General features: G+C 38.7%; 4 protein-coding genes across 13 annotated transcripts; 2 read left to right on the top strand and 2 right to left on the bottom strand.

Moving 5' to 3' along the window:
* Positions 1-1,700: 1,700 nt before the first annotated feature.
* Positions 1,701-39,568, bottom strand: LOC131426160 (zinc finger protein 2). Of its 3 annotated transcripts, none has more exons than XM_058588638.1 (8): positions 39,464-39,568; positions 23,579-24,024; positions 20,706-23,508; positions 20,422-20,643; positions 20,149-20,337; positions 5,227-7,229; positions 3,246-5,141; positions 1,701-3,158 (listed from the first exon to the last, which is right to left on the bottom strand). In XM_058588638.1, exons 2-8 carry the CDS (start codon positions 23,768-23,770, stop codon positions 2,847-2,849), a joined length of 7,617 nt encoding a protein of 2,538 aa, XP_058444621.1. In that variant the 5' UTR covers positions 23,771-24,024; positions 39,464-39,568; the 3' UTR covers positions 1,701-2,846. The 3 variants fall into 3 exon arrangements, with proteins under 3 accessions (XP_058444621.1, XP_058444620.1, XP_058444622.1); XM_058588637.1 differs by having other exon boundaries at positions 38,779-39,548; XM_058588639.1 differs by lacking the exon at positions 39,464-39,568 and having other exon boundaries at positions 23,579-25,356.
* A 13,583-nt stretch (positions 39,569-53,151) lies between these two features.
* On the top strand, positions 53,152-71,447 carry LOC131426159 (uncharacterized). 2 transcript variants are annotated; one of them, XM_058588635.1, is made up of 5 exons: positions 53,152-53,381; positions 61,892-63,468; positions 63,813-63,833; positions 63,986-64,098; positions 70,578-71,447. In XM_058588635.1, the coding sequence occupies exons 2-5, from the start codon at positions 62,007-62,009 to the stop codon at positions 70,947-70,949; spliced, it is 1,968 nt and encodes a 655-aa protein (XP_058444618.1). In that variant the 5' UTR covers positions 53,152-53,381; positions 61,892-62,006; the 3' UTR covers positions 70,950-71,447. The 2 variants fall into 2 exon arrangements, with proteins under 2 accessions (XP_058444618.1, XP_058444619.1); XM_058588636.1 differs by lacking the exon at positions 53,152-53,381 and adding an exon at positions 53,489-54,053.
* A 6,571-nt stretch (positions 71,448-78,018) lies between these two features.
* LOC131426157 (PR domain zinc finger protein 15) lies at positions 78,019-115,221 on the top strand. 7 transcript variants are annotated; one of them, XM_058588629.1, is made up of 6 exons: positions 78,019-78,170; positions 107,141-107,430; positions 112,977-113,161; positions 113,230-113,377; positions 113,470-113,760; positions 113,836-115,221. In XM_058588629.1, the coding sequence occupies exons 2-6, from the start codon at positions 107,148-107,150 to the stop codon at positions 114,960-114,962; spliced, it is 2,034 nt and encodes a 677-aa protein (XP_058444612.1). In that variant the 5' UTR covers positions 78,019-78,170; positions 107,141-107,147; the 3' UTR covers positions 114,963-115,221. The 7 variants fall into 7 exon arrangements, with proteins under 7 accessions (XP_058444612.1, XP_058444614.1, XP_058444613.1 ...); XM_058588631.1 differs by lacking the exon at positions 78,019-78,170 and adding an exon at positions 78,174-78,302; XM_058588630.1 differs by lacking the exon at positions 78,019-78,170 and adding an exon at positions 78,314-78,332.
* LOC131428416 (uncharacterized protein K02A2.6-like) lies at positions 85,545-89,828 on the bottom strand. The gene has a single exon (XM_058592368.1). The coding sequence runs from the start codon at positions 89,826-89,828 to the stop codon at positions 85,545-85,547; it is 4,284 nt and encodes a 1,427-aa protein (XP_058448351.1).
* Positions 115,222-117,841: the final 2,620 nt, after the last annotated feature.

The raw sequence follows: 117,841 nt of genomic DNA, 5'->3' as shown, positions 1-117,841 counted from the left end.
AATATTTTTTCAAATAAACTTGAATCCATTCATAATCCTTCTCTTTTTTGGGCACACATGTCGTTGGATAGCTATGATTTGTCTCTACCTCAGCACCGTGATCATCAAATATCACTCACCGGGAATAGACATTCGTGCCTTTCAAAAATCACACATCGGTAATATACGGTTAATAACTTGTGCTGATGTGCGCTCGGTATCAATGGACTCGCTTGGGTATTTAAACCCGAGCTTCAGTGTCGCTTTTCGTTTTCTTTACCGCGTGTACGAAATCGAACATCACACACAGCGTACTTCGTTCGTAGAGGCGGTGTTGTGTGTTCTTCTTACGTGTAAGCGCATCAACGTACCGGTGCGCTTTTCAAGACGGTTTGAAATTTTTGACACTCAACACCTTGTTATTCCGGAACCGAAAGTCAGATCCGTATGAAATTAGAAAACCTTTCATTTGAACCTAATTTGTCAAGAATCCGAATGACCCCAGTTAAAAGGTCCTCCGGCCATCGCTGAGAAAAGTGAGTGCGTACCATTTTAGAGATTGTGATCACTATTTCCGGTGCTTCCGGAATAGGAAGCCAAGGACAGATGTAGCCGAAATGGATTCATTTGACCGTCAACTGACCGAGCCCATCGATTGAAACTGATTTGAGCACAGTTTTGAAATATTTTTCCGTGTTTAACATCACTGCCCTGTATAACTGCTGAAGAATTTCTACACTCTGAACCATGTAATTCTGGATGAAAGTGTGTAAAAATCGGTCACGCTTCATGGAGATCATGCAGATAGTATTCCGTATCCAGAGTTCTACCACTTCTTACTTCTTCATCTTACAAAAATTCGTGAAGAAGTGGCCCTTAAAGTCCCAAGTTTTTCGCCCGTTTGTGTGAGTAATTATCTCGGTACTTATCGCGATTATAAAAATTTTTATGGATTTTACAGTACTGATCGAAAGTCGAAGGTTTCGGGTATCATTTTACATGAAGAATTGAGTGGTAAACGTTAGAAACCGCTTAGTAATTAATAGAAAAGAAAGTAAACAAAGAGAAACTGTCACTGATTATACGGCCATTTGGAAAATCAACCGAATTATGTGAGATATTAAGTGAATCGAGACTCATACTAGAAGTGCATGGAGATGTTGGTTTTTTGCAAGACTTATCGTGGGAAGCAGGAAGCTGGACCGGGAGTTTTCGGTGCAGCTGAAATGCACCGTAGTGGACGGTGATGAAGCGAACACCAAGCAGAACCTCGGTCTGGAGTTTTTTGTCTCCATCTGGAGTCCGGAAGTCTGGACGAGTTGTCAAGAAGTATTTGGTATGGCAGACGATCTGTGGGTGCGGCACGATCACTGATCAAAATATAGAGGAGAAAGCCTCCAGAAGCGCCATCCCCAGCTTTTCCTTCGGTCTCTCGAAGGTGACACTCTGTTTTGGTTGGATTTGGCATCGTGTCAATTCGCAGAACCGATTATGGAGTGGTGTGAAGACTACAATGTCGTTTTTGTGCTGAAGGAGGCAAATCTGTCCTACTCGCCAGAGCCGACTTTTAAGGTTAACGAAAAAAAAAACAGTTTCAGTTCGGTGTGAACTTGGAACTGTTAACAACTTGATATTATTAAACAAATATTGAGCTAAAAATAATGACTTGTCTGTGGTTTTCGAAGTAAATGAATTTTCTAGCTAGGATGGTTTCTGTTGTTTTAGTTTTTTTTTTCGATAACAATCTCCATGATGTTGTTTGGATTTTATTTCGCCTGCTGTTTATAATAAAATTCTCAATAATCAAAAAACTGACAAAACAATATAATTATCTATCTGTTTTCAATGTAGCAGTTCTTGTTTCACTGGTTTCTTCTGCTTGCTGTAATGCTTTTCTTTCTTTCTTCCTTTCTCTCTCTCTTTTGTTTCACGTTCGTACCATTCACAATTCACAATTATGGCAAATCAGTTACAAAACATTGTGTTTGTATTGTTTTTTTTTGTTTTCATTTTTGTTTATAGGCTAATATATCTTTCTTTCGCTTGCTTTCAGTTTAGGAACTTTCACATTACATTTGATGCGGGGATTTTTCACGGTGTTTTTTTTTTGTTTGTATATCAAAATAGTCTTTCTTTAGAAAATAGTAACTTTTTTGCGAGAGGAAGAGAAAATGTTTTTTTCGTTTTTTTTTCATTCGTAGGAAATGCTGTCAATTTTAAAATGATAAATCACTCAAATAAAAAAAAATTAGGACCGAAACATAAGAAAGCGCCAGCGCTACTTACCTAGGATTAAACAAAAAATAGATTGTTGGAATGTTGAAAAAATCACTGGGAAATAGTTGATTAGGAAATTGGTTACAACTTATCATTTTTGTTATCATTTCGGCTTCGACTCAACCGTGCCTAGCAGGTCAAATTGATTTACTAGAGCAACACTGAGTCAATGACAAAACGAATCCAAAATTATGGAGTATGTGTACTCAAGATAAATGAATATTTGTAGCCAATTTCATTACCAACCACGATCTGAGGACGGCTAGTAAACCGTGTCTGGATTTCGCCCGAAATATCAGGGAACCCTGCTAATTAAGGCGCAATTTTAAGATCGAGGAAATCAAGTACAGTAAAACTGTACGTTTACTAGCGGTTCAAGTTGAACCGCTATTCACTGGAAGATAATTAAAAGTAAATCCTGAGAAACGCTAAAACATTATAGTGTCGAGAATCGACATCGAGTACTAAAAGTAGAGGGTAGAATTTCGATCGACCAACCCAAAAGGATCGACAACCGAGAACGGAATCTGCGAGAGTTGTGGCGCTAGCGGTACAACAAAAGCTCAATGATAGTTGGGAAAGGCCTTCCATTAGAAGGGGCAGTCGTTCTCACGCGGTTGGAAGTCTCGACGGCTGACGTCCAGGCTGGAATCGGAGTCCTCACTGCCACTGGTGAAGGAATGAGCGATCTGAGCGGCTGCAAGCTGAGCCTTGGCCGATCGTTTGTTGCTTTCCTCCTTGAAGCAGTGGTTCTTCTGATGACGGATCAGTTCGTAGTACCGCTGGAAAACCAGGTTGCACTTCTTGCAGGTGTAGTTGATGTTGATGGCCTTCTTCTCGTCCGTTTCGAAGGTCGGGTTCGGTTGGTTCTCGTAGATTTTGCGTTGTTTTTGACGAGCGTTCTGTTTAGGAGATGGAACCAATAAGAAATAAAAACCGAATTAGTCTCAATAAAACGATCATTTGCTGGAAGTCGCTGAAAATCTCACCTGGAACCACACGACGATCACTCGCGGCGAAAGCATCAACAGCTTACTCAAATACTCCAAATCGCTATCTTTCGGGTACGAGTTGTTCTCGAAGAACTCCTGCAGCACCTTGATCTGGTAGTCGGTGAACCGAGTTCGATTGGCCCGTTTCCCGTTGGAGCAGGTGATCGCTTGATTCTGGGCCATCTGCTGGTGCATTCCGCTGGAAATCGACGACGGTGGAGAAATCACGGGACTATCGATGGGGCTGGGAATTTTTATCTCTTCCATCAGACCGGGAGTACCGAGCGGTCGAGCTTCCATATGCTTTTTCAAAGAAATGGCACTCGGTGGGCGCATCGGAAGAGGACTGGAATTGCTGGAATCGATCTGAAGATCGGCTGGAATCGGGGAAGCGTTGGAGGAATTTTCGGATTTGATTTTTTTCTTTTTGTTTGACATCAGCTCTTTTCCAAGGTTGTTCAGATTCAGCTCGGGAGCTTGGGAGAAAAAATTAGCTACATTGGCTTGTAGTTGGGAGGCTTGCTCATGTTGAGTTTGGAAGTCATTGCCGAAGTTGTCCGGAAAGAGATTTTTGTTCAACTGGAAGTTTCCCAGTTCCTGGGTCGCCTGATGCTTTGACAACGACTCCATCAGCGATTTGGAGAAACTCTGCTTCATTTCGTTCATCTTCAGATCAACCGCATTCTGCGAGGTGTCCTGGGAATCGTTAGATTTGAATGAGGTGTCCAAATCAACGACCTTGGTCTCACCGGTGCGTTCGTATTCCTCTACGTTGAGCTTCGTAGAAGGTGGAATACTAAAATTGTACGGACTATCCTTGGAACGTTGTCGCTCCTTGAACAGGGTATTGCGGAACCAATGCTTGACGACTTTCGGTGGAAGGTTAGCCTTCAGAGACATCTCCTGGATGCTTTCTTCACTGGGCGAATTGTTGATATCAAAGTGGGAGCGTAGAATGCGCAGCTGTTCGTCGGTTATGCGAGTTCGAGCGCGTTTCTGGGTGCAAGGTTGCTGTTGCGGAGGCTGAGGTGGCATTTTGTTCTCGAGGTTATGTGCCAGCATGTTCATATCTAGCGGAGGTTTCCCGTTGAGATTGGACTGTAGCATTCCCGGAGGCAGTTTGGTCTTATCAACCGGTATGACTTTTTCCAGGTCGTTTTTAGCCGTCATGTCCGGGACTTTCTGAGGTACAGCACCAAAGTTCAGCTGGGGAGCGAGGTTTAGATAGCTAAGGGACATGAGATGATGAAAGTGCATAAAGTTCAGAACGTTCAGAGCGTTCGGACCGAGCTTGTTGTTCGGATCGGTTGCGAACTGTAACAGCGAGGCGTTCTTCAAGAAATTGGGATCCATAAGGTTTGCAGTTGGATCCAGCGGAAACGGACTCTTCCCCAGCAGTGCTTCCGGCGAAAGATCGAACCCTGGTAAAGGGTTTACCTTGGCGAGGTCATTCAAGACTTGCTGTTGTTGGAAATTTTCGACGAAACTTTCCGGCGTTGGATTATTGCCTTCCAACAGTTTTTTCTTGACAGCCAAACACTCCGGACTCAGTTCCAGATGAGTCTCCAGAGTGGATTTGTTGGGGAACACCTGGAAACAGCATTCGCAGATAACGATTTCCGGTTTCTCCATCGCAGCGACACCCGTTCCAAGGCCCAGTGCTCCCATCATCGGATTCAACATAGGAGGCTGTGGAGTGAGTGGTGCCGGTTGGATAGTTTGCTGCTGCTGCTGCTGTTGTTGTAGTTGCTGATGTTGCTGTTGAAGGTCAGCCGGGGATTTCAGTTTACGTAACGGGGTATCATCGATGAAGTTGGGAGATTCGTGGCTTTCCGGAATGGTATGGATTAGGGAGAATTCAGGTTTCTTCTTGCTATCGACGGGTTGCAGTTGCTGAAATGAAAAGCGAAAAAAAACGTCAGACAAAAGTTGAGGCTAGGTTGCTAGGTGACACCTTTGTCTTCCGAAAAGAACTTACGTTGCTGAACATGCTTCTTTCCTGTAGTCTACATGCTCGGGTCTGATGCAGCACACTTCGCATGTGAATATCCAACGTACTGCCCTGCGTGTATGCGACGTTGCAAATGTCACATTTAAATTTCTTCCGAGCCATTTCCTTCTCTTCCAGATCCTTCCTTTTCTCGCCTCCTTCGCCGAACATTTGCAGCCCAAACGGTTTGAAATCCATCGACTGTCTGTCCCCATGTTCGCATCCATCTCCTCCGTCTCCCATGGAAGCCCCAATCTGAAACGGAAACTGATGCTGCTGCTGCTGCTGTTGCTTGTCGGACTTAAGTTTCTTCAGCTTGTTCAGATGTGACACACTGTTGTAGTGCACCAGGAGGATGTTCTTTTGCGTGAAACTTTCCATACAGATCGTACACTTGAACGGCCGGTTCGGGTTGGTGAACTTCTCCGATTTGATGTCGTAGAACAGCTGCTGTTTGTTGACCATACCGGCCAGGCTGTCCGCTGCGGCTTTTTCCTTCTCTTTCGACATATGGAATGCCGTGGCCATATGCCGCTCGAGAGCTGCCGTGTCGGTGAAGTTGAATCGACAATCCATGCAGGAGAGCTTTCCTCCCCCTCCCGTTCCGCCACCATCCGAACCGTCCAAACTTTTATCGTAGTACAGACTACTCTTGCTACTCATCGACTTCTCACTCAGCCGATCTTCGTCCGCACTGTCCCGGGTCTGACTTCGATCCGACTTCGGACTCATCCCGTTCTTGTTGTTCATCATCTTCCGTTTCAAATCCTTGAAGAAAAGAATCGATGTAGATTCCTGCTGCGAGTCCGTTGCGCCCTTCTGTGCGGTAGATTCCTGCGGATGCTTTTCCGTGATGTGGCTCGTCAGGGAGTTGATGTTCTTGAAGGTGGCATCGCAGTAGAAACACTTTGTCGATTCCCGGAGCGAGTGATAAAATAGATGGCGATTGAGTTTCTCGTGAGTTTTGAAAGCGAACGGGCACAGTTTGCAGCGGTATTTGTAGGTGTGATTCTCCGAGATCAGAAAGTTGAGATGGTTTGCCTTAAAGTGCTGATGTAGGTCGGCGAGATTGTCGAATGCGTCCTTGCAGTCGTTCAGGAAGCAAGCGAGATCCTCCGAGTCGGCGTTCCGTTTGAAGTGATTACTTTCGTTGCAGTGTATTTTCAGGTCTACCATCGAGTCGAAGCAGACCTTACAGAAGGAGCATTTGATTTCCGGCGAGGGTGAGGTTTCCTTCTTCGGCGACTTGTCCGGACTGCTGCCAAGCTGCTGTTGTTTGGTGGTCTTTAGAAATTGCGAGGTATCAACCAGCTTCAGCAGTCGGTTCAAGCCTTCCATCTTAATGTTGTGAACTCGGATCACGTGCGTCTCCACGTTAACCTGATCCAGAAACGTTTCCGGGCACAGCGGACAGGACACCGTCTGTACCTGATGTTTTTCCTGCTTCTCTCCACCATCCTTTCCACCGGCACCTCCCATGTAGGTTTCCAGAATCTCCGCCAAATTACCGTGCTTCAGATCGTTGCAGTTTTCCTTGAACGCCGAAGTGTCATTCATAAAGGTTACCTTTTCGATCAACCGCAGATTTTGGGCACTCCTGGCCTCGGTCAGGGTACGCAGATAATCGAACGGTTTCTTCTGAATTGCGGAAGGTACACTCATACTGGAGAAATCCTGGGCCAGAAGTTCGTTGCCAACGTTGTGATTCGCCAACAGGTGCTGCATGACGTTGATCTTCTTCGACGAGAAATTGTTACAAACGCTACAAACCAAACACCGGTCCTTACAAGTCCCGTCGCCATTGCCGCCACCGCTGCCACCCGAACCGACGTTACCGGTCGTACCACTACCGCTTTTCCCGTTGCAGTTTTCTCCGTTCCACGGTTTCTTCTCCTGCAGGATACTGCACAGTGTACCGAGTGCCGTTGTGCCATTGTTGTTGTCCCCGGTAGCCGCCGAGGCCGAGTCCATTGCATCCTGGGAATCGGCGCCTGATGAAAGAGAAGAGTACAAGCAATGAAACATGTAACAATTCTGAGTATTTCAGTAGAGTTTCAGATTCTCTAAGTCAACGTCGGTAATCGGTTGTCTGCAGTCTAACAACGACAGTTTGTCTTTGTAGTTTGTCGAAGAGTTTCGTCACAATATTACTTCGAAAAATTGTGATTTGAAGGTTTTGGAGGATTTCTACGGACTTCGTAATCAGACGGAATCCCGTAGCTTGAAGACTCGTACAAAACCTTAAAATGCCAACTGGACACTGAAACAGGTACATCAACACGACAGTGGATGGTAGATAAAATACGGTATTTTACAGTATGCTGGACATGTAGCAAGAATGCTGGATGACACTCGATGCTCAGTAGAGAACCGGCTTCTAGACAGACCTCGTGCGCAATCGAGGAGTATGCGTGTGCAGCTAAAGAACAGAGAGACTAAAGGAAGACGGCCCAAGACCGAGAATTCTTTGAAATTTTGCAATCCGTTCGTTTATATTTAGGAGACGAAATGTGCACCGCTGCGCGTCAATTGAACAAAAATACCATTTCTCTATGTACAATATACGAGGTTACGTATCGAAATTTTGTTGCAGTCGGCGCAAACGTTGTAAGAGGAATTCTATACAACGCTCTTACAGAAGATGGAGAGAAAACATTTCAAGAAAGTTTTAGCCCTCATGACCAAAATACTCACATAACTCAGAGTAATTTAGTCGACAGGCTGCACCAAACAAGTTCTAAGAACAACAGTTTCACTCCACCAAATCCAGGTGGTTTTAATAGTAATTGAAGGAAGACAATTTCGGATGAAAGGGTATGATTTGACTTAAGCAATTCATGAATAGCATTCTAATCAAACCCGTTTTTCGAAATAATTATCCTCCCTTGTGAATTCACACGGTGTATTTTGGCCCGGCGTTCATATTTTCAGTTGTAATCATATTCTTCACAGTAACTTATAGTTCTTCTGTGATTTTGATATCCCTCAACAATATTCAGTACTCAACTTGTCCTTTCTCATAAAGAAAGGAGATGCAATCACTATAAAAACCGGCTTTTGAACCGAGGCTCGGAGGGCCGAGTCTTATATGTCATTCGAATCAACTCGTCGAGATCGCAAAATGTCTGTGTGTGTAGGTGACAAAAATATGCAATTGATTTTCCGGTTCCAGAGTTACAGGGTGAAGTGTTTTGAAAATTGCGAACACTCATTTAAAGCGACGATACCAAAAAGGGATAAAAAATTCTAAATTCGGCTCAAAACTATTTCAATTTGTAGGTTATGTTGATGTCTGACAACACGAACAGACTTCGGCTATACCGGTTCCCAGTTCCAGGTTCCGAAAATAGTGGTCTATGACTGTAAAAGTAGTAGGTAATGTTGGACACATAACCGGGAAATTGACGGAGGACTGCTGTCGACACTTTAAAAAATGCACATTTATTTTGGTACATTGTTCCACTAATAAATTATCCATTTCAAGTAAAATCTCACTAGATCTTTGTAAAATGCTTTGGTTTCTGAAAAGAACCGAAGGCTACAATTTCTTCAACTTTCAACACTATTGACAATTATTTCCACGAGCAAAATTCCGAACAAATCGGTTGCCACTAGATTGGCGAACGGCGCACAAAGTAAATCTTCCACATGCTTGTGAGCCCTTCTCTACAGCGCTAACGTTACGCACCGAGTCGTGGCATCCATTGAGTTGGATCGTATGTGTGAATATCGCCAGGACCCTTGGCGTGTTTGAATCATAATTAATTACCTAAGAAAATCATCCAGCACAGCGTACCTAATCGTGTTCTACACTCATACCTATCTCTCCGAAGGACTGCTTAGTAAAAATGACCGAAGAGCGCACCGCTCCTGTTACTGTGTTGGGAAACGCGCGAAAGCGAGGCGTTGCCAACATTACGTGGCAGTGTTACTAACATTGCATGATAGTATTGAAATACTTGAGGGATATGACTGTCAGTAAATGAGCACATACCTCACAGTATGGACGAAATATGAATAGTTCTTTAGTTAACATTTAGAGCCATTAGAACGGCTGATTTTGTATAATGTTCCCCATCGTTGTCCACTTTTCGTTCTCTTTTCCCTAATGCAAACGACCAGAAGCAGGATTATGCAGTCACTTTTGTTTGAAGCGAAACTCACACTGCGAATGTCCAACAGCAGATATGCTCACAGAAGAACTAGATGTTGTTTTTCTGTGTTCGCTATCTTGGCGTAGGTGGCAGGCCAATTTTTTCACTATTTAGCAATGTTTTCGAAATAAACGCGGTATTAACAACAATCTTACATCTTTTTCCACTCGTTTCGTGGAAGAATTAGAGAAGATATTTAAACAGGAAAAAAGTTATTAAGAAAACAAATCTAGAGTAATTTCGTTACGCTTTCGTGTTGTGAAATTTTGAAAATGCACCCAGGTGGGAATAGTAAAGAAAATCGTAGTCCTACGTCTAAATGAATGTCAGCTTGGCGATGTTTTTTTTCAGAAATATCGTTCCACAAAATAAATTCAAACGTTCTGCATAATACAAAGCATCATTTAACCCTTATGCACTCGAATGGGTACCCGGGTACCTTTTCGAATTTCAAAATAAGAAATTTCTGAGTTAGGTTTAAACTAAGATTCTGCAATTCGGTCAATTCCAAGAACTAGTTGGACCATAACTTCTCATGCTTTGACTTTTCATTTTACAGTAAGGGGGGTCGAATGGGGGGGCTCAAATTTTTTTTATTACGTAAACACCCGAATGGGTACCCGGGTACCCACAAATAAAAATGCTTGTAACTAAGGCAAATTCCATCCGATTTGAATTTTTTCAGTACGGGTAAATTCAGAAATTTATCCACTTTTCGATGGCCGTGTATATTGCTGTAGTAGGTTCTTCTGGTTCCCGTTAATCCGGATTTCCGTAGAATGTTCCGACACTTGTGTTTTCCACCATAAATGTCATTTACTAATTTGAAACTTTTCCAAACCAGCTATTTGAGAAAGGCCGTACCAAAATGAACCTTTTGTAGAAAAATGACGTCATCTAAAGGGTAGTTGGCCTATTCTGGACTTACTCTCATAGAACGAAAAAAAGGAAATATAAATGAGAACGAAACTGTTTGGGAAGTAACTTCGTGATGTTTCGAAATGTTTGTTGCCAGAATTAAAAATTGTATTGCGTGCTCCTCGCAATAGGCCTGAAGTACATAATAATTTTCAAACTGAAGATAAGAAAGTGAAGTATATAAGGGAACATACATAAAGTACGTCACGCGTTTAGGGGGGAGAGGTTTCAAAAATACGTGACAATACATGGTGAAAAGATTGAGAAATGCTCGACAAAGGGGGAAAGGAGTGGTAGAAAAATTCAAAATTTTATGTTACGTACATAACGGATGCCCCCTGAAATATATAAACATAACAACTCAGCATAGCACTTGATTTCATATAGCAATTCTTAGATAAGATTACAAAAATACGTGAAATCCGTGTATAAATGCCTCGATGTCGGAACTCATTTAGGATATCCGGGTTCCTGGGAACCAGGAGCACCATGTCCATCTTTATGGGTACCAATCCCAAAGAGCTTAAGTTCCTGAATCCAACAGTGCTAAAATTACTTCAATCGGTTGAAAAATGCTCAACTTACAGCGATTTAAAAAAATGGGTACCCGGGTACCCATTCGGGTGGTTAAAGGTGTTTTTTTTTTCGAGTGCACAACGGTTAAACAACATTTTGTACCCTATGTACGTGCTACTGTGTCTGACTGGCGTTTTAGAGTGACTAAAACAAGATTCAGAGTGGCGAAATGGTAGCGCGTATGCACGGAATGCATAAGAACGCAGGTTCGAGTCCTGTCTCTGAGCGTATCTTTTTCTAATAAATCATCTTTTCTGTTAGTTGTTCATTCATTTGGCTTCTCCATTATATGTTTCCGCTCAATCATTGCAAAACTGAACATTTTATAATTTTGTCGTGAAAAAAGAAGGTATTCGGTGAAGAGGTATTTTTGCGAACGCTTCTTAAAAATTTTCATTTCCGGGTCCATTGTATCACAGCGCAGAATAATCAGAAGTCAACAAATCAATCCAGCATAGAAAGAGGAGATATTTTTCTAGACCCTAACGTTTCTGTTTAATTTTTCGAAATATTTGTTTAATGAAAAACTCCGCCATTTTGTAGCTGTAAAGTCAGTTTTTTTTTGCAATCCCCAAATTAACAAACAACGAAAAGGAAAAAGTTTGGGGTCAAGTAATTTACTTGTAGAAAATTTGTGCAAAATTTTGGACAAAAATGGTGAAATAGTTTTTGAATTACGATGGACACGGAGTTTCAATAATGCTTACGATAAAAATGCATTCAAAGTTTATTGTCCATAAAATCGAAGGAAACAATTTATTTTTCTAGAGAGCCCATAGGGTCTAACCGACGACACGACATGCCACTCGCTTTTCAAAACTGTAACTACCCTTCAGTAACTCGCGATGTCAAACTGAAGTCTTTGAAAATATATTTGTTATATGGGATTATGAACTGTTCGATAGTCCCACGACAAAAGGGCCTAACTGCAAATGACAGTTTGTCTTTGTTTACTTTTTCTTTCACGATTTTTCGAATACATTTTATTTTTTAACTTCCGGTGAAACTCTCAACGAGTGAACACATTGTATCGTGTTAGTGCGGTGAAAATTTGAGTACTTCTCTAGAAAGAAAAGATTTTCATCCGTACTTTGGAGACTCCACGTTGTCACGCAGCGAGGTTTTCACTTGTAGTCCAATGAAAAGAAAGTCCAGTGGACTATAGACGAAATTTTACTGGCTATATAGCCTAAGTTGCTGTACCATCAATCGGTGTCATCGCAAGTGAGGTGACGCCACCCAGAAGTGAAGAAGAAGATTTTATATTTGACGCATTACTCTTCGCAAAACTTTCAAGTTAAAACGACAAGCTTTCGATTTATATTGGAAACTTTCAAGAAAATGCAGTAATGGCTCCGTAATAATTCAAAGAGAAAGTAAACAAAGAGAGGCTCTCATCTGCAGTTAGGCCCTTTTGTCGTGGGACTATCGTGTTGTTTGTAGAATGACAGTTACGAGCCATGGTTACTTGTTTTCTACAAATGAAATGTGTAAATAGAACAAAACGAACCAAAATGCAGCACCTATTTTACTACGGTTCTACCGCCGTTTGCATACGAATGAGATGAAAGTATTTCATATAACGCCTAATTTATATTTTGTGTCGTAACACTGATCAAAAGGGCTTCAGAATTGAGCTGTAATTCCTAATATAAGACTTTCCTCCCGAATACTGACTAGAAGAATGATCTGCTGATCAAATTCTAATGAAGAAATATAGTATGATTCCTAATCCGAATGCTTAGGAATCTCAATGAAATATTTGTTCCGCTGGTAGATTTCCAGCAATGAAAATAAAAAAGCTTTGTTCTTAAATAAGCCATCACAGTTCACGGAACTCAGAATTTGATGTCTTTATCGAATATGGCTGACTATAGAGTGCCTTTAACCAGAGTGACGACAGCTGTTCGTTTGGAAAGACATCTTCCGAGCAATGTCAATTGCAATGTGAAGCCATCGACACTGCCAACATTGCGGATTAAATGTTTTGAATTGTTGCCAACATTGCGGATGAGAAGACGTCATTCTGGTTATAGGCACTTTGGGGATACCATCTCATTCGATTTTAATCTTAGAACGTCGGTCTAACACTTTCGAAAAATTATTTTGTTATAAAAAAACATTTCAATAATGTTTTGTCAAATTTTCAAGTCAATCGAAGCAGACCTCTTTGGCCTGTGCGCTGAGCTCTTGTCTCTTCGCAGTATGAGATAAGGAAAGATATAGGCCCATAACTTCCAGAGTTTTGTTCCAATAGGTTTGAAAAAATGGACAAAATATTCTTGAAATGTTTTACTATTAGAATATACAAGAAAAAAAACAAATGAATTTTCAAAAGCGTTAGACCCTACACGCCTCTTAATTCGATGACATTTTCTTGCCCACAAATTTTCAAGAAACTTTTCATGTTTGGGGCCCGTAATATTGCAGTCCCCCCGGGTCCGAATTTACGCTCGACGGCCCTGCTACCGTGCAACTTTATGTTTGGGAAGACTGACAACATCGCCAGACACAATTCACCCAATTAGAGTATGCCATTTATAATTATCATCAGTTCTATTCTACGAAAAAAAATTTTTTGATTTCCAAGTACTTTTTAATTGCCAGAATCACTTGATTTTTGGAATTGTATGATATAATCTATTGTTTGACGTATTAATTTCAAAGTTTACAGCGACGTTTGAACGTAGTAAATTTTGTGTAAGGAAAAAACCAACTCCATTTATAGGCTTTAAAATCGCCGTATGTTGTACCCAACAGGGTCATCAGGAGTTTTGTTTAAATTCGAAATAATGTCACTTTCACGTTTAAATTAGTTTTTTGACCACAGAAGTCCCATAAGGGCACATTTCATTGTACTAAGTACTAAATCCAACATCCCGCTACCAACTAATCGCCTAACATGTCAAGCCCCAACACTGTCGAGCGCCCCCGTCAACGTCGCGAAATCTAAAACAAAAGAAAACGTGAACAAAAACAAAAGAACGGCGCAAACTCCCCATTTGGGAACAGTTGGCGCCGGTTGCTCCACGTGACTGACAGGCTATCCCCGCAAACATCACGTCGTTGTCGTTTGCGCACAGAACCGGTTCAAGTTTGCTAATTATGGCCGATAATGAGACCAAACTAATCACTGTTTTTTCTGTTGGATTTCTAATTTCACCAATGACTCATTCGAAACCTTCACCATTTTCTTTTTTTCTCTCTCTCTTTCTCGCCCTGTCTCGGACGGATATGGTTGATTATGATCGGAGCTCGTCAAAAAAACGGGTGCACACAATTTTGCGTCGATTCGAATCGAAATTGATTGGAAATTTTTGTGGATTACAAACCAGGTCTAGGTCCGAAACTTTCTTCAAATGTAAATTCTTTCAACTCACTCAGCGCATCGCAATCTAATCTGGTCATCCAAGGCAAAAAACGGAACAGAATTTTGCTTGATGATTATCCTAAAACTGATGACTGGTAACTGAACTCAACTCTAATAAACTAATGCGAGGTGTACAACTTTTTGAACTCATCGATGAACAGCTTGCGTCGTTTGCTACAAAAGTAAACAAAAGGACTGGAATTCGTCCGTTCGCCCAGCCCAGCGCAAGTTTCTATGTGTGTGTAAGTCTAACCGCGCGCTTCATACTGGATATGACGAAGGGAGAATATGAATGGATGGAAGATAGCAGTCAGCACCCGACGATGATGTTGATGAATGGGAAGAAGTTATGAAGAAGCATAAGCCGAGAAGAGCAACATAGAAAGCATGAATACACTGTATTCAATGGCCGCTAGGGTGCTTGGTCGGTTTGGGGTGGCGGGTGTGCGTTAAAAAATGTGCAGGAACCTAATCGACAGCGGAGTGCTTCTGGAAGTTTACTGTGCTGTGTGTGTGTCCGTATCCAAGCAAGAACGACAGATGCTGTCAGTCGGTTGAGCTTTCCGGCAAAAGTTCTCGTCTCATTTATCGCCTACTTGATTTGATATAGTTTTGAAATAATGAAATTAAACAGTATTGCTTTCGTGAGTTCTTATTTCAGCGAGCTTTCTTGCTTTGTTTTATAGACCTCAGACAGGATCGAGCACTACTTTATCAAATATCATAAAGAACTACATTTAAAATCTTAGCATTTCCCATCACTACTATTCTGAATATTTTTTTTTTCAAAGCGTACAGGCTATTATACAAATAGGCAACTTATTAATAGAGTCACCCTATTATTTGACCGAATACTCGATTTTCAATCAACGAATTGTGATAAAATATCTTTTCTTCAGCTCACAAGCAATACCGCAGAAAAAAAAGTTCATCTCGAACTTTTCGTGTTCGTTTGGGTCCCATAAGCACTAGACAAATTTTTAGCTCGATCGGTGAAACTATATTTTCGCGTCCGAGGTTTTATGAGTTTTAGTATGGCAAATGGACTTTTTACAAAAATTCAGCTGGAGATCAACTTATAGACTCTAAAAATCGAAAAATAACGAGACAAAAATATTGTCGCTATTAAATTTTTTTGTGTAGTTCGTGTCGCATCTTAACAAAAGTAGTTTGTATTCAAGTGGCGCATTTTTTATGTAAAAGATCATTAGAGTGGTCCTAAAAGTGGTCTATTTTCGGCTGTAGTTTTCTTATATATCATTTGAATCATTGTTTTGTTTTTTTTTTTATAAGGCAATTTGAACACTAATTTAAATGAGTTAAATATACAGTAGTTCTCTTCAAACTTTCCTTATTTTATGACCTGAGAACCCGTATAAGATTCGTTTATAAGATTAGCTTCGGAATACGATTTTCTCGTAAAAAAAAGTTAAAACATAAAGGTGATTTTTTGAGAGCCACCCTATTTTTACTCCGAAAAACTGATATAACTCGATCAAACGAAGAGGTAAGAAGATGGCTACTTCAGCAAAGTCTCTTAAAGAAAAAATTTCCTATAACTTTACTGTAAAGTGCAATAATTTTTATTTTCAATTAAGAAAGTTAGAATTCAGATTTCATTCCAATCATGCACCACCCTAATGATCTTTTACATCAATTTGTCTCACTAATTTTCCATTTCGGACCACTGTGCAATAGCTCATTCATTATTATATCTAGCACCACTGCTGCTGGTGGTCGTAATGTGATATGACTTTCTTTTAATGTGCTAAAACGATTGATCTGAGTTATTCGATGTCTTCACGAAAGTTTTTTTTAAATTTCCAACAACGTTTGCAGCATGTCTTGAATAAGCATCTTTAGCAACTCATAGAAGTTTCAACCTGCTTGCAATTTTGAAATTTTTAGTGTTTTTGTAATTTCAACACTAAGCAATTTCATTCATTTTTTAAATATCTGTGCGTTTTTAGCATGTTTCGAATAGTTTGCACTGTTTTATTAATTATTTTTAGCATTCTACCCATTTTCGGTAATTGTAACATTTAAGGATTCAAGTATTTTCAGTGTTTTTAGTAGTTTTAGTATTTCAAGCATTTTCAGTCGTTTTTGCATTTATAAGTTTTTTTTCAGCATTTTCAGAATCATTAGCATTTTACAGCATTTTTGACATTCTTGGTATTTCATATTTTTTCTAGCATTTTGGGTATTTTTAGCATTTTAGAGTTTTTGGCATTTCCACCATTTTAGTTGTAGTAAAAAGTATATTTAGCATTTTTAGTATTTATAGCATTTTTGAGATTTTGAAAATTTTTGGCATATTTGGCATTCTTAACATTTTCAATATTTTCAGCGTTTGCAGCATTTTTGGAGTAAGCATCTTTAGCATTTTCAACAGTTTTAAAAATTTTAGCATTTTCAGCGTTCTTATCAATATTAGAACGTGCACCGTTTTCAGCATTTCTAGTATTTTAAGAATTTCTAGCATTTTTTAGCATTTTTATTGCTTAGCACTTTTTAGCATTTTCTATAGAAATTTTCATTTTGGCGTTTTGAGCATTTTCATAATTAGCTCGTTGAACATCATTCTTGAAATTTTCATATTTTAAATTTTTATCATTGTAATACATTGAAAATTTTGACTTTTTAAAAATATTCAGAAATAATAAGTTTTTCTAAATTTTAAAATAGGTGATTTTAATCTGCAGTTTTAACATTTCCTACATTCTTGCGGTTTTGAAATTTTTAGTGTATAGGTAATTTAAACACTAAACAATTCAATTGTTTTTAGAAATTTTATCATTTGCATTTTTGTTTTTTTTTTACTTTTAGAATTTTTTCCCTTTTTACATTTCTATCAATTTTAGAATTTTTGGCGTTTTTAGTATTTCTAGTATTTTTGCATTTTAGCATTTTTAGTATTTCTAGCATTTTTAGGTTTTCAGCAGTTTTAAGAATTAGCATCACTAGCATTTCTGCGTTTTTAACATATTTAGCATTTCAGGCATGTTTAGAATTTTTAGCATTTATATCAATTTTAGTATTTTTAGCATTTATAGCATTCGATATCCTCATCACTTTTAGCATGTTTTGCATTATTAGTTTTTATAGCTTTTTAGCATTTAAGCATCGTAAGCAATTTCAACATCTTTTGCATTTTTACCATTTCAATTTTCTTAGAGTTTTTAGTATTTGTAGCATTGTTAGTTTTATTTGAATTTTTAGTATATGTAGCCAAGGATGGCTTTTATCGTATCAAAGAACGCTCACTCGCAACTCTTCCACGATTGAATCAGTGCCATCAAAGAGAAACGGTGTTGCGATGATTTAACATAAAAAAAACCAGCATGGTACATTTAACATAGAATAGACACCAGTGCGAGAGCGAATTTCTCTCGGTGAACCGTCTGAGAATCAACGGCTAGCACGCTGCTGTGGGGATTCTCTCTGAAGCAACAAACGGTCGCTTATTCTCGTTTCGTGATCCGATTCTGTATGGACAGTTGATAATTGCGATAGAATCATTTAACTATTGCCGCTTATTCTAACTATGTGCATATAACCTTTGTATAAGATGTGTCTATGAAAATGTCTGTGAATGGTCCACACAAGGGTTTTGAAATATTGCAACCTAGTATGAGAATCATCAAGTTGAATCATCGATTCGATTTTCTGCGATAATTGTCAACTTGCGATTCTCTCTTGGTAAATTCCACACAGCGGCGATCATTATCAGACTGAAATTTTTTTAAGGGCCATGAAATACTCAGAGTATGAAGTGGAGCGAAGAAATGTAGAAAAATTCTCTCGAGGTTCATGCATTGAGAGACTCGAATTCTTGTAGCATCTTCTACCGGATTGAAAATGTTGTATACAATATAGATAAAAATCGAGCATCTTCTGTCAAATTTTCAGCAATCACCAACAATGTATGTAGCATATTGAACATTTCGGTTTTATTATCATTTTCAATATTAGTAGCATTTTTTGAATTAGCATCTTTAGCATTTTTATCATTTCAGACATTTCAAAATATTTAGCATTTTTACATTGTTAGCATTTTTTCGCCTTCAAGTTATTCTTAGTATCTTATCATTTTCAACATTTCAAGAATATGCCGCATTTTAAGAATTATTATCTGCAGCAGTTTCAACATTTTTAAGTTTCTGGAATCTTAACATTTTTAGTTTTTTAACAGTTGTTTTAGTGCAATTTGTTTGAACTAGCAATTCCATAGAATTTTCGGAAATTTTTCATATTTCAGCATGTTTTAGTATTTCTAGCATTTTAAGCATGTTTATAGTTTTCAGTACTTATAGCATTCTTAGTATTTTTAGCATGTTTAGCATTTTTTGCATTTGCATGTTAAAAATGCTAGGAAGTCTATTGATATTTTAACATTTAAAGTTTATTAGAATTTTTAGACCTAGCATCTTAAGCACTTTAAGCATTTTTGGCAACTTTTCAATTTCCATCTTTTTGGAATTTTTATCACTTGAAGCACTGTTAAATTTTTGCATTATTTGCATTTTTAGTGTTGTGACATTTTAAGCATTTTTAACGCATTGAGGATCGTTAGCATTTTTTGCATTCAAGACATTCTTAGCATTGCTTTTTAAGTATTTTAGCATTTTCATCATTTCAAGAAAATGCAGCGTTTTTTAGAATTATCATCTTCATCTCTGGCTTTTTTCAAATTATCGAAAGCTTATCTTGAAACTACCGTGCAGTGCTTTCATTTGTTGCATTTTTAACCTTTTTAATAGTTAGTATCTTTAGCATTTCAATTCTTTCAGAATTTTTAACATTTCTTGAATTCTTAGGGCATGTTCAGGAGTGTTCTAGTTCTAGATGCATACTTTATGGTAGTTTTAATATTTAAATCTGGATTTTAAAACAAGACAAACTGGCAGCCCCAGCAGCGTTTTATTAGTTTTTCAAAAATATATAAAATAAAACGGCAGTATATACCAGTTTTAAATTTGTCAGTAGAACTGTTCGAATAAATAAAACTAGAACGGCTTGCTGGGGAAACGTTTGTTCCAGTTTCAGTTCTATTATAGATCTCCCATATGAAACTTCCTCCTGCTGAATTTGCTTTTAGGATTTCAGGTAGTTTTAGTATTTTTAGCATTTTCAACATTTTTATAATTTGCAGCATTTATCATATTTAGCATTTTTTCAGCGTTTGTAGTATTTTTAATACATTTGGCATTTTTAGTATTTTCAATCTCATTTGTGCCGGGTTGGCGGTTCAATGCATAGGACGCTGGTCTTACAAGCCATGTTCGAGCCCCGACCTGGAAGGATTCTTAGTGTCAGTAGGATCCATAGTACTAGCCATGAAATGATTCTGTACACTAAGAATCGGCTGCGAAGTCTGTTGAAACAGAAAGGCCAAATTCCACAAAAGGAATGTAATGCCAGGACTTTGCTTAACCTCATTGGTATTACCTTTTATTTTGTTGCTCACTAACCAACAATGGGGACAGCAATTTAAATTTTACTCCGGGCTCAGATTTGCCTAGGTACGCCACTGTGCGTAGTGCTACTATTTGGGCGATCACTAATTGACATTTATTTCGCTTTCTTGTATGTACGAGATTCGATGGGGACTCGCCTGAGGGTGCCATGCTCGCAAAAAATTATGTCGTTTACGATTTGTTCGTAAAATGTGAGAGCTGGATATCTTGATAATATGATATCCAGTGAAACAATTCTTTAGGTGAATATTTGACGAAATGAAATTCTGTGACATGACATCAAACATATTAGAATGATGGTGAGTGTTGATACCTAGCCAATCTTCTTCCATCGTCAGTCCGAAGTCCAGTAGCGAGTACCGAAAAGTCATGGAACAACAACAATAAACAAAAAAAATCGAACATCACTTACCCTTCGGGGTCAACTTGAAGATGTTGCGCAGTCCGAGCAGGTTGATGTTCTGCTCCACCTTGCAAGACTTCCGCAGATGGTGGATCATGTAGTAGATATGATCGGTCTTGTAACCGCACGGAACACAGGTTAGCATCAAATGGCCTGGTCGAAGCAGAGGACCGCTACCAGCACTTCCCGGACGATTTTCTGCAAATGAAAAAATAAGAAAGAGAAACCCCGAACGATACAGTTTCATCTACTTCCGGAAACGACAGAAACCAGTCGTCGTACCTTCACTTTTCATGCCATGTTGCTGCTGCAGATTCAGCGGACTGAGTGAACCTCCGCCGGTGGAATTCTTTTCGCTGGAGATAAGCAGCAAGTAGTCGAAACAGATCCGCCGGAAAATGTGCTTCTCCGACAGACTGTGAATGCCGATTTTCTCCAACGAGGTTGTGTAGTAGTTGCAGCAGTTGCATTTTATTTGCACATTGTCCGGATGTGGTTGACAACCTGCAACAATAGCAAAATCAAAAACCCGAAATCATCGAGCAAGCTTTGAGCTGTCATGTTACCTTCGTTATCGATCCCATTGCTGGTGCCGAATTCCCGTTCGACCAGTTCAGTCTTCGGTTCCAGCAGCAGCGATAGCGGAGAACGCGAAATTTCACCAATGCTTGGCATTTCTTCGTACGGAAATTTCGATTCCTCCGCGAGTGGGAAGATCAGCGAGAGTTTCTTGTACAGTTCGGAACCGCAAAACTGGCGCAACTTGCCGATCGCTTTGTCCCGTCCTTCGAGCAGATGAATCATCAGATCAAGCCGTTTGAGGTGAGCTTCCGTTTTCAGGTGGCGTTCGAGGTCGTGCTTGTCCGCGGTTTGCGAACGAAAGCCACACAGGAGGCACTCGCAGCTAGCCGCTGCGATCACTATTGTATCCATTGCAATGTTCGATGTCAAACGGTCCTTGATCACGTGCTTCTTCAGCTCTTCCAGGTTGTTGGTATCGAAGTCCGAACAAATCAAACAGGTGTAGTAAGTCGATGGATCCAGTGTGATTCTGATCGGAGGTTCGAAGTGTAGCGGATTCTTGTCTTCGTCCAGCTGGTGGAACTCACCGGCCGCAAGTCGATCGGTATCGCTACTGCCGGAGAAAGGGGACGGGTTATTCAGGAACAGGGACTCCGGAGTCGGTGTACTGTTGGCTGTGCTGATCGGTGGGGTTGATTCGATAGAAGCAAACGGAGAGGATACCATCGAAAGAGGTTTAAGGGAACTGTTACTGTAGTCTTCGACTCGGCTCAACGGTGATTCTTCCTTCAGTGCGTTCAGGTTCAGGGCGCTCAGATAGTCGAGATTTTCGGCGGAGGACATATTCTGGAGGTTTTTCAGCTGGCTGTAACTGGACTGTAGCGAGTTGAGGTTGCTGATATGTTTTTCACTAGTCATGTGAATCCGGAGATTCCTCGCTATGTTGGTGTCGTAGTTGCAGATGTCGCATTTGAAGAAAGATTTTGGCCGGCTGGACTCGTAGCTGCTGGGCTGAGATTCTTTGGGAGACTGGGTTAGTTTGGTGGTTAAAGACAGCGGCGAGGTGGATTGCATGTATTGGTTGCGAGATGTGTTAACCTTCTCGGTCGCCTGAAGGGTCGCAAGATTCAGGAAGTTCTGACTACCCTTGTTCATCATACCGTTCAAGTCTTGCATGTTATTCAGATGCTTGTCGCTCTGCATGTGAATAGACAGGTTACCCTTGGTGGTGGTGGAATAGTTACAGATGTCGCAACGATATGGTTTGTAACCGCAGGTGTAAGATTCGCCTCTAGCGAGCCGCGGATGTTGCTGTCCTGCTAGGCAGTAACTGCACGCTGTCTCCCCGTCTGGATGCTTTTCCCGCATATGAATCTCCAGCGTTTCCTGGTACTTATAGTGCCAGTTGCACTGGGGACATTTTAAAGTCTTACACGAATTCCTCGTGGAAATATTTGGCGCAAAATTGCTATTGCGAAATGCAGCCGACGGTTCAGTCTCTAGTTTCTTAACGCTTATCTGATGCTCGCTTTTAAGTTCTTCTTTCAGGTCCAGTCCCTCGGGTCGGAAATTGTTCGCTGCCATCAGTTGCTTGTAGAGATCCATTGCATTGTACTTTTTGGCCATTTGAAAATCGCTAGATCCATCGACGCCCGTCCCCGTGACTGCCGCTGCTTTTGCGGCGGCCGCCGCTAACGGGTTGGTGTTCATCAATTCCAGGAACTTGTTTTGTTTGTTGTACAGATTTTCCGCAGCCGACAGCATCTTCTGTTGTGTCAGAAAATCGGTCAACAACTTCCCGCTGGCAGCGTTCTTCTCTTCTTGAGCCGCTGCTACTGCAGCAGCCGCCGCCGCGGCCGCCACACTTTCGTTCATGGCATTGTTGTACTTCTCGGCGGCTAGTTTCCAACTCGCCTGCAGTTTGTTGTCCATGTCGTAGAGCATACTGCTAGGTGTGAGTTTGGGAAAGCCACCATCGAAGCTGATGGAACCGGGGCTTTTCTCCGGCGTTGTGACAGATGACTGAATTTGTTGCACCTGTTGCTGCTGAGGTGACAGCTGTTGACTTCCTCCGCCACTACCGCTGCTGAGACTGTGACTGATACTACTCTTGAACCTCTCCTCACCGCTTTCCACCGAAGACTTAATGCTAGGGATGCTGTTGGCTGAAGATTTCTCTTCGAAAGGAACCAGAAAGTAAAACTGCCTCTCCGTGTTGGTCTGGATAATGGCACTGCTGTAGTTTTTCTCGAGCAACATCCGCTCGTAGTCGTTCAGCGTTAGACTGTGCTCCATCTTGGCATGGGCGATGAACGACCGACACGTACCGAAGCTAAGCTTACAACTGAAGCACATCAGAATCGCCTTGTGGCCAGCTTGTGTCGACGCGGCCAACGGTGAACCGAGATTGCGAACCTGTTCGTCCACGGAATCTCGTCCACCATCACCGCCAAGTGGCGACGAGGAACAGTCCGATGATGAGGATGCCTTGTGACTACTGCTACCATTGCTGCCGCCCTCCTTGCTAAACGAGACAATTCGGAAGGAGTGAGTGCGAGGATTTGAATTGTTGTCGTTCTTAAGAGAAGCCGCTGGATCGATGATGCAGGTGTTGTCCTGGCAGATGATGCGCCCACGAAACCGTTCCACTTCCTTCTGATACTCGGGCAGGGACACGGCGGCACCTAAACCGGTACCGGGAACCGTCACCGAGGATGTCGTACCGGTGCCGGTTACCAGTGGGAGGCCCGGGAAAGCCGTTGATGTGAACGTCGTCGTCGTGGGCGTTGCCGTTTGGGGCGTCTTCATGGTGCTGTGCGAAGCAGTCGATTTGGTGGAGGAGCGTTTCTAGAACCGAAAGAAGAAGAAAACGTAAAATCCATCCGACAGACTGTCCAACCTGGACTCGACTACCAACCTTGTCGGCGAGGAGCTGAATGATTCGCTTGTTGTCCACCGGCTTCGACAGCAGCTTGAAGATGGCTCTGGTGAGAGAATCGTTCGGTACGGGACCGATTGTGTCGTTGCATAGCTTCAGTATTCGCGATTCCCTGTGTTTCAGATAGAACTGGATTTTGGTGGAGAATTTTGCGTTCTTGCGAGATGCCATTGTGTATGTGTGTGTGTGTTTTTTTTTGTGTGTGGGTGATTTTGTGTTGTTTAATTTTCGCGAGTTACGTGTTAGTTTACAAATTTGTTAATTTAATTTAATATATAATAATTTTTGTTTTAAAATTTAATTAATTTATAAATAATGCGAGGTTTATGATTTTGTAAAACTTTTTCTAAAGTTTAAATCTTAAAATGTATTTTTTCTCGTAATTTCATTATAGCTAGTTGTGTTTGTTTCATCGAACGGGTTATCTGTTGGGAAGACAGGGAGAAAAAAATGCAACGAGGCGCGACGGCCACCATTAGAATTGTGGTTCAGTGTTCTTGTTCGAGAAACACCTTCTTTGAATGCAGCCAAAACTTGTTACTATTTCTTGTTGACGTTTATGGTGATCACACGCTGTCACCCCAGAATCACTAGCAGCCATTTTTTTGTGTGATTCTGAGGGAGATCACCTGTATGTATCTGAAAATTTATGTAAATAGAATTGATATGCTTTACAATAGGAAATCCTGAAGTCAGGACATGAGTCATCGAGAAACTGAGTATGTTATTGCACAGTTCCCACCAAATCGAACTGCACAGTATGAAAGTGTGCTGGATCAGAAGTGTGATTATAACTGCAACTCTGTATAAAATGTTCAAAACGACCTATGTAATAATAAGAGATTCTCTTTGTTTACTTTCTCTTTTGATTATTACGGCACTCTTAGCAATAATTCTCTCCAATTATTTACCGATAATAATAACTAAAGCTATCATCTTTTAATCTGCTCTGGAGAAATTACCGAAAAAAGGAGGAATGTTTCGCAATAATCGAAAGAGAAAGTAAACAAAGAGAAACTCTCAATGTTACATAGGTCGTTTTGAACATTTCATACAGAACTGCTCTGTACTGACAGAACTCTGACGCCTATAACGACAACACAATCATATGGTTGTGTTTTTTCTTTTTTGCTCGTTGTCAAATTTGTAAGCAGGGTTGCCAGTTTTGAAGATATTGAAGAAAGCTGCATAGAAAAATTATTCTTTTCGTTGATTTTCTCAACTTTTTTTCGGCAACCATGATTGAGCAAAAAAGATTGTGGTTAATGAACTGTGTCAAAAGTTCAGCTTTGAAAGCAATCAGCAATATGCATGTAAAAATACGGTTCAAATGAAAATCACTAGCAATTTTCATGCTAGTTTCATCACACCCACATTATCGAAATGACGGAATGAGCAATGAAATTTCGCGATTAATTTTAACTTTAGGTTGAAATCTGACACTCGAGCGGTTATTTTTATGTTGTCAAAAATAACCCTGCTCGAAAGCATGGTTAAATTTAAAAGATCGATGGTTATTTTCCGACACTGAAAAAAAATTGCAAAGATAATTCTAATATCAATTCTTTAGTTACAATTATTTCCAGTGCAAGATAAACCCAAATAACTTTCCATCCGCCAAACTTTGAAATGGGCCGCAGTTTTAGTTGAATTTAACTACTCGACATAAAATAACCGCTCAAGTGTCAGATTTCAACCAAAAGTTAAAATTAACCGTAAAATGGTTCAATGCCCTAATCGATTGTTCTTTTCTGGGTGCTCGATAAACCCGATAAGTATAAAAATTAGGCGACTTACGCCATTTCATTACACGAATGGATGATGCTGACTAAGGTAGGCCTATTTGTTAATTTTCAGCGAATCTCATCAGTTGATGCAGGAATTCTAAGAAGAACTGGTTTATTACTAGTTCTGTTATATAAATTGTTTTATTCAGAAATAAACTGAAAATCAGCACGAAAACGTGCAAAATCAGGATAGAATAAGAAGAAAACGATTTGACAATTCAGTCCGCATCTTCTCACTCAACTACGATAGATTTCCGAACCAACCGGTTGGAGGCGAAATTCATTCGGAATTGAGTGAGAAAAAGCGAACTGAATCCTCGGTGAATTTTCCAAATGGGCGTATAAGAAAGTGACAGTTTCTCGTTTACTTTCTCTTCTATTACTTCCCACATTATCAAATCCGAATCGATTCCGAATTAATTCCGAATCGGCGAGAAATTTTCATTCTAAATTCCATATGGAAATCATGTGGAATTCCGAATCAATTCCAACTCCAGTGCAACAACCGTTTCCGAATGAATTTCGCCTACAACCGGTTGATTCGGAAATCTGTCGGAATTGAGTGAAAAGATGCGGACTGAATTGTCAATTTGTCTTCTTCTTTCCCGATTTTGCAAGTTTTCGTGCTGATTTTTTGTTTTTTTTTCAAATGAAAACATTACATAACTGAATATACACATTTAAATCTTCATGTTTTTCGGATATACAGAACTAGTAAGTAACCAGTTCGACGTCAACATTTCAAAATGGCATAGACACAACTTACAGATTCTCTTTTTTTACTTTCTTATTTGACTATAACTGCGTTTTTTATTCGAATGTTCGTTATATATTTAGTACTGTTAGAAAGATGGGAATATTGTCTTTCATTCTATACGAATATTTTAAAACTAAACGTGAAAATTAGGGAGATATTAACAAAAGAGAAAGTAAACAAAGAGAAACTCATTGGTTTATATGACCTAATGAAATGTTGACGTCGAGTTCTTCTTAGAATTCCAACATAAACTGTTGAAATTCGCTGGAAATTAATAAAACGGCATGTAGTGAATTGGCTTAAGTCGCCTGAATTTTACACTAACACATTCATAAAATGAGCGAATATTCAATGACATTTATAATGTCACTGTCCATCGGGTTGATCGAGCAGCCAATTCAGGCGAAAATTCTAGCAGTGAACCGATCGAGCACTGAAAAATCATGCTGTCGAGTAAGAATTCATTGCGCATTCCGTCATTTCGATAATGTGGGTTACTGAGCCATTTCTACGTTTACGTCTCAACTCTTTGCATCAGACTGTACCTGGAACCCTTGATTTCCGGCTAACATACCCCGCTTGTGAGGATTTCTGGCAACCGCCAGAAGCCTGCCTGCATTTCAGCTGCTGTCAAAATTGTCTGTACGCTCTTTGGTTTGAGTTGCGACCACTCAAATTCATAAGCTGGAACAATATGTCAAAATTTGAGTAAAATTTGCTCAGGGCATGAGTTCTCTCGCATCTATTCATACAATAGTGTAAGCGTTGAGTTTTCAAACATTTGAATGATAAAAATACTTCTAGCAGTTCAGCGCGTTTTCTTTATCGGAATATTCTAATCGAATGTAAGGATACAAGAATACGTCGTTTTTCATTGCTGTTTCTAGATCTGATTTTCGAAACCATAAATTATCAATCATAGATGTTTTCAATTTTCATTTTCTCGCCGTACCCCGCTTGTGAGAAATTCTGGCAACCGTCAGAAGGCTGGCTGCATTCCGGTAGCTGTCAACATTGTCCAGGCGAAATTACGTCATTACCTCGCCGCACGTGTCTTGTTTATTTCTCACTTCCTTCTTTTTTTCTGTTTTTTATTCGACTTCATTTGATATTCGTAAATCTCGCATGTACATACAAAGAACGGATCTTGAGACGAGGTAAATGAGATCAAAATATGGGTATGTTTGGTAGTGAGAAAGCAATGTTATTGGCAATAACATTTAATATAATTAGTATATATGTTAATATATATAATTAGTATTATATATTAGTATATACTGATTGTCTTTCATATGCACTTTTAATTGAAAAAATAATACCAATACGCTAAAAATGTAGAACCGATTGAAAACGGTTCTGCCAATCTTGTATGGCAAGAATCCGACAAAAACAGAACCGATAATAACCGCTAGGCGAAATTCTGTGCCGGAAACGGTTGTTGCATTGTTGCCAGACTTTTGCCGAAATTCTGGCAGAACTCTGGCAAGAATGGCTGGCAGACATAGCCAGCCGTTTGGGGGGAAATCTGCCCGCCGCGTACAAGTGGTACGTGTCTTGCTTATTTCGCTCTTCCTTTTTTTGTTCGAATCTTGAGGTAAATGAAATTGAAATATAGATATGTTTGGTAGTGAGAAAGCAATGTTACTGGCAATAACACTTTCCATGATAAGTATATATGAAGGGCAATAACTTAATGCCATTCAAATGTACTTTTCAATGAAAAAAAACCAAGGTGCAAAAAATGTAGAACCGATTCAAAACGGTTCTGTCAGTCTTGTATGGCGAGAATCCGGTAGGAACAGAACCGTTAATAACCGATATAGGCGTAATTATCTGTTGGAAACGGTTGTTGCATTGTTGCCGGCAGAAATGGCTGGCAGACATAGCCTGCCGTCTGTGGCAAAATCTGCCCACCACATACAAGTGGTAAATTCAAAATTCGCGAAAATTTTTTAACGAACCTCGTATACACTCAAATAAAAATTCACGTTCGAATTATGTGAAAAATCGGGTGGAAAGAGCATCTCATTAAATGAATATACAATTCACATACAATTTACATGAATTGATCTACGTGAATTTCCTGTGCGAAAAATTGAAATTTTTTCAAATGGCAAACAGTAGTAGTTTAGAAAATATGACAAATCTTTGCCAATTGCTTTCTTACAACACAGTTAACCCAGCTATAAAGCAAAAATAATTTTGATTGGATTGCTAGTTGATGAGAACAGATATTATAGAGCCGATTTTTACAAGGTTAGGTTTAAATATCAGCTCATAAGGCCCAACATATTTTTGCTTGAAAGCCTAATTGGTTGATGACAGTAACGTATTGATTCATACACATTTTAAAATTTATATGCACTAAAAATATATCTTTCATCGAAAAAATCATATCAATTATAAGTCTTTTTTGCGCCAATAGCAAAAAAAAATTCAACTAAATTTCCAAAATGCTGTCGAAATTTCGGATCAGGGTAATTTCGCCGAAAGCCATTTCCCCCAATCCTTCATTAGTCTTAATATCGTGATTGGAATTATTAAAAAAAGACAAATAAAAAATGATTATGTTTACTCAGAATGGAATTCCCAAAAAAACTTATTGACTTTATTAGTGGATCTACCAGGCAATTATTTGCGGTATTTTCCGATAACTGAGTGCAAATGGAAAAATATCTAATGCGGCTACGCCACATCGTTTTGTTCGTATTCTGAAGCAAAGAAGTCTAGCCCTTTCGGCGAAATGACCCTTTCGGTGAAACGACTTTCGGTGAAATGGCTTTCGGCGAAATGATTCGCTCCCCGAAATCTCAAATGCAATTCAAAATCAGTATTTAACTTAACAATTATCTGTGTGGTAGGTAATTATGTTTTTTTTCATTTAAGACTCTTACCGGATTATACAATTTATAGTAACTAAATGTCTGCTCATTAAAAAGCATAGGATAAACAAGGCCTACCTTGCTCAGAATCGTCCATTCCTTTAGTAGGGGTGTAATGAAATGGTGTAAATCATCACATTACCTCAAATACGGACTGAGTAATGAATTCTCAGTCGACTACTCGTTTCTGAGTTGTCTATTTACCCGATTGCCGATTGATTATAAATGTCATTGAATTCTCGCTCACTTTAAGATTGTATTAATGTGAAAGTTGAGCGAAAATTTTCTGTTTATTTTAGATATACTTATTAAGTCTGCATTCTGCCTGAAATGTGTATGAAGGCATACAAATCTGTACGTTACGGTTAAATCTGTAAGTAAAAAATACTCACTCTGGTATACAGACCGGGTATTTTTGTAAAGATGACGAGTGTGTCAGTGGCGCCATTATTACACATGTGGCCACAGTGCCAACTAACGGTATATTTGAAATATCCGTTAAAATAATTAAAGAATCTGAATTTGCGTATATTGTCTGCTAGTCTGTCCGGTTAACAAAAATTACTAACGACAATGGTAAGAGTTCCCTGACAAATAACTAACAGAATACAGATGTACTCGGCTAGCATATGAGCTAAGTGAATAATTTTAACTAATCATCATTCCGAATACTTCCAGATGTCACCATGATCGATGCTAGTTAACTCGCCTGGAATTTGATTCGGAATTCAGTACGATTTTCAAATGGATTCCGAATCGGATGCAACAACCGGTTCCGATTCGGAATCCATTTGGAAATCATACTAAATTCCGAATCAAATTCCAGACGAGTTAACTGGGAAGGGGCTTGCAGTCCTATCATGTCAAATTATTATTTTGGTGTAGCTTAATGTTGGTATTCATTTCAAATATGATTCAATCGTTAAAACATTTTTAAAACAGACAAGATAATTTCATTGTTGTTTCAAAACGAAGTGAAACGTTTTTTTTTTAGTTTTGGGGCAAGCAGTTCACAAAGTTTATAGAATAATTTTGATCCAACTTTCTGTGATTCTACTGAAACATCAACAAGTCTTCCTGTCATTTTTAAGCTTTCAGGGAGATTCTAAGGTAAACCACATCCACTTCTTGTTTAATATTTTCGAAGTGAGGATGCACCCCGAATAAAGATTTTAGCTAATGGAATAGGAAACTGGTGTTCGTAGTTTAATGTATGTACCTCTCCGAAGTAATCACGATCAACGACCATTTTCCACGTGGTTTCCACACATGCTGCCTAGCGTGCGGGAAAATTGCAATTAGGCTCGGGAGCAAATGGTATCAAATTAAAACAGCCACTTCTAGCAAAGCAAGAAATCCCACGGGAACGCAAAACGTCTTGCATTACGGAATAGGGGGGTAAGCGAGCTGAAAATAAATGGCAAATTTTCCAGCGGAAAAAAAATGAGGAACCTTTGCGTGTGGAATAAGAAAAAAAATGAACGGGAGAAATGTTGAGGGGTGAGTTTCGGGTTTGGGTGTGTTGTGTTGCTGTGTTGAGCGTTTTCGCTTGTGTGTAGGTGTCGGAGAGCATATATTATATAAATTATAGTGATTTTCACTGTCGGCTAGAAAAGATTGCGATGCGATAAGATAGCGACAAAATGCCGCAAAGATAGCGAAACTGTCATTCGCATCGATTCAACCCCTTCGAGACCACAAGCCAGAAAAAAATATTTTTTAAATTGACCGTTACAATGACTAATTTTTTATTTATTATTAAGAAAACTTCAGTCATAATGAATTCATATTGATAATGCGTATGTGGCAGATTACGGCTACAACTTGCACGGATTTTTTAGCGTTTGCTATTTATTTGAAATAATGTACGATTTAGACGATCCGCCTTCTTCCGTCACCGCCACCGGAATGTCAGCTTCCGTCAAAATTAGTTTAATACTTTCTTTACCGGAACGTTCACACGCTCCGTCCGTCAAGACGTTCCGTGACGGTGACGTTACGTGTGAATGGCTCCATAAGAATGCATGTAATTAATGTTGACGGTGCCGGTAACGGAGATTGACTGTGACAAAAGAAGACGGATCGTCTGAATCGTACATAATGGTTATTTTGTGCTTAGTATGCTCCCTTTTCATTTATATTTTGTATTAATCGACGCCTTGGTTTTCAAAACCTCGTCCTTTATTTGATTGTGCTATTTGTCTACTCTAAAAAGTTGGTCGTCTTTGACAGATATACATTTATTGATGCTTTCGATGAACAATGAAATAACAATTGTCACTAAGGAATTTTACCAGTTGAAAATGCAATTGGCCTCAATCCAACAGCCGACTAATTTTTCTTTTGGCTCTAATGCTAGTTAATTTCAATACAACAGACAGCGAAGGGGTTAAAACAACTATCTAATTTTCTGGCAGCGATGCCAGGTGAAATTTTAGGCGTCTGCGTATTAGAAATGGTCCTATGCGACCTCAATATTTAGAAGTATGACGAAAAAACCAAACGAAAACCCTACAGTAATAGCAAAAGTCATTAAAATGGACGATTGTTTATAAAAATTTCGAAAATCTGCACAAAAGTCGGCTTAATTGCAAAGTCTGCTAACAAACGAAATTGCAAATTTACACACCAATCTGCAAACCTGGCATCAGGGTTTCTGACGCTCATTATTTCGCTATCCTGCGACGATTCCGTCGCATTCTATGTCCAGCTGAAAACCACTATATCACCAGCACTTGCTGGAATATATAATCAGTCAGCACCGTGCAGAGGGGTGTCTTTGATTGCGGATGGAAAAAAATTACCAAGTTTAAGTTTACGTTCAAACTTCTATAAAGTTGGCTGAAAAATTTCCGCAGGTTTAAATTGTTTAATCGAATCACTTGTATTGGTTTTTGCAGCTCAAAACTGTAAGAACTGAGCAGATATTATAGAAAACTTGAATAAAAGCTACAAAACAAATGGGAAACTTGGTTGTAAAACATTTGATAGGTGGAGTAAAAAGGAAGAGGTGGACATTCAAAATGGAAGACGAAATTGAATGTAATAAATTTAGAGTAGACAATTAAAAAAAAGATTATCAATTTTTATCCTTAAGATTTAAATCGAGAGAACTCATGACAGAAACAAATTTTACTGAAACCAATACTGAAATTGTGACATTTTAGACGTTTCTGTTTGTGAATTTGAGCAATCGCTTCTCAAATTATGATTAGCGCTCAATGTCCTTGCGAATGAAATCCATTCTGAAGTACACACAGAGAAATATCTATGATGGAAACGGTCATATTTAGGGCTGCTTCAGTCGAGTTTTGACGGTGAAATTTGCTCAAACACATTGTCGGTTTGTTTTGACTGACTATGTTTCTTAAAAAAAACTCAACTATTAGTTCCGGTTTGAAAGTAGTATTTGTTTCGAACAACTTTAATGTTTATTATTACAGTTTGATAGCTGCAAGCTCTTAGATAAATTCAACTATACAATAAAACAACAATTGCTCACCTGTTGAATCTTTTTCCATTAGAGGAATGGATGATGCTTACTAAGGTAGGCCTTTTTGTTAATTTCCAGCGAATTTCAAACAGTTTATGTTGGAATTCTTAAAAGAACCGGTTATTTACTGTTCGAAAAACTTGAAGATTTAAATTGCAAAATTGGGAAACAATAAGAAGAAAACGAGTTGACAACTCCGTCCGCATCTTTTCACTCAATTCCGAAACATTTCCGAGCCAACCGGTTGGAGGCGAAATTCATTCGGAATCGGTTGTTGCACTGGAGTTGGAATATATTCGGAATTCATTATCATTTCCACATGAAGCTTGTATAAAACAATAAAGAGAGATCAGAGTTCAGAGTTCCAGAGTAGCGTAGCTGGTAGAGCATCTCCCCGAAGAGGAGAAGGGTGAAGGTTCGAGTCCTTCCGCCGGACGATACTTTTTTGCTGTTTCATGCATTTTCATCTTCTTTATCCCTCTGTTGCTCGTTAGAAGTCATTTGTTTGAAATTGAGTTCAAAACTGCTCTATTGCTTAACACAAACTAAAAACTAGTTGTAACAAATCAGTTACTAAACTTTTGAACCCATAAATTCTGCGCCAATTTGTACCCTTAACGACAACAGTGACGATTGTATCAAATCAATTTATAGTTAAAATAAATGAAACATTTATTATATAACATTATCAATAGCGTTTCTTTAACACCAATACGTGTTTCTAAGAGAAATTCTATTTGTTAAAAAAAATAGGAACTGGTTTTTTACTAGTTCTGTATATCCGAGAAACATGAAGATTTAAATGTGTATATTCAGTTATGTAATGTTTTCATTTAAAAATAAACTGAAAATCAGCACGAGAACTTGCAAAATCGAGAAAGAAGACAAATTAACAATTCAGTCCGCATCTTCTCACTCAATTCAGACAGATTTCGGTATCAACCAGTTGTAAGCGAATTTCATTCGGAATCGGTTGTTGCACTGATTCGGAATTCCACATGATTTCCACATGGAATTCCGGCGCTGCTCAAGCGGCGAGCTTTGAACTAAGCAATGGTGATAATTTTCAGATTTTGCTTGAAGATTCGAAAAAAAACGGGTTTTTATTTTATTTTTCTTATGAATCAAATACTAACATACAAAAAGGTGTGAAAATTTGGTAAACAAATCGATCATTAATTTCTCAGTAACTTTCCGCGGAACGTTTGATTGATATTTAAAAAGAAATCGTAAGATGAAATATCATATTCGAAGAAGTGAGGTTGGCTACTGTTTTCGTATCTGGGTTTTTCTTTGTTTTTATGGTTGGATTTTGAGATTAATTGATAAATTACGATCAAAAGTTGTTTTATTCGTCCATTTTCTCATGTTTTATCATCTAAATCAAATCTGTATGTGAACTGAAAATTTCAAATTTCATCCGAGATTGTCAAGAGTATAGGACAATTTGAAATCATATGTTTGATGGCAACACGTGAATAATCATTTTTCGTACCCATATTTGTAAGGTTTTTCCCATCTGCATTCGTTCCAACTCAAGTAAATGGAAAAATTCGTCAAAAATATTTCTAAATACATGGGATATGTCAAAACAATCACCATAACGCTATCTCGTGGTGACCACGCTGATTGGATTATTCAATAGTGTGGACTTTGCGTCTGCTTAGCGGTTCAAATTGATCTGTTAGGCGGAGATGGAGGTTCAATTTGAACTGCTTTAAGCACTGAAGAGCCGAAGGCGAAACGCGAAGAAATCGAAACTTCAACAAGAAGTCATACCAGAAACGGATAACAACTTGGCAGATCTCACAAGCGGCCCTTACACGAGCATTAAAAATGTCATTTTAAATGATGACTAAGTAATGATGTATTTCAAATTTGTTAGAAATTTCGTCATTAGTGCACTATTACACGTTCATTAAAATGATATTATTTTTTAGTAATGACATTTTTAATGACTTGTGTAAGGGCCGCTACACACTCCGAATTGCATGAAATCTAGCATACGATTTCCGTAAAGTAAAGCCTTTGTTTTATATTGATCGAGAAACAGATTCGACTCAAGACTTGATTCGTAAAAAGAGCGTATGTATTTTCGCCTGTACTTCAAGCAATTCATTGTAACTCGGAAACTTAATTTTGTCAAAATTGTTTCCAAGAGAAGGTTAGAGGAATCGATTTTAACACTCTCAAAATATAAACACTGAAAACAAAGGTCAATATTTTTTAAAAAGAAAATAAATCGAAAAAATGAAATCAAAAAATATCTCATCGTTGATTTTTTTACAATATTTGAATTTTGAACCTATTACAGAGCCAACATGGTTATTAGATTAATACCTTTCAGGTTGAAAACATTTCAGCTAAAACCATTTATAGCCATTTGCAAGATTTCAACTTTTTGGTTAGTAACATATCCATTTGAACACTAGAATAAGATTGTACTGGTCAAAAGCAATAGATTTTTCTATAACATTATTTCTTATAGAAGTAACCGTGCTCGAGACACTTAGATATCAAATTCGAAGAAGTTGGGTTTTCGTTAAATTGCGCTGTTTCAACAATTCTACACAAATGAAAACAGTTATTATTAGAGATTGCATTTCCTTAATCACACATTTTTCTTACCCAATCACGGCTGCCAAATAAAACTGTAAACTTCAAGAAACTCTAGATTAATTACAAATGCTCCAAGTACGACAGAAGTATTTTATGTGCATTTAGTTTATCCGTGTGGGCGTATTTGATGAAATTCCAACTCGGCAAAATTTCATTGAAACTCGGCAATAACTTAGTGTGTGCACATTAAATTACCAACGCCGAGTTTCGGCTGAATTTTACTGAAATTTATTAGCTAGTAACTCACAACTATCAAAATTTCAAACTGACTATTTAGTAAATAATTATCTTTTTTTGCTAATAACATTAAGGTGAACCAATGAAGAACATAATGACAGCACTTATTAATATTTCATAGCAAAAATGACAACTTAAATACCACTATAGGAGCTTCTTTGCGAAGCGATTTGGAATAAAACTACACTGTTTATTTGTAAATATGTGGGTCTTACGGATAAAATAAAACAACATCTTTCTTGCGAATTTTTTTAGAGCTTTCGTTCAAAAAAGTAAATTCAAATGCTTTTCATTATACAAAGCATCATTTAAACAACATTTTGAAAGAAAAAAAAACTATTTCTCATATAAACTGAATTTTTTATTCAGTTTTGTTTTATTAAAAACTGCTACTAAACTAAAAGTCATAATCCATGTCCAAGATTCCAATGAATCTCAATTTGTGATAAAATTTCACCCAACTACCCGATATTTTCAGAAAGTATCAGTGCAAAGGGGCTTTTTGTGATAAAGTCTAAATGTTGTCAACTTCGAATATGATTTTGTCACAAGGTAAGTTTTTTCTATGTTTCCAACCGTTCATTATACTACATACTTTTTTGTTGGCTTTGTCATTTTTTGTTTTATTTAATCGAAAAAAAATTGTTGGAAAGCCCTTTTTAACAGACAGTCTAGATCAAATTTGGAAAAAAAAAGTGAAATTTCTCGGATGATTTTTCAAAAGACGGTACGAACAAATGACAGTTTCTCTTTGTTTACTTTCTCTTCTGATATATTACCAAGCGGTTTTCAAGTTTATCAATTCTTTGTATAAAATGATACCCGGAACCTTCAACTCTCAAACAGAATTGTAAAATCTAAGAAAAACTTTATAATCACGTCACAATAACCGAATGAAAATGTGAACAAAGAGAAACTGTCACTTGCTCATACTGCCGTTTGAAAAATCAACCGAGATTTCAGGACAAAGTATACACGTCCAGAAAGTTTCATTGAAATTTGAGAAAATTTTGCCAATTACGAATATGATTTAGCGCGAAGGTATATCTAAATAAGGTATATAAGGTCAATTATAATTATAATATGAAAATTTTTAACAAATGACTATAAAAAAAAAATTTCGCGTGATTATATACATATTTCGATGCCTAAGGAAATAAATCATCATGTTCTGAACCCCCACTCCGAAAAATGTTTCTGGTTACGACCCTGATTTCGATCGAATGTGAAAATTTGCATCGATCCCGTGGTTTCTGAAAGTTCTGTGACAAACTCGAACTCGATCGTTATACAAAATATAGCATTTGATCGAATTTCAGAATACGGTAGACTGTTTCCGAAAAAAGCACGGCTGTGAACCATTTCCCGGTTAATTTAAATTTTGGGTTGAAATCTGACACTCGAGCGGTTATTTTGATGTTTACAAAAATAACCCTGCTCGAAAGCATGGTTATTTTTGACAGATCGATGGTTATTTCCCGACACTGAAAAAAATCTTGCAAAGGAAATTCTAATATTAATACTTGTTAAAATTATTTTCAGTGCAAAATAAACCCAAATCTCGGGTAATTTTTCAAAAGGGCGTATAAGCAAGTGACAGTTTCTCTTTGTTTACTTCTTCTTCTATTAATTACCAAGCAGTTTCCACGTTTATCACTCAACTCTTTGCATGAAATGATACCCGAAACTATCGACTTTCAAACAGAATAGTAATATCATTGAAAATCTTTTGAAAAATTACATACATCCTTTTGAAATAAGTTTACATCCGTTAAACTTTTAAATGGACCGCAGTTTTAGTTAAATTTAACTAATCGACACAAAATATCCGCTCAAGTGTCAGATTTCAAACATAAGTTAAAATTAACCGCGAAATGGTTCACAGTCTAAATTTACACACAAAAAAAAGTATGTCATAGTCGGAATCAAGAATATTCTCCCCTATTCTGTATTTTGATCGAATCGAATGTAAAAATTCGCATACTTGATTTCGATTGAGCTACAGTACAGAATGCCAAATTTCGTATTCGATTGAAACATGCCGATTCGAACGAAATACAGAATCCGGGTGATTGCCTCAAAATGTACCAGATCTTGGTCCGTTGCACGATCAAAGACACCCCGCTTTGCGGTGATATGATAGCAAGTAAATACCTTTTTGCCTTTTCTTATGACGAAGGGTTCGCATCCCCTTGGCCAAAAGAAAGGAAAGGTTTTCCCTATTAAAATGAACATTTTTTGCACATATATGCTAACGAAGAACGAAGTTTTTTTTGCTTGTTACACTTTTTTTGGAGATACACATTTTTTTTATAGCAGCCAACCGTAATTTTCTGTAAAAAACTGTTATACCATAAATATATAGTTGAAATGTAATTATTGTCTGTAGTAAATGAAACACAACTTTGTTTATGGGAGAAACATTCTTTATTTAGCAGCAGCCATCGCTTGTTTGTATATGAAAGAATTATTTTGGTGAGACTTACTAAAATTCAGTGGGTATTTATTTGATTGATAGGAAAAAGTAAAATTGAAACTCATTCATATTGGAAACACCTCTCCTCTATCTCTCTCTCTCTCGACCTAATTGGAATGTACTCGGCAAAGCACGAAACCCGAAAGGCAGAATGGAAACACCAACAAAGGGCGCGTCACGGTAAAATATGATCTGCAATTAAAACGAAAAGGGAGAAAGCAAAGCAACCAACGCGGGAAGATAATAACACGAGCGAAACGAAGAATACATATGAAAATAATCTTCGCCACAAAGAAAAAATTTAATTGAACTCGCCCTAGCATAATTTCCTTTCGCATCCACGCGCGCCCTCGCTTACGCTTGCATCTCTTTCGCTCGCACGGTTTTTCAGAGTACAACGGTTTGGACGCTCTCGTTCACTCGTCTGCGGGATTCAAGCGCGCCCGTGGAAACCGCGACTCAAAATCACAGCGCACAATGACATTCATTCCAGTGATTGGTTACCGGTCAGGGTGGTTCTTGGTTGCGAGTTTTGTCAACTTAAATTCCGTTATTGTGGCAATGGTTTGAATGAAGTCTCAAAACACTATTTTGATTCGAATGAAAAACACTGTTAAATAACAACACATTCGATATCAATTTTTTCTTTACATTTCATCGTCGACTTATTAGTGCAGTGTTTAAATACAAATAATGTCTCTTCTAAAACATCGAATTCAACGCCCGAAACACTCAATCCAAGGAACCACCCCGTCGCAACACTAATTCATACAAAAACACAATGGCGTGGAGGTCCCTCCAGCAGTCGGAGCTCCTAGCGGCTGCCTCCCCCTTCCATACGATCGTGAGACGATTTATTTTTCATGTTAATGAGGTAGCAGACGAAGACACACCGAAAAAAAAATCAAGATGACTGAAAGGAACAAACCCAAAAGTAAACCGATGCAGCTGTCCCACTTTCGTCTTAACTCACTGATGCACTGGATATCACACATTCTAATTGGAACTTGATCTTCAAAGAGTTTCTGTCTGTTCGGTCAACTCTATAATTCGCACATTCAGTCCATCCATCGCACACGTAATGAGTGTTGAAACAATCCATTAGCTTGAAGTTGCTCATACAGTAATGAAATAAAAAAACCTGTCTCACACCAACGGACACGCACACCGAAAAAAAAGTGTCATCCATTATCAAATGATGCTTTAATTGAATCTCGTTCAGATTCCGTGCCTGCCTGCCTGTACGGAGTCCGGGGACACCCTCGCACTCCACAGCCTTCGACACCTCATCTTATTACACGCACATTAGCATGAGTTGAAGGAGGAAAAAAATTGCAAACACTATAGCTGTCCACTCATACACTGAACCGTTCGCACTGGTTGTACACGCACACTCATCAACACCCGCTCAAGGGGGAAAGGGGGCAGTAGAAAAATTTTCTACATCAGACATCTTCACTGTGAAAGATCAATTTGTTGGTCAAAAAATCGTCCGAAATCGGCCCAAACTGCGAACGATTTTACTTAACTTCGCCAAATTCTAGTAGCCCACCAGTTTCACTACACACTACGCACTAAATCTACTTAGACTGATAGCTAAATTGATCCAGAACCATTCGAAACTTGCAGCGATAGCACGAACGAAGCTGTTGAGTTTGCTATTCTTAAGATTACATTGACTGACGATGATTTTTTGCTGGCGACTGGAGCACGGTACCTTGACTGGGTATGAGCGCACTGTGCCTGAAATGAGCAGGTTGGTGTGCGCTGCTGCCGAACTCTGGCGGAAATCGACACAGTCAATGTCGACTTGGTGTTTAGAGCTTCTATCGTGAGAGATGTGCGGATGGATGAACGTGAAACGGAGATACAAATAAAACATTTACTCTAGCTATGCATTAGTTTGAGTTTTAACCTCACTATAGCACTGTACATAAATTTACTATTTTTACTTGTGTGCCCCGTTTAGAATAATTACGATTTTGATAAGCTACATGCAAAGACATCATATTAACAAGATATTCAGCTCTCACATTTCCCGAACAAATCATTGGCAACATCCTTTTTTGCCCACATGGCGCCCTCAGGCGAGTCCGCATTGAATCTCATACATAGAAGTAGGTGAGAGGAATGTCAAATTCGTGCGCGCCAAAATAGCAACACTGCGCACCAATACGATTGACATAATATGTTGAATGTGATGCCGTGCGATGGCGTTGCTGAACTGAAAATTGATTTCGCTCCAAGCTGACAGGGTCTGCTACATTGTAGCGTTATGTTAAGGATTTGAGTTAAGTCATGGTGAGATGCATATAAGGAAATTGAATCAAGCGTGTAGACAGAGTAAGAAAAAATTAGTGCAACTGGGTGCACTGCTCCTTTTGACAGAATCCGAAAAAGAGATAGCGCATCGAACGATACTCAGTTGGTCTTCCGGCGTGCTCGAGTTGATACGTGTCCTGCGAGGGCCGCTTTTTCTTCGCCTTTGGCGACCATTGCGCGGAACGCGCTTCGGAGTGACGAAGGTTTTGAATTTGTGCGGCCGGCTATGATGTTCGGCTGGATTGTGCAGTGAAAGGCCGGCAAAAGTCACGCGGAAAAAAGGTCGGGTCAATCACCCGCGAGGCAATTAACGGAGGTCATCCAGGCAGAAGCAGAAGATCGAGGCACGTCAGGTGAAGCGGGCGGCACCCTCAATTGAGGCACTCCGCCATTGTAATCTGGGATCGCGTGTGCGGACGGGAGGAAGGTTCCTCGTTTCTGCCCATCTACAAGCACGGGCGAGCATACGAGAATTCTGCCGCTAGCCGCGACGGAGATTGACGGCGCCGAGGCCGGTAGGAAGGACAACCAAGGAAGCGAAATCCAGACAACAGTTCCGGCACATGCACAAACGGTCATGATTTGCATGATTGGTGGCGTTGGTGCAACCGATGTAATGAGAACGTGGACTTCGGAAACAGGAGTGAATGCTGAAGTGACACGGGTAAGTCTGCACAATCATTTCCTTGCATCTCATTAGTCCCAGTAGTGTGTGACGTTTATTGGTCAGCGGATCACAGTACATTGCCAACGTGGCGAGAAAGTGGCATGCCATGCCCCAGATAGAGTAAAGAGAAAACTTTAACAATGGCGCCCAACCAAAAAACCCATTTGTTCGGGTTATGAAAATGTACTCCTTTTGGCTAGCGTACGTTTTCGGTTAAGCGATACGACGCATGACACACACCCTTTTTAGACTCAGTTGGCAAAATTAAAAAATAAATAAATCCATATAAAGTAAAGATATCACTAGTTTGCGTTTTGATTTGTTAGTTAGGTTAAATTCTGTTGATTGGCTTTAGTTTAGTTCACTATCTAACGATGGAGATAGATCCATTACATTTAAGTGAAGAGGAGTTAAATTATGAACTCGCTCTTCGTAGTATCACTGGCCTTGGGCAAATCACCCGTAGGGGTAAATGTGCTCGTTTATTGAAGGCTTTTGAAGAAGATTTAAGGCGGAAGCGTTTTTATACGACTTCTAGTCACGTGATGAGTGATGAAAGCAACATCAATGCTTGCGCCTCACGTCTCAAATTATTGCTGGCACCGATAGACTCAGCAATTAAGAAACACGATATTGGTTTCTTAGAACATATAAAATCGCGATTACGTCACTATCGAAATCATTTAGTTCGCATCGATCCGCCTCCGGTCGCGCTTCGGGAAGAATTTGCTAGTGTTCAAGCGTTGATAGCCGCTTTATTGGAAGAAGTTTACACCGCGTTAAATATGTCAGACTTGTGTCAAGTGAGTGATCGAAACTGCAGTTCCAAAGAATCAAATAACTCAGTGCACATAATGCAAGGGGCATTTGGCGTAGCGGAAAATCATCAGAGTTCGCAAGCAACGCACGGACAGGAAGGAGGTGCAGGCGCCCTCGCGAAGAAGACAGCAGAGCAAGGTGCTAGCAACAAGGAAACACAAATGGCTACGTTTGCATGGCAGCAAACGGAAAGTAACGAAGCTACTGGCTTACCCAGAGTATCATCACCTATCGGAAGAGGACGAGGTCGTGGACGTAATTTCGGAAATTGGCAACCGGTGTGGCCTTCAACTCCACACAAGGAAGCGGATAACTTCAATCCAATATCAAATCAAGACCAACATCACCACTACGGAAGAACGGGAAGCACACCGCCATCCCCTCATAGAGAGTATCCGTCACAGGAAGAAAACAGAAGGGACGACTCAGCAGACTACAACCGCATACGAGACGAGCTGCTGACACACCTATTACGGAGAGACAGGCAAGAGAGGCAGGATACTCACAGAAACCCTAAAGCCATTCACAATTGGCCATTCAAGTTTCGCGGTGAAAAAGATACAACATCGCTCAACACATTCTTAGATCGCGTAGAGTGTTTCGCTCGGTCCGAAGACGTTTCGGATGAACTGTTATTGCGATCCATCAAACATCTACTTCTGGATGACGCACTCGATTGGTACGGGCGAGCTTTTGCGGAAGGAACGTTGCATACGTGGCGTGGCTTCAAGGAGCAAATACGACGAGAGTTCCTGCCCAGCAGTTATGCGCAGATTCTGAGAAATGAAGCAAATTCTCGGTATCAAGGTGCAAATGAATCGTTTGCGAAATTCTTCAGGGATATATCAGCACTGTTTCGATTCGTCCAGCCAGCGATGTCACCAGAGGAGAAATTCTTCATCGTGAAGAAGAACATGAATACGGAGTACGCATCGATTGTTGCAGCTGCGAGACCTCAGTCGTTAACCGAAATGGCGGAAGTCTGTAACGAGTTCGACGAGACGCGCATTCTTCTGAGCCGTCATCGCAGGACACCGATCCCACACTACGCGCTGCTTGAGCCGAGCCTAGCAACGCCAACACCTTCACAAAGAGAGAGAACATACGGGAATACAGGACAGTTGCAAAGGTTCAACAGAGTACACGCAGTGGAGTCAGCCGAATTTCGAGAACAACAACTGTATGATGAGCCGTACGACTCGATGTCAGCAGCTGGAGAAGAACAAGATTGGACACAACAACTGGAGATGATATGCCAGCAAGTAAACGCATTAAAGGCTCGCTTTGAGAGGAGAGATCATCGTCAAAAGGCGACGCAAGGGTTTCGTGTACAACAGCCACAACCGTCGAGACAATCTAATCGGTCGGAAGCGAACAATAATCGTAGAGAGCAACAGTCAGCGATCTGCTCCCAAGAAGCACAGGACGAGAACAGATCAGCCCTGCTTCGCTGCTGGAATTGTGATACGGAAGGACACAGATTTATGGACTGTCCAAAACCACAAGCCATACTGTTTTGCTATCGATGTGGTCAGAAGGGCTATTCACTTCGCAGCTGTCCTAGTTGTTCATCGGCAACGGGAAACGAGCAAGCGAGGAGTCAGTAACCGAGGGAATCGCATCCTCGCAAGAATTCTACAGTCCCTCATCATTTCCCGAGCTTCGGCACATCAACTCTATCAGAATCAACACAAACGGAGACAACCGGCCACATGCCGACTTTACAGTTCTTGGCAAACAGTTAACAGGTTTGTTGGATAGCGGAGCAAACTGTACTCTAATCGGAGGAGCCGCGATAAAGATCATCGACGAGCTGAACTTGAAGCGAGGTCGACTGAAAGGCGGTATCCAGACAGCAGACGGCACAAAACACACCATATCCGAGTTCGTTAAGCTGCCTATAGCATACAACGGCCGTCATGAAACAATTCCGGTGCTACTAATACCTTCACTGCCCGAGTGTATTATACTCGGCATGAATTTTTGGGAGAAGTTTGGAGTTCGAGCGGTGTGCAACAAGATAGACATGTCATCCGATGAGCAGAATAACAATGATGAGCCCATGAGAAAGCTGTCAGACATGCAGAAAAGACAATTAGACACGGTAATAGGAACGTTTCCAGTGAGTGAAAAGGGACGAATTGGCCGTACAGATAGGTACACGCATCGCATCGACATCGGAGATGCCAAACCGAAGAAGCAGCGCTGTTATCACATGTCGAAGTATGTCTTAGACGAAGTGAACAAAGAAATTGATCGGATGATAGCGTTAGATGTCATCGAGGAGGCAGTGTTTTCGCCATGGAACAATCCGCTCGTTGCCGTAAAGAAAAAGACAGGACAGTACAGAGTATGTCTAGATGCTCGCCACTTGAACTCGATCATGGTTAATGAAGGACATCCGATTCCGCAGATCGCCTCAATCGTCAGCAACCTCAGTGGATGTTTCTACATATCGTCGATTGACTTAAAAGATGCTTTTTGGCAGCTACCGCTGGAAAAAGAATCTCGTCCGTTAACTGCATTCACTGTTCCCGGTCGGGGCCACTTTCAGTTCAAAGTTGTACCATTTGGTCTGTGTACGGCGAGTCAAGCACTAGCACGGTTGATGACACATCTTTTTGCTGATCTGGAACCGCAGGTTTTTCACTATTTGGATGACATTATCATCTGTTCGCGCAGCTTCGAAGAACATCTGGTAACACTGAGGAAGGTAGCAGATAGACTGCGACAGGCAAATCTCACGATATCCCCGGACAAATCCAAATTCTGCCGTCAGGAGCTGAAATATTTAGGCTACGTCTTGAATGAAGACGGATGGAAGGTAGACAACGAAAAGATCAATTGCATCGTGAATTTTCCCTCACCGCAAAGCAGGAAAGAAGTTCAGCGCTTTCTTGGATTGTGCAACTGGTATAGAAGGTTCATCGAGGATTTCGCTCGCATTGCTGTACCACTGACCGAGTTAACGAAAGCTAAAATCAAGTTCCGATGGACACCAGTAGCTGAAGACGCTTTTGTGAAGCTAAAATCGATGCTAGTGTCAGCACCAGTCCTGGCGATGCCCGATTATGCCAGACCGTTCAACATAGCCTGCGACGCCAGTGACGTCGCCATTGGAGCCGTCCTAACGCAAGAAACAGATGGAATCGAACACCCGATAGCGTACTTTTCTCAGAAACTGTCATCCTCCGAACGAAACTACTCGGTTACGGAAAGAGAATGCCTAGCGGTCATTCGAGCAATTGAAAAGTTTCGTGGATACGTGGAAGGCGTCAAGTTCACGGTATTCTGCGATCACGCTGCGTTGTCGTACTTGAAGTCAATAAAGAACCCTACGGCGTTAATGTGCAGATGGATCCTTCGGTTGAACGCGTTTGATTTCGACATCAAATATCGTAAAGGATCGTGCAATGTAGTTCCGGACGCATTGTCAAGGATAGCAGCAACGATTACGTTCTCCACCAACACTAGTGACGACAATTGGTACATCCGTCTCGCAACAGGCGTAACGAAGCAACCGGAGAAGTTCCCAGACTTCTGTATCATGTCCAACGAACTCTTCAAGAATTGTCGTTACAGGGATGAGCTGGGGCAGATCACGCACAAATGGAAGAAGGTAGTTCCGAGGGACGAACGAGCGGAAATACTAAGAAAATTTCACGACTCGGTCACAGGAGCGCATTTAGGATTCCAGAAGACGCTACAAAAAATCCAGACAAACTTCTATTGGCCGAAGATGCAAGAGGACATCGCTCGTTACGTGCGTAGCTGCAAGGTGTGCAAGGCCAGCAAAGCGCCGAATTATCGCATGATGCCAGATATGGGAAAATTGAAACCTGCTAGAATCCCATGGGAGTTAATTTCTTTAGATTTTGTCGGTCCATTCACCAGATCGAAGAAAGGAAACACAATCATCTTGGTAGTAGTGGATTGGATAACAAAATACGTGATCGCGCACCCCATGCGCAGCGCAGACACTGAGGCAATGATTAACTTTCTGGAGAAGGAAATCTTTCTGCGATTTTCACGTCCAAGGATTGTTCTGACGGACAACGGGAAACAGTTCACATCGTTGGCATTTCGCTCTTTGCTCAAGCGGCACAACACTGAGCACATGACCACAGCGTATTATTGTCCGATGGTGAATAACGCAGAACGCGTGAACCGTGTTTTGATAACCTGCATTAGAGCACTCTTGAACGAAGATCACCGGACATGGGATGAGAATCTGCCTTCAATCGTGGCAGCAATCAACAGTGCAAAGCATGAAGTCACAGGAGTAAGTCCACACTTCGCCAACTTCGGCAGAGAGCTGATTCTACACACCGATCTCTACAGACAGCAGGACCTCAACACCCCGGAGGACTTGAAGCTGGCACAAGATCTTCGGTTATCGAATCTCAAGCGGATCCAAGAATTCATGCTTCAACGAATTAGAAACTCACACGAAAAGGCAAAGCAACGGTACAATTTGCGCACAAGAACGGTGTCGTTCAAAGTCGGCGACTTAGTTTGGAGAAGATCGTTCGGATTATCATCTAAGGCAGACCACATCAATCAGAAGCTAAACCCGAAATTTGTACCAGCAATCATTCGTAAAGTTCTAGGCACCAACCTATACGAACTAGAAGACGTTCCATCCGGCAAGGCAGGGAGATTTCACGCGAAAGACATCAAATCAGATTAAAAGCGATTAGCACAGCTATGTCCACAGGCTACGCCTGTCAACGATGAGCTCTACTCACAAAACACCGTTAACGATCGGGATAAATCGTAGATTGTCAGGGTCTGGTGAACAACAACTCATAGAACTACTTCCCCACCTCGGCACGAACAGGAGACAGCCTTCTGCAGGCTTGCCGTTAGCGAATCGGGAGAAAACGCAGATGAAGTCGCAAACAAAAAACAGCCTTCAGCAGGCTTGCCGTTAGCGAATCGGGAGAAAACGCAGATGAAGTCGCAAACAAAAACCAGCCTTCAGCAGGCTTACCGTTAGCGTACCGTGAGAAAACGCACCCAAGTCGAGAAAACTTCAGAGCAAAATGCCTTCCACAGGCGCGCCGGTAGCGGACCGTGAGAAAAACGCACAGGGACAGTTCGAGGAGCCGGAAAGCCTTCAGCAGGCCAGCCGTTACCGTATCGAGAGAAAACGGACAGTCGAAACATAGGCTCGCGATTCTGATCAATCCAAACAACAGGATAGAAGAAAGCGAGCCATAAGACGGACAAATTGGTCGAGGAAGGCCCATGACAACTGGCAGTCGCAGCAAGTTGCTGTCGAGACGTCAGGGACGGGATCGGACTTCCTCCTAGAAAAGGCCGAGGATGTCTGTACGTTACCGTTCAGCGAGAAAACGGACTCAAGCTAAGTAATGGCATGAGTTATGTCGACAACACATCTTCAAAACCCATAAAGTACAACGATTGAACAAGGAATTCAAGGGCACGAAACGGGTCGTAAGATCGAGAAACAAGCGAAAATCGCGTTCAACAACTGCGAGTTCCAGGGAATAAGCCTTCTGCAGGCCTGCCGGTAGCGACCCGTGAGAAAAACGCACCCAAGTATCCCGGCTGGTCAGGAAACTAGCCTCCCACGGGCGTGCCGTTGCCGTAGCGAGAGAAAACGGATGAATGAAGGACCGAATCATCTCACCGACGCGACCGGAGTGCATCGAATCGTAGTCGCCTACAAGGATCGAGTAAAACGAGCTATAAGTAGCACCAACTCCCAGTAAAACATGTTCAAAAACACGCAAGCGGTAAAAGTTCCCCTAAAAGCCTGAACAGGTGCACAAGGTTCAGTGATACAATAATAGTCTTGTTGGTCGGAGGCGTCACTACGAAGGTCGTCAACCCGAAGGAACGCGAATCAAGGGCGCGGTTATAACCCTTGCTTGGGCTCGTGGTGATAGGAGAGACTAAATCCTCTCAAACCTCAAATCAAACCAATTCCCTAATGGCGTTTTCGTTTTTAATTTGCACTACACCGGTGCAGTGCTACACTGAGGCATGAATAAACGAACAAAAATGACGAAAACATAAACAGTAACCATTGACTACAATAAACGATTCCATTGCACAGAGCTACACCAAACTTTTCATGAGTGCTACACCAGTGGTTTCGGTGCAGAAAAAGTGTAGCACTGGTGTAGTGCAATTGGTAAAAACGAACGGTTTAGGTGCAGCTTTCGCTACACCGGTGTAGTGCAATTTAAAAACGAAAACGACATAAGACTATCAATTCTGTAGTTAAGCCAATCTATTATGTTGCATGCTGCATGCTGTTTTCTTTGTTATTTGTTGATCTTCTAGTTTAATTTAGCCATTAAGACTAGATAAGATCACTGACTGTTAATACTCAGTGGAAGTTTGAGGAAGGCATGCAAGAACTGAGCCGGAGACATTTTAGCCATGTCTTGTTGGCGTACGATTATCATTTTGTGCAGACAAGTTCTGCTGTTTAGTTAATGCTGCGGTAGAGTAGAAGAGAAGTTTTGGTTGAGCTCAAGATTTGAAGAGCATTCGTTAGGCTCTGGTATATTTGTGTTGATTTGTGTTGAAGTTTGTAATCGGCACAGTCTCCGGCACACTTCTTAAAGAAGCGAAAGTTTTAGAAATTTTTCGTGAACCACTTTCGTGCTTCACGAAAAATTTTTGCCACTGGGTAGGGTTGTGTAGCGTTATGTTAAGGATTTGAGTTAAGTCCTGGTGAGATGCATATAAGGAAATTGAATCAAGCGTGTAGACAGAGTAAGAAAAAATTAGTGCAACTGGGTGCACTGCTCCTTTTGACAGAATCCGAAAAAGAGATAGCGCATCGAACGATACTCAGTTGGTCTTCCGGCGTGCTCGAGTTGATACGTGTCCTGCGAGGGCCGCTTTTTCTTCGCCTTTGGCAACCATTGCGCGGAACGCGCTTCGGAGTGACGAAGGTTTTGAATTTGTGCGGCCGGCTATGATGTTCGGCTGGATTGTGCAGTGAAAGGCCGGCAAAAGTCACGCGGAAAAAAGGTCGGGTCAATCACCCGCGAGGCAATTAACGGAGGTCATCCAGGCAGAAGCAGAAGATCGAGGCACGTCAGGTGAAGCGGGCGGCACCCTCAATTGAGGCACTCCGCCATTGTAATCTGGGATCGCGTGTGCGGACGGGAGGAAGGTTCCTCGTTTCTGCCCATCTACAAGCACGGGCGAGCATACGAGAATTCTGCCGCTAGCCGCGACGGAGATTGACGGCGCCGAGGCCGGTAGGAAGGACAACCAAGGAAGCGAAATCCAGACAACAGTTCCGGCACATGCACAAACGGTCATGATTTGCATGATTGGTGGCGTTGGTGCAACCGATGTAATGAGAACGTGGACTTCGGAAACAGGAGTGAATGCTGAAGTGACACGGGTAAGTCTGCACAATCATTTCCTTGCATCTCATTAGTCCCAGTAGTGTGTGACGTTTATTGGTCAGCGGATCACAGTACATTGCCAACGTGGCGAGAAAGTGGCATGCCATGCCCCAGATAGAGTAAAGAGAAAACTTTAACAACATGTTTCAGAACAATTTTGAAACATTGATTCTGATATTACTTCCACAAACTGAAAACTTCACGAATTCAACTATCAAAGACGCCGTATATATTCCAAGACAGTCCATCAACACCAACAACCTCGTTTGAAAACTCTTAGGAAAAAGCAACTAAGAGTTTTATAAGTCTAATTCTTATGAATAAGGCTCGTATCCGTACTGTTTTCACCCTTAAAAATATTAAATTTTGATTTGTACTGTATTTTCCCATTCAAATGTACTGTATGTTTCATATCAAAGATTAAAACAGAATTTAAAATCTTTAACGCATCGAATTTCAATTTGCCGCAATACTAAACTTCAGAAAGAACAGTGACAACACGTAACCTCTCTTTCTCTTCTTATCATCACGGTTTTTTCATTATTCATTCATTTTAAGAGCGCGTAACAACAATTTCACAATATTTGGTTGATTTGAAACCGAAGAAAATTGTCACCACCAAAACGAAAGAATTCACTACATCAAAATTCTTGTGAAATATATCCGTTTCATAAAATAATACTAAATTTCTGTTCAAAAAATGTTCGATGATTATTATTTTTGCATTATTTTTTATTTTTCGTAAAAAATGGGAATAATAAAAAACTATTGAGATTATTAAAATAAATCATCTAAAAAAAATCCCTTCGTAACGCCTATAACTTTCATAAAAGTAACACATGTAACGGTAACGAAGTATGTAACGCTTTGTAACGACTATAACTTACAGAAAAAGTGACGCTTCGTAACGCCTTCAACTTTCAAAAAAGTAACGCATGTAACGCTTCGTAATGCCAGTGACTTTAGATACTGAACTTCAGAAAGAAAGAATGCAATACTAAACTTCAGAGATGTCTCTTTCTTTTCTTTTCATCACAGTTTTTTCACTATTCATTCATGTTAGAGGACGTAATAACCATTTAACGGAATTTTGTTGATTTGTAACCCAAGCATATTGTTACCACCAAAACGAAAGAAATCACAAAATCAAAATCATTTTGAAATATATCCGTTTCTTTAAAAAAAACTAAATTTGTGCTCAAAAAATGTTTTATGATTATAATTATTGCATATTTTTCCTTACAAGAGGGAAATAAAATGAAAAACTATTGAGATTATGAAAATGAATCATCTGGAAATAGATCGCTTCGTAACGCATGTAACGCTTCGAAACGCCTAGACCTTACAGAAAAAGTTACGCATATAACGCTTCGTAACGTCTATAGTTTACAAAAAAGTAACGCATGTTACGACTATAACTTACAATAAAGTAACGCATCGTAACGTCTATAACTTTCAAAAAAGTAACACATGTAACGCTTCGTAATGTTTATTATTTAATAAAAAGTAACACTTTGTAACGCATATGACTTACAATAAAGTAACGTTTCGTAAAGCAAGTGACTCACAGAAAAGCAACACAGATAACGCTTCGCAACGCGTATAACTTATAAAAAAGTAACGCATCGTAACGCCTACAACTTTCAAAAAAGTAACACTGTAACGCTTCGTAACGCACATAACTTACAAAAAAAGTAACACATGTAACGCTTCGTAATGTTTATAACTTAATAAAAAGTAACGTATGTAACGCTTTGTAACGCATATAACTTACAAAAATAACACACGTAAAGCTTCATAACGCTTATAACTTGAATAAAAGTAACGCATGTAACGCTTCGTAACGCATATAACTAACAAGTAGGTAACGTATGTAACGCTTCGTAACGCATATAGCTTACAAAAAAGTTACGCATGTAACATTTCGTAACGAATATTACTTACAAAAAATAACGTATGAAACATATATAACTTACAAAAAAGTAACGTATGTAACACATCGTAACGCCTATAATTTACATAAAAGTAACGCATGTAACACTTCGTAACGCGAAAAAGAAGATCTCGCCTCCGTCAAACGCTCAAACTGAAGTACTAAGTAAGAATTTGAAGTCTTTTATGGGCTAGTCTATCCATCTGTGATCGAGTTCGGAGATCTGTGTCATTTTTTGAATATGTGCAGTATCTTGAGAATTTTCGAACCTGGCATCTCTGATCATATCTATACAGAAACAATTCGATAGTCCCACGACAAAAGGGCCTAACTGCAAATGAGAGTCACTCGTTGTTTACTTTCTCATTTGATTATTACGGAGTCAGTACTGAAATTTCTCGAAAGTTACCAATATAAATCGAAAGCTTGTGGCTTTAACTCGAAAGTTTTGCGAAGAGTAAGGCGTGAAATATAAAATCAATCCTATAAATTGTGAAAGAAAAAGTAAACAAAGAGAAACTGTCATTTGCAGTTAGGCCCTTTTATCGTGGGACTATCGAATTGCCATATATTGTCACAAAACTCAATTACCAGTAGCGACACCTGCAAATGAACAATGGAACCGAGAACAGGAGGATTTTTTCGAAAAATTTCTTGTAATGTGCCACGTTTTTTAATTTATTTAATAACTTTAGATATCAGCAATAAAAGTAAACTCGGACTCGATTAGAAAGTGATTTTTACTACTTTTTCTAGTGTAAACATTCTATGGTTCAACAAGAAAAATCATCAGAAATGTGTAAAATTAGATTAGGTTAGTTTTTATGGAATATAGCTTTTTTTAACAGAAACCAATGTGATGTTTATATCTCGAATCCAAGAATGTTTAGCGATCGAGTACCATTTATTTTGGACAATTTACTGGCTATTCCCGGTCATTTTAAAATGGCAGTGAATGAAGTATGATGCTCCATTCAAAAATAAAAACTTAGCTCTCGGACAATGAGTTAAGGTAGCGCTTCGCCGTGGTCACGGGAGTTCGCTGTCTATCCCGGGGTTTCACGCACTTTACCCAAAATTGTGAGAAAACGGGGAAGAAAACGGAAATTCCAAGAACATACGATTCTAGATAATTAATTTTTCTATCGATTCGTATATAAATTGTGCCTGATAAACATATTTATCGAAAGATTTCGTGCGAGTTATAAAAATAAATGAGTTTTTCCTTATTCTTTCGCACGCAAACAATGTCAACGCATGCATTGGGGTGTGCAAAATGCTACATGCGGTAGACGCTAACAACATTTCTTTTGTTTTCGTTGTCCGTTCTCTCTGCGTAAACGTTGAATATAGATGAGTAGAAAATGTAAGTAAGTGTTACTACTTTGTAAAATAATTTCTATTCATGTTTCAGTAGAACCAGAAATCAGTAATGATTTTCATCGCTACTAGCTTTGACGCTTTGTTGAAAACGTAGCACATCCCTACATATTCTAGTTGTTTAATGAGAAAAGGAAAAAAGAAAACCAAATTTTAACAAAACTCGCACGAAATCTCGCGAAAGAAAAGCTTTCTGATATTTTTCGCCAAATGCATAGTAAAATCATTTACCTACAATCGTATGTTTTTGATTTTTCGTGAATCGGGTTAGTATTTTAGAAATTTGCAATTTAGGGTGAAATTTCGGCGACAAAGCAAGAGGAAGTAGTGAGTTGTCTTGCTTCGACCTGACCACGGCGAAGCGCTACCTTAAGATCGACGTTACAACCTTAGAGTAAAAAATGTTTCTTCCTTGTTTCTTCCACTTCTGTTATGATTTTTCTAATGAATTTACCCGTTTTATCAGAAATCGTTATAAACATGAACTAATTTAAAACGCTCCTACTGATTTGACAGCTCTTGCTGAAAGTATCAACTTTAACCGAGCAGCAGCATTTCATTTTAACTAGTGTCTGCATTGCATTTTAACATCGGTGTGCCAATCCTGAATCAAGCAACCCTCTAGTGTCAACATTTAGAAGTAATCCACAGCGAGAGATAACCAAGATAACACTTACCAATCGAACAAAACTACCCCTGTTTGTCGAAAACCCCGAGCATCGAGTCACGCTTTCCTGCACATTTCAGGAGGGTGCGCACACAACCACGCACACATCGGAAAGAAAATCGTTGTCGAGCAACGGAACAGCAGCAGAGGAAAAAAAAACTCGACTTTTCATCGAGCGACTCCATTTTCTCGATTCTCGCGACTCCACTCCGACTGAGCTGGAGCAGGATATCATGGTGGTTCACTGTTATTGCAGCAAAATTTGCACCCGGGATTACCGTCGGTTCTAGGATTATCACCACCAGCGATAGGAAGAAAGAACGTCGCGGACAATGGATCGCAGGTAGGCCGCCCCGCTTTCGTAGGTCGGTGGCAGAATCACTTTTCTTTGGTAGGCTGTAGAATTTTTTTTTCCTTCCTTTACTCCCGTCGTAGAACCTAAAGGAGTAATTGGTGCAACTTTTCCCGTACGACGAAGGGGGCTCCACCTCCGCGTCGATCGTTGCTATTTGGGGGGTGCTCTAGCACCCTCATTTTCAGTGGCAGGGGTTTAGTGTGAGTGTTTGTCCTGTGGTGAACGGGAGAACACGAAAACGCAAAAAAAGGACGAATGAGGGTCGGTCGGTGGGCAGGTGTTATGTCTTCCTCTTCCTTCCGTGGAGCTACGTGTAGTTCGCAGTTAGTGAAAATTAGCATGATTCTCAGTGTATTTAATTGTTACTCCGCTGAAGTGTCCTGAATGGAGATTGTCTACTTCAGGTGGTCATGATAGTGCTGCGAACAAACTAGAACTAGACTGGAAAGCACATTTCGATGTGAACAGAATATTATGTAAATCTGTCTTCGTCGCGGGGAAGTGAACGGGATCAACAATTCAATGCACCTGGAGGAAAGTTCATTGCTACAAGGGTGAAGGAAGAAATAAAAAATGGTGGTCAAAACAAGTTTACTGACGGATCTCTAGCGGAGTACTTTCGGAACTAGATTATCCTGTGCCAAGTGTTACTGTTTCTAAGTAAGTGAATTTGGTAGAAGATTTTCAGGACGTTCTAGAAGGCTCTTTAATGTGTGATGAACATCGGAAAATAAGTGCGTGGATTGAGGACTACTGAATGTAGGAAAACTTAACAGTGACGTGTTTTATTAAGGAGCTCTCTCCACGTCCAGTGTTTTAAACACGGAAATCTTGAACATAACGTCGCGTGATGACGTAGTTGACAGCTGCAGAAGAGAAGAGGAGTTGATTTATGCTCCTGCAAAAAAAATCATTCACTTCCACATCCTTTTTTATAATTTCCGGAAGGGTTTTAGTTAGATATCCTATTTTAAACAGTTATTTATGAGTGTCATCAATAATAAATGCAAAAAGGAAGTGAGTGGAAATGTTCGTGAAAAAAAACAGTAACCAATTGGGGGACAGTAATTTTTGAGTCAGTTATGACGTTGCTAACAAAACTATAAAACTTCATTATTTATTCTTAAAAATTTGGAAATAGTTGTACAACAAAATTATATTTTGGCAAAGCTGTAAAATAAATGAATAAATTGCCTTCATGAGAAGGCACTTTTTTGTATGATCATTGCAATTGGCGGAAGTGAATAAGAAGTTTTAGTTTAGTGAGCTTTCCTGAAAGGTAATATACAATTTCTACATTGACTCGTGCTTGCACATCTGCTTATACCTGTATTTTTTTCTCAGCAACTGCAAATTTCTTGCCAGATCAACAGTTCCTGTTAGACTTTTTGCTGTAGCCCGAAAGAATGTTGGTTTGGGAACTTGCATGACATCCATCAATTTCATTGTCTTTTATCAATATGCTGCTGTACCATTTCGACACGTCTTAGGTTACATTAGTAGAACACAAATTTCACCGATATACCAACGAAATACACGGAAAAGCCCGTGATAGCAAAACGACTGAATAATTAGTTATTTTGTCGTGAATACGACTTACTTTACTATGGGGTGCCTTTTCAAAATTTACCCTCTGAGAGAGTGATAAGTTTTTGATCGTAAATATCTCTTGTTGTATCTAACGAATCAACATAATTTTTGCTACACGCCATAGGATATATGATCACAATTTTATGATAGAATTTTCAGTTGTATGACGTAATCTCAAATAATTCTAAATTAAACTTTTCTGAAATGTTTGGTATAAACGAGTATCAAAGAGGATAATCCAAAAGGTGCGGTTACCTTTCTCGTATTTTTAAAGTACATAGCTCAGTGATCTGTGAAAGGATTTATATAATCTAACTACCAATAGAATCGAAATTTTTCAACTTAAACGACTATAGCAACAGCATTCAAATATTTCAATAGTACACTATTGAAAAACCTGTCTCATTTGCTCCATGTCAACACCAGCCAATCAGAACGCGTTCTGAGGAAGAGAACAAAATATCTGCTGCTGTACAACAAATCGTTCGAGAAAAATGTTCCGAAATGAGTTTAATATCGTAGTGAGTTCCTCAATTTGGTCCTTCTGAATGCTAGAAACGAATCCCTATAGCATATTGATATTTTCTTTCAATAAATTATGCAAATTCGAAATGAAAATAATCGACATTGAAATTCTGTATGCGGCTATTTTTATAGCCGTTAGGACCGCCCATTAGTGGAAAAGCTACATACGAAATCACGTAAAAAGAAACCTTTTAACAAAAATTGGATCAGTTTGGATTCTATCGCCACTGCGAGCAGATGTATTTTGTGTCGTTTGCAAAGCTAGTTTCGCTCTGACAAGAGCGATTACGTCACAGCTGCCAGTCATTTGCATTGATGAATAAACAACGGTGAAGAGCATTACACAAAATCAGCCGTTCTAATGGCTCTAAAAAATAGTTTCTAAAGAATTATTAGGATTTGTTGTTCGCAAATCGAAGGTAAATATCCCCAGTTTAGTGCAAATCTAGAACAGTTTGGTTGGATTTGTGCACTTTTCGCTGTGTTAAATTCACAGTAATCGAGATCAAGTGAAGCCTTCTTTGTTTTTGCGAAAAATGTTCCAGAGAATTATGCAATTTGACCCTTCTGAATGCTAGAAACGAATCACTATAGCATACTGATAGTTTCTTTCAATAAATTAGGCCTATTGTATCATTTAATGGAAGATTATAATCGGTTGTAAGCGCTGCACCTACACCAACCATATCAGTATCGGACAACAGTTCAGCCTGGAATTAGATTACGGAAGTTAGCGGCATCCATCGGAATTCGAATTCAACTCATCACTCTCCATCACAAACGCTTTCATAAAAGGTTCTTTTCAGAGTCACCATTATTTTATTATGAAGAACTATACTGGTTATTCCATAATATTTGAGATTCAGAATGTTTAATGTAACTAATCTGTACTTCAGTTTAGATGCATCGTTTTGAATTCTAGTAGTGAAAAAGGGGAATGCTTGCATAATTCATACAGTTGATCAACTAATTGATATTCGGAAGTGTTAAGGAACATGTCAGTTGTTTTCGTATTCACGACATCCAGTTATGTCTCTGACATTACCCACCCGCTTTTTTTTTTTGAATTCATTAAGGTTTTTAAACAACTGATCCATTGTTTTTCTAAATTGTTATGCTCGCAGCTTAACAAGACCCGACGTTTCCTTTTTTTTCATAGGGTTTGCACGATTTCGTACTGATAGAACTAAATTTCGGTTTTATAAAGAAATTTTGGTAAGCCGTCATCGGACAATTCTTTACCATTGGCATTAACCGTGTCACTCCTGCGGTACACAATGTAAAGGTCAATTTGGTTTGAAACGCAATTTCAAGTTCCGTTGTTCGAATTTACAGGTTACCAATTGGCTTGGTAACTTTTCGCGTTATTTAAAAAAAACTACAAGGATCAGCCCCATGGGGTTGTTCGAGCCATTGATGTGGAACAAGGCAACCAAAATCTCTAATGATCGATATTTTCAATTATTCGTCACACTTTTGAATCCGCATATGCACGAGAGTCTGCTTAGATTGATCTTTATTAGGAACCAACACCGAACACGCGAACCCAGAATATAGACTCTAATTGTCGTGATTTGTATTTGTTTTGTAGCCGACGGAATTACATCAATAGCCCAAATGTATGCAATTATATGTTTGTACACGCTTGCGATACGGATATCGATATTTAAGCTTCTCTTCGGCAAGCTTGTGTTCAAGTTTTGTATGCAAGCAGTTATTTTTATACCATTTCTCTGCCATTACAACCATTCTGCGATTTCAGTTGAAGCGATAAACTTTTTCTCATTATCAATCGAGTTCATCTTATATAAATTAAAAATTAATCTTATGCACTCAAAATTTACTCTGGGGTATTTGTGAATTTCTCAGGCGAAACGACATTACATGGAATTTCATCCGAGCTTGCATGACACAAGATCAGAGCATACCAATTAAAGTTTCAAATCGTTTTATGGCACTTTTTGTCTTGCTGTCTAGCAACAACCTACCTCTAGTAAGCTACGCGTAGGACTGAAACGTTAGCTATAATTTCGTTTCTATTTGTAGATTCGCGTGCTTCCAACAGTTTCGCTTTTGCATCGATTGACCAATCAGAGCGCTGCTTTCCCTTTGATATATCGCTTACTTCTTCAAAACCGTCGACTATGGCAGGGAAATCCGGTATGCCAGAGACTTTTTGCAGGCAAATAGGACACGGCTAGCTATTAATCAACATTTCAATGATATACAATTCAAAAAACATGTCTATGAACATTCAAATCAATACGTAGAAATATTTCCAATCAAATGGTGACATGATATTAATAATTGATACAAAATTGACTGAGCTGTAATTGTTCAAAACCTGACCACATTTCTACGTGTATTTTTCTTGAGTTTCTAATTTGCTCCCCTATATAGAAAACAAAAATGTGTTCGACATTAAAAACTCCCGATTTGAAACAAGTGAAACGAATGTTGTTTGAATATCGAAAATAAATACATGAACGTCAATCAGAACCATTCGTTCTCCTTCGCCTTTGTTCGATAGTCTCTCTCTGGTATTCGGGCTTGTTTGTGGATTCGGGTGCCGACGCTGCTTTGCTGCTCGCGTGAATGCCTTCCCCCAATTTGCAATGATCATTTCTGTATAAAATGTTCATTACGACCCAAGTAACAAAAGTGAACACACCGAGATTTTTATTGCATTTTGTTAGGAATGTCCTAATACACGCACTACCCGAACACCGTTTCTCGATTCACTATAGATTCACTAAACAATGTGTCAACACATTTGACGTATGTCGAAATCAATGAAAAATAATCATTAATGCTACTTTCGCCAATTGACAATGTTTTGACCAATGTACCAAAGCATAAACAAAAGTGTATGCGCGGACTTACGACAAAATAGTTTTCCACGAAAAAGCAGATCTAGTGTGATATGAAAGTGAGACTTGCTGTAGAGTTGGAGATATTTAATGGGATCGAGTTGTTATTAAGCTTGTTGAAAAATACGCCGATTAATTTGGGAAGAAACTGATTTATTTCCAATCGTAGAAACCGTTACGAATCCTTCGTCAAACAAAAGGGAAAATAATCAAAACACACTAAAATCGAGTCGACTGTCATTCCTTACTAATGTTTTCGAGCAAAACTGGCTTTCACACAAGTACGAGTAACAAAACGGCGAATAAACACTGTGACTTTCGCAAAACGACGTAACTAACAGAAGCAAAACGACTTATGTGTCAAGTCAACCAGGAAAAAAGGAACTATCATACTGTCCAATATACATGATCAAATCACAAAACGACATAAGTGCCTATGCCTAAAAGTTATCTTTGTAATTGAAAATTGTGAATTAGTCACTATGATACGTTGCACGCATACAAATTGGACGATTTAGTGAAGAGATGAAGTTGTTTCAATTACTCATTTTTAAATAAGATTTAAAATTGTGCGATTATTTTTCCACATCGCTTTTCTCGGTTCAGTTACATTCGTCGTTTTGAACATTTAATGCAGATTTGTACTATCTTTAAAGAGGAATACCTCCTAATCCATCTATTGGTGTGATAATGCCTTTCTCTTGTCATTTAAATAGTCTCAATAAAACATTTGTAAGATTTTATCCTCGACCATTAGTATTGTGAGCTTATTAAATAACCTAATAACCTATTAGTAATTCGAAATCGATTCTTTTATATCCGAGAAATTTTGTTGAATTGAAAAACACTGGGATTTGTCAGTTATGTCATATATAAACGGAAATTTTCGACATTACCGTTCCAAATTTGATTGAACTTGTTAGCTTTCAAATAAGCCTAAGTTTATCGAAATTTGTTGAGTCATCTTCGAGAAAATTAAGCCGAATAAAAATGTGCGGTTAGTCGTTTACGTCACTTATACCATTATATGTCCGAAACCAGAAACCAGAGCCATTTGATCTTCGAACTTGGTCCATAATTAAGTAGCTTTCAATCGAATCTAGAGCCTACAACTGTAATCGGTACGGTCAAAGTGTCTGTCAAATGAGATACTCGATAGTTCTATCACCAAGTATACTCAGTCAAAGACAGACGACTTTTTTGTTTTCTCTCTCATTCTCCTATTCCCTGTTGAAGTAAAACAAAATCAATGAGAGTACTAACATAAACATAAATTGATAAAATTCATCGTTCCTTGCAAAAAGTCATTGGACTTCGGAGTTTATTGGTGTAAATGAATATGCAATCAATGAGCGTCCTGGTGAGTGTAATATCAAGAGAATTTATGTTATCTCAGACACTCAATATATGATGATTGGTAGAGCCTGGTTGGCAGCAGTGCAGTGACATAAGGTTTCTAATCTTTGTCGTTGCTAGTTGATAGTGACATTTAGCAGTTCTGGCAGCAATTATAAAACCTTTCCATAGAGAAAGGTAAAAAGTTCGGATAGAAAGAAACGCGTTTTGTCGGTTACGTCAGTTATATAATTATTTTAGAACTTCACTCAATATGGCATTGTTTGCCTTCTGAGTGTGTTTTATCGAATTCAGGGTTTCTCAATTGCTTGAACGATTTTTCTAGATTATAGAAGAGTGCGGGTTCGAGTCCCTGGAACAAAAATCTCATTAGTTTTTAAACAAGAGTTCATGACGACAGCGAATGAATTGAATCATCAAATATCTTCAAGATGAATTCGATGAGGTTTGTTCAACCTTTACTAACTTTAAGGATCAAAAGTAAACCAAGTTAACTTGTGTTGGTAATTTGTGTATTACGTACATTTTGTTTGGTACGTATGCCATAGATCTATGTATTCATATATGCAGTGCAACGAGTTTATCAAAGTGGCTTTAACGTTTGAGTTTAATACAATCTTTTTTTGCAATAATTTATTCTCAAATGAATGTTTAGCCTGACTTTCTGGATGAAATATCATTTTTAATCAATCTTTCACCAATGTTTGATGGAAAATTGCTTACATTTTATGAATGTTGATTTTCATTTCCTAATAAAAAAGTTGGCTACACTGCTGTTTGTTGCTAATCAAGTGTGTTAGTGGAAGTAAGCTGAAACTAAAATATTTTTTTCCGAGCTGTTTTCCGAAAAATAGAAGAGTTTTAGACTAAGGTTTTCGCTTTTCTTGAATTTTAGGCGGAATAAACTGATTTGTTTCTTTTTCAATTATATGGATGTTTTATTACCCTGTGTGTGTGAAAACACATGAACAAACAGCCTATTTTACTAGAAGAACCGAGCATGCTTCGCTGTGCTCTGGCGCCACGACATTCAACTATAATCATATTACTAATTCCTCCACCAGCAGTTAATACACGTCGTATCGCAAGTCTATCTTCACTCTCTGCTTTGCCGTCAGACGCTGATTTACGATTTTGTTTTTGTCTCTCGCGGTCTATGGGGTTACTTCATCATCCTGTTATATCATGTTTTCTGTTTGCATTGCTGTAAACAAAACTTGGTGGCAGCGAGATTGAAAAGATTAAACACTGCGTATTTAATTTGGTGCTGACCAATTTCAGAGGTTTAGCCAAATCACACGGGATTGACTTGCAAATTGTCACACATTTCCATATGGTTGCAAGAATCCGAACATTCGATTCTCAATAGTAGGAGGATTTCTGATAAAATATGAACTAGTTGGGCTATTTGAAAATAAAACTGGCTTGAAATTAGCAGAAAGTTTATTATAATTATAATGATCATATGATTTATTTGCTCATCGACGCATCGAAATTGTAAACATGTCGCATTTGATGACATGATGGATGTACCTATCGCTTATTAAGTAATATGCACGTTGGGGAAAAATGGTGGAATAAGTATGCACAAAGCAAGAAACGTACTTACTGCGGCAAAATGCCACTGTTTAATTTTTCTACTTCACTTTATCAGCAAGCACACGAGTAGCGACCTCTAGAACTACCTACCGAAAAATTGTAGTAAATACTACATGTTCGAAAGTTGTGTAGTAAAATCTCTGATTTTGACAGGAATGTGATCCACGTGTAGCATTTACTACCGAAATTCAAGTATGCTAGTTTTATTCATACGGCCCATTGTGTTGACTTCGTAGTGCCATCATGCCGTTTATAATTTCCCCAATAAACTGAAATTTCTACCTTCACCTCCGGTTGTATCGAAAAAAGCTCAGCACGAAATGCTTTGAAATAGCAGGATGCATAGATTGTTGTTGATTTTCCGGAGCAAAAACCGTCCATTTTCTGAATTTTTGAAAAATTTGATTCCGTGTCTATAAAATTCGATTCTGACAGAATATCGTATATGCTGTTAGATGGAATTGGTTTTACGGGAGGACAAGAATTGTTCTTTGTCGATTCATTTTCAATGCATTGTTTCGTCATTATTCAATATGAATAATTTTCTTTCTTTTCCAGAACAACGAGGATCTAGTCTCACAAAGCAGTAAGAGCAAACCAAAAAAAAAAAAAATACAAGCGAAGCGAACCACTTCGACCATTATCTCTCGCGCGCGTCGAAGTTAATCGAAATATGGAGCAATGCAATAACGATCGCCCCTGTGTGATCAGCAGCGGGAACTTCTTTCCGCAGTCGGCATCGTCGCCGAACCACAATAACAACCACAACGGCAGCAGCCACAAGCAGAAACAGCACCAGCACCCGCAGCACCACTCGTCACTCCAGCACTCCCCGCCACCGATCAGTAGACATCTGACTCAGAAGCATGATCCGAACCTGCACAGCCCAACCGATCAGTCCTCGCTGGGTGAGATCGAGGTGATTCTGGTACAGCAGCACAAGCAGGACGCCCTGTCGGTGATCATCCATCCGCAGGAGAGTATGCAGCAGATCAATATGTGCTTGAGCGGTTCCGGCAACCCCGGCTCGGTCGACTCGATCATGTCGTCGGACTTCCAAACTCTGTCGCCGATGCACGATCGCGATTCGCCTGTGAGCATCAGTGCGAACACGTCGTACGCCACGTTGACTCCGCTGCAGCCTTTGCCTCCAATCTCAACCATGTCGGACAAGTTTGCCTACTCCATAGGGGGAAACATCTGCGAGGCGTTCCCAGGAATGAACAGCAGTTCCGTCGGTGTGAACATCGAGATCAATTCCTGCTACAACCTGGAGAAGCTCGGAGTGATTCATTCACCCGTGCACATCAATTCGGTGCAGGAACTGTCACCGACCGACGTCCATCACACGCTGGACAAGAATCACGTCCTGAAGGATACCAAGCTGGATCACCACCTGTCGGACAAGGACGTCGATGTGGTGGACGGGAAGAACGAATGTATCCTGGTACGTGCCTCTCCGATTCCTTCGAATCTCAGCTCAGTGGACGATCGCTTTCTGACGTCGGCAGCGAAACCGGATCTCAGCCGACAGAAGGACGACACCGACCAGTTCACAAGTACAGTGCAATATCTCGATCAACCGAGTGACTCGGATGTGATCCACGGTGGTGGCTTAAATGGACCCGGCGGGGCCGGATCCGGCATCAAGGACCATCATTCGACAGTGTTTCTCAACAAGTCTTTCAGTTCAAAAGCAAACATAAGCGACCTTAATCTGTGTAAAGAAATTGTTATAGATGATGTGTACGAGGAATCCGAATTGGATGACAAGAAGTTGGAGGACTCGTTGACCGGTGGTCACCATTCACTGTCCAACGGTGGCGGTGGAAAGAATGGCGGTTGCGGAGGCGTTGGATCGATGAGTGACGTCGGTTGTCTGAACGGTGGCGATGCGGAGGAAATCAACACAAAGGAACTGGCACATCGAATCAGCTCGGAGCTGAAACGGTACAGCATCCCGCAGGCCATCTTTGCGCAGCGTGTGCTCTGCCGGTCACAAGGTACCCTGTCCGATTTGCTGCGGAATCCGAAACCGTGGTCGAAGCTCAAATCCGGCCGGGAAACGTTCCGGCGCATGTACAAATGGATCCAGGAGCCGGAGTACCAGCGGATGTCGGCGCTCCGGTTGGCAGGTATGGTGTCCATTGCGGTGGCCTTTAGATGTTAGATGTCGTGCCGTAGGTTTGCACCTTTTGATGATTTAATGCGAGATACGCGCTCCCGCACACACACCGTACCCTAAGCAATATTTTCTGTGATAAAAGATGTGATTGAAATTATATTATTTTACTTATTCGGTTGTTTTATTTTAGATTTTAAGTTCTGCTGTTCTTTTTTTTTTGTAGTCAGAAGATTCAGTTTATTTGATGTAAGCTTGCTTTGTTGCTGTGTAAGTAGTTGATTGTGATGTATTTTTGGTTGGTCTATTTTATAAAACAAACTAACCCGAGAACTTGTTTCTTCCTTTCTTTTCAAGCAACCCAATCGGCGAAACCAGGTTAATTAAACTTTTCTTTTACTACCAAGCCGCATAGCGCGAAGCGTCATTCTAGCATCTAACAGTACTAATCAAAATCATTCATATTTTTGTCATTCTATGCATGCTTACTAACACACCTGTACACACACATACGCACACACCCTCAACAGTGAACGCAAAGAAGCACGAGGAACCGGAACCGAACGTCATGATGGGGCACACGAAAAAGCCCCGACTAGTCTTTACGGATCTGCAGAGAAGGACACTTCAGGCGATATTCAAAGTACGACTTTTTACTAACCCTTTGTTTTCTTCCTTAAGTGTTTCCTCAATGCTCAACAATTTTGATTACTATGAATGTAATTAAGCTACAAGTATGTATAAACTTACGCAATAGTTATCTCGGTAATTCGTGAATTGGTGGTAGAATGGCTGATTGTCGCAATCAACATTTTTTCTGGGTAGGGCAAGTCGGTCAACAATCATCGGTTTGCGATAAACTCCGATCTTAATAACTTCGCTTCGGCATTAGGGAACAAAATCACATTCAATCGAAACGGATTATATCAATCGAATGTGAAAATTTGCATTCTGTATTTCGATCCAGCGTTGCTTTTGCATAAAACTCCATCGAGATGCAGAATGCAAAATGATACATTCGATCGAAATTCAGAATCGGGGTGAAGTTTATATGAAAAATCTCGATGAACATTAGAAAAGGTCCCAAGTGCAAGTGACAGTTTCTCTTGGTTTACTTTCTCTTTCAATTATTACGGCAAATTCCAGTAATTTCCAACAAATTCTACAGTGCATATCGAAAGTTGATGGTTTTTGCTATAATCCTATGTGAAGTGTTAGATGGGAAGATTGCTGATTGGACCGTAATACTCGAAAGAGAAAGTAAACAAAGAGAAACTGTCATTTGCACTTAGGATCTTTTCTCGTGTTTGTCTTCAAATGTGCGTTGCTTCTGTTACATCAACGCGAAATTAGACACGAATACTGTAACGGGGATCATTGAATTTCATGGAATTTATTTAGGAGATTTGAATTCTACTATTTTTTTCATTCAATAATCTATTTCATCTGTTTAGCGGCCCTTACACGAGACAATATTATTGTCAATACAAGAAGTATTGACAATATTTTTGATCGTGTAATTGAAACTTCATTGTATTGACGAAATTATTGTCAACAATTCCAAACTGCTCATCAATCCGACAATACTTTCTCTCCAGAGAGAAACTGATAAATATGTGCAATGACCTTTTCTCTCAATGTTTTAAAATTCATTTGCAACATTTAAAGCGCCAGACGCTTGAATTTTTCGAAAAACTCGGACTCAAGTTATCAAGCCAATTGGATTGATGGTATTCACTAGGGATGTCGTAATATCGATCGATTAATCGAGTAATCGTTTAATAACCCAGATAATCGAGTAATATTTAATCGATTAGCTTATAACTAATGTTCGATTATTGAGCTAATCGAATAATTAAAAAAATCCCATAGTAATAATCGAATGAATAATCGAGTAATCGATTAATAACCCAGATAATCGAATAAATTTCGATCGATTAGTTTCAAAATAATACTCGATTATTAAATAATCGAGTAATTCGAAATTTCCGACATCCCTAGTATTGACAATACTTTGGAATGACAATAATATTGTCACGTGTAAGGGCCGCTTTTGTATGTATCTGTTCATGTTACATTACTTCAGTGACTTCCCAACTTTTTTATATCTTTATATACTAGGTTTACATGACAAAACCTCACAAAATGAACATTTTTTGACAGCAGCCGGCGGTTTGTTCACAGTTTAAAATATCATCGGAAGTCATCGTTTTAAAAATTGCAAATCGATATATCGCTCCTTGATGCTGGAAACGCATACAGGGCGATCTTTTAGTTCTTTTCACTGCGGAACACGTTTTTAACAGGCACTTTTTCGTCATTTTTTAATTTTTAAATTGCAGTCACAAAACAAAACAAAACAAACCACCGGAAGCTGTCAAAGATGAAGTTGATTCATCGGCAGTTCATTTGTGTCGTCAACGTGTAAAACCTAATTATTTGAATCGATAAAACAACGTTGTAACTATGACAATGATTGTTATTTTACACTGATAAAAACTGACACGTTGGCATCATGTAAAGCGAAGCCTTGGTATTACATTTCTGTAGTGGAATTCGACCTTATGTTTCAACAGACTTCGCAGCCGATTCAGAGTGTACAGAACCATTGCATGACTGGTGCTACGATCCTACTAACACTACGAATCCTTCCAGGTCGGGGCTCGAACACACGACAACTGGTTTATAAGACCAGTGCCCTATGCATTGAACCGCCAACTCGGAACGCATCATGTGCAGAACATATAAACTATGTCTTGGGTAACAGAGGTATTTTGGATTGATTTTGTTTTGGCCCACTTTGTGAAAATATCCACCAAATGTTGTAATATCTTTGGAAAGCCCTTCCGCAATAGGTAATTTAATGTAATTAGCTTCAAATTGATGCACCTCTGTTACCCTATATGTGAAACATAAAAGAATTCCATTTAGATTATAAAATAAGTGTAAAAAATATGAATTTCGAATAGAATTCATGGTACATAAGTTTAACAGTCACTTCAAAATAATAAGAAATGCTTCTGAGGCTACACCCTCATTGAACATAACTCAAAATTGAGTGACATATCACTCAAATTCATAAAAAAGTGCACGTACTCTAAACTTGAGTTACCACCTATATCTACTCATTTTTGCGTTAAGGGACGAAATTGTCAAAACTTAAGTAATTTTTACTCAAAATAAGAAAAAAATATTTTGTTCAAAATTTGAGTAAGTTCAACTTAAAATTTGAGTTCCTTGCTCTCAAAATGAAGAAATTTTTCTTCGTTAATTTTCATATACAAAGTTATTCTTCTTTCTTTTGAATGCGCAAAATAGTGATCAAAACGGTTTCCTTTCGAACGGTTTGGAGTCAAAATTGAATTATTTTGATATTCTTATGTTGCGCTTTCCACTAAGCACAATTGAAACCACAAAACATCTATGATAGACGTTGATTCATGTTTTCAAAACCGGATCTAGAAACGGCAATGGAAAACGAAGTATTTTTGCATTCTTTATTTCGATAAGAATATTCCGAGAATGAAAACGCACTGAACTGCAAGTATTTTTTCACTCAAATGTTTAAAAACTCAACGCTTACTCTAATGTATGAATAAATGCGAGAGAACTCACGGCAACGAGTTTATTTTACTCAAATCCATACTCAAATTTTGACGTATTGTTCCAGTTTATGAACTTGAGTAATCGCAACTCAAACCATGAGTTATGTTCAAAGAGCGTGTACACACTTAAAACCAATTCTCGAGCACGGTAAAGTAGAATGCCGAGACAGATCGGCAACACACAATGTTGCTGATTGTTCTGTAAACAATATTATGTTTTCCGATATTCGTTTAAAATATTTACTGATTTTTCGGCAATGTGCATTTTTTTGTCAAAATTTGGCATACCTTTTTGCTGAACTCATCAGTTAAGAACGATTATGACGGAACCAGCAAATAAGTTTGCCGAAATTTCGAAATATGTGTAAGCTTTTGCCGAAAGTCGGCAAGACAACAGTCATTTACGCTTAAAAGAAAGCAGTCATTTCCTGACGCAATATTTTGGAAGTAGTCCAGAAGAAAGATGTGAGAATCTATTATCTTATCAGTGAGTACAATAACTACAAATTGTTATTTATAGAAATCGCCTTTCATAGCCTGCTTTTGCTGTCAAGAAGTTATTAAGGTATTTACTGTTAGAGCAAATTCAGCAGCTGCAAGATTCATATGGGTGGTCTATAATGTAAATGAAACTGAAACAAACGTATCCCCAGCAATCCGTTTTAGTTTTATTTATTCGACCAGTTCTACTGTCAAATTTAAAACTGGTATACATTGCCGTTCTATTTTTTCTATATTTGAAACACAGATAAAACGCTGCTGGGGCTGCCAGTTTATTTTGTATAATTTCTAGATTTAAATTTTAAAACTGACATAAATTATGCATTTAGAACTAGAACACTCCTGAATATGCCCTTAACAAGTTATTTTATGTCGTTTTCGCTTGCTGCCAAACCTAACCCAGTTTCCACTCTAGCACTCTAGTTGTTGAACTGAAAAACGAGTCAGTTTTTATATCAGGTTTGCTCAAACCCCCGTTGTTAAGTGCGAAATTAACACAGTTTCGTGAAAAGTGTTTGTTTGATGAAACTACCATGGGTCAGTTTCAGTTTTCTCAAGCAAAAACGACATTAGAATACCGAATTACGAGACGCCACGACTGGTAGTAATATTAGACGAATTTGATGAAGGTGATTGCTCTCTGGTCTGGAGGAATATCGAAATCCCTATTGGATCGGATATGTTCTGCATTTACTGTTTTTTGCATGGCCTTCACTGTGGTTTGCGTGAAATGGGAGCCAACGGATGAACTATTTTAATTTTTTTACGCTGTTTGCTTCGAAGTAGAGGCTTAAGTACTACCGGTAACAAATTCATAATCTTCTTTGTTTTTTGCATTTTTAGTATTTTTTTACGTTTATACGAGAATAAAACGATACTTAAACAATACATTGAATATTTATAATTTCGATAAAATAGCACCGATTTTATTAGTTTATTTTCAATATCTGGAATCTCGGTAATTCATACATTCCACTTGCTGAACATACAGTAAGTTTTGCCGAATGTACAGTGCACTTTTTGCTGACAATTTCGTTAATAAATGACGTTTGTGAAACTTGAGGCTACCGAGACTCCGCAATTTTATCTCTTGCCGAGATAATTACCGAGTACTTGGCTGTGCAAAACTCGGCAATAATTTTGCCGAGATTCAGCGAAAAATATTGAGTGTGTAGATTTTAAATAAATTTCACATGAATGTTTCTTTGTTCTATATATAGATATCAATTGAATCACGATTTTTCAAGTCAAGTGTTTCTCATATAAATACAAATTTCTTCTTGAGAAAGATGTGTTAGACTCAAGTAGAACATGTGTTAATGGAATGAAATGGAATCAATTGGAAAACATGTTACAATCGAAGCAAAAACGTACCTAAGCTGGATGTATAAGCAATGATCATTTAAGTAAATTTACACATCAACTTCATGTTGAAATAGCTTGGAATATGTTTATATGAAAAATAACATAAAATTGAAAGTTTCCTTCACATGAGCCTGTCGTGTGTATTTTAAATATAAACATAACAACTTACATTACGCACGAAAGTGCAGAATTTTGCTGGTGGTTCTTAAAATACGAAAGTAAAATTCACAACATTAGAATTCAGAATGTATTTAGTTTATAAATTTCGTATCCATCTAAGTACAAAAAGCAATGAAAGCAACAACATATTTCGTGTGAAGTGTTTGCAAACGTTTATTTATTTTTAAACTTGTGTTGTTGCCATGGTACCTACCGATGTTTTCCGGATGCCATGTCATTTTTCAAAAATCTATGGTCGAATAAAAAATTATTCGGTTATTATTTTTTAAAGTCAAAGTTCAATTCAAGCATTTCAAAACGCATTCTTTTTAGCGGCTGCGAGTCATCAATTGTTTGGTTTGACTCCTCCCGTTGAGTTTTGCTCAGCCTCTTTTGTTACTTTTCTCATCGCAGTTGTACCTCACTGACTACTGTGAAGTTCCTATTACTCAAAATTTTTCTAATGGACGAAGCTCTGACATGTGGGAACGGTTCAGGCCCTTCGATCTAGACGTTGTACCCAACACACTACTCCACGACCATTTTTCCATAATATTAAGATACTAATATCCGACTAAATAGACACTCCTGAAAAGAAATTGTCCCGGGTTGGCGGTTGAATGCATAGGGCACTGGTCTTACAAACCAGTTGTCGTATGTTCAAGCCCCGACCTGGAGGGATTCCTAGTGTTAGTAGGATCGTAGCACCAGCCATGCAATGGTTCTGTACACTCTGAATCGGCTGCGAAGTCTGTTGAAACAGAAGGTCAAATTCCACCACAGGAATGTAATACCAAGGCTTGAAAAGAAATTACTCAGTAAATGATGCCGGTCGCGATGTAAAACTTTTTTCAAACCACAGGGACAGATGGCTTGCCACACGAGATATTTCCTTGTAATCTTCGACTGTTTGTTTAAAAATCTCTTCCAACTGCCATAAAATATTCTTGTCTTGTGTCCGTAGTCTGTAGCCTCTGCTCGAATACTTTTGTTCGATCTACTTGTGATTTATTTTCTATAGTTTCGTCCACCGATCAACGCCATATGAGACTCCAGAGTCGATAGTTCCATTAAATTTCTTTCGGATAGTTCCTATTCAATTAAGAGTCTCGATCCCAATATGCTGCTTCAGTCATAGGTTCTCAGGCAGAATCCAGTTACGTACGTCCAAATTTGAAGCTTAAATTTAGAGTTCAGAGTTCGTGCTGTATTCTGAAAAGTGCCAGTGATGATGTATTATCTATATTTCCAAAATATCATTTCCTGTGAAACAATGAGAGTAGTAGTAATTTCTCAAACTTTAGTTTGATTCTTTAGCATTCCAAAATGAAAAATTACTGCAACATTCTGATTTCATGATAAAATCAGTGAATTGAAGTACAGAAAGTTACTTGACTTTTTTAGCTTGGTTACTGATATCATTCCAGCTATTCAAGATTCCTCCGATAACCTCGGTTTGTTGCCATGTTTCATCTCTTCTCCCATTCCGCAGGAAACTAAAAGACCTTCGAAGGAGATGCAGGTGACGATTGCCCGGCAGCTGGGTCTGGAACCGACGACGGTTGGAAATTTCTTCATGAACGCGCGGCGTCGCTCGATGGACAAGTGGAAGGATGACGCGATGAAGGCGGCCGCCGCAGCGGCAGCGGCTGCGGCACGAAACGGCAGCGGTGGTGGCAGTAGTGAAACCCTCGGTCTCGGTATGCTGGGCGGAGGCGGTAGTAATAGTAGTAGCAACGACGATAACCTTATCCTGGAGCACCTGAAAGACGACTCGTCGGACGAAGCGCTCGGCTATGACAGTTCGTTCGCGTCCGACGGCGGTCCAATGGAACATAACTATCAGCAGCACGTTCTCAACTAAAAAGCAAAACGGTACTTTAATTTATTGAAACAAGCAACCAAAAGTAAGAACAAAAAATAAGTGGGAATACACACAAAGTAGAGCGAGAAACGGGGGAGCAGAACTTAAATTAATTCACACGCAAAAAAAAAACAAGTTAAGGAAATGCAAACGCTAGATAAATAAAACAAACACAACAATATAAGAAACAAAAAATAAACACACACACACATATAGTAGGATTAATCAGAGTAATAAAGGAAAGAAAATTACAAAAAACGTAGGTGTGTGGCTATTCACGAAAGCTTGTGAGACAAAAAAAAAACAGAAGTACTCTTAAGGATTAGTAGGTTTTCTTTGCATTTTAAACCAAATTTAATTTAATTTAAATTATTAACTGAAAATGAAAACAAGTAAGAAAAAATCTAGTCTGTTCTTTCGAAAAAATAAGTACTAAGACAAAAACTGTACATGTACTGTAAAGTTGAAACCTATCATTAAATGATTTGAAAAACAGAATCGAAGCGTTTTTTTTATTTTTGTTTTTTTTTTTCAGGACATCCGTCAAAGGTTGGTGTACGAAATTTCTTGATAATTCAAGCTATAATACTTGGAATGATGTTTTGTTCGGCACACTTAAACCGGATTCTCAAGTTCGGTGTAGTAAAATTCCGAATCGGACTTTTTAATGAATTCTTACTCGATTGCTCGTTTTTTAATAATACTCGATTAACCCGATTGACAGTCATCCAATTTTTGCTTTCAATATGAATGTTTAAGTGTAAAAATTAGGCGACTACGCCATTTTATTACACTATCAGGTTAAACAACACAAATTAAAATATTGACACTAAAGATAACTTTCAAGGACTGATATTAGAATAATTATTCAGAAAAATTTATTAATCTGTTATGTCACATATATCTACGCAATCTAAAAGAAGGATTCACGGTTAACGGAAACGTTTAAGTTTCTAGTAAATGAAACTATTTGGATTCAAAGCGAATCTCATAAAAACTATTGATTCTTAGAATAGCGCCTAAAAAATATTATTTTGTCATATGCAAATTTTAACTATAATTTGCATGCCAATGTATCCCTTCAAATCATTCAAATACCTTTGATTGAGCACGTGAACAGTAAATTGTTGGAAGTTGTTGAAGGAATGGAATCAAATGAAGTTATTTACTTAATCATTTTATCAATGACAATTCGTTAAAAACCAAAAAGACGGTGTACATTTTGGACGAAATATACCAAGTATTTCTGTTTATATTGTGCCATCATTTTTGATAGTATTTCTAACGATACTATTTCAATGACATTGAATCGTATGCAAATATAGTTTTAGCAAATAAGAAATCATCTCTTCAAAACAAAGACATATAACTTTTTTTGTCTTTCTCATATGGGAAGACTATGCAATCACTGTAAAAACCGACTTTTCAAATGTCATATACCATTCGACTCTGCTCGACGAACTGAGCAAATGTCTGTGTGTATCTATGCAACGAAAATCAGCACTCGCTATTCTCAGAGATGGCTGAACCGATTTTCACAAGCCTTTATTCAAATAAAAGTTATTATAGTCCCACAACCTGCTATTGAATTTCGTTTGGATCCAACTTCCGGTACTGGAGTTACAGAGTAATATGTGCGAATTAATGGAAACATGTGCACCCGGTTTTCTCGGAGTTGGTTCAACCGATTTTCACAAACTATATATTTTCATCGGAATTCCTGTTCCGGAACTACAGAGCAATAAGTGGAAAATTTTCAATTTCATGAATATTTTTTCACAAACGATGACAAATAACAGGAGCAAATCACACAAAAATGACTGATAAATGCTCCTAGCTTGCAGAACTTGGTAGATATATAAACTCAATTCAGCACTACTACTGGCGAAGAAAAACTCTAAAAGAGGAACTCAATTCGATTTCTCAGCTATGGTTGATCCGATTTTCATAAGTCTCGATTTAAATTAAAGCTGTCTTTGTCTTAATTTGTCTCAAATTGTGTTCCATAACGTACACACAGTACAGAAAACGAAAACCCACACCGATGCTCGGATTGTAAAACACAACCAAGTCCATCACCACCGAGCACGCATGGGCACGAGTTTTCAACCTTGTTTAAGAAACCAAAACCACTATGGTGGTAGGTACGTCTGTTACCGGTGCTTGATTTTGGTTGAACATGGTGCTGCGGTTGAAAAAGAGGCATAGTTCATGCATCACGATGCGTATGAAATTTTCTCGAATGAAAACAACAAATAATATTATGGATGCTGTGATTAATGAGATGATAATAATGACAATCATAAAAATCTAATAATAGCAACAACGCTGCGACTGCTGTATATTTGAGACATACATAATCGTGCGCTCCTGTTACTTCTAGAAATCAAATTCATTATAATAAGATTTTGGCAATTAACCTAAATAGGGTTATTGTACCAATGGTCATCTCATTAGTAGAGACCCCATGTTATTTTGAGGATTACTCGACTTTCAATCAATGAATTGTGATGAAATCGAATACAATATTTTTGCTTTGGCTCTAAGAATAGTTACTCACAGTATTCATATTCTCGAAATGAAATACAATGCCCGAGGAAAAGAAGAATTATATGGCCAGTTCAAAAGATTTACACACTTTAAATTAAATTTTTTACACTTATCCGCTAATTCCGTGATTCCTAAATTGTAAGTCAGTGTGTAAAAACCGTCATTTATAGCGACGATGAAATATTCAGACCAGACTGTTTAAAATTCCAAACCGTTACTATGAAACTTCATAAAACGGGAAAATTCTTCTTAATTTGTCATAATTGTTCACAAATTCAACAAATTGTGTTAGTTTATTATTATAGATGTTTACAATAAAGTTTTTTGATGGAATCCTCTGGTAATATTTATAAAACAATAAGTAATATGAGAAAGGTATCATTACATCACTAAAAAGGTTAAGGCAGGTTTTAATACTGTTTTGACCTACACAGTTAGTAAGAAACCTGTAAAATTCCATCGAATCAGCTGTAATAAAAGGCATTCATCAGAAATAACAAAATATTACGTGCGATTTGAAAATTACATGGTTAGAAAAAATCAATGAAACATAAAAACAAAAATTATGTGTAACGACTGGGATTTGAAGCAAGAATCGTTAGATCATAAAGAGCGTCCGTGTATCCATTGGGCCACTGAAGCACATATTTGCTGGTCAGTTAAATAGTGCAATAAATTCATACAGTCGTACTAATTGGTCGTGTGAAAGCGGCAAGTGACGTGCTAAGTACAGGGTGGGCCATTTAAAGTGGAAGCATTTGTTTCTGAACATTTTTATTTATTTTCATTTCGATTATAATTTATTTCGGTTCAAAGGTTTTCACGAACAATGGGCATCGCAAAATCATTTATCATGGCTCGATAACGATCGCCATTGACAGTTTTCGTTGCTCCATCGTCGTCTTGGAAAAATAGGGACCAATCACCAAACTGTAACTTTTTGGTTGTATAGAGGCTGTTCTTCAATTGATTGAGGGTTTTCAATGGCATAGAACCGATAATTTTGCTTATTATCTCATCCATTTATCTTGTGGTGTGTACACACTGTTCTATGGTAAAATTGCCTTGGAATGACGCGCGGTATGTCATTAGTCGTTCTGGCAATTCTGTCAAAAGTTATAGGGTTGCCCGATGCTATCACTTTAAATGGCCCACACTGTATTTAAATCTCAATCAGTCATGATGTAAAAATCAGTTGATAGACAGAAAAATTAGTTTTATCTCACTTAGGGGTTAGCTAAATTTTGTGCTAGGGCACATAACCGTTTTTATTATTTTTACGTTTCGTCTTTGACTCATCAGTGCAGAGCAGTTCAAACTGAACTGCTTAGTGATAAACTCGGCAGTTCAATTTGAACCACTAAGCTAGCGCTAAGACATTGCACTCCGTTGCAAAACAAAAAATGTTCTGTAAATAACAGAAACTTTACGTCTGCTTAGCGGTTCAAATTGAACTGCCGAGTTTAGCACTAATTAGTTCAGTTTGAACTGCTCTGCACTGATGAGTCAATGACGAAACGTAAAAATAATAGTTTTATCTATTTTAAAATTTACGCTGCTTATAAAAATTATTGGAATCAATCAAATGTATCAATTAGAATACATTTTCGGAACTTTGTGTTAAATTTTATGGAAAATTGTGTCAAATACACTTCTGTCTTCACTGTTTGAGTCAGCATCGAAATTACGTTAAGTTTAATTTTCAGATATTTTTTACTGCGTAACGTATTAAAATGTTAAATTCCACGGAATCAACTGTAACAAAAAGCGTCCAACATGTTTTAAAGGAATTTTACGTGCGGTTGGTCTTTCTCATATTACTTATATTTTCAAAAACATCACTAGAAGATTCTGTCAAAATATTTTTTCAAAACTTGAATAAAATCAAAAACTTCCTTTGGGTATAAACCAGAGGTGGAAATAAGCAAATTTCTTGATTCGCAGTAAATAAAAATAGTCAGTATCTTCTTTTCATATCATATTGTGGATATTATTATGAATTTTGAAACGAATGATTTTTGATAAGATAAATTTTGGTTTTACTTAGAATTTAAAAAGGTCTTCAATTTCCTTTTCCACAATTCAAAACATAATCACAATTTTAGTTTTGTTACCCAATTTTTTAATTTACGGTGTTCGGTTTTTTGATTCACAATCGGAAATCTTGATTCACATTTTCATGCGCAAAATGGGCTTATTTCCACCTTAGATTATACTATAAACTAACATAACTTTTTTCAATTTGTGAACAGTTATATCAAGTTATAATAGATTGAAATGTGGTAACCCTGGACACTACACAAAATCGAGCAAAGCACGCTTTATGGTAGGTGGTGGTGTTTTCTTCAGGCGTACCAGCACTTACCGATGCGTACCGGTTTCGCAACATTTTGTATGACAGTTTGAAAGTTTTGATACTCACCGCCCTATAATTTCGGAACCGGAAGACGGATTTGGATAAAATTGCACAGTATTTTTTTTTTAAGAAACTGAGAGCTTTAAGTTGAATCATGATGTGTGAAAATTGGTTTAACCGTTGCTGAGAAGTCGAAGTGAGTTCCGTTTTTGTAGCTTTTCTTCACTAACACCGGTGCTTTCGGAAGCGGAAACCGGGGCTAGTAGTCCCAAAGTAGATTTATATATCCACTAACTAACAAAGTCTGTCAACTAGATGAATTTACCAGTAAGTTTTATAAAAAATTGCACCTCATTTCGCCATAGCCTGTGTAACAATACACATGAAATTGAAAATGTTTGCTAATCTCACTGTAATTCCGGAACCGGAAATCGGATCTGGATAATCTTTTCGGGGGCCTTTTAAAGAATTTCAAGAACTTTCATTTGCATCTTAGTTTGTCATTTGGGGGTTTGGTACCTCGTGGGTAGCCAGTTTGTGCAAAGTGCACATGACTTATTTCTTGTTTTTACGTTTCGTCTTCGACTCATCAGTGCATCAGCAGATTATCTTGAACTGCTGATGCAAAACCTCCGGATCAACAAAATACATTAACTTTACGTCTGCTTAGCGGATTATGTTGATCTGGGGGTTTTGAAAAATCGGTTAAGAAATTTCCGAGAAAATTGAATGCGCATTTTCTCATAGATTTGCACATATTGCCTTGTAATTCCGGAACCGGAAGTCTGATCGGAAGAAAATTCAATAGCGATCTATGGGACCATAAGACATAAGTTTGTGAAAATCGGTCACGCCATTTCTGAGAAAAGTGAGTGATAATTTTTTCATTTTTTTTGTACACATCACCCTGTAGTTCCAGAACCGGAAGTCGGATCGGGACAACATTCAATAGCGATTTATGGGACCGTAAGACCTTTCATCTGAATCTAAGGTTCAGCCATCTCTGAGAAAATCGAGTGACATTATTTGTCACATACACATACACGCATGCACACACACAGACATTTGCTCAGTTCGTCGAGCTGAGTCGAATGGTATATGACATTCGGCCCTTCCGGGCCTCGGTTCAAAAGCCGGTTTTTACAGTGATTGTATAGCCTTTCTATATGAGAAAGGCAAAAACTGAAAGGTAGGCAATTGGGTGCCGTATGAATTGAAGCGTTTATCCACGAGCTTACAACTGCTTCAGTGGAACAAAAGAAAAGAAGTTTTTCTTCGAATTATTACTAGCGTTGAAAAGTGTCCAAAACGTTGTACAACGTATGCTCAGACATCGACGGTCGTTCAGAATATTGAATTTGGCCTGAAGGTTGTGCTCTGTATATGGTGAAACAAGCTAAGTGTGGTGTGGCGGGTTAGTGGTTTTATTTGAACTGCTATGCGGAGAAGCCAGTGCAACTTGAACTGCTTTAAGCACTGATGAACAGAAGACAAACCGTGAAGAAACCTTCGTTTTATGTTTTAATAAATGCTAAAGCTATCTAGACAACGGAACAGAAGACACAACAAGTAAATCAGTTCCAATACACATTTTTCGTTTCTATCATATGGACTGTCATCTCTCTGCAAACATCGGTGCATAACTCTAACCCACCGTTTCGCGACATGCACGCGTAAATCGCAGTCCTAGTCGACGAAACCAAGCGAGAACGAGACAGCATCGGGACATTGTATCCCTGCAGGAACTTTCACCAATCGCAGAATTCGCGACGCTACCAGCGCATTTCTTTTGCCTACTTTCGTCGACGTCGCCGTCGTCGTCGTCGTTCTCGCATATCCTCGCACCACTCCCCCACCACATCAGTACTGTCATGATGGCCGCCGGAGATTCGCACCGATCGGAGCGCAAAAACCGCTGTAGAACCGATGGGTTCCGTCTATTAAACAACACACACTCGGCGGGTGACTATCGCTGAAATCGCGCTCCGACCTGGTGGGGGTGGTGACTGGCGATGGCACTGGATGTATGTGAGTGTAGCAAAGGGGTAGTGGGACAGGGTAGGAAGACCAATGAGCGAGCGAGCGAGCGAGCGAGTGAACAAATGAACTGGCGAACCGACCGACGACAGTCGCGAAAATCGATGAAACAACTTCAAAAGCTGCGTCATATTCAGTAGTTTGGAGTTCCACACCAGAAGCAAGAGATTCGTCGGGATCGGCCGCGGAACGAACGGAACTACGGCTTCCAACGACCCCTAGAGGCAGTGTGAAATTCACGTGCACGTTCGCTGCAGGACTCAAACACCACAGCACAAGTATTTAGAAAAACGAAACCTACTTTTTTCTCTGATTAGATGAAAACAAAAAAAAATTGGTGGAGCAGTAATATAAAAAAAAATAACACGACCAGTGAAATCTTCCACCGCAAAGAAGAGGTAGAAATGCAGGTATTCCGGATTCCGGGCAAGATTCGCAGAGTGAGTGACCGACCGAACAACAGAATGCACGTGTGTGTTTGATCCGGGGACATCCGGAGGGCGCCCGCACTAGCCCAGCCGGGTGTGTCCAGTTTTCGTTGCTCAGCAAAAAAACGAATTATCGTAAATCACGTCTGTTTCGCGCGATCCACACAGCGAAAAGAAAAAAAAACATCGTATGTTTGAGTGATGTTTTTTCTTTCTTTCTTTGCTTACTTTGTTTTTTTTTTGACTAAAATTGCGAGGGTTCGGGACGGGTCTGTCCAGTGCGATGGTCAGTTTCGAAATGAAGAAGGCAATTTCGAAGGCTAGCGTCTTCGTCCTGTCGGGATTCGCTAGAATCCGCACCTAACAAGAAGGATCCGAACTACTGGAGCTGGCCTCCTCCCCTATCCGAAGGAGGTTCAATTTCAAACAAAAAAAAAAAATTAATTCGTCCGAACTGATTCTCGAGTGTGTGTTTCAAGAACAGCCGGAACAACAGCAGCAAAAATAATGTGTGAAATGATGATGATGGTCAGTTCGTAGGATGCACCACACACGCACTCATCGACACAAACACTCCGCCACACACGCACACAATCTGGTGGCGAATGCGTGTACAGGCGCTGGTGACCGTGTGTGTTTGTGCATGTGTGAAATATTCTGTGTGTTGGCGCAAACAAGAACTGCATGTGAAAGAAGAGAGTGTCCAGATAATGATGCATCAACGCATTCTGCCGTCTGTGCGAAAAGTCAAGTGGGGTGAGGTGTACGAAACGGCACGAGCAGGCCAGGGAACGGCTCACGCGACCCTTCGTAAGAAGTTTGCTACTTTCCTCGGTCCATGCCGACCAAGGACCCACCGTGCCTGCCCAGTGGGTGCCGTGGCGGGTGGCTGCTTGAAGCAGTGTCCTTATGCGCGCGTGCCACGAACGAAGCATCCTCCACTGACTGCACTGGACTCTTCTCGTCCTCTCGGGCTTTACGGGGTCAGCAGCTTCGCTAATAAGAAAAGGAGGCGATAATTCTCTATACGAAGTGTGGCACGCAGTGCTGCCGGTCTGGTGGCCATGTGTTTTTTCTTTATTTTTTTTTGACATGAAACTATTTCCAGTGTGCTGCGTTTTTTCTCTTTTTTTTCAAATGAAAACTGCACACTTTCTTTCTGGCCACTATGGTGTGGTGTCTATGTGTTAGTCGAATGACGAGCGAAGCGCAGTGTTTATTTAATTTATTTGATGCTCACCGTACCAAATGCGAATGCAGCTGAGTCGCTACTGGCGACTGGCGATTGTTCTTCGTAGGAAGGAAAAAAAATATTTATACTATTTTCGCTAATCGATTGCATCTCGCGCGTATGAAAGATGTTCTTCAGAAAAAAAAATTAAATTAATATTGCTACAGTGAATTCAGTGATAACCGAACATTCAAAATAAATATTCGAAGATTTATTACAAAACGTAAGACGGCATGAGATTATAGCTAAGAACATCGCCCACTGGCAGACAATTGATCCCGAACCTCGTATAATCTTAGTAAATATTCAATTCTGTTTGGTGAGTGTTTCATTTTCCGCGAATTTTTGTTCAATTTAGAATTCTCTTAGTTATTCCGAAAAGATATTGTTTTTTCTCTTTGAACATTTCTAGTGTCTTCACTAAGTTTAACGAATTTATTCCCACTTCGTTTATCTTCTAAAATATCAACTAAATTTATGAAATTGAACATTGTCAAGTTATTGTTTTATAAACTTTTGCCGACACTGGTTCAAAAGCGCAATTTCACGCTCTTAATTGATAACTCATTAAAAACGTGGTTTTCGAGGTACAGTATCTTCAGATAAGTTGAAAAAGTTCAGATTCAGAATGATAGACGCCATGTTTTGGCAAATTTTATTTATGTGATTAATCCCCCTAAAAGTGAGATAAAAATTTTATTTTAGCTCAGGGCCAGCATAGGGGCTAAGTTACTTCGACAAAGTTGTGTAGAAAGTTATTTCAAACAAGTTTGCTGAAGGCAGTATTCCCGTAACTTGAGTGTATTTCATGATATAATGTATTTTCTGAAAAGGGTGTCCAAAAACCAGTTTTTGTAAGAAAACATATATTTTCAATTTATATGAGTTCTTCATGTTGTACAAAGTTTTTCATCTTAAAAACTACACAACTTTCTCAAACATACTATGCCGCTATCATTTCAGTTTAATGAACTAAAGAAATTTTTCATGTTTTTTTTAATAAAATTCTAACTTGTCTATTATCGAAAGGCGCAGGAAAGTACAGATATGACTACTTACATATTAAACTACTTCAAAAGAGCTTTCATACCGTGGTTGAGTTACTCGTCTGCAGGCGAGATATATTCTTTTCAAATATCCTTGTCCTTGACATTTGCAATGATTAGGTTCATTGTATTTCAGATCAGCTTTCAGTATATATTCATTACTATGCTACTTGTCACAAAATATGATTTTTTTAGGTGCACATTGAAGTCTATAAATTGAATAGTTTAGTAACTGTTTTGTAATGACTTTTAAAAAAGCCATCATCAAATCAAATTAAGTTATGTCATCTTCTGGTAAAAAAAGTGTTTTCAAAACTCATGTTTTAACAATTTGTATTTATTTAATGATAGCTGATAGTGTTCTTAACCAGCTAAAAGACTTTTAGCATCGTTCGACAGATTCTTCTTGGACTGTTTTGGCCATTCACAAATATTTGTAACCAAAGGATCCAATGAAACTAATTACCAATTCATGGGATCCCGACTCGTAAGTGATCCGGATTGCTCGCGTGTATAATACTCCCGACATTTGTATAAAAGAAACTTCTTAATCATTATAAACAGTACAAAATAGCAAGTGTTTATCGATCTCCACTTTAACTGATGAATAGAGGGTATTTATCCGCAGAGCTTTTCTATAGAAAAAAACTTACCAAAAAATGACATAATGTAGTTTGACATGATGATTCCCTTTTTTCGAAGTCGTGGCTTTTTATCTCACTTGCAAAAAAACGTCGGACAGTTACTTTCAAAAAACGTCTGTAATTATTACTAAACTTTTCTATTTGTGGACTTCGATGACCATAAAAACCTGTTATTGTGAGAGTTTCCATGGTAACGAATATATACTGAAATCTGATCTGATATACAATGAACCTTATCATTGCAAATGTCCGGGACAAGGATATTTGGAAAGAACATATCTCTCCTGCAGACGAGTAATTCAACCACAGTATGAAAGCTCTTTTGAAGTAGTTTAATATGTAAGTCCTGTCTGCACTTTCCTGTGCCTTTTGATAATAGACAAGTTAGAATTTTATTTAAAAAAAAACCATGAAAAATTGCTTTAGTTCATTAAACTGAAATGATAGCAGCATAGTATGTTTGAGAAAGTTGTGTAGTTTTTAAAGATGAAAAACTTTGAACAACATGAAAAACTCATATAAATTGAAAATATATATGTTTTCTTACAAAAACTGGTTTTTGGACACCCTTTTCAGAAAATACATTATATCATGAAATACACTCAAGTTACGGGAATACTGCCTTCAGCAAACTTGTTTGAATTAACTTTCTGCACAACTTTGTCGAAGTAACTTAGCCCCTATGTTGACCATGAGCTAAAATAAATTTTTTATCTCACTTTTAGGGGGATTGATCACAAAAATAAAATTTGCCAAAAGATGGCGTCTATTATTCTGAGCAACTTTTCTGAAGATACTGTTCCTCAAAAACCACGATCCTATGAGTTATCAATTAAGAGCGTGAAATTGCATATTTGAACCACTGTGCACTGCACAGTGGTCCGAAACGGGAAAATAGCGAGACAAAAATTTTTTCACCATGAATTATTATTTTTTGTGGTTGGATCTTTACAAAAGTTGTTTGTATTCAACTGGCACATTCCTTGATGTAAAAGATCATTAGAGTGGTCCATGTTTGGAATAAAATCTGGAACCTAACTTTCTTAGTTAAGTTTAAAAAATGTTGCACTTCACAACAAAGATATTGGAAATTTTATTTTGAGCAACTTTGCTAAAGAAGCCGCCCTCCTAACTCTTCATTTTGATCGAGTTATATAAATTTTTCGGAGTAAAAAAAGTAGGGTGGCTCTCAAAAAATCGCCTATTTTGTTCTAACTTTTTTGTGAGCAGTTTTACGAGAAAATTGTCTTCCGAAGATTTGTCGAGCTAATTATTGCGCACAATTTAGCTCAACAAAATTTTGCAATGTATGTTACCACTCAAAAGTTATGATTATTTTTCCTTCAAAAACTAGTCAACTTTCTAATATAAATATTCAACCGATTCCAGATCGACAAAAACTAATCTTATACGGTTTCTCAAAGGTCATAAGATACGAAAAGTTTGAAGAGAAATCTGTCAGGGTGTAATTTTTTTTAACTCATTTATATTAGTGCTCAAATTGCCTTACAAAAAATCACCAAAAACCTAGCAACATATTCTAGTATCATATTTCTCTTTTCCAAAAATGATAAACAAGAAAAATGTAGCCGAAAATATATTTCTTGCTTAACAATTTGAATTAATGCATTTCCAAAATGACTGATACGATTGAATTTAAATGATTGAGAGTATAGGATATAGTTCAATACAATTGCTCTCAATTAGTAGGCCATGGCATTGCTATTAACAGGCATTCTTATTAGTTTGTCCACCATTCAAAAAACCCGTTGCAAACTAGAATAAAAACGAAAATTTTTTTCGAGTCGAGTTGCCTGTGACTTTGTACAATCTTTCCCAACGTCAACGAATTTCAAATTTACACTAAGAAAATATGAACATTTTATGTGCCACGATAATCAGACATACGGTTTTACCATTTTGCATGCTTATTGGTAGCTAATATTGAAATGCTCGACAAATCTTTGGAAGTCGACTTTCTCGTAAAACTCGTTCACAAAAATAGTTAGCATAAAAGAGGTGAATTTTTTAAATTCACCCTACTTTTACTCCGAAAAATAGATGTAATTCGATCAAATGAAAAATTAGAAAGGTGTCTTTTTCAGCAAAGTTGCTCGAAATAGAATTTCCTACCATTTTGCTGTGAATTTAATATTTTGCAATAGTTTTTAAATTTAAATTAAATTTAAAGTTTGATTCCAGATTTCAATCCAAACATGCGACACCTTAACGATCTTTTAGATCAAGGATGCGCAGTTGAATACAAACAACATTTGTGAAGATACCAACTACGAAATAATAATATTTAATAGAGAAAATATTTTTGTCTCGTTTCGTGTTTCGTTGAATGTCACTTAATAAAAAATTTTCAATTTAGTCAATCCTGAAACAATAGACTAGAGTTCTTTCGACGAAGGCGGGTGGGTAATGTCACAGACATAACTGGAACTGACATGCTTTTTTCACCTTTCTGAATTTCGATCATCGTTCGCATTAGTTGATTGATTGTGTAAATTTTGCAACTTTTAATGCTTCGCTTCCATAATTGTTACGATACATACTAAAGCTTTATTTATTGACGACAAACATGTTCTAGCAAACAATTAAATCACACGGGAGAAATGTGAGTAAAAAATACAACAAACAATACTATAGTTTTTTTGTTTTCAAGATTGACATACTCAGCAAAGGAAAACTTTGCATAGTTCTTTGGAAATATTTGACTGATTTATACACCTATGTATTTTCTTCTCACTGCACTACAAGCGAAAATCTCGCTATGTGGCTGCGTCGAGTCGTCAAAGTACGGATAAAAATCCTTTCTTTCTTACGAAATACTCCAATTCCGCAATTGTCAGCAGAGCTTAAAATTGTCACGCATTCTCAATGAAAAAAAAAACCATTCCAACAGCCTCATTTTCAATATTTTACTGCTTTGTTCGTAAATGACCAGAACAAACTAAGAGAGACGAAGCATTTTCGATTCTCATCGAAAAAAATGAGAGATTATAATTGCCAACGTCACTCTTTCTTCTACGACAAGACGAAACAAAACTAACGTCTGCAGGGAGTATCAGCAGAATTTCAATTCTCATTCTCTCAACGATTCATCGTGTTGAAAATCTGTGACGCTTGGCTTGGCTTGGAAATCAAAACTACTACAAATTCGAGCAGGTAAAAGCCATTGTGAAACCTTTTTCTGTCATTTTCAATTCTCAAAGCTTCAGTTGAATATCGACACTGCTTATTATGGAATTTGCACTGAAAACAGCAAATGACTGAAAGGGCAAATGAAAGAAAAAACACAATTTTGAAACTACTCATATGTCATTTACTGATCATGGATTTCGTTCTCGTAGTTTGCAAGCGAAGTTGAGAGTGACATTAATCTCTCGTCATTTTCATCTATTTTGAGTCAATGAAAATTGATTTTATTAGCTCTGATTGTCAGGGAATGTAAGGATTATTAAGAAAACATATAAACATAAATACAGCAACATTTCAAACTGACATTTGTGACATTGATCTCTGTCATAAAGTTACACACTTTAGTCTCATGTTCAAAGCATTCTATATTAACAAGTCTGCATTTAATAATAATATGTAACGACAATTAATTGAGCCATATGGCGACACACTTTACTTCTTTGCGCTGGAATTTTGAAGCACAAATGAAGCGCACTTGATATGTTAGTGAGTCTAGAACTTGAAATGTATTTAGCGAAACAGATTTTAAAAAGGTGTCGATTTTTAGCAGTGTAAAACAGCGTGATATCGCTGACGTTGTCGAAGTCAAAGTGGTCCGAAACGGGAAATTAGCGTGACAAAAATATTTTCACTATTAAATATTAGTTTTTTGTAGTTGGTGTCTTCACAAAAGTTGTTTGTAATCAAATGGCGCTTCTTTTGATGAAAAATATTACTAGAGTGGTCCTCATTTAGATTGAAATCTGAATTTGAACTTTCTTAATTGAACTCAAAAATGATTTTGTTGTACAATAAAGTTGTAGGAAATTTTATTTTGAGCGACTTTGCTGAAAAAAGCACTTATCTAGCTGTTGTGATGTAAAACGAGGTGGATTCACAACAAACAAATATATTTTATTTAAAACAACTAAAATATTATATACATTAAAATGTGACTTCTACTGCGAGCCATGATCGGAAGTAAAGTGTCGTAACGATGACAGCTGTGCGTGTTTCCTGCACGGTAACGTCAACGGGCTTTTGACAGTCATCAAAAGCTGTGAGCTACCGGCTGAACAGTGTTGCCGTTAGTGTGGTCCTCCCAACATCTCCCCTTTTAATAGAGATGATAAGGATCATACCTCACGGGTACTCTTCTAGTCCGCGAAGAGTGGCGTGAGATTACCGCTTCTTGTTGACTGTTTGCTCTCGTTGTGCGTGTATGGGAACGTTGAACAATCTCCCTAGACTCGGTATTCTGGGGAATTGAGTTCTTTGTTTCCGTTGTTTGAGTTTCCAGAATAATCTCTTGAGACTCTTGAGACGCCTGCTCAAGTGGTGCTGGACGAAGTCCCCAGGTATCTAAAAGAATATTCAGGGGAATATCGGTTGACTGCTGCTTGACTGAAGTTTCAGCTCCATAGCGCCTTCGTAGTTGGTTGCAGTGAGACCTGATAAGGTTCTGCTCTGATGATAACCACACGTTGTAGATTACCCGACCAACTCGTTCTAGCACCTGTCCGGGCTCCCAAGTCCAAGTATTGTTGCGATGAACTTTGGCCCAAACCGATTCACCAATCAAATATTTCCGACTTTTGGTACCATGCTTCCGGTTGAACTGTTCTTCTTGCTTGGAGTCTGCTGATTTGTAATACGCTGTAGGAGGCTTCAACAGGTCCAAGGATGTTCGCAATCGTCTGCCCAGCAACAATTCTGCTGGTGTCTTACCTTCCGGTGCACTACGGCATGGTGTGGAGCGATAACACAGAAGGAAGGTATCAATTGCTTCCCGAAGGCTCTCTCCCCCCGTCATAATTTTTCTGAGTGTCCGTTTGAATGTGTCCACAAAACGTTCAGCCAGTCCGTTTGATTGTGGATGATACGGTGGTGTTTTCAAATGAAGAATGCCGTTGTTGGTACAATAGCTTTCGAAGTTTTCACTGGTAAACTGCGTGCCATTGTCTGTAATTAACGTTTCCGGCATGCCATGCCTCGAAAAAATTTCTCTAAACATGGTTAACGTTGCGGCCGTGGTGATTCGTTTAGTAGGAATAACTTCCGGCCATCTGCTGTACGCGTCCACAACAATCAGGTAGTAGATTCCATCTACTGGTCCGGCGAAATCGCAATGCACTCGCTGCCATGGTTGCTGTGGAAGAGGCCAACTTTCTAGCTTGGTCTTGCTGTTAGTTTTCGCTGCTTCAGCACACTTATTGCAGGAGCGAACAACCTGAGCTATCTGTTCATCGATACCAGGCCAGTACACGTAATTACGCGCTAACGATCTCATTCGTTCCACACCTGGATGTCCTTTATGCAATTGATGAAGTACCCGATTCCTAAATTTGGTTGGGATGACTATCCGTTCTCCGTACATCAAACAGCTTGAAAATACTGAAAGACTATCTCGGCGCTGTTGAAACTGATGCAACTGTGGATCGCTGAGATCGGATCTATTAGTAGGCCATCTGGATTGCACGTAACTAATAACTCTCTTAAGAAGTGAGTCTGCTTGCGTTTCATCTTGGATCATCTTGAATGTGACTGGTAAAACTTCTAAAGATAGTTCAAAACTGTGCTTGACTGATTCTTCCAACTCGATCGATGCGATGACATACTCTTCATTAGGCCGAATGTGATTGTTGATCAGCCGCGAAAGAACGTCTGCGTACCCAAAGCTTTCTGTTCTGACGTACTGAATGGTGAAGTTATATAATAGTAACGTCAGTGCCCACCGCTGCAGTCTGTTTGCAGTGTACACAGGAATACCTTTTTTGCTTCCGAAAATCGATAACAACGGTTTGTGATCCGTTTCGAGTATGAAACTTCGACCAAATATCATGCGATGAAAACGCGTTACGGCGAAGATGAGAGCGAGTCCCTCCTTTTCTATCTGACTATAGTTGGTTTCAGCTGGAGTGAGACTGCGTGAAGCATCTGAAATTGCTTTAATTGTTCCATCCGGAAATTTATGAGCTATGCGTGCACCGATTCCTTGCTGGGATGCATCCGCTGACACCACAATGTCGAGTTTTGGATTGTAGTGTGTCAACGCGAGCGGCGACTGCAGAATTTTACGAAATCTGTCAAATGAACGCTGACATGCTTCCGACCAGATCCACTTTGAACCCGTTCTGAGTAGTTCATCCATCGGGAACCGAAGGTTGCGCATTTCCGGAATGTACTTTGCATAGTAATTGACAGCACCCAGATACGAACGCAACGATGGAACATCATGTGGCGGTGGCATGCTTGCTACGGCTGCTGATTTGTCTGGATCTGGCTTTATTCCATCGCCATCAAGTATCTGTCCGAGGTACTTGATTTGTGACATTTGAAAACTGCATTTTTCAATCCTCACTGTGAAACCATACTCTCCGAGTCGACGCAGAGTTTGATGTAAATTGTGGTCATGCTCTTCTTGTGTACGGCCACCGACTAAAATGTCGTCTAGATAACCACATGTTCCGTTGAGATCGTTGACCATTGTGTCCACCAACTGCTGAAACACTCCCGGAGCTGACTTGATGCCCGGAGTTAGACGGGTGTAACGAAACAATCCCTTATGTGTGTTGATGGTGAGAAGGTACTGGTCGCGTGTATCAATCTCTACTTGAAGGTAAGCATCTGACAAGTCGATGTGACTAAACAGTTTACATCCCGCCATTTTCGCAAATATGTCCTCAGGCAATGGTAGCGGGTACTGGTTGGACTCTAAATTACTGTTTAGTCCTGTAGAGAAATCAGCACAAATACGCACGGCTCCGTTTGGCTTCCGTACTACCACAATTGGTGCTGCCCAGTCTGAATGGTCAACTGGAACAAGAATACCAAGATCCTGAAGCCGCTGAATTTCATTTTCCACAGCGCTTTGCATGCTGTACGCCACGGGTCGTTTGGGGCGAAATATAGGCTTAGGATCTCCTTTCAAAGTGAGCTGAACTTTCGTCTTAGTACACAGTCCCATTTTACTGCTGAAAACGGTTGGGAACTGTGCCTGTAACACATCAACATTGTGCTTTTGCGAACCGGTGACTTTGTGACAAATTGAACTAAAAGGAACGTCCCACAGTCCGAACAATTCTATCCAATCTGCGCCTAAAATGTTCAAATCAAGATTAGATGATACAACACGACACAGACCTTTTTTAGAAATGCTGCCGATTTGCGCGTCGCACCAGAATTCCAGCGCTAGATCAAGTGGTTGTCCTGACGCTGTTCTAGCACTGCATGTTGGCCTGACTCCTGGAGGCTGCCCAATGTGTTTCCAAAGCTGGTCAGATATAATTGTAATATCTGACGCTGAATCTATTTGCAACTGGACTGGAACCTTGTTGATTTGGATCTCAGCAAACTTCCTCCTTTGGCTGACGTTCTTGACTGATACCCCCTTGACGTCTTTGCTCACAGTAAATATCTTTTTATTTGAAGTACACTTTTTCGAAAAACAGGCACAATAACCTTCCTTGTGCCCTTTCTTTTTGCAGTCACGGCACTGATGCTCGCGGTACTGGCAGTTCTTTGAGAAATGCATGCCTCCACACGACCAGCAAGGAGTTCTTGGTCGATCGATACTGGAACCTGCGGCCGATCGAAGGTGCTTGTGGTTTGACTTCGATTTGTATCTACTTTGCTTAACTGCATGTACGACCGCTTGCGTTCGCGGATTTTCCACGAGACTGTTATCCTTTTTCAGATTCACCAGGTTCTTGCACTCTTCAACTACCTTCTCCAGCGAAATTTCAGAAGTGTCGTTCAATTTAGTAATGAGCCGCATACGAATATCGGAATCTCTTGACGATTTTAATCCGCACACGAAGATGAGTGATTTGAACTGCTCTTCCGAAAGATCACTGATCTTGAAATCCACACATGCTCGATTTACCTTGCAAGAATATGACACGAAATCTTCTGCGTCGTCTTTAATAATTTGAAGACATTGATATCGACGATGAAAGATAGACACTGGCGATCCAAAAATGGTTTTAAGCTTCTCGATGATTTGTTCGAAGGTGAAATCTTTTGATTTCTTCGGGAGAATGAAGCTGGTGAAGCGCTCATGTGCTGCTGGGTTTAATTTCCTCATTAGCAGTCGGACTTTCGCAGCATTATCCAAGCGTCCCGCATCCTTGTCAAACAGATCTGCATACCTTGAATACCAAGTGTCGAACGTGCATCCTTGATCTGGATCGTAGACAAACTCGACGATGTTGCTGGCAAGAGAATCTAACGTGATTTCATCTCTTGACAGGCCCTGTATGGTTAACTGGGTGGCTGACATCTGCGATGTGAGTTTTGCCATAAGCTGTTGTTGTTGGTTCAGGATCTGGAGCAATAACTGATCGGTGTTTTGCTGCTGCTGGGCCGCATGAGCGGCTCCCGTACCCGGAGGATCTGACATGGTCACTTAACCTCAATTTCCACGCAAACTTTTATTTGTCGAAACGTAGCGAACCATTCAATTTACGCGGTACTGGCACCAACTAACCTCGTCGCCACTTTGTTGTGATGTAAAACGAGGTGGATTCACAACAAACAAATATATTTTATTTAAAACAACTAAAATATTATATACATTAAAATGTGACTTCTACTGCGAGCCATGATCGGAAGTAAAGTGTCGTAACGATGACAGCTGTGCGTGTTTCCTGCACGGTAACGTCAACGGGCTTTTGACAGTCATCAAAAGCTGTGAGCTACCGGCTGAACAGTGTTGCCGTTAGTGTGGTCCTCCCAACACTAGCATTTAATTTGATCGAGTTAAATAAATTTTCCCGAATAAAAGTAGGGTGGCTCCTGAAAATTGACTTTTTTGTTCTAACTTTTTTTGTGAAACGTTCTACGGAAAAATTGTCTTCAGAAGAGTTGTTGTACTGATCATTGCGCATAATTTTGCTCAATTAAACTTTTTCATATGAGCTACCAGTAAAAAGTTATGATTATTTTTTCATCAAAAACGAGTCAAGCTTCAAATATCAACATTCATTAGATGCCAGATCGATAAAAATGTATCCTATGCGGTTCCTGAAAGGTCATAATATAAGTAAAAATTTAAGAGAAAATTGGAAGGGTGTTATTTTTTTAACTTATTTAAATAAGTTTTAAAAATACCTTCAAAAAACTCAAAAACATTGCATAGCTCTTAAACGCCTTAACGTATCAACATACTTCCTTCAGCAAAATAATAGTATCAAAATAGTTCTACAAGTGTTCCATACATTGTTCATTCAAGAAATGAGACACACAAAAACTACAGCCGAAAATAGATTTGTTGTAAATCGAAGTACTTCCTGAAACTCAAAAAAAAATCATTAGTTTGTTAAAATGAGTAGAATGCATGTATTAGAACCAAAACTCATTGTGCGTCGTTTTCCAGTTTTTATAGGCTATTCGATACACAAGTGGATGAAAAAAAGGGCCAGTGTCATAGGCGTCTCGGCACGATGTGGATAAAAATATTATGCATTTTACTAACTTGCACCAACTTGTTAGAATGGTTGTCGAGATCATGAAAATTTCTGTTCATAGATTTATCATGGCCAACTAGTTCGAAATAACCATATTACAGTATCTCTAATCCTAATTGATGTAACCCGATCAAATGAAAAGCTATAGTGGTGCTTTTTTCAGCAAAGTCGCTCAAAATAAAATTTCCTACAACTTTATTGTACAACAAAATAATTTTTGAGTTCAATTAAGAAAGTTAGATTACAGATCTCAATCTAAATGAAGACCACCCTAGTAATATTTTTCATCAAAAGGAGCGCCATTTGATTACAACTAACTTTTGTGAAGACACCAGCTACAAAAAACTAATATTTAATAGTGAAAATATTTTTGTCACGCTAATTTCCCGTTTCGGACCACTGTGCATTGCGTGGTTTTTGATATTGTTGTTTGCACCTGAAATAAAAGCTTTTAATTAATAATTATAAATAGTTTTGAACTAATAATTCTTGAATTATATATTAAAAATCTTCAAACTTTCTTTTCGCGGTCTTCACTAGCACTATTTGTACTCTTTCAATTGTTTTTATATTATCTGACCACGTGCACCTACTTCAGTTCGGAATTCTGTAGCGCACAGTCTAATGATTTTTTTTGGGTGTTCGAAAACCTCATACTACTCTACTACTAATGGATCTGGTGGATGTTTATGGCTCGATTCCGATATCAATCAATGCGTTCCGGTAGTTAGTTCGGTTCAAGCTCTTCCACTGCATTTTCGATTGAGTTCTTGTCCGCGCCGCAGCGCACATTGTCAGTGACAGCTGTTTTCTATCTATTTTCAGTAACAATTACATTTATTGATTATTAGTTTATTATATTTAGGAGTGTATCGAAAATAAGCTATCCACGCATTTTTCTTTCAAATTATGATAAAAAACGATATTTTATTCAAACTAAAAACTGATCCTCTATTGTACGAGGTTAAACTTGAGCATAATGAAAACCGGATGAAATTTAAGTTATTCCTTTAAGAATTTTCGAACTTTTGATCGAACGCTCTACATCATGTTCCGGACAAGTGTTGCATCGCATTTTTTGGACGCTTGAGCCCAAATTTTTTTGAACTCCTGCATGTTCCCAGCTGCCTCACCAGTCTTCTTGAAGACCCTCTTCACGATTGCCCAGTAACGTTCGATGGGTCGAAGCTGAGGGCAATTTGGTGGATTGATATTTTTCTCAACGAAATTTATACCCTTTTCCGCAAGCCAATTGAGAGTGGTTTTGGCATAGTGAGCCGTCGCTAAATCCGGCCAAAACAGTGGGGGTGCACTATGCTTCTTATATGAAGGCAGCAATCTCTGCTAGAGACACTCAGATCGATATATTTCTGCATTTATAGTTCCGGTAGTGTAAAAAATGGTTGATTTCAAACCACAGGAACATATTGCTTGCCATACCAGTACCTTTCGACCGAATTTCTCCACTTGAATCGATCTGTCCCCAACGACGACAGTGAAGCATTGTGGGACCTGGAAGGGTTTTTGAGTCCTCCTTTACATAAGTCTCATCGTCCATCAAACCGCATGCTTCTGGACTTTGCAAAAGACGCGAATACAATTTCCGTCCCTTGTTGCTGCTCGCTTCTTCTATTCTACACTTTGTTTCTAGATTTTTTTTTGTAGGTCTTCAGGTGATTTCGGTTCTTGATACGCTGGATCATTCCGACACTCGTTCCTGTTTTTTGGCCTAATCACGTATTGACATTGATTTGTTCTTCATGATTAGAGATACCACTTTCTGGTCCAGTTTCGGGTTGAAAGAACCGGATTTTCTGCCTCTTCCTAGTAGCTCATCCAAAGAATAGTGTTCCCCAAATTTATTAATGATGGTTTTAACACTGGCATGATGAATTCCAAACCGCTTCACCAATTTTCGCATAGTAATACTATTCTCACTTAGCCATGTGTCCAGAACCTTAATTTTCACTTCCTTTTCAATATGCGACATTTTTAAAACGCAGAATTTCAAACGCACAAACATGTAAACAAACAAAAGCTGACAACCAAACGCACAGCACGCTGTGATCTGAGTATAAAAACCCATCACAAATACATGCGTACAACACAAATGTATGTGGATAGCTTATTTTCGATACACTCCTTATCTCTTATCCTGTTTGTCTTTATGATATATAAAGGCATTACTAAATAATTTTAAACCGCGACCATTTTCAATGACCTTTAACTATATACTATATGCGGAAACTAATACCCAATGTAAAGAAGTTATATTTGAATTTTAATAATTGAAGCTAAATGGTTTCATATCCATTATCTTGATTGATTATTTTTCATTAAACTCGTTATTCTCAGAACCCTCTTTTTCAGACTACAAAAGCTTGAAATAAGCATAATTTCCTTGAAAATTATAGTTAATGAGCATTCCCGAAATCCTCTGAAAATTAGTTCGTTCTGGAAAACTATTTTCGTGGGACTGGTTGTTTCTAGTAGATGCTTTTCTGGTAGAAGATCTGTTTCGGTAAACGTTATTCTGAGGAATGTTATTTAAAAAAAATGAATTCTAGATATTGTGTTTGGATGCAACATGCACCGAATCAGTCGAATACCAATTCCGGCATACACTAGTAGAGTAGTGGCATGAACCCAATTCTAGCAAAAAGAAGTAGTATATCCTTTTGCTGTATCAGAAAACAGAAGAAAAGCGTTTTTTAATGAATTCATTCTTGTAAATTTCATCGTTGTTCAGTAGACGGCAGTTTTCTTCACTTAACTACAAACCTGTGCCTTCGGATATTGGAAAAACTCAGTCTAAAGATTTCCGATTGTGTTTCATTGGCAACACTTCCTCGTCCATTTCTTGGTTTCCTAGGTTTTGTCGTTTCCACTGAACTGAAGATGATCGATCGAACAGGCCTGGCCAAACTTTATTCCCCTTGTCGAATTTCACCTTCATTTTCAAGCACTTGCTTCAATCATTTCCAGCGATTCCGTTGTCCAAGATGCGTGTGTGTGAGCGTGCAAAGCGGTCAGCCAGCATGGATGTGCACATCCACCCTCTCTGCATTGAATCCTTTGCCTTCGTTTGCACTTCCACGACCACGACAACGACAACAACGACGACGATGATGACGAAGAAGCTAGTGTGTGAGTGCGGCGCCTCCGGACGGTGTAGCGTTAACTTTGTTGTAAAATTGTGCTGCAGTTATTAAACAACTTTCGTCACATGCATGAACTTCTTCCTTTCAACGCACCGAAGCAGCACTAGCAGCAGCTCACGACGCGACGGCTAAAGGCATCATCCTTACGCGCGGCACCGTCATTTCTTCACCAACTTTCGTGGAAGAAAAGTGCGTGAATTGTAGTTCTGGTCCGCGCGACGTTCTGAGGTCCCTTTTCCACAGAGGAGGGGACCACCCTCGTGTTACACCGAGTAGCAATCGGAAGAAAAGAACAAACGAAAAAAAAACTCGGCCTCACCGTTCCGTTTTCGGTTTTTTGGCATTCTTGGGGGATCCTCGTCGAAGGAATTTGATTAAAAAAAAACAAAATCCCTCACTTTTCGGCTTTTACTTTAGTTCAGTCAAAGAAAAAAAAAATCAAGTGCAATAAGATAAGTGCTTTCTTAGAAAAAAAAATTCAAAATTTTCCCTTCGCTCGAACAACGACCGACCGTGCGGCTCCATTCGAAATAAATCACTCACTCACCCACACACACGGAGAGAAAGAGAAAAAATCAACCAGTGCGAAATTGTGATAATTGAGCAAAAGAGCAAAATGTTTTCGATTGAATCAATTTTAAAGTCTCAAATCTCCCAGAGGTAGTGTAGATAAGATTCCAGCAGGTTAGCACTGGTTTGCACACCAACCAAATCAAAAGCCAAACAAAAACAAAAAACAAATTACCAAAAAAAAAAACGAAATAAACAGAAACAAAAAATAAAACAAACAAACAAACGAAAAATAAAAACGAACAACCTCTTTTTCATGGTTGAAACTACGCCTGTAACAAATCAACTAGACCAAAAAACAACCAAACGAGAGTGCCAAACGCAAGCGGGATATGATTTTTGTGTTTCACCTACGGCATTTGATGAAGATTCGGACCCCAGCGAGGGTCCCAATGTTTGCTAGTATTTCTGCAGTTTTCAGTACCCTACCGCTAGCACTAGTACTACTACCGCTACTACGGCCAAACAAGCAATTGAACGCTGTCGAGGTGAGGAAAATGATCAACAACAACAACAACAACAACCAGAAAAAGAACAACAGGCAAAAAGGGGCCAACCAATTGAATCCAATGAAACTCGAAAATTGCAATCATTCTGTGCTAGGAGGGGGAAGGGGGGTGGGTAAAAAAGGACCGTTGAAAAATAGCATTGCGAAAACAAAAAAAAAATGAAATAAATTACCAGTGCTCTCTGTTCGAAGGTGCAGCAACATTTGTCTTCCACCCGGTGTTCCAGGGTTTGTCCCAGGGTGGTACTCGATTCGTGTCCTTCCCGTAGGAATGTTGAGACTGTGTGGTGTGGTTTTTGTTAACCCGAGCAAACGAAGAGCGGTTGTTGGATCTTTTGAGCTATGCTGGTGGTGCGCTGAAATGAACCTATAGGAGTTTTTCGGTGTTTTTTTTAGAGGTTAGGAATCTATTTCGATCGGTCGGAATGTTCTTCGGATCAGGTTTGCAGTTTTAACCGAAGTATTTTGAAAGCGACATATTCCAAAATTAGTTTGTGACGGTGTGGGAACTGCTTTATTCAATGGTATACTTTAGAAACATACAGCGTTCTACAGTTCTCAAGTGACGTTTCCGCAAGCCTACTATGATCAACTTTTCTACGTAAAAGTTGGCACACTATTTACAGCAATAATCTTCTTGAAATTTTCAAAATTAATTTTCTCCTTTCTTTTAAAACCTTAACCTAGCAAACCCATATGTGCTAATGGACTTCGGTAAAGTTCAGTAAATCACTTATAATATAGGGGAAACCGGGGCTAACCCACGTTATCAATATCGTTATGTAGTTTCAAACTTTAGCTACCATTCCCAATTTGTGATTTGAAGAAATATTTGTTAGTTTTCGTACCAAGTCGCGATGAAGTGATCAATCTAAAATCCAATATTTCAGGAATCGCGGGGCTAAACCGGAGTGCCTATGAGGCTAAACCGACTATAAAGTTTCACACAAACATGATGAAAGACTAAAGTGGAGTGCCTAATCTTAGGATACCCTAAGGTGAAATGTAATGGAGTGCGCGCGTCGCGTTTTTTGATCAATTATTAACAACGGGACATAATTGCGGAAAACCAAAAACATTTAAGTTTCCGCAATTAAATTTATCGCAACTAAGTATTACTAAAACTTTGAAATTTTACTATTCCGAGCCGTAATTGGTTTTTGAAATGTATAAAGACTGTCCCAGAAAGTATGGACGCACTTTGATTTCGCTGTAAATAATTCACAAGTGTTAGATATTCAAATTTTATTCGATATAATGACAATATTAGACTACAACAACAGAATATTAATCTCAACATTTTCTACTTAGCCATTGTAGACTAGCTGGCGCACCTTCTTGCGAACGTTCCTCATTAAATTCCGTACAGAAGTTGCAAGAAGCAAGATCTGGCCAGAAGACAACAGGATCCTTGTGGCTTCGAATCATGGGTAGAAGTCGTTTTTGTAAACATTCCTTGATGTATATTTCGCTGTTCATTGAAGCAGTGGTGATGAAGGGTTTCGAAATCTTACCGCAGCTACAAATTAATTGCCAGACCATAGCTTTCTTACCAAATTTTTCGACTTCAATCGATGTCTCGGACTGGTTTAACACTTGCCCTTCTCGCACCGTATAATATTGTGGTCCCGGCAAGGATTAGTAATCTAGTTTCACGTAGGTTTCGTCGTCCATGATTATGCAATTCAAATTTCCAGCAAGAATCGTATTGTACAGCTTTCGAACCCTCGGCCTGATCCATGCTTCTTGTTTCGGACTACGTTTTGGTTGTTTCTGCTTCTTAGGTTCGAAGATTCAAACGTTCTTTAGCACGAAGAACATTTGACTTCGAAGTGCCCACTTTTTTGGCCACATCCCGAACTGAAACCTCCTTCTTTTGCTCGAATGCCTTCAGTATGCGTTTATCCAACTGAGGATTAGCAGGACCTTTTTTTCGACCCGTTTTCGGTTTATCCTTAAAGGTGTTATCCTCACCGAACTTCCTGATTGCATTTCGCACGGCTTTTTCACTTACTCGTTCCATTTTTGCTATCTTTCTCAGTGACAGTCCGCGTTCTGTCCACCATTTTTCGACGTTGTTCTGCTGAAAGTCCACGCATTTCGAAACAAACTAATAAAAACGAATAAACAACTGCACAAGTGGTTGGAGAAGAGTGTAAAGAACAGAACGCACTCATAAAAATTGGCAGATTCTGAACAATTGCAAAACGGCAACGGTTTTTGGTTGCGTCCATACTTTCTGGGACTGTCTTTAAACGGTTACTGTTCCGTTCCACGGGGATGATTTTAGAACTGAAAAATAGTGTTTGAAGCCAAATGCACAGTGAATTCGGAGGCATTCTTGAGCAAAAAATGACACGAATTCATGCATTTAGAGTTGTGTTGTAACAACAGGTTGAACACAAAAAAAATTGGATATTATAAGAAATCGGTTTTTTATAAGGTTTATTGGTTAACCATTTCAAAACCGAGTTACAATAAAATAAATTAGTTAGTATCTAATATAATGAGAGTGGGATTTTCAATTTTTTTGTGAAACCTCCGATGTCTGTTCCTATCTGGGCTTCAACGCATTTTCTAAGGTTGCTTTGTTGTGTAATATCAAAAAAATAGATATTACTTCAGATTGTAGCAAAACTAAAAATTTAATCCAGACAGGCTACTGAATGAAATGAATACAAGCCAAGTATTATCGTTCATATAGAATATTGAAACATACAAGATTCATATAATCGGGTGCCAGAATCACAATTCAAAAATACATACGTTTATGGAAATTGAATTTATTTGGTACATATCCGTTGTCTAGTGAATGGCCAATAATTTCTTATTTCAACAGTTTTTCAATCGATAATGAAAGTCTGAATGAATGAATTACTGTTTGGTACTGGTAAAGATACCGAAAATACTTCAATATTTTCTTTGTTTTCAATAGTTCTTTAGCAGGAGAATCTATATTTGATACTTAACTTCAGGTATATACGTTTTTAACATGTTACACACGAGCATATACATATAACCCTGTGTTATAGAACATATCTACATATAACCTCATATTAGTCAATTGTAAATGCTAATGGTTCATATTTCTAGTGTAACACTAATCAATAACTATAAAGAATGGATATATCAAATCAGATTCTCTTTTACAAGCCAACAAAACGTGCGGTAAGCCCACTGCGTTCAATTACTGAAAAAAATATTCCTGGTTTCTATGCGTCGGTTTTGCCTGTTATGCTTTGTGAGACGATTCGTTCAACTCAAGCGGTTATAATTTTGCGCGCATTTTGTGGGAATATCCTAGATTTATAATTGGCTTCGAATTCGAACTTCTTCGAATTTGATATTGCATGTTTCAATTTCTCGATAAATATTAATCAAACATATAGCGTGGAAGACCACTGTATCATTAATGATGTAGTTTTGAATCTTCAAGCAAAATTTGAAAATTATCACCATTACTTAGTTCTAAGTCCTAGTGGCGATAAGCTAAGCTAATTATTTAATTAATTCATAGCACTGATTGTATATTAATTTCTAAACTGTTTACATAAATTGGATATCTTCAATGAAAGATATATAACAGTGAAAAAGTTTTAAAATGAAATATACCGCAAAAATATCTCCTTTTCAAAGGTGCATGCATGATTGATTAAAACAAAATTTTGAAAAGTTGTCGTTTCGGCGACGCTTGCTCAGTTCTCGGTTCGTCGCTAGAGCTGCGCAGTAGTCGCCGAAAAGGCAACTCATCAGTTTTGTAAACAGGGGTGCCAGGTCATTTTTTCAAAAATCTGTCTCTGACTTAAAAATTTATCTGTATTTGTTTGGGTCCGATTATATACAAGGAAATTTTGAATTCACTTTCAGTGAGCAAAAAAAAGGTCTCACCACCTATCGTATGGAGGCCAAAACCGTTCACATCTGGGCAGATCTGATTTGTAACTCTTGGAAAATTTGTAAAATCTAGCAAAAGATCTGGTTCGTTAGAGTGCCTGACGAAGCGAGAAAAATCTGGCAACGCTGTTTATGAATCCCGATCACTCTATTGCAACTGCTGCGCTGCCCAAGTGGGAAGCATCTAACTAAGCATGGTGATTATTTTCAAATTCAGCTGAGAAATGAGAAATTTTTTTCTGAGTAATCGTGAAATGAAATTTCGAGTAGTGATATTGAGTGGGATTCATAAAACAATAAAATTATCTGCTGTTTTATTGGTTTTAGTGATAACAATTCATACTTCGTTCTCAGAATTTGTTTTATAGTGTCAAAATTGTGGATGACGTACTTTTCTTTCAAATTTTTGCGCGTTGCCCACCTTTTGAATCTCAATTTGTGAGAAAATTTCACCGAATACCCTGTTGCCCGATATTTGCAGGAAAGTATCCGTGCTGGATAAGAAAAAGTTTTTGTTGGAAAAACTTTTTTCCCTTCAAAACGCATATCTTACAATACATGGATGATTGACAGGGAACATAATAATATATGTTGGAACAAAATTTCATTCAAATAAAGAAAGGCGTTTTTTTGTAATTTGACTTAAACATTTTAAGATCGATTTTTCCAGTGTAAAATTCGATTCGTATTTTTTTTAGTATATTCATTCGAAAATTAGACATATTCTGAGAACCCCACCAGTACAACAATTTTATTTAGGATTTGTCATATTTCTACTATAACTAATTGCAAACTATTGATAAAAGCGTCTAGTCCTTTTAAAAAGATTGTCTACACAGCTAGAAAAAAATCGTGTAAATTTACGTCTTTTGAGACCGACACACAGGAGCGTCAAAAACGACTCATTTTTACGGTAGATCTAACACATATTTAATGCATTGAGACATACTTTTGAGTGCTGAAACATGTAAAATTACATGCCTGCTCGATGGACAGGGTGTGTTTGACACATATTCAAATCATTCTTGTAAAAATTTAAGTCTTTTTACGAATTACGTCCTTATGAATTGAGTCATATGTAGATTTGCGTCACCTGTAAATTTCATAGTTTTTTGCTGTGTAGATCAACTTTGGAAAAATAAAGTGAGCAATGCGGCTTTTTTTTCGATAAAGTATATGCTGCCAACTCCGAATACGCATTTGCGCGAAATTCGTCTATTCGAATGCTGCACTGAAAAAAAAAACGGGTTTCAAAATTTAATGTCAACTTACAAAAACAGATCACCACTTTCGAATTCAATGAAACTTTGTCCCAAGGTTGGCTATTATGTTCTCTTTCAACCGTCCATGTATTGTAAGGCGGGTAGTTTTAGGAAAAAGGTGTTTCTAACTGAAACTTTGTCTTCTCCATTATTGATACTTTTTGCAAATATCGGACAACCGGGTATTCTGTGAAATCTCCTCTAAAATTGAGTTTTGGATGATGTTTAGTTTTTAAAATAAATGTTTAGTTTTTAAAATAAAAAGACACTGTAATTTTTATTTATCAAAAATAAATGTATTTTTATTTGTAAATGTATTTCAAAGTTTTAAAGTCAGTTTTTTTCAGTGTAGGACTGGATATTAAATTTGTTTCAGTATTTATATTGTAAAATTTGACTGATTTTATGATTATCAATATTTTATCACTTAGGCTTTGTCATTTTTCGTCAACTATTTGATTTACACGGAAACCCCCAGGATCGCAAAAAACAACTAAAATAATATTTATTTTCCTGAATTTCACTGGTTGAAAATTGATACAACTGATCAGTGAAACAAGATTCTAGTCGGAAATATTTCACAGCAGTAATATTTGCTAAGGTAAAGGTGCTTATGAAACTGCTAAAAAATGAACATATTATACAGTCTGTTTGAAACCGATTTGGAACTTTAACTTTAATCGAAAAGTTGGTTTCACAAGAAGTAAAATAACGAAAACGTGTGAAATCACAAATGCAACAAAAATAACCGTTCTTTATCAATTACGAAACATGTCAATTTTAACAAGCTATTTGGGAACGATAGAAGCTGAATAGAAACTTCAATTCAAAACCCTCTTAGACGTAAAACCAAATTCGAATACACTGACTTTTTTTTGTTCAATAAGACTTTTGAATCCACGCCAAAGTAATTTCATATTCAATTTCCTGATCCAAATATGTGCAGGAAAAAATATGAAAAATTCAAAAAATATTATAATCTGTAATGTAACCTGATTGAACTTTTGTCGGAAATTATCAGGTCAAATTCATGTCATAGAAGGGATATTGTCACTCCACTAGGTGGATTAAGAAAAGGTTTTAATATTTGCAACATTAACTTATTATATTTCCGGATTCAAATATTAAAACTAACACAAAAACGAATGTAGCCTCAACAAGTCGGCCTAGTCCTATTTTTGCGAACAGTTCTGCTGCCAAATTTAAAACTGGTATACGATACAATTCCATTTTTTCTATATTTGAAACACAAATAAAACGGTACAAGATTTCACAGATATATTTTTTTAGATTTCCATATTTAAATTTTACCGCTGTCATAAATTGTGTATCTGTAGCTAGAAAACTAGAAGGTTCTCCAGTTCCAGAATCTGGAATCTGGAAATTATAAAAAAAAACTTACCACTCTAATAGTAAAGTTTTGGTATTATGTTTCTTTCGAGAATATTTTTCCCTTCTGTTGCAACGTTTTACTCGTGTTTCAAATATAGAAAAAATAAAACGGCAGCGTATACCAGTTTTAAATTTGGTAGTAGAACTGTCCGAAAAAAAAACTCTGAAACAAACTATGTCTGCAGCAATATATACGAAATCTGCTGATTTACAGACAAATCTGCAAATCTGGCATCTCTGTTATTGACCGTTTAGAAAAACGTGACAGTTGTCTATCAAACCGAAAAATCGATGAAAAGTGCAACAAAGTGGGAAAAAGTTGACTTGAAACAGACCCTGTCAGCTTGGAGCAAAATCAATCTTCAGTTCACCAACGCCATCGCGCGGCATCACATTCAACCTATCATGTCAATTGTATGGATGCGCAGTGCTGCTATCTTGGCGCGCACGAATTTGACATTTCTCTCCCTTACTTCTATGTACGAGATTCGATGCGGACTCGCCTGAGGGCGACATGCTCGCAAAAAAAGGATGTTGCCAATGATTTGTTCGGGAAATCTGAGAGCTGGACATCTTGTTAATATGATGTCTTTGCTGGAAATTACAGCTGGGAATTACCGTAATGCATTTATCCCACGCTTCAAAAAATTAATTAAATAAAAGCATTTTTTTCCATGACCGAAAAAAATGCATTGAAAATTTGTAATGAAATTTGATTGTTTTATTGTTTTTCCGGTAGAGTACAACTCGGACGAAAAAGAAAAATGTAATTCACTGTCCGTGATATCGGAAGTGACGTTTCAAAATATGAAACGTTTCATTTTCTTGGCGTTGATTTATTTTCTAGTTGTTTTTTAGGCTGTGAACCATCTCACGAATTATTTTAACGTCTAGTTAAAATTTGCCAGTCGAGCAGTTATATTTTGTCGTTGTCAAAAATAACTCTGCTCACAAGCAGAGATGCCAGATATTTTCATAGAAAATCTGTATTTTTTTTTGTATAAAAAATCTGTATTAATCTGTATTCACTAATAAAATGAAATTCGTACAACAAAATTATGCTAAAAGATGTTATTCCAATAGATTGTGGTTGCAGGATGGTAGATTCAATCAGTCATTGCCGCGCTCACAAGAATATTCAACGACGAAGTTCCATAGTTTTTTTTAAATTTATTTTATTCATAACAATTGAATTGTAATTCCATGGAATTTCAACGCCCAAAATGCAACGTCAAGTCGGGTCATACAATTCTCAGTTTGACAAAAAAGTTTCATGATACCATTACTTCCTTGAATATCAGTTCAAATTGGTTTCAAATTATAATATAAATGGATTTCACAACAGATTTTTATATGGTGATTTGTCCGTTGATTGATAGACTTTTATCTCGTCAGTGGAATCAAATACTAAAAGATTGCTCAGACAGTAAAGTTTCTTTTTTTCTTTTTTTTGTTTTCTTTTTGCGATATTCACCTAACCAGAGACCATTTTTGTAGAAACAGAAAATGAAAATTATAGAATGATTGTACTCAAGGTACGATTTTAACGGCAGAGCAAGGATGTGAATATATAGAACGGAAAGGTGATACGTGACAGAGGGTCTTTTACCGATTCGGTTAGTAAATGGTAAAAGACCTTTATCACTACTTTCCGACATACCAGAGACTCGAGTGATTCGCATTGTTCAGATGCCTAAGCACGACTCCTCTGGTAGAAGGTAAAATTTCAGTTACTAAATAGATTTCTGCTTGCTTCAATGACCCTCTGTCATGTCTCACCTTTTCGTTCTATATATTCACATCCTTGCTTTCCCTTGAGTACTATCAGTCTATAATTTTCAATTTCTGTTTCTACAAAAATGGTCTCTGGTTAGGTGAGTATCGCAAAAAAAAGAAATATTGACTAATCGTTAATAAAGAAGTAACAAATGAGATCTGTATAAATCTGTATTGAATTGGGGAATCTGTATAAAATCTGTACTCTACTCTGTACTGTATAATACAGATAAATCTGTATAAATGGCATCTCTCCTCGGAAGCATGTACGCTCGTTCAATGTTACTCTAAAGTGAGTACAATTTCACTCACTTTCGTTAAAAGTGGAACTACTCTATAGTGAGTGAAGCTTGTTTACTCACTTTTGAGTAAATACTGTAGTTGTCAAATTCTCGGTTGATTTTTCATTAGGGCGTATAAGCAAGTGACAGTTTCTCTTGAATCAATCTCTCTTTCGATTATTATAATGTGATTAAAAAGATTTTCTTTAATATCACTATTCAGTTTGAAAGTCGAAAGTTTCGGGTATCATTTCATGCAAAGAGTTGAGTGATAAACGTGGAACGCTTGGTAATTAATAGAAGAGAAAGTAAACAAAGAGAAACTGTCACTTGCTTATACGCCCTTTTGAAAAAGTAACATTTACTCAGTGCTATAAATGGGAAAATTAGCTCGGGTGAGTAAATATTAAACAATATCATTCGAAGTATCTAAAGAATTCTTTATTATAATCGAAACTGCGTGTAAAATAAAAACAGTGCAACATTTTTTTTAATCAATTATAGAGGTTTTAACCTTAAGGTCATTCACCTGTTCGGGCCAGAAAAGCTTTCTTACCCTATGTGCGGGGTTGAGGATCGAACCCAGGTGGGCTGTGTGATAGGCATCGACTTACCCATCACGTATCCTGGAACGAAGATTGCACAAATGTGGCAACGAAAAACTTCAATCAATAAAAGGATTAGGAGGTATAACAATATTACCTTTTAATTTTCGATAGACTTATTCATTTGCCTTGGCTCCAACCTGCTCCATTTTTTTCAAATTTCCTTTCTTCAAAAATCATTGAACGTAAATTTTCACACAACGTTTTCAAAGCCCTGTGAGTAAAACTTGTTGTCAATTTAGAAACTGAGTAAAAGTTACTCAGTCTTCTAAATCAATATTACTCACTTTTTGACATTTGCACTAAATAAACAAAAGTGAGTACAAATTGCTCACTTGAGAGTAAAATTGAATGAGCGTGTGGTTATTTTTGACAGTTCGATAGTTACTTTCCGGCACTGAAAATAATTTCAATTGCAGGTCTTTTGCAAAAATGTCTTCTGTGTAGTTTCATTTAATACTTTTAGTAAAAGCAAACACCCAAGTAGAAAGGTTTAATACATTGTCAAAAGCCGTAAGTCTTTCTCGAAGTTCTTCTTACGTTCTCTGTATTGCCATTATTATATTACCTGATATCAAATTATTTTCAGTGCAAAATAAACTTAAATAACTTTCCAATCATCAAACTTTAAAATGGGCCGTTGTTCTAAGCCGTGGACCATCTCGCGAAAAACTTTAACTTTTAGTAAAAATTTGACTGTCGAGCAGTTATTTTTAGTCGAGTAGTTAAATGCAACTAATACTTCGACTCATTTCAAAGTTTGACGGATGGAAAGTTATTTGGGTTAAGTGGTATAAGTTTTGCAATCCAGCGAACGTAAGAAGAACTTTAAAATAAACTTACGTTGTTGGACAATGTAATGGAATTTTGTATTGGGGTACTTTCTAAGGCTCTGAACCATTTTGCGGTTAATTTAAACTTTTGGTTAAAATCTGACACTCGAGCGGTTAAAAAAAATCTTGCATTGAAACTTCTAATATAAATTCTTTAGTTGAAATTATTTCCAGTGGAAAACAAACCCTAAATAACTATCCGTCCGGAAGATTTCGAAATGGGCCGCAGTTTTAGTTAAATTTAACTACTCGACACAAAATTACCACTCAAGTGTCAGATTTCAACCAAAAGTTAAAATTAACCGCGAAATAGTTCACAGCCTAAGACTGAAAGCATAAAAAGAAATCATACACACGAAAGTTTTACTAAAGGTCTGATATTAGAATTTTTTCGCAAGATTTTTTTCAGTGTCGGAAAATAACTATCGAGCGGTCAAAAATAGCTATGCTATCGAGCAGGGTTATTTTTGACAATGACATAATAACTAGTCGACTGTCAAGTTTCAACAAAAAGTTAAAATAATTCGCGAGATGGTTAACGGCCTTAGACGCCTCAGAGCACAAACGAATCTCATTTGACGTTTCATCCAGGATTAGCACAGGTTCAAAACGTCATGATTTTTTCCGAGTATATTTCAACCTAGAGATGATCCCTTCTAGAAACCCCATTCGAGCAAATCTACCATTCATTCTAACATTCCTACCATTCACCATCGGGTATCGGCTTCTTTACTCGGCACACACAGACACATTTTCTTCCCTTCGTTTTTGTGGTACCACAAGTCGCAAGAAGAAACCGGGTAGCGAACGAGAATAATCTTATCATCCCTTCCCGGGGGAGGCCTGCAAGCAATTACCCAACCACCCACGCATGTTTTTCTTATGCCGTTCGCCAGAAGTCATCGTCGTCGTCGTCGTCTTCTTTGCTTGGTTGGTTGGTCGGTCGGTCGGTCTGTCGGTCGGTCGGTGAGGTGTTAGTTGTTTAATAAAAATTTGAAACTCCCTTCTGACTGTAAAGCACTTCGGAGCACGGTTAACGTGTGTGACTTGGCGCTTTTCTGCGCTGTTCCCTGTCTTGCGAAGCGAAACGGGGCTTGGGAAAAGTCGAGCGGGGTGTGAAAGCAGTTGTTTTAAAACGTTCCGACCGGGGGGTTTTTCTTTGCAAAGTAGGACCGTTTCTTCTTCCGATTTGCCGACTGAGATTTATGTTCTGATGTATGGTTTTTCGGTTTTTCCTATCTGGAAACAACCGAGAGTCGAGAGAGCTTAGTCCCAGTCCTTCTGCGCTATTAAACACCGTTATCCGGAACTTTCGGCTTCCGCCACAGATCCCGGGAAACCTGCTTTCGCCGAGAATGATGATGATGATGATGATGATGCTGGGTGGGAGAGCGTACATTCCACGCTGGGCTCGGTGAAAGTTTTCATTAAACAACGAACGCGCTTCTAATTATCTAATTACGGGTGGTTTTTAAACAAATCACAGTCGCGCGAAATTGAAAAGTTTTCGCGCAGCATTACCATCACCATCGCCGTCACTAATAACTACTATCACCGCTACTACCACTAATACCACTACCACTACTACTACTACTACTACTGCTGCTGCTGCTGCTGCTGTTGGTGTACGACTAGCACAAATACGATTGCAAAAAGGGCGGTCGAAAGTTTTAAACAACACCTGATCCGGGCCGGCTCAAAACGGAAATTGCAAAAATCTATCATTACCTTTTTACATTTTGTGAATATATTTATATTTGATTCCAAACATGGTTTTTAATAATAAAAAAATATTCTAGAACATAATTTACTAAATAACCGAGGCCTCGTGCCGCCCTTACCGTTAGACAGCATTAATCATCGGTCCTTTCGGGGTTATCTCCGTGTGGCTTTCTTTTTTTCTCTCCCTCTTTCTCTCTCTCTCTCTCTCTCTCTCTCTCTCGATGTCGTTTTTCAATTTTCAGAGTCAGAATGCAGATTCAGCACGTACGGGACCTGTGTGCCGTGCCGGGTGCGGCCGCCGAGCTCAACTGCACCGGTGATATCCTGTCGGTGCAGAACTTGCTGCCGCAGTTGGCTCCACCGGAGAACAAACCGCACCAGTGCCAGCAGTGTCTGAAGAGTTTCTCCTCCAACCACCAGCTGGTGCAGCATATCCGGGTCCACACCGGCGAGAAACCGTACAAATGTTCCTACTGTGATCGCAAGTTCAAGCAGCTGTCGCACGTCCAGCAGCACACTCGGCTGCATACCGGTAGGCGTTACTAGAATGACCAATTAGCATGTTTTTTTTATTCACGCTCTGTTAAGCTGACGACTAATGTAACCTTCTAAATTTTTCACTAAATAAACGCAGGCAGATACCGAACGATGGAGGTTACCGAAAAAAAAACAGAATTGCAAAAATCAGACCTTTCATAGCGTGTCTGTAGGTCAGTATGGAAAAGCAAAATCTCTTTCGTCACTTGGTTTTGGATTTTGACTGCGCTTCCCGAAGGGGAGGACCGATCGCAAAAATCTTACTCCAAGCCGACGAGAATCGATATAATGATCCTGGACAAATCAACCAAACAAAATCAAGCATAAGTGAAGGCATATTTTGATAAAATTTCAGTTTGTTTTCTGTTTTAAGATGATTAAATATAATTTCAAGTTATGCGTTCACTTGGCTTTCATACTCGGTTTTTTTAAATGAAAAATTGATTGAGGTTTCAAAATCAAAAAATCAAGAGTTTTTCGTTATTCAACGAATACATTTCTATATCCATTCTCTAGGTTGTTTTAACTACAGGTCAATAAACTAATCGCTACTTCGCCTCTATTTGATAAATTATACTTTGACTTAATATTTGATTCCTTTCAATCAGTGAACAATCAAGCATGAACAATATCTGAAAAATTTTCCAATTTAAAAAATTTAATAAAAAAATTATTCTAGGAAAAAGATACGGAGTTCAATCCGCTTTCCGACATATTGACACATACAAAAAATGGTGATTTAATATCTGATGCAGAAGACGTACTTGAGTATCGATTATAACATGTCATTCACACTTTATTTCAAGTCTATGAAATTGGACACAACGATGCGTGGAAGCTACGCATTGGTTTACATGAGTACGCTGAATCTGTTTCTAACATCTTTTTTCTAGCCGATAGAAAATCTGCTATATGAACATTATGACGTTTGAATTGTGGGACTTAATTTCCAATCGGAACGAAAGCATTATATAATTTGCTGTGGGTATGTGATCCTACTTACAGAGTTCAAACAATAACCGAACCGAATTTAAATCTTTCAATTTCAATTTATTAGTACCAAAATGAAGTCATCGTGTGTTGTACTTTATTTCGATAAAACACATAAAAAATGCTTTAATTTTAAATTATCTTTGAAAACCATAATGTTCTGATTGAAATTTGATGAAAGTATGGTTCAAAATACTGACAAATATATTGTTGGAACAATTTCTGTTCCTATAAAACAAAAACTTGGCATTATATTCCTTTTGTAGAATTTGGGTTTTCTGTTCCAACAGCTTTCGCAGCCGATTCATAGCGTGCAGAATCAATGCACGGATAGAACAATGATATTACTGACACTAAGAATCCTTCCATGGTCGGGGCTCGAACCTACACACTTACCATCCTCTACCTAATTTTGGGTCGATATCTACCCAAAATCAACTAAAGTGAATCTCCGCAATTTTTAGGCAACTAGTTACTAACATCTATGAACTCAGAGTAATCGGTTATTTACGCAAAATTAGAGAGGTACCCAAAATTTGTTCCTGTTCAATTTTGTGTAACTCATAGAAGAGCTCGGCAATGAACGATCTCTCCCAAAAAAAATGTAAACTTGATTTTCAGTGTGGTGGTTGTGGTTTTTTCACTTTTTGACAATTCAATAGGAAACTGTTAAAGTTAAATTTGACTTCGAATGCGACTACCCTCTTAGAAAAAAAAAAACGTTTTACGGTGGTCCTTCATTGGTCCAATACGTTGGATCATTGGTCCAATGAAAGTCCAATCAATCGTTCAACGGGAGGCCAACGGGGACCTTCGTTTGCCGATTTTGAAACAAACCGTTGAACCGAGTGCCATTTTTTTCGTTCAACAAACCCGGCAGACAGAGGTCCATTGTTGAGCCATTTTTTACATGAGGAGTTGGAACCCCCAACTGTACTAGTTTTACTGGACAATTTCTGAAGTTCATTCCACTTATTTTTTAAACTATCACTACATACCTGCACAATACTTATACTTCACGTAGAATAACAGCAAATTTTCTTTCTATGTAAGGGTAACACTTAATTTTCACACTATTTTTGCAAGAGAAAAAAACAACAACAAACCATTCCAGCAAATTGAACGAATATTTCGTGCAATATGTCGTTCAACAAGCGCTCAAAGACCAACAAGATAGAACGGCCTGCTGAGAGGGTAACTAATGTCGTTTTCGCTTGATGTCAAACCTAATCCAGTTTTCACTTTAACTGCTGTCAAACCGTTGGTTTGAAGCCAATTTAAATCCTAGTTTTGACGTTGTTGCACTGAAAATCGAGTCAGTTTCGAACCTGGTTTTTATATCAGGTTCGCTCAAGCCTCCGTTGCTAAGTGCTAAACCAACCAACGTCTGTTTGATGAAAAATGACAGATCAAAAGATACCCACTTTGTTTCCCGCAAGAACTTATGTAAGGTTTGCTTGTGAAAACTGAAACTGACTCAGAGTAGCTTTATCAAATAAACACTTTTCACGAGACTGTGTTAGGTTCGCACTTAGCAACGGGGGTATGAGCAAACCCAATATGGGAATCAGGTTCGAAACTGACTCGATTCTCAGTTCAATGACGTTGAAACTGGTTTCTAATAAATGGTTTGACAGCAGTTAGAATATACATTCATGTACGACATTAGTAACGAATTCTTACTCGGCTACTGCGTTTTTGAGTGCTCGACCATCCCGACTGACCGAGACATTAAAAATGTCGATTTTTTGTGTTGGCGCAATAGTCGTGCAACTTACGTCAGTTTATCACATGCAAACCAAGAGATGTCTTTGTGTTGGGTTTCTGAAAATATAGAATTTATGTTAGAATTTCAGGAAATACAACTCAAAAAATTTAAAATTTTTGGAAAACTTAAAGTTTTTGATTTACATAGTTTCTAAAATCCATTTTTTTCGAATACCAGTACGAAAACGGCGAAGAAAAAAACAAATAGATGATTTCGTTTATCTCATTCAATTCCTACACTCAAGAAAAAAAATCACATCAGTAGCTATTTAATGCAGTCAAAGTTATGTGTTTCGTAGATAACATGTTGTGTATGATAAATAGACTATTGTTGATTCAAATATTGGTAGAAGTCGTATGTAACTGAAATGTGTTCTACATCCTATCTCGGTAACATTTATCTTAACTCACGTTATCTTCTGTGATAAGTTGTTGAAATTTACGTGAAAACTTGTTTTAAACCACCTGTAACGGAGATTTTCTCACATTTTCATTTAAATAATAAAAATCATACAAAAGTAGCATGTATACTCCAGAAAACAAAAAAAAAATAAATCATATTGCCTCTTCTAACTTAGAAGTTCTTAGAATGGGAGATGCAGGCCAATTAACGAGACCTTCGAACAGTAACCCTGTACCAGAAGTCGAATTCTTATAAAATTCAACAGCAGCGATAAGATACTGGAAGTGGGTTAGGTAGACTTACCAACTGACAAAACCTGCAAAGCCATTTCGAAAATCGAACTCTTCAAACTGGAAATTCACGTAAATTGTTTGACGTTTTGTTAATTCACCTAAATTTTATGTGTGTGACGATTCTATTTACGCTAAGGGATGTCGCGTAACATACACTATTTGATGTTTGAAACAACTTCGCGTGATTTTTCAAGTAATTCGAACGTTAATTTTTATTTAAGTTTTCATATCTCCGAATCAACCGGTTGGAAGTGAATCTGATTTTAAATCGGTTGTGGCATTGCAGCCGCATTGATTCGGAATTCATATTGAACTCCTCATGTCAGTCCGAATGAGTAGCTCACTTGGATTTGATACGGAATTAATTTCAATTCACTTCTAGGTAGATTAATGACAACATTAATTATATCAAAAGATGCGGACTTTCACAAACAAAACTTCTTCTAAAGACATGGAAGACGCACAATCAACTGTGCGGCAGCGAAATAAGCCGTTTTTGATAGTGTTTGTAATTCCTCACGAAATTTAGTATGGCGCCGGAATCCATGCATGTAAACATCGGAACATAATATGACACGGAATTATGAGCAAGTGACAGATTCTCTTTGTTTACTTTCTTTTCTATTAATCACCAAGCGGTTTTCACGTTTAGCACTCAACTCTTTGTATAAAATGATACCCGAAACCTTCGATTTGCAAACAGAATTGTAAAATCCAAGAAAAACTTTATAATCGCGTCCATATAATCGAAAGAGAAATTGAACAAAGAGAAACTGTCACTTGCTCATACGGCCATTTGGAAAACCAACCGAGAAATATGAAATAAAACTATGTGCTCAGCAATTGGAACTGGGCGTGATTCGACGGATAATCCTCTTCTTCCTCACATCTTCCTGTTTTTTCTAGAAAAAAAAATTACAACCGCTCTCAAACACAGAAAAAATTCAGTGTAAATTTGCAAATCGTGCTCTCAAGTATGGTTACTTTTTATAATGGAGTATCTACTTGACTGTCAGAGTTTAATTAAACGTAAAGCTTTTTTTAGTAAAATGGTTCACAGTCTTGATACATAATTTTTTACGCTGAAAACCGTTGGAAACGAAAAACTGTGTATAGAATTTTCTTTACAACCTAAGTGCAAATGACAGATTCTCTTTGTTTACTTTGTCTTTCAACTATTGCGGAATTCTCTTACATTTTCAATATTTTTTTCAGTGCAGATTGAAAGATGATAGTTTTATGCCGTTTTCGTTTTTAATTTGCACTACACCGGTGCAGTGCTACACGGAGGCATGAATAAACGAACAAAAATGACGAAAACATAAACAGTAACCATTGACTACTAAAACTATTCCATTGCACAGAGCTACACCAAACTTTTGATGAGTGCTACACCAGTGGTATCGGTGCAGAAAAAGTGTAGCACTGGTGTAGTGCAATTGGCAAAAACGAACGGTTTCAGGGCAACCTTACCTACACCGGTGTAGTGAAATTTAAACACGAAAACGACATTAGAATATTTGTTTGTGACGTATTTGCTTCGACTGATTTTCACACAAAAAAAATTGAAACTGGTGTCCGAAAATAACAATCAAACTGTCAAAAACAAACATGCTCTTGAGTAGGGTTATTTTTTACAACGGATGAATAACTACTAGACTGTCAGATTTTAACTAATAGTTAAAATTTTTCACGGTCTTAGTATGTGACTTATTCTATAAGACAAGTTGGTGTAGATTAAACTCTTCCATCTTATTTTTGACGGATCGCTGTTATGCAGCAAAGATGATAAACTTTTGCTAATTTCTTTTTATTTCTAATTCATCAGTACATTTCAACTAAACTGCAAACAAGCAGACAACGTTTCTTACGCAAAGATTATGAAATCAATACAGCAAAATCACAGGCATTCTCGACGAACTCGGATTCGAACACTCACTCGGGCAGTCCTCTCGTGGACAGGGTTCGCAAGTTACAACCCTGCCGGCGAAAGGGTTCTGTCGGTTTTTTTCCTCCCCCTTCCCATTTCATGAATCTAATGAATCTCATTTCGATCCGGACCCCCAAATCCGGCCGCTAATAATCTAGGTGAACGCCCGTACAAATGTCACCTGCCGGACTGCGGCCGTGCGTTCATTCAGCTGTCGAACCTGCAGCAGCACCTGCGCAACCACGATGCCCAAGTCGAGCGGGCCAAGAGCCGACCGTTTCATTGCAATCTGTGCGGCAAGGGATTTGCCACCGAGTCCAGTCTGCGAACACATACTTCCAAGGTGAGTTACCGTAAGCCTTCCAGAAGCTGCTTAGCAGCAATGGTTCACTACTGTTTCTCCTCCACTAGGAACTCCAACTGCATCTTGGCGTTCTGCAGCAGCATGCAGCTTTGATCAGTAACTCCAACAGCGTGACGTGTAACGTATGTAGCAAGATCTTCCTGGGCGTGGACGCCCTCAACGAACACATCAAGTACTCGCATAAAGAAGTGGCTGGTGAGTATCATCGATTGGCTGGTATCGTTTTTATCTACGTTACTCAAGAGTGTGACTAACGGATTCATTCGAACCTACATCCTTGATCAAAGCTTTTCAACCACAAACCGAACCGAACCAAATCCATTCCCCCGCCTACGCACTACCAGAGTACAGTAGCAAATGTCTAGAGGAACTGAAACATACACTTTCTTACACTACAGTGAAGCGAAGAGTAGCGAACCACCCGTGTCCGATGTGCGGCAAGCACTACGTCAACGAGGGATGTCTGCGGAAACACCTGCTGACGCATCCACGAACGGCCGGAGCCGGACCTCCGTTCCGCTCCAATCTGCAGATGTGGCCCTGCTCGGTATGTCAGGCCGTATTCACCCACGAGTCCGGTAAGTAGCTGGTTCCAGTCCGAGCGTTTGAAGACTCGACAGTTCAACGTATCCCTTTATTCCATCCATTTGCAGGTCTCATCACCCACATCGAGCACATGAAGATGGATCCGAAACACCAGTTTGCCGCCCAGTATATGTTCACCAAGGCAGTTGTCGAACAGCGGGAAAAGGAATCCAATGTACTCGGGATGGGAAGCAGCGGTTCCAATCCAATGATTTCGGTGAAGGAGTTGACACAGAATAGCATTTCACCACTGAACTATTCGGAGAATTCATCGACCATGGGATCGGAAAAGAATGGTGAGGGTGGAGGAGGAGGAGGTGGCGGAGGCTTTGAGAACCATCGCTTGACGAATGTCGCGGCGGCTGCGGCTGCCGTTGCAGGCGGTCACGGTAATCCGTTCGGGATGGTTCCCGGAGATAACAACAACAGTCAGTTTTCGCGTATGATGATGCTTCAGGAGCCGAAGTTTGATCCGGATTTGATGCTACCGACGGATGGCACTTCGTCCGCTGTGCAAGCAGCAGTCGTCAATTTGGCTACGGCGATGCGCATAGGACAAAGTTTTAAGAATAATTCGATCCACGGTGATCATCTTGGGCAGCCGAGTCTGGGGCCGTTGAAAAAGAAGAGCAATTTTATCAATTTTAACGAAATGAAATACCCGCTGGCGAATCGTCAGAATTTCTCTTCCGTTGATTCGCCAGTTGGCGCCGGAGCTGGTCTCGGTGCCGGCCAGAGTCCGTGTGGTCCGTCATCCGAGACGGCAATCCGAATCCAGCAGGCGGAAGCGATTTTAAGATCTCAAGCGGAAGCGGCACTTCGGTTGGCCGTTTCGCAGGCCCAAGCCGTGGTGTCCTCCAATGCCGTTGGGGGAGGAGCTGGTGGACACGTAGGTGGTCATGTGGGACCCTTGGGGAATCATCCGTTAATGGGCAGGTGCAATGATGAGAATAGATCAAACGAAAATTGTCCCCCCTTTGATCCCCACGGGGAACAACTGAGGGCGGTCATGAGAGAACATCACGCTCACCAACAACAACTGCAACAGCAGCAGCTACAGCAGCAACAGCAACAACAACAACAACAGCAACAGAATAACGATGAGTGCCATCAATACTCGCAGAGTCCTGTGCCGAGAAATGGACTGGACCTTACCGACGAGTTCCTAAAAAGTGAAAACGTACTGAAAGGGTGAGAGTAGATGTAAATTTTGATGCCATATTATATTTAATTTAAATCAATACAAATCATGGGACGAAGAGCGAAGCAAATACGGTGCAGAGTTAGTAGAGGAATTAGGCACGAGAAAAGGGAAAAAAATCGCGGTTCGCGGGAAACCGCAAACCGACACTTACACATTTGATTATTATGCGATAATCTGGGACTTGAATGTGTGAATCAATAACTAAATGATAAAATAATAAAACTGATGCATTATGCCATATTATAAAGTAGGCGGGATGTAGTCTATTCATATCACAGCAGAAAATGTCACCAGCAGCGTTGAGTTCTGAACAGGGTCGTTTCCAATGCGCCCGTTGTTCGTTTGAAACGTCTTACATTAGAAACAGTCCAAAGTGCAAATGACAGTTCCTCATTGTTTACTTTCTCTTTTAATTACTATGGTCATATCGACAATCCTTTCCTCTAACACTTAACATTGAATAATTACTAAAACCATCAATTTTAGATCTGTACTAAACGAAAATGAAAGTAAACTGTGAATTGCATTCGAACCTTTTCGTATTGTTCATTGAGGTGTTTTTGAGCGCTCATAAGTTATAGGCGTTAGAAAGTGTTACATGCGTTACTCTTTTCGCTACATAACAGGATTCTCATCTTGCTTACCAAATTTATTTACCATCTTGATACTTTTATCATACACCACTATGTTTGTGCTTAAGGGTTGAGGACAGTACGTTTATAACGTACGTTTTTTAATATTTTCGCACTTCAAATCAAATTTTTTCGTAACAGTATTTAGTTTTCTAAAAGACTCGTCAGCGAATAACAGTTTATGTTGAACGGTTATTCCACCTAGCAGTTCGACATGATCAATTTATTGCATATTTTCTGAAATTCTCTCCAAAATTCCAACTAACGTGCAACTGGTTCTCCAAAAACGAGTTATAAATAGAAGCGCGCTGAGCGACTCTTCAGTGCTCTGTGATGAAAAACTACTTGACGAAAATAAACCTGAACTTTCCGTTGCCGAGTACGGTTTCTCTTTCCCTTTTTTGGTTCCAGTGTAACTGGAGAATGAAATGTGTCAGGTTCCTGTACTATCTTTTGTTTGAATCTAGGATTGTTGGTGATAGTTGACGACGAAAGAGGTATTCCAACGGTAGAGCCCTGACTTCCCTAATCTTAGAAATCATCCTTTGCAACGCTTCAGCCTCCTAGATGCTGAAACTTCAAGCTCGGACACTGATAGACTGCAAAGATTGCTCGAAGAGAAAAAAACACTTATCACCACACTTGAGTTTAGCTCATGGTCAGTATAGAAAAACTAAGTTCTAACTAAGAAAAATTGAAAAAAAAACGAATGGCAAAAACACTTTCTGACCCTATGTGCGGGGTTGGGAATCGAACCCTGGCAGGTTGCGTGAAAGGCATCGACCATTTGACGAAGCGTTTCACTCGATGTTAACGTGCGATGGGAAGCGTTACGTTAAGTTAAAGAAACTAGAAAGCGTTAATTTTCTTTAATTTAAGGTTACAAATCATATGAGTTATTATTATTTTATGATTAATTATTATTATGGGAATTATGAACGTTGAAAAACCGTTATAAGCGTTAGATTCTTACGGTAAACAGGTTACGACGTGTTACTTTTAAGGAAGTTATAGGTGTTACGAAGTGTTATATATGTTGCAGTTTTGTGAGTTATAGGCGTTACGAAGCGTTACATGCGTTACTTTTTTCAACTTATATGTGTTACGAATCGTTACTTGCGTTATACTATGTTCACAGTATGAGTTAAAACATTTTATAACTCCGATTTCATGTTTTAAGCGAAATAACATGTTTTACTTTTGCGTTATTTCATATTCAGAAACGTCACATTAAAACATGTTTTCCCAAAATAACATGATATAATTGTCAGTAAAGCACAACCCTGCTAGCATTTTCCTTCACTTTTCGACTATGTCAATTGACAAGCTGTTCAACAACAACAGTTTTCCATCAAAGTAGCCATGTAATCATAATAAAACAAAACTGAAAACTGGTACCAACGTTGCCAGGTATACCGATTTCTCGGTATTTATACAGATTTTTGACTTCTATATCACAATACAGATATGTTCTCCCAAAATACCGATAATTCACGGATCACACAGATAAGTATTTTAGTTTTTAGCTTGAATAAGTATTTTGGTTTTTAGCTTGAATAGACATGAGAAAAAGTTGTCGTGGGACCGCTCACCTTTTCTACTACTTATGTAGAAGAGGTATTGATACCGATATGATAGAGATAGATTTTTGCGCCTACCACATATTTTTGGAAAAATGACCTGGCAACGCAGATAGGTACAACCATTTTTCTTAGTGTGAACAGTGCGATTTTAACTTTATATTACTATCGTTAAAACATGTTATTTTCGGCCGGTGTGAACATAGTTTTACTTTTTTGTAAGTTGTAGGCGTTAGAAATTGTTACATGCGTTATTTTTCTGTAAATTATATGCTTTATGAAGCGTTACATGCGTTACTTTTCGGTTAGTTATGGGCGTTACGAAGCGTTACATGCGTTACTTTTTAGTAAGTTTTGGACATTACAAAGCGTTACGTTTTAGAACGTTACGGGTGTTGCAAAGCGTTACTTTTTCGTAAATGAAAGGCGTTAGGAAGCGTTACATTCGTTACTTTTTTGCAAGTTATATGTGTGACGAATCGTTACATGCGTTACTTTTGTGTAAGTTATAGGCATTACGAAGCGTTATATGCGTTACTTTTTTGTGAGTTATATGCATTACGAAGCGTTACATGCGTTACTTTTTCGTGAGTTATAGACGTTACGAAGTGTTACACGTGTTTCCTTTTAGAGAGTCATAGGCGTTACGAAACGTTAC

Source organism: Malaya genurostris, chromosome 1 (genome assembly GCF_030247185.1).
Source record: "Malaya genurostris strain Urasoe2022 chromosome 1, Malgen_1.1, whole genome shotgun sequence".
Classification (NCBI taxonomy): domain Eukaryota; kingdom Metazoa; phylum Arthropoda; class Insecta; order Diptera; family Culicidae; genus Malaya; species Malaya genurostris.
The sequence above is the reverse complement of the archived record's forward strand: the minus strand, read 5'-3'. Positions and strand labels throughout refer to the sequence as shown.

Excerpts from the sequence above, each read along its gene's own strand:
- LOC131426157 (XM_058588627.1), top strand. The coding sequence starts at position 94,672 with ATGTTTTCGATTGAATCAATTTTAAAGTCTCAAATCTCCCAGAG. Across the intron at positions 113,162-113,229 it reads TGCGAACACATACTTCCAAG|GAACTCCAACTGCATCTTGG; the intron begins GTGAGTTACCGT and ends CTCCTCCACTAG. Across the intron at positions 113,761-113,835 it reads CGTATTCACCCACGAGTCCG|GTCTCATCACCCACATCGAG; the intron begins GTAAGTAGCTGG and ends ATCCATTTGCAG.
- LOC131428416 (XM_058592368.1), bottom strand. The coding sequence starts at position 89,828 with ATGTCAGATCCTCCGGGTACGGGAGCCGCTCATGCGGCCCAGCAGCAG.
- LOC131426159 (XM_058588635.1), top strand. The coding sequence starts at position 62,007 with ATGGAGCAATGCAATAACGATCGCCCCTGTGTGATCAGCAGCGGGAAC. Across the intron at positions 63,469-63,812 it reads GTCGGCGCTCCGGTTGGCAG|CAACCCAATCGGCGAAACCA; the intron begins GTATGGTGTCCA and ends TTTCTTTTCAAG. Across the intron at positions 64,099-70,577 it reads CACTTCAGGCGATATTCAAA|GAAACTAAAAGACCTTCGAA; the intron begins GTACGACTTTTT and ends CCCATTCCGCAG.
- LOC131426160 (XM_058588638.1), bottom strand. The coding sequence starts at position 23,770 with ATGGCATCTCGCAAGAACGCAAAATTCTCCACCAAAATCCAGTTCTAT. Across the intron at positions 23,509-23,578 it reads TTCAGCTCCTCGCCGACAAG|AAACGCTCCTCCACCAAATC; the intron begins GTTGGTAGTCGA and ends TTTCGGTTCTAG. Across the intron at positions 3,159-3,245 it reads TGATCGTCGTGTGGTTCCAG|AACGCTCGTCAAAAACAACG; the intron begins GTGAGATTTTCA and ends TCTCCTAAACAG.